This window comes from Gracilinanus agilis, chromosome 2 (assembly GCF_016433145.1).
Source record: "Gracilinanus agilis isolate LMUSP501 chromosome 2, AgileGrace, whole genome shotgun sequence".
Taxonomy (NCBI): Eukaryota; Metazoa; Chordata; class Mammalia; order Didelphimorphia; family Didelphidae; genus Gracilinanus; species Gracilinanus agilis.
In genome coordinates, this window is record NC_058131.1 from 542,752,263 (window position 1) to 542,891,576 (window position 139,314).

A 139,314-nucleotide genomic window follows, 5' to 3' on the forward strand; every position below is an offset into this window, starting at 1 on the left:
TGGAAAGCTATGACATTGAAGATGTAAGAAGCAGGTAAACTAATACCACTTAACATTTTTAAGACATTTAAAAATGACAAAAGAAAATATAAAGGGGGAAGTCATTTAATTTCTTTTTTGGTTCTATTTTCCAGACTTTCTGTGGAAGATTTGGAACATTTAAATGAAGATGGAGAACTTTGGTTTGCATATGAAGGCCTAAAGAAAGCAACAAGGTCAGGAAGACCAGTTAGACTGCCCTCATCTTCCTTCTATGACTACCTCCTGCTAATCTTCCCTCTCTTTTTCTCCTTTTCTCTTCATTTTCCTTTTCCTCTTCCTACTCTTTCTTTTCTTCTTCCTCTTCTTTGTCTTATTCTTCTTCCTCCTGTCTCCCCCTCTCCATCCTCCTTTTTCTTCTTTCTCATCTTTCTTTTCTTTCTCCTCTCTTTCTTTTTCTCCTTTTCTACTCCTCCCTTATCTTCCTTGTACTTCAGGAAATAAAAATCTTATATTTAAACAGAAGATTTAACATATTATCTTCAAAATCTATTACAGTACTTCAAGAACCTAATTTCATTAGTGTGAACATTCACTTCACTTATACAGACAGCCAACTTCTCTTTGAATTAGCAAATATTTTTCAGGGGCAACTAGGTAGCACAGTGAATAGAGTACCAGGAGCCTGGAGTTCCTGGGTTCACATCTGGTCTCAGACACTTTCTAGCTGTGTAACTGTGTGACCCTGGGCACGTCACTTAATCCACACTTGCCTAGTCCTTGCCTTTCTGTCTTAGAGTTGTTACCAAGACAGAAAGGAAAGGGGGGATAAAACCAAGCAAAAACAAAACAACAACAGTAGATAGTCTTCATAAATTGCTGTGGGGGGCAGCTAGGAAGCACAATGGATAGAGCACCAGGTCTAAAAACAGAAGGACCCGGATTCAAATTTGGCTTTAGCACCTTCTAGCTGTGTGATCCTGGGCAAGTCACTTAACCACATTGCTTTAGCCTTCTACCTTGGAAACAATACTTAGTAGGTAAGGGTTTTTTAAAAAAAAAAAGAATTGATACTAAGACAGGAAGTAAAGACTAAAGAAAAACGTTGGTGTGGCCAAACATAGTATTTAACAAAAAGAAAATAGTTTATGTTAGTAAAGGCTTATCACCCAAATGGTGATGCATTTATTTTTGGCCTCACCAACTCATGAAAAGTTGTCTCCTAAGGTATAAGGAGTATCTCATTTACCCTGAGGGGACTTTGCTCACACTGATGAAGATCACATGATTCTTAAAATTCTAAAAAAGTAACCTGTAGTCTTAAAATTAATGATCCTGAGCCCATTACTGAAGAATGCCAGTTAATGGCCCCAGTCAGTGTCCTTTGAGGCATGACCCAAGCTGTGGGCTTTGATTCTGACATAATCTCACTGAATTTACATTATTAGTAGTAATAATGGAAGGTAGTTTGGCATAGTGGATAGAGAGGTGGCGTCTAAGTCATGAAAGATCTGGGTTACAGCCCTGACTCGAAGACTGTAGGATACAGAAAATATGGCTCCCTGCATTGGTGGAAGCAGTTTCCTCATCCAGGAAATCCCTACAATGAAATTATAGTCCTAACATTATTAATTAAAGCCTAAGGAGCTAGTGTTTTATATTTACAAAATACATATATTTTTTCATTTAATTTTTACACTGTCCTTCTGGGGTAGATAATATAAGTTTTAGCATCTCCATTTAAAATATCATTAAGTTGTGACTCCATCTATGTGGACATTCCCAATGTGGGAAAACTTCTTTCACCAAATTTGACCAAACCTATCTACATGCACACAACTGGTGTCAGAGGCAATATGTGAACCCAGATCTCCCTGACTCTAAGCCCAGAACTCTATCCATTATACAACACTGTCTCTCCATCTCCATTTTTATAAATTCTAGGCAAACTGACTTTACCTAGTATCATACAGCTAGTTAGTTGTAAAGCTGAGATTCAAACCCAGGTCTCTTGACTCTGAGTCTAGTGTTCCTTACACTATGCTCAGTACACATTGATATGATGTAAAAAAAGGTTAATGGAGCAAAGACATGAACATTGAAGACTAAACAATGTATTACCCCTTTCCTGTCTATCCTCTTCATAACTACCAAAAGATATATTCTTTTTTTTTAAACCCTTACCTTCTGCCTTGGAACCAATACACTGTAGCTGTGTGACCCTGGGCAAATACACTGTATTGGTTCCAAGGCAGAAGAGTGGTAAGGGCTAGGCAATGGGGGTTAAGAGACTTGCCCAGGGTCACACAGCTAAGTAGTGTCTGAGGTCAGATTTGAACCTAGGACTTTCTGTCTCTATAACTGGCTCTCAATCCACTGAACCACTCAGCTGCCCCCAGGAATATTCTTCCTAAAGCACACACATGTCTGGCCATGTCACTCCCCTGTGCAAAAAGCTCCATTGACTTCTTAATTGCCTCTCTGATAAAATACAAGCTCCTCTGTCTGGCATTGAAAGCCATCACATTTTTGTTCTAGCCTTATACCTTTCTAGGCTCACTTCTACCCTTAATATATTCTGTGGTCCACATTCTCATTCTCTTTTCTGGAGCTGATTCCCTCCTCACTGCTGACTCTTCAGATTCCCAGTTTTCCTTTAGAATTCATCTTGTGATATCTCTTTCATGAAGCTTTTCTGATCTCCCTCTCTGTAGAGGCTTCCTTCCCCAGCAATGGCCCTTCATTTATAGGTGGCTTCCCTGGATGGAATACCATTTCATTGTTGACCACCGGAACTGTCCCATTTTTGTCTTGGGGGCCCTAGAACATAGCGCAATTCCTGACCTGCTGCGAGTGCTTAATATTTGCCCCTTTCTTTGACAGAGTGTTGGAGAGCCATTTCCAGTCTCAGAAGGAGAACTATGAAAAAGAGATTGAAGCGCTGAACTTTAAAGTCGAGCACCTCAGTCAAGAAATTAACCATTTACAAAAATTGTTTAGGGAAGAAAATGATATCAATGAGAGCATCCGTCATGAAGTTACCAGACTGACCTCTGAAAACATGGTATCGTATGAGCAGTCTAGTAATAACATTGGGCATCCAGGCCACCATTTCTTCCTATTCTATGGTGAAATAAAATAAGTCTGTTGGTGTTGGATTCTGCTCTCCACAGGAATAGGGCAAAGACATGTCAGTGACAGAGGGTAATTAATAAGCCTGTAGGAAAGAGGATGTCTTGCAGGTAGGGAGAAAAAATATGGTCCAAGCTGTGATCTGAAATAGCATCCAGAATTCCATGCTGGGATAAAGCCAGAGTGATCGTCTATGAGTGACAATAAACAGAGTCTCTAGGCAAGTCACAAAAAGGCTCTCAAAGCAGTAGCCTAAGTCAGAAATGGTGGAGACAGTGAAAAAGTAATTAGGTCAATGCTAAGTCATCAGAAAATTGCAGATTGTCTCATGCAAATTCTCTGCCTCATACAGTGCTATTTGATTGCATACAGTTATTATTATTCTGTTCAATCCTGAGATGAAGAAAGTGAATCTTGGATAGATTAAATGATTTGTACACAGTGTGAGCTAGTAAGTGGTAAAGCCTACAGTGCTATGCAATCATTATTTTCCTAATTTTTACAAATTAGGGAATGGAACTTGAGCAGTTAGATAACTTGTCCACAAGGAAGTCTGGAATACACCCCAAATATTCTAATTTTGTTGCCCATGTGTCTCTAATCCACTGTAATCTCCACTACATTATGTATGCCTACAAACAGGCAGCTGGGGATAAATAGTCTTGGGTGTTATTAGAAATAAAGAAATCTCTGGGCCATCATTCTGAGCTGAAGATCCATCTTTAATTATGGCAAATTAGAGCTGGAGGTCTCACCATTCCCATGCCTGTGGCAAAGACCCCGTTTAGATATTCAACAGTTTATTTTTTCGGATTTTGACAGCTAATTAGTATAAGTGATAGAACAAAACGTTCAGAGTATGTTAAAAAACATATTATAACATTTTGGTAACAATTTGATAACAGTTGATAAGAATTAATAAATTCTAGCACAGAGTTAAGATAAGTTCAATGGCATCATACTAAATCTGGGGAAAGTTAAGTCAGAGAAGTCTGTCTTTGATCATAAGACTCTGAGCAGCCTATGCTGGGTATGAATCTTCACAAGATCAAATAATACCTGGACATAGCAAGACTGTTTTCCTATCATCTCATAAGGCTAGCGATACACTCACCATTCCAGATGAGCACAGCTTATTTCCTGCTGCATGAGTTTCAGCTTCCCTAGATAATTACAGAGACCTTAAGTTTTTCTTTCTCCAATAGAAGCTCTTAATCTAGTTAGTTGCTATGATATTCTAATAGACAAAACTATATCCTTTCTAATACTATGGTTAATATGCTATTGTTATAATTATTTCTTATACAAAGTTTACTATCTAAGTCTAACTTTTTCTAAAAATCATGGTTGTAGTTACCTATCTAAAGGACTGCATGTGATCACTTGGTTTATGATCAACAATATTTTTTTGTTTGTTAGTTCCTTTTAATCAGTAAATAGAAAATGGCTCTAGATATGATCAACAATTTTAAAGCAATAAAGGCAATTTCCTTTTCAGTGTTAAGGAAGATGTAGCTGCAGGGCTGTCTGTTAATAAACATTTCTTAAGCCTCTGCTGTATGTCTGGCACTATGCTAAGGAGGGGTACAAGAAGAGACAAAAAGTCTTCTACTCTAGGTCTATCAGCTGATACTCAGATGACTCTTCCTGGGCAGGAAGGGTTTAAGACTGTTTCATCAGAGGAGAGAAGTACCCATTTGAAGTCTTGGTGTAGCAGAATGAAGGAGCACTCTTTAAAAAAATAAAAAAGGAAAAAACATCCCAGGAGTAGGAGTTTAAGTTAAAGGAGAAAAGGTTGTGTCAGTAGCAATGTGGGTGGATATGATTTCCAAGCTAAGGGAAGTGACCCCAAGTGGGTACTGTTTCAAGGCAACATCTCCTGGGCAAGTAGATGTTTTAGAGGGATTCCTTTCCATGAACAGGTTGGACTGTATGGCTTTTAGGATCCTCTCCAAATCCCTGGTAATGTGATTCTGTGAATGTTGTAGACACAGACCTGAAATGCTTGATTTGCACAGGTGATATGAGGAGATACACACAACAAGACCCAAATATCTGTTCTCACAAATCATTGGCATAGCCAGACTTGTCCAGAAAGGCTGCCTGATAGTGGGTATGATGGTCAGTCATATATTGACAATAGAGCAAAGGAGAGAAATATTTTCACTTATCCCATTTTGGCAGGAAGTTGTCATGTATTGAAATCCCCCAGATGTAGGTGCGGATAGTAGTAGAATGGCACTCTTAGGACAGCATGCCCTCTTTGCTAATGAAGGATTCTCAAATTGAGAAACATCTAGCATTTGGCTTGTGGACCTCCACCTTATATGAATAATAAATTCAGAAGATGACTATAATAGATCATAAACTCTTGAGGGTAAGAACAATGTCATTAAAACAAAAATCTTTGCTAAAAGTACAACGCCTTACACATAGACCAAACTAGACTGCTCTGCCCTCTGAACATGCTCTGTATTCTCTAGTCTTTGTGCCTTTGCTCAGGCTTTATCCCGTGTCTAGTATATTCTCCTTAAAGCTCTCTCTAGAAAGCTTCCTGATCTTCTATCTGGTTCTCAAAATAGTATTCATTGGTGAATTTCTAGGGAATTTCATAGACTAGTTCTCATGTTTTGGGGGTGATAGAAAGAAGAAGAAGGTAATTCTGCTTTATTCCCTCAACTTAAGATGCTTCTCGTTCCTAGTAGAGTAGTGTTACTTCAGTCCCTTCTTGAACACTGTATGGGATCTCATAAGCCGCTTTTCCCTTGGTATATAAATTTTCCTCCTTCAGTTCTGGTCTCCTTAGAGATGTGTGGGACACAGCATATCAAAGAAACCAATGAGAGTGGGATGGAGATGAAAAAAATTGAGAACTACTATCCTACAGTACCTTATTATTTCCTATGGCTTTTTAAAAAATTGCCTAGAGCAGGATGAAAATGTAAATGACTGGCCAAACAGAATAATTTATATTAAGCTGCATAAAGAACTTTAAATTTTCCTGAGTTTTCTTGCAGAATAACTCAGGTATTTATTTATGTGTTTACTGCCTATTTAATTGTGTTAATATTCTAATGTTCCTTCTTTAACCTTCTGTGAAGATGATTCCAGACTTTAAGCAGCAGATTTCAGAACTTGAGAAGCAGAAACATGATCTTGAAATCCATCTAACTGAACAGAGTGAAAAAATGAGAGGTAACTTTGATGTTATGTTCTTCTTAAAAAACAACATACTTTTCTACCACAGGGAAATGACTGGGGGAAGTGGGGAGGAGAGAAGATAACCTAACTTGAAACCAAAGAAAAACAAATGGAAACAAAGCTTGAAGTGTATGCATTAGTAAAGTTGGTTCTAAAAGAAGGAAAAATTCTTAAGAATTCCAAATTGTGACTCCTGCTATGCAATATGAAAATTGTAACTCTTGAATGTCATAGCTTTTAATCCTCTGAAACCCTTGCTATAACGAAATCATAGTTTTATTTATTGTCTGTGAAGCAGCTAAACTAGGAAAATTCCTTTTGCTCCCATATCCTAAACAACTCTTAGAAAAAATCATCTGGGCACTGCAAAGTTACATATAAAGAATTCTTTCTTTACAAAGGAAAAACATATTGGAAAATCTTGGGGATAATTGATTGGCAATAAATAGCTTGCATTACATAGTGCTTCATGGTTACAATATATTTTGTGTATGTTCTCTCATTTGATCCTTAAAATAACCATGTGACGTATGTAATACTAGTTTATTATTCCTATTTTATATATTAGGTATTATCCCTATTTGTATATTTTTAATTTTTATATATTTATATGTAAGGTATTATTCGATAGCACAGATGAAGTGCCTTGTTTAAGGTCATATATNCTCTCTCCCTGCCTCTCTCCCTCCCTCCTTTCCTCCCTCCCTCCATCCCTCCATCCCTCCATCCAGGTCCTTGTAAAGCATGAGAATTATTAACTTCTTTGGCTTTCATGTCACAGAGATGAGATTCCTATTGAGCTGGCATCTGCTAACATTCCCAGGCCCTTGGAGTGCCTCTTCATTCCACATGTGTGTTGTTAAGTTGTTGAGCAGTGAGGCCTGCCACTGACCTTGGGGTCCTCCACATCAGGACTTTGGCTTGGTGTCACTCACTGCTTTCCTCTCACAGATGTCACAAGACCATGAAGGCAGAGAGGCAATTGTAGTACAAGGGAAAGAGCTCTGAATTTTAAATAAATAGACCTGGGTTTACAGACTAGAGAACCCTAAAGCATACAGAAATCACAAGGGTCTCCCTAAAAGTTTAAAGCCCTAATATCTTGCTCATTTTTAGACCTGCATTATCTTGCCCCTTCTCTATGGCCTTTCAGAAATCAACTATGACCTAGAAGTCTCATCTAATTTTTTTCAGTACTCTGGGCTTATTAAGGGCTGTTTTGTGTATTTTAGGGGTAGGTAGGTGGTACAATGAATAGAATGCCAGACCTGGAGTCAGAAAGACTCATCTTCCTGAGTTCAAACCTGGCCTTAGACATTTATTAGCTGTGTGATTCTGGGTAGGTCATTTAACCCTGTTTGCCTCCACTTCCTCATCTATAAAATGAGTTGGAGAAGGAAATGACAAACTATTCCAGTATATTTGCCAAGAAAACTCCAAATGGAGCCTATTAGATACAACTAAAATGACAACAAATTTATGTATTTATATAAAAGGTAGGTGGCCCAATAGATTAGGCCTGGAGTGAAGAAGATCTGTAACCAAATCTAGGTTTAAACACTATGTAACCCTGGGCAATTTACTTAACCTCTTCTGGTCTCAGGTTTCTCAACTGTAAAATGGTAGTAAGAGCACTTACCTCTCAGGGTTGTTGTGCCTGGCACATAGTAGGTGCAACATAAATGTTTATTCTCTCCCCCACATTTTCCTATTTCTCCTCATAACCATCTCCACAATTTTATTGGGTTCCAAGTATCTGCTAAATTTTTTGTTTCCCAGTCTGAGAGTTTTTCTTCACAGAGAAAAGAGAAGCAAATTAAGAACTGCTCATTCTTTCTCTTCTTTGCCATTAACATAATTCTATTCTAAGTAACAGCCCTATTCCTTCTTTGATCTTCTCCTTGCCCCCTAAAAAGCTTTTAAATAAGAGGTGTTTTTTGTTGTCTTTGTCATTAAAGTCAAGGCTCAGCTTGTTTTGGGCTTTAGAATTCTTAACATGCTTAGAGGTCCTGTTATTCTTTTGTTATCTTCCCTCAGTTAATTGCCCTTCTCCCTTCTTAACAAGCCTCTAAAAATCTTAGTTCATTGATGAGTTCTCTGTGTGACTCCATTAATCTTCTTGGACATCCATGTTTCTTCCTTAGTGAATTAATTTGTGTTTGTGTCTTCAGAATTTCATTCTTAACTGCACATCATAAGGAGAAGACTTCCCCTTTAGAATTTTAGACCATAAGATCCCATTTATGTTTCCTGTGAACTCTTTAAAATCCTCTTTTCTAGTATCAAAATTGGTGTCAAAATATGCCTAATATCTCTCTTCTTAATTTTCTAAACTTGGTCACTTCTTTAGCAGTTTTCCATCATTTCTTCTTAAGAAGTCAGCTCCATTTTATTCGTCAAAATCAGGCCTAGAACAACAGTTCCTTCTCGTTTCTTCTTTGTAAAATTTATTGTATTTCGCTAATATTAAATTAAACAAAGATTCTTTAAGTACTTAGTGCTGATAAAGGTAGTATGCTTAGTAAAACACAAAAATGAGCCAAAATATAGTCCTATGCTTTACAGAACTTACAGTTTGGCAAAGAGATAAAACAGGTTCACAAATAATCATAATTTAAGACCTAATGTGATAAATGGATAGAAGTCCAACCCAGAATTATAAACATTTAGGGAAGGAAGACACCTCTAGCTACATAAATCAGGGGAAACTTCACAAGGAAGATAGAGATGGGAGAAATTCCTACTTAGCCAAAATAACATTTACCAGACACAGGATTTGTTTACATCATTATGGATGTTTTTGTCTTTAGGGTTTGAAGCTATGAAAAATAGCTTCAATTTGTGTGCATCCATGATTTTAAAATGAGTTATATCAAGATTTCTTTCCTTATGATAGACACATAAATTTTACTTGAATGACAGTCATTTGTAGAACTCATAATTGTTTACTGGTTATTTTATAAATACTAAATATATAAGAAATGGAAAAGTTTGGTGAATATTATTATGTAAACAATTTTGTCAGGTATAACACATGGGCATCTAATTAAAAATTTTAAAAAGTATTACTCCCAAGCACAGCCAGGTAACTCAGTGGATTGAGAATCACACCTAGAGCAGAGGGGTCCATTGTTCAAATCTAGCTTCAGACACTTCCTAGCTGTGTGACTCTGGGAAAATCCCTTAATCCTCACTGCCTAGCCCTTACCACTCTTCTGTTTTGGAGCCTATACACAGTATTGATTCTAAAATGGAAGGTAAAGGTATAAAAATAAAATTAAATAAATAAAAATAAAAAACAGTATTAGTCACCAGTGCCCAAATGAAAGAACTAAAATTCTTCTCATTATAGGAAAAATAGAGGAGCTATCTAGTCAGTTACACCGCAATCTGGAAGAAGAAGGCACACAAAGGAGGTAAGTTCTGTGATCCTGTAGTTTTTCCTTCCTTAAATAAATGAAGAAAAGCAAAATTTTCAAGGAATAATAAGATTGAGGACTGTGGCATTATATAAAATTGTGGTTTTAGGCTACACCAGAAGACATTCCTACATTCCTACAAAGAAGCAAAGTGGCCCTCTGGTGGAATCCCATGTGTACAACACTTGGTATTGATTGCTCAATATAAAAGCCAATAATTTCCCCAGTGAAACAAAACGATGTGATTTATTTCCAGGAAAGAGGTTTTCTTCACACATGACTCCATTAGTAGGATTAGAGAAAAACCAGGACTTGAATTAAAATGGGAAAGAATGAAGTATCATTCTGGTCCTCTCTCTCTCTCTCTCCAAGGAGCTACATGGCACCCACCTCTTTTTAGCTGTCAGAGTACCATACTAAGATATTTTTCCTTTTATCCTCTTCACTTGCTTTTCTTTTGTTTTCTTTATCTTCCATTCTGAATTCTTTGCCTTATACACAGAAGGTGCTTAATAAATGTTTGTTGAAGTAGCTAACTGAACTAATCCTAGGGAGTAAAAGGAATGACAGTTTTAAAACTATATAATATGTTTTGTTGGACTTTTAAAGCCCTTCATAATTTGGTCCCTTCTGACCTTCTAGTTACTTTAAATCTTACTCCCCAATGATATTCCACCTCCCAACTCTATATGTTTTCACTGCCTGTCCCTTATGCCTAGAATAATACTCTCCCTCCTAGCTTCTCTGACTTCCTTCAAGGCTCAGCTGAAGTACTACCTCTACAATAAGCCTTCCTGGTCATCCTTAATCTTAGTGCCTTCTCTCTGAGACTGTCTTAAATTTATTCTTAACATCTTATTTCTATGTTGTTATTTGCTTGTTATTGTCTGCATTAGACTATGAGTCTCTCCAGAGCAGAAACTATTTTTTGTTTTTCTTTGTATCCCAGGTGGTTAGCACCATCCCTGGAACACAGTAGGCATTTGCCTAATTCTCTTTGCCTGACTGATTATAATGATGAGAATTAGGTATAATTATGGTAACATAAACAGTTGGGATCGGAGACAGTGGAGGACAGAGGGATTCTTGTAACAGAGAGTTATAAGAAAGGTGTAAGGAAATAAATACATTTTTGTCCAAACTCTCTCAGTTTCTTTTCCTAACCCCAGTTTCAAGCTATAGTTCTGCTTTTTGAGTGGAACATCAGAAGGACTTTTCCATCAAAGTAAATATGAGTTCTGGACCTAATAAGTGAGATCACCATGATGGTCTAACAGTACAAATCCCCTTTTCTTTAGAACCATGGAAGTCCAGAATGAAATACACACCAAAGAAAAAGAGAAATTGATCAGCACCATTAGGGAAATGCGAGAAACCAGTGATCACTTGAAGAAAAAATTTGAAACAGAAAGTGAAGTAAAGAGCAGTTTCAAGCAAGAAGCCTCTCGTCTCAATATGGAAAACAAGGTAAGAACTTTTAGCATTTGTTCATTGTGAGACTTAAAATTTATATACCATTAGTACCATGATTTTTAATACGGCAAGTTACTGAGTAGGGACCTCAGTCCAAAGATGAGAATGCCTTGGAATGCTGAGGTGGAGAATAAGAATTCTGCCTAATTTCTGTGATTCTTAACTGGTGGAGGGATATAGATAGAGATGTCAGTAAATTCTTGAACTAGGTAGAGCAATAATTACATCTTTATTTCCACTAATCTTTGATTTCCTCTGTAATCCTGTGTATTTTATTTCATGCAGTTAAAAACATGATTTTTATAAATCTAAAAACATATTCATAGGCTTCACCAGATTGCCAAAGGGTTCCATGACCCAAAAAAAATGTTAATAACCCCTGCTGGAAGTGAAGAGGTAGCTAAATGGGAGTGAAGGAAGGTAGTATGATATAGAGTAGAGGGCAATGGATTTGAAAGAGAAAATTTTTTTTCTATTCCTAATTCTGCCACCAGTTAACTTTGTGACCACAAACAAGACGTCTCCCCTCGATGGTCCTCAGTGTCTTCATCTATAAAATGAGGGGAGCAGATGAATTCATCTCCAAAGTCCATTGCAGATCTACCATTCTAACGATTCCTTGTGCTGTCTTAAAAACAAGATGTCCCAAAACACAACCATCATCCCTGATTCACCAAAGAAGCAAATACCTTTTATGTCAGCAAGTCCCTAAAACATTTCTTTCCCTTCTTACATAGATATTCATAGACTCTGGTTTCAGAGCCATTCTGGAATCTGTAGGTACCAGTTAGATAAGACCATAAGGGAGAGGAGTGCTGGTAAATGTTTCACAATCAACTCTATTTCTGTTGGGGGAAAAATGTGTACGTGACACCATTTTAAATTTAATCTGCATTATTAGAATTTTCTCCATCACTTTCTAAAGTACAGTCAACAAAATAAGAAATCAAGACCTGATCTGTAGTGTGCCAGTTACCAAGCTGTAAATGCTCACGTTGAGTCAGCTCTAGCTGACTCAGGCATAGCCCCTTCATAGATGATCCTGAAATAGGGGTAGAATCTCATTAGCAGCTAGTCAGTGTATCTCTGGGCTAGTTCTCCACCATACATAAATGAAGCTGCTTACTGGATTCCCTTTAGGGGATACCTAGCAATCTGTGAAGAGTATTTATCAATACGCATTTTAAGGTGACTTCTGTGGGTATAGCTGTATATCTGTGCATATCTTAATGTGTTTTTTTAAAAACCCTTGACTTGTGTCTTAGAATTAATACCATGTATTGGTTCCAATGCAGAAGAGTGCTAAGGGCTAGGCAATGAGTATTAAGTGATTTGCCCAGAGTCACTCAGCTAAGAAATCTGAGACCAGATTTGAACTCAGAATCTCCCATCTCTAAGCCTGGTTCTCTATCTACTGAGCCACCTAGCTGCTTTCTTATCTTAATAATTTTTTAAAGAGGGCATATATAATATAATGCTACCACAGTGAAATTTGTCACACCCTGCTGTCATCCTAATGTGGACACCCAAGGCAATATCTGTTTGGACATTTTCAAAGACAAGTGGTCAGCTCTGTATGATGTCAGGGCCATTCTACTCTCTATCCAGAGCCTGCTGGGAGAACCCAGTATTGATAGTCCATTGGACACACATGCTGCTGAGCTTTGGACAAACCCTACAGCCTTTAAAAAGTACCTGCTGGAAACCTACATGAAGCAGGTGACCAGCCAAGACCCCTGACCCTGACTGCCCAGCTTCTTTCGTCTTCATCGTGTGTGTGTGTGTGTGTGTGTGTGTGTGTGTGTGTGTGTGTGTGTGCATGTAGCCTTTTCCTTCCTGAAGGCCTGCCTTCTCTCTTCTGTCCAGTTCTCTATCACAGACTGTTTTCCTTTTCTTCTGATGTTTTTCTTTTCTTTCTTTGTTCAACTCTAGTTCAGCCCTCAACATTAATGTATAAATAAATTTAGTTTTGTTTTTAAAAAAACAAAACAACTTAATCACTTTCCATTGATATAGCTTTAGAATCTGGAACCAAAAGGGACTCTAGAGATCATTTAGTCTGATCCTCTCATTTTGTAAATGAAAAAAATGAAGCCTGAAGGGGAAAGTGGTAGTAATTTTCCCAAGCTCTCAGAAGTGTGTGTGTGTGTGTGTGTGTGTGTATGTATATGTGTATATATATAAAGATATGCATATATATAAAGATATGCATATATATATATATATATATGAGATTCAACTCTAGGACTCAGCTATATATCTAAACCTCTTACTGCTATATCACACACAGGTGTTTTTTTGTATTTATGTATGTATAAATCAATGGTTGTCTGTATGAATGAAAAAATATCAGAGTGTGCATGATAGTAAGTATGGATTTTCTTATTTATACCTTTTATTTGGGAATGTATTTTTGCCTCTATATTTCTGTGAGTTCATATAGTGTGTCCGTTTGTCAGTAATTCTCAGAGTGTTCTGAGAACCTCCGTAATCTCTGCATCTTTCTTTCTTTTTTTTTTTTTTTAACCCTTACTTTCTGTTTTGGAGTCAGTACTGTGTATTGGCTCCAAGGCAGAAGAGTGGTAAGGGCTAGGCAATGGGGGTTAAGTGACTTGCCCAGGGTCACACAGCTGGGAAGAAGTGTCTGAGGTCACATTTGAACTTAGGACCTCCCATCTCTAGGCCTGACTCTCAACCCACTGAGCTACCCAGCTGCCCCTTCTGCATCTTTCTGACTTTCAAGGTGCCTTCATTTCTCTGGCATGGACTCTGAGTAAGGATAGCCAAATCTGGAAAGGCTTTTTTAGCCCTAATCCTGCTAAAAAATGGGTAACAAACACTGTCCAAGAAGTAGTCGCTGGACCAGGGAAACATAAGCTCACAAATTGTTCCTAGACCAATGGAAACAAATTCTATATTTCACCAAAAGAAAATCTATAAGATGTTTTTGCTACTACTGAGTCTTGACTCTTTTTTTTTTATCAGTATGGTATAGGAAATGGAGAAGTTAGGTGGTATGGCAGTGGCAGAGAATATAGATATCTTATTGCACAACATGGGACATAAATCTAGAGTTGGAAGGGACCATGGAAGTCTTCTGCTGCCAACTTCTATATTTTATAGATAAGCATACTTGAGAGCCAGAGAATTTAAATAACTCGTTACATAGGTAGTGATAGAGACAGGTTCCCCCCTTGCCATCTCTGCATAAGGGACGTTCAAGCTCAATATATTCATGTTGCCAAAGCTGTGGAAGCACTAGAGAGATTTGAATTAAGCTAATGAGAAATGCTTTCCTTTGAATTTCCTAAGTACTTTTTCCTTTCCTAAAGGAATTCTTCCCTGGGATATATTGGGAGGGGTGTAGGGGTGTGTGTGTGTGGGGGGGGCATATTGGGATATATTGATAACAAGTCCCATTTGTTATCAGGGTTCCCATCACTGAAGTGAACTAAGGTGGGGTCAGGAGGAAGTTACATACAGCCTCAATTTATTATTCATAGACTTTGATTTAAATAGAGGATAGAGTGCCGAGTCATTACATCATATTTAGGAGGCGTTTCTTTCCCACAGAACATTGTTTATGAAAATGCAGTACTAAAAACCCAAACATTTCCAGGGCCTTGAGAAATCCCAGACACCCATCTGTTGCTTATGTTAAACAGATTCAGCCTTAATCCAGTGCTTCTTTGTCCTTGGGTCAAGCCAACCCTATCATATATAAGTGTATATGTGTGTGTATGTGTATGTGTATATATATATATATATATATGCATATATATATATCATGAAGGCTGCAAGGGGCAGTTGAATCAAAAGGAGATTGACAAAATCAGCAATTGCACTGAAGCATTTAGGGGAACCACATATTGAAGATAGGGTTGAATTGATCTGGTTAGCCTATCCACTATGGTGAGCTCAGGATAAGAGTGAGTATTGTGAATGCAGATGGAAAGAGAGGTATTGAGAAGTACAGCCACTTATACAGTGTTTGGTCCTTGGTCTTCTTCCCTCATTTAATCATGAGGGTGGGGAGAATCTTCTCAAATATTTTTATCAGAACCTTGTGAAGGCTTGTGTTGCTCTTGAATTTATGTACACCAAAACTTGTAGAATAAATAATGATGAATTTGTATTTTAAATTCATCAAAAAGCTGACTTTCTAAGTTCTACTGCCTGAGCTTAGCAGGCCTTGGTATGTAACATTTTAGGTCAAATAAAACCATATATTCTTAAAATATATATAATGCTTATAATTCAATAATTCATTTATTATTTATGTTATTTATGATTTATTGTATCTTATATTATGTTGTATTATATATTATTTATTATAATTCAATAATTCTTTTATTATTATAGGATCTTGAGGAAGAATTAGATATGAAGGATAGAATAATTAAAAAGCTGCAAGATCAGATCAAGACTCTCACCAAGACAATGGAGAAAGGTAAGAATGGCAAGGAGAGAGAGAGAGAGAGAGGAGAGAGGAGAGAGGAGAGAGAAGAGAGAAGAGAGAGAAGAGAGGAAGAAGGGAGGGAGACGGATGCATTTTCCTATTTTTAGTTGACCTTGCTCTCTCAGCTAGCTATCAATAAATTCCCTAATAGTGCCTGCTAAGGATGATACCCTTCCTTTGCATTTGCATTTTAATATATAACTCTTAAAATCTTCAAAACTAAAAAGGAATAAATTTTTAATGATAGACTTTCAGGTGCTCTGATAGACTAGAAGGGAAATATCTAAGGAAGGCAGTCTCACCCAACACTCTTCAGAACTTACTATATCTGTAGGTACCCAATTGACCAGTTTATAAAGACAACCACATAATAATTTTAACCTCTTCCTTTATCAAAACATTTTTTAAACCAGAGTAATGAACAAGGACTAAAATGAACTGTTCTGCATTTCATCCTTAATCTCTTATATACACATACATATTCACAGAGAATATCCTCCAAAAAAGGTAATTAGAAGGAGGTGGGGAAATCAAAGAAATAGATATTTTGTCCTGAATATTGGCTGCCCAACATAATTAGGTTTTCCTCCTTGTTTGTGCACAATGTGGAAAGAAGTATTGATCCAATGACCTTTTCTTGTCCTTCATTCTTCTTGACTCGTTCACTGCATGAGAAACTGCTAACAACTCAGAATGGATGTTTTCCCCCTTCTATGGCTTCTCTGACTTTTTCCTAATTCTCCCACCCCTTCTTCTCCCCAATATTTGCTGGCTTTTCTGTTCCTTTTTGTTCAGTTTTGGGTTGAAGTAGCCTTTTGGTGCCATTAACTCTAAATCTGTGATTCTCACCCCCTTAATTGTAATCTTCTCCCAAGCCTTTGCCCTTGACTCTCTGAAAGCTGGAGAGTGTCCATATCCGAACCAGCCACAATGGGGGAAAAGGAGATAGTTTCCACTCGTTTTGTTTTTGAATATACTGTCTGATACTAGATTTGTGTGCTTTCTGACTATGGAATTCTATTTCCAGCTAATGAAATATATACTTCTTCGGAACCCAAGGAGTACATAGGAATGATGGAGTATAAGAAGGAAGATGAAGTCAAGCTCGTGCAAAATCTCATTCTTGGTACCTTTCTTGGGGACTTGGTATTTTCTCATTAAACTTGGGAATTTAAATATTGGACAAAACCCACATGATCAGGGATTGATCACCAAAGAGATGCTTCACATTCTTTCCTCTCTACCTTCTTCCTTTATTGTTCTTCCCTTTGCCTTTTCTCCCTTCTCACAGCCCCATTTAGCCATGGGACTGAGTCCAACTAGGAACAAAGACTAAGAGACAAATCTTGTCTAGGAGTCTCTCGTGACTCACAGACTCCCTATAATGGATGTCATAGCTGCTTGTGTACAGCTCCCCACTTTTATGGGGAAGTGGAATGATGTAAGACTTCAGACCCCTGCTCAGGCCTTAAATTGAGGGAATTTGTGGTACAAAAAGAGCATGAGAAGTCAGTGGTCCCCATGTCTACAAACCAGGGAAAGAGTAAGCAGACTCTAAGCATGAAAAAAAACAACAAATACCCTTGCAGTCAGTCACATTAAAAGAAATTAACCATTACTTGAACAAATACTAAATAGATGAATTCATACTTTGAAAATTTTACTTTTCTTCCCTTCCCTGTCCCTCAGATCTGAAGCCACGTGGTGTGGTTGTGAATATGATTCCAGGCCTGCCAGCTCATATCCTCTTCATGTGTGTACGTTATGCAGACTCCCTAAATGATGCCAGCATGCTGAAGTCCTTCATGAATGTTACCATTAATGGCATCAAGCGGGTCACTAAGGTAGGAATAACATTTCCTCACAAAAATGTCGGGAACTCTTTCCTAGGTTCTGACTTAGGTTCAATTTTAAAATTCCATCTCTAAGACTTAATCCAGTGTCAGACTATGGGAAAGTCATCAGGTTCTCTGGGCTAATTTCTCATCTGCTTACATTCAACCTCATGGTATTGTGACGAAGAAAATACTTGTAAACCATAATGAAAATGAGCTTATTATTGTTGTTATTATCATTAACTTGAAATTGGAGGATGAAAGAGAGAAGAGAACATATAAAAGAGGAATTAAAGTACAAAAGGAAGTCTCCCACTGGCTTGCGGAATGGGAATAAATAAGATAACTGTTTTCAATAAGATTAGCTTTTTTTATAGGCTTCAAGGGATAGTGGCTGATTCTTCCTTCAGCCAATCATTAGGAATTTCTTATGTCCCATCAATTTGATTGAAGAACTCTTCAATTTAATCAAGGAATCACCTGATCAACCTTACATTAACTTAGTGTCTCTATAATTTTACGTGGGGAAATAGAAGCAGCAAAGATAGAATTTTTTTTCTTGGCATAGCCCCAGAGGGCAAGTCAAAGGAGGGGAAAAAATTAAATCCTGGGCTGTCAGCAGTATTTCATACATTAGAGCAATGGAAAGGGGCAGATTTCTACCTAACGTAAAGAGAAAAATAGAATGGGTTGTCTCAAGGAGCTGGTAACTTGACCTTCTCTAGAGATCTTTAGCAGGAAACTGGATAATTCCTTGTCAGGATATTGTACATGAGATTTATTATGTGGGTAGTGGTTTGGATAAGATGAACATGTTCCTAGATAATTTCTAGTGTAAGCAGTTGCTTTTAAGACCAACCTAGATTCTCCATTTCCACCTAACTGCATCTTTGTTGGTCATCCAAGCCCTTCCTAAGTATATACTGTTAGAGGAATATGCCTTATTGTGTCTAGTGAAAATGTCTTATTTTACTTAGAAAAGTAGATTTAAAGAAACTGATACATATACCTTTAGTTAGATCTTTTGATAGGTATACCTTTAGTTAGATGAATACTCTCAGTTTTCTCTTAGCTAAAGGGAAAATATAGAATGATTATAATAACATGTTAAAGATTGTTGTGTTCAAAGAAGAAAGTATAGACTTGTTTTTCTTGGCCTTAAGGGGAAGATCTAGACACAATGGATAGGGGTTGCAGAAAGGAAGATGAAGGCTTCCTAATAATTAGAGCTATCCAAAAGTTAAGTAATGTTATAAATAAGGAACAGTTAAGAATGTTGCAAATAAGAATGGCCAGGACTGTGGTAAGATTAAAAATGATAAAGACTGATATAGTAAGAGAAATTAATAGTTTAATTAAAGCCATGGCCATGTTGTAAAATATATATATGACCGCGCCTATCTTTTAATTTTACCACCAGAGCCCATCTTGTCCCTCTGGTATGCCAGCCACTCTGCAAAACCCAGAAAGAGCTTTCTCTAAGCCCTCCTCTGAATTTAAATTGTTCCATACGTGGGGACGCTGGACGTCCCCACTCCTTAAACTGGAAACTGGAAACCCACAGGGATCATGGGAAATGTAGTCTCAAAGTCCCCACGTGTCCATAGGGAGTCTGCTAGACACTTCCAAATAGCACTTCCCTGAATTCAAAGCAAACAACTGTTAATATATAAATGTTAAGGCGGGGAAATTGGATATAATATCTTTTTACTGCTTGTAGTCAATCAGGCAGTTGCCAAACAGCTTGTGGCTAATGAGGCTCTGTGTAGCTAGTTTGGGCCTAGTCAGATATGGCAGAAAGCAAACTGCTTGGAGATAGCTTGTACAAAAAAACCCTTATTTAATATTGAAAAGGTTTAAGGAAGGGTAAGGATAAATAAAGGTGCGAGAATTAATTCCCTAATCTAAAAGGGGATCTAAACTTTTACCCCTTCCCCCTAGTTTGTGAGAACTTGCTTCTTGCTCTGGTTACCCTGAGCCTTCTTATCACTCCTTAATTTATACTAATTCCTGGGGTCTATACTAAATAAGCTATGCTAATTACTAATCCTCTCAGTTATATAAGTAAATTTACTGTCTCCTTAGATTTCTTTCAACTTTAAATCAATTTGGTTATTCACTCTCTCTACCCACTGCCAACCCTTCTGGGCCTAGCTAGGCTTTTTGGCCTAAGCAGGCCACAAAATGGCTTGGCCCTCTCAGCAGCCACACAGAGGAAAAACCAGTCTCTCTCTTTCTCTTTTTTGATGATTTCCCCCACAAATTTATTCCAGAAACTCAACCTGTTCTCCTCCTTCACCTGCCACTGGGTTTTTTCATTGTTCCAGGGAACAGAAACACCAGTCTTCTCCTAGGGAAAAACCTCTAGGAGTTCATGGGCAGTTGGAAAACCCAACTGTCTCATGTGATCCAGAATTCCAGCAGGCAACCTTCCCAAGATTCTGGCCTTAAAGAAATCTTATCCACTATTCTTTACCCTGTCCTTAGTTGCTAAGATTCCCAATTACTCCAAATAGTCCTCATTAGCCCTATGGCTTAATTAATCCTAATAGTAGCATAGGCCCCCTTGAGGGGTAATATGTCGCCTCTCTTCTGAGGTCTTTCAGCAGATAGTGGGCAACCATATGATGGTTCTTTGGTAGAAAAAAAAATCTCCTGAAGTCTGTGGCTTGCTCTATTATCTCGTAAGAGTAGTTCATGGGACATTTTCTTTGTGATCTTCTGGTAGTATCTTACTGGTCACCATGCCATTTTGCTAGGCAAAAGGATGCAAGTCCTGTTTTAGGTCTATCATCGAGTCATGCAAAAAAAAAAAAAAAAAAAGGAAAGTTATTAGCTTCCTTTATGTATTCTGGAGTCAACTCCTTATTTTCTCTTAGTCATAAGAAATAATTTCTTATGCTTGAAATTGCTTATATATTTAATTAAAGGTCTACCTTGTTTTGTGAAACAGAAAATGTTTCAGAAACAGCATGGCATAGTAAATAAGGTAGACTTTAGTTCAAATGATACCTTTAATACATGGATTGTGTGATCTTAGGCAAGTTAATTTAACTTCTTTGTGCCCAGGAAAGACTTCTTTCAGAAGATGGGATTTGACTTGAGACCTGCAGGAAACCAAGAGCTAGAAGTAAAAAGAGGAAGTTCTAGGCATGGGGGACAACCAGATGTGTATTAATCATATATTAAATATATTCAGGGAGATAACTATGGGCAGGAATGCCTTATTATGAATTCTCCTTTTATAGTATGAATAATTAATTGCTTATTATTTGTTTTATAAATTTGGATTTTTCATATAATGGATCTGGTTGAAACAGATTTTCTTTTATTTTGTTTTAGCCCCAAAATGGTTCTATCATTAAATTTTTATGTCAAAAACCCACAGATTTTACAGAAACCCAGAGATTCCATATTGGTATTGGTTAGAAGTGAACAGAAATTCCTTCCTCTCTGGCATATTCAATCTCTCAATCTTCATTGTCCTGGCTCTTTCTTTTCTGCCTTCATACATGTCTAGCTCTCACATTTTGAAAAAGTATTTGCCTTCTTTTAGCTGTTTCTTTCTTTTTCACTGCCAGACTTTTTGAATGAGTAATCTATACTCCACTTCCTCAAAACTTCCATTCCCACCACTGGACTGAAATTGCATGTAACAAAATTCGTTGTATTCATTCTCTTTAACCTCTCTGCAGCATATGAGTGCTGATTGTGCTTCTTTCATGAAACTATCTACCCTTGACTTCCATGACATAATTTCCTGATTTTCTTCCTAAAACATTAACCCCTACCATCCTCAATGATTTTCTTTATTTTTACTTTTTTCTTCTCTGACTAATCCTTTTAACTATCATTTCTAAGACTAATGTAAAAAAATATAGCCTTAAGATAGTTGAAAGAAAAAACACTTGAATAATCAGAACTATTTGAAAATGGAAAGAACAGCTTTTAGAAATAGTGGATTCTCCTGTAGCCAGGATCACATAGCTAGGAAGTATCTGAGGCCAGATTAGAACTCAGAATCTCCCATCTCCAGGCTGGTGGTCTATCTACTGTGCCACCACCTAGCTGCCCTTTCTAAATACTTGTTGACTGATTCCACCTCTTTCATAAGGCTGTCTCTAAATAATTTCCCCATTCATTGAACACTTAATATTTGCATCCTCACATTGTTATTTAATTAAATAATATATTTCACCATTACTTAAATATTTCACATGTGTTTGTCTTGACTCCAAATGATCATATAAATGCCTTTAAGGTAAAGGTATTTAAGGTAAGGTATTTTTCTTTTCTGTCTTCTTCAATGTCCACAATATTTCTCTACACATAATAAATACAAGCTGGATGTTTAGTAGGTGTTAAGGAAATGTTTGTTTGAAGAATGAATACACACTATTTTTCATCAAATGATTCTTTAGGGCACTGATTTTCAACTCACCAATAACTAAGTGCCCATGTTAATGGGTCTTCGAAACCCTCTAGTTAGACATTGTTAACTTTGTGTGTCTTCATCTTTCTCTAGGAACATTATGAAGATTTTGAGATGCTGTCCTTTTGGCTTTCCAATACATGCCACTTCCTTAACTGCCTGAAACAGTACAGTGGAGAAGAGGTGGGGATTTGTTGCATTTTTTGCATTAATTAACTACCTAATTCTACAGGTCATTCTAAGTAATCCAACAGGAACTCATAGAATGAATGTGCTAAGTTATGTTTTGCTGTTGTAATGACTGTAATAATACCATCTTTCATTCAAATAATACTTTATCCTTTTCAAATCCATTTATTATATATTTTACCTCAATTGATCATCATAAATGTCCTATGAGGTATATAGTAAAGATTATTCTTATTCCAATTTGAAAGATGATGCAGTTGGGGGTTTAGAGAGGCTAAGGGATTTGTCTAGGTTCATATAGGTAGTTAGTGGCAGCCATTGGCATAGCACCCATGTTTACTTAGTCCTAATATATGGCGTGACCTAAGGCTCATAGAAGCAATATATTTTGGCTTATCTATTGATTACTGAGCTGAAGGTATATCCCTTTTAGGATACTAATTTTAATTTCAGTGGCCCTAATGGTATTCACTGGTCTCTGCTCCCTATTTCATTTATGATCTGTTCTTTACCATTTGTGAGAGATGCTTATTAAGCCAACAAAGATTGATAGTGTGAATTTAATTTTATTATCATTATTATTATGATATATTATGATATCTCATAAATATAGATCCAGCTTGAGAAATAGGCAAGCTACCATGGGGTTGTGTTATGTTTATCTATCTGTCATTATTGCTGGTGTTATAGACTCTTTTGTCATCATTAGTCCTCAGAAAAAAAAGTTATTTTAAGTTATTCACCTGCCAAATGTCTTGAAGTCACTATCTCAGAAAAAGAGGAAAGGGTAGTTCTTCTTTATCACCATGGCAGTCCAGGAAGATCACAATTGCCATCCTCCCAACTGAGAGAATTTAAGCTCACCAGGAAATATATAATAAGACAGTTATAAAGAGACATCATGTATTTGGTTCTTTAAAAAAAAAAGACATAGAAGCTGTTACCACACCTTGAATGGTAGATTGTATTCTTAATATATTATAGTTTATTCGAATATGCTAACTCAATTTGTTAATTTACTTTGCTATTTTTCTTATATATAAAAAGTTGCAAAAGACTTGGAGAGCAGATTAAGACTTTTTAAAAATATGGCCAATGCAGTCATTTGTTTTACTTGACCAGACTTTTTTATACACAGAAATTTGGGATTTTGTTGAATGTAGGTGATAGGGAGATCAATCCGATCTTATTGGAAATTAAGTAAAATTGAATTTAAAATAAATGAATGCCAGATCATGTACCTAAAGATATAAAGAAGGGTTCTAACAGAAGTTCATGATCAAGTCAGTGAATAAGTATATCCATTTTCTGCATGTTCCTGATAATGTCTCATATGATGTCAGAGCAAATGGTCTTCTAATGTTTATATGCCATAATTGACTTTCAGGAATTTATGAAGTATAACACTCCACGTCAAAATAAGAATTGTTTGACGAATTTTGACCTTTCAGAATATAGACAAATTCTCAGTGATTTGGCAATACGGATATATCATCAATTCATGACTGTAATGGAGAATAATATTCAACCAATGATAGGTAAGAAAGGAATGGATAATCAACTAAAATGAGACAACAAAGATGATATTTGGGTATAGCTGAGCAGTATGATTAAGTGACATAATTTAATAGTATAAGTAGTTTATATACATTCTTTATTTATTATGACATCATAGTCTATAAGTGAGGTCTCATTATGATTGCTAATGTATGTCTTTTAAGACAAGAACTTCCACTTTTTATGTGGCTTTTTCTATAGTCTTAAAATCCTTATGTACTTTCTCTAATTTTCAGTATTCTCTTTATTTTTTATTGTAATAGTTCCAAGCCAGGACTAGACTGTTCGATAGGCTCTTAAAAGTTATCTAATCTAATCCACACCCCACCAAGAATGCTCTCTATAAGATCATATAAAACTGGTCATCCAACTTTTACTCAAAGATATCCATAGAGAACCATGGCTCCACCAAAAGTAGCTCATTCCACATAGAGATAGTGATAATTGTTTAAGATTTGTTTCTTGTACATCGAGTCAAATTTCTATACATTACTCCCAGTTTTACTGTCTGAAAACAGATTTTTCTCCTTCATGTAGTAATTCCAAAACTTAAAGAGTATTTTATGTCTCTTTCTCAATGCCTACTTCTCCCCCAAAGAAAAAAAATCATCTTCTCTTTAGGTTAAACATCCCCAATTCCTTATTCAACTATTCCTTAGATGATATGCTCTCAAGGTTTTTCACCATTTTATTATTTAGGCTGATGTATGATTATATTGTTCACTTTGTAGTCCACTAAAGCCCCAAGATCATTGTCATACAAACTCTGCCACCCAGATGTGCTTCCCCTATCTTATACTTGTGAATCAAAGTATAAGTTATCCCTTTTAAATTTTATCTTTTTTTATCTATTTGTGCTCTCAACATATCTTTTTGGATCCTGATATCATCCAGTGCTTTAACCAGCCCCTTTAGCACTGTGTCCTCTATACCATCATCTAAAGCATTGATGAAAATATCAATCAACAGAGGGCTGAGGACATAGCCATGGGGTACTACCCAAGAAATGTTCCTCCATGTTGACAGGGACCTACTAATGACCATGGTTTGGGTCTGGATAATATGCCAATTATGAATTTTCCTGATTAGACTATCTTCTTTCCAATATCTATCCATCTTATCTGACTTAGATGCTTTGTTGGAGTCTCTGCAAATATATACTTGCATCCATCTAATTATGCACCTCTTCAACACTCATATCCATAAGTCATTGAGTTTCTTTTGTCTATGGTGCTAGTGCAATGCAATTCAATTAAATCCAACTACATAAGTAACTATGTACCAGGCTTTATGAAAGGTTCTAGGATTTACCGGCAAAAATGAAAATAGTTCCTGCCCTCAAGAAGTTTATATTGTACTGGGTACAAACTATATGTACACAGATGTTACTATTGCCATTATATTCAAGACACTGTTTAGCCTTTTAAAAATGAAGTTGTCCACAAAGAACAACAGTAAAAATAAATTCACCTTCTAATGTCTTCTTATGGTGCAAGAAATGACTTCTACATTTCTTTTCATGTCTTTCTTCAGTACCAGGAATGCTGGAATATGAAAGCCTTCAGGGAATTTCTGGTTTGAAACCAACAGGATTCCGTAAGCGTTCCTCCAGCATTGACGACACAGATGCCTACACCATGACCTCTATTCTGCAGCAACTCAGCTATTTTTATACTACCATGTGTCAGAATGGGCTGGACCAAGAGCTTCTAAAGCAGGCTGTAAAGCAGCTTTTCTTTCTGATAGGAGCTGTCACCTTGAATAGTCTCTTCCTTCGCAAGGACATGTGCTCTTGTAGGAAAGGAATGCAGATAAGGTAAAGCCAGTAAACCTCTTAGCAAGCTATAACTGGCTAGAGAGAGAAAAGGGGGTGGGGGGAAAGGGAGAGCTTTTTAAAGCAGGGTGCACACCTTGTGTAGCCTTTCTCCAATATATTTGATATGAGCTCCATCTGACTTATTCTGTGAAGGATGGTTATAGGCTGTTAGATGTTAACTTTCTCATGTTGACATCAGACACTCATGCCAGGGACATAATAGGTTCTATAGTCCTCAGAACCAAGAATTCTAACTTTTTTTCATTCTTGACTTTTGGAGTTTCCATTGTCAATATTCAGCACCTTCTCTGTGAATAGCACTAAAGGAGACACAAAGAAGCATGAGACATAATTTCTTGCCTTTGAGAAATTTACCATCTTGGTGAAGAAGCATAAGGTGAAAAGCTAGTAAGAGATACTAAGTTTGAGAAGCATTTAGGAGAGAAAGAAATTATTGTAAACTGGGATGTCTGGGAAAGGCTTCACTGAAGGGGTGGGATTTGAATTAGGTCAAACAGAATTTAGTCAAATGGAAAGAAGAGAAGAAAGCATATTCCAAGTGTGATAATGAGCTGAACAAAGGCCCAGGTCTGTGCTAGTGGACAGTGACCAGAGCAGGATAGTGAGAGTAAAAGTTTTGAGTTGGGGGAAATAGTAGGAAATAAAATTGAGAAACTGGGCTGAAGCCAGATTAAGGAAGACTTTGATTACCAGGCTAAGGAAGTAGAACTCTATGCCATAGATAATGGAAAGCCATTGGTTTTAAGCCCAAGAAAGATTTCCATATTGCTTTATTAGACAAGGGGCTACAGATGCATAGAAGCTGCCCTGACATTGAATTTATTTATAAGCTGTCCAGTTAGAATCATTAACATTAAATTCAACACTGAAATGTCTTTACAGATGACATCTGTTCCAACATTAGCAGAGTGCCCACTTTTCACAGGTGACAGACTAGTGCTGTTTATTTTCCCTAATACTACTAAGCAGATGTCCTCTAGTGCTCTGATGTGATTCAACCTTTGTTAAAGTAAACCCAAAGATCTGAATGGGTCATAGTTTTAATAAACTCTCAGTTTATTAAATGATGGACCTTTCAACTTCATTTTGAGGTGTAATGGCAGAGAAAGGTTCAAACAACTCCAGGTCCTACTATGCTTGCTTTTAAGCTATAAGACTTAAAGAACTTCTGTTCCTGGAGGTTTAATTCTAGTACCTGTCACAAGAGCCCATCCAAATAGAAGTATGAACCAAAGAAGAAACATTTATGTAGCCCTGTCCTCTAAGGAGCTAGATGCTTTTTAAAGATACTTTCAATAATTCTAACTCCCATAAGATACATAGGTTTGGGATTGTTATCTCTATTTGGGAGCTAGAGATAATAATGCATAAAGAAAGTGGATAATTTATCTTAAATTACAAAGAGAATTAGTGTAAATGCCTTTTGAGTAGGGATTATTTCACTCTTTTTTTGTGTGTGCATAATGCCTGCTATATAGCAGTGGTATATAATAAGTGCTTGGTGGTTGGTTTAAAATGATAGTTAATATAGATTATCTCTAAAACCCTTTTCAGTTCTAACCTGTGATTCTATAAGAGTCCTGGTTTTAGAAGTGGAAAGTACAAGGACAAGGATAGATAGGCAAGATGTTCAGGGTAGATAAATATGATGTGTGGCCAGGAGCCACCAGGAGATTTAGTGGATAAAGAAGTTTGATTCATCAATCAAAACAGTCTAATCTCAGGACAGAGTTGAAAGTTGAGTACATTAATACCCTTAGGCAGGGGAAATAGGCAGGAGTCATGGTCTCTATGTTATAACATTTTAATATTTGCAAAGTTTTTTGTTCATAACTCAGTGAAGTAAGAATGTGCAAGTGCTATCATTCTTATTTTATAGATGAAGAAGCTAAGACCCTGAATGATTAAAAAACTTACTTGTGAGCATACATTTATCTAACAGATGCCTGAGGGAGGGAACTCTAAACCTCATCCAACCTTTTATCCATTCTTAAAGCTAATAGATCAAGAGTTTTCTCTATTTACCGACTTTTAATTTTATATGTCATTTTTAAAAATCTTTTTTTTCTCTTCTCTGATTTACCAATAATTGACAATTGTTTCTCCCCCTTAAGAATATTTCCCAGTTTCTTAGGTTCTATCATCCCTTGCCTCTAGAATCTAACCCTTTTCACTCTTATCCTCCTGCGGTCATGAGGATCTCATAAGAACCATGACATGGCCCCAAGGATGCCTGACTTATTTCTAGGAAGTGCTAACATATATGACTGCTTTTTCAAAAGGGTTGTAAAAAATAGAACCAAGCCAAATTTATGCCCCCTTCTACTTTTGCTCCAGGTGCAACATCAGCTACTTAGAAGAATGGCTAAAAGATAAGAATTTGCAGAATAGCACAGCTAAGGAAACTCTGGAACCTCTTTCTCAGGCTGCCTGGTTGCTTCAGGTCAAAAAGATCACAGATACTGATGCCAAAGAAATATATGATCGCTGTACTTCTCTGTCTGCTGTACAGGTAATAGATTTGTTCTTTTTCTTAGGCTTTGCTGACTGTTTCTGTGGTGTCCCTGGGGATGATACTTTCTCTCTTCTTAATTAGCCAAGTGTTGGAACATAAATATATTTCTTATATTTCTTTGGATGAAAGTATTTTCAGGCCCCTAGGGCTGAATTTCCATTTGTTCCCTCCACAATTTTATTTTCTCCTTCTTGGAAGCTGAAGTGGGGATCAGACAATAATATCTTGTTGAACTGTATTGTAAGAAAAAAATCTAATGAGAGAGGGAACTCTAACTCCCATGCAACCTTTTATTCATTCTTAAAACTAAAAGATCAAGAGTTTTCTCTATTTGCCCATTTTTAATTTTTATATGTAATTTTCTTAAATCTTTTCCTGTTTTCTTTTCTGTAACTTACCAATAATTGGCAACAATCATTCCTCCCCTTTAAAAATATTTACCAATCGCTTAGGTTCTATCATCCCTTGCCTCTAGAATCTAATCTAATCCTTTCTACCCCTGCAATCGTAGGGTTACAGGGATCTCATATGAACTATGACATGCCCTGAACTATTATAAGCCTCCTGAACTATTATTGGACAGGATTGTACCCTTTTCATGGTTTATTATCATTTTATGTGATATTTTCAGATCATAAAGATCCTTAATTCATACACACCTATAGATGACTTTGAGAAAAGAGTGACTCCATCCTTTGTCCGCAAAGTACAGGTAAGGTTCACAAGTATGCTGCAGTTATAGTTTTTTTAAGTATTATTTCTTAAAATGAACTATAAGAAAACTAATTTAAACAATATTTTGAAAGTCTAGGATTAAGCAGCATCCCTTAGGGCAGGGAAGAGAATTCTAGACTTGGAGTCAAGAAGACCTAGGTTAAATTTGTGCTCACACTAACTAGCAACTGTATAACCCTGGGCAAATAATCTCTTAATCTCTCAGGTCTCAGTTTCTTAATCTGTAAAATGAGGATATCAAAAGCACTAACTTCAAAGGGGGTCATGAATGAGATTAGCATATGTAAAGTACAAAGCACTATATAAATGTGAGCTATTATCATAGTGCTCTCATTGATCCTGGGACAAGTTGACATCCTGCTATTTTACTTTTATATATAATGGGAGGAGGGATTAAGTTGTGTTAAATGACTTACCTAGGGGCAAACAGCTAGTTCCTGACTGAGACTGGATTTGAACTCAGTTCTTCCTGACTCCAAGCCTAGCATTCTATCTGCTGTACCATCTAGCTGCTCACATATATAATATTTGTGGACTGTTGTATAGATAAATAAAATAACTAAGTTTTTTGTTAAGTTAAAGTATTAGAATGTAAGTTTATTACCAGAATGCAAGTCATAAAACATAAATACTATTATATAAGAAAAAACTGCCAAAACTGCCCAGAACTTCTGAACACAGAAAACAAAATGCCAATGGAAAGAATTCACAAATTGCTTGGGGGTGGGGAGGTGAGATTCCCTAAGGCTGCAAACTCCTAGACACATAGAGATTAAATCTAGCAATTTAATTGGGAAACAACAAATTGTGCCAGGGACCCGAAGAAAGATCTTCAGATATTAAGGAAAGGAAATTCACATAACACAAGACTATTCTGTACCTGCCAGAAAACATAGATGGGAATGGAATCTTGTATTCTTAAGGGCAATAGAATTTAAGATAAAGTCTAAGGCGACTCACTCTGCAAATCTGAACCTAACCATAAGTGAAGGAATGTTTAACAGTAAATCAACATTCAAACCTCCTTAAAGATAAAACCATACCAGAAGAGATGACTTTTCTCAAATACCTCAGACAATAGAAATACAAGAAGTATAAACTTATGCAAGGTCAACAGTGAGGCAATAGAGAAACTATTAAGAGGCTTCTATTTAAATGTGCTTGATAAAGTAAGAGTGAAAGCAGAAGTTAAACATAAGTGATGATGGAGAAACAGTCCTGAAACATCTTGGACTAGCCCTTAAAATACTCTGCCTACAGGTGAATCAGTGTTTTTTTGTGGGATGAAATTATAGAATGGCATGGAAAAGGAGAGGCTTAATGAACTGAATAAGCATTTTTTTATTGGAAAGGACACAAATAACCCTAAAATAAGTTCAAAGAAAGATAAATCAGAAACCAAAGAACTATAAAAGTGACAAAGCTAAAATTTAGTTCTTTGTAAGGACTAACTAATAAATAAAGTGAGGAAGGAGCTGGATGGCTGAGTGGATTGAGAGCCAGGCCTAGAGACATGAAATCCAAAGTTCAAATCTGGCTTCAGATACTTCCTAGCTGTATGAACCTGAACAAGTCCCTTAACCTCCATTGCATAGCCTTTACTGATTTTCTGCCTTGGAACCAATACACAGTATTGATTCTAAGATGGAAGGTAAGAGTATTAAAAAACAGAAACAAAGTCAATAGCCCATCTGATTAAAAAGACTGAAAATCAAATAAAAAAAAAGAACAAAGTGAAATCACAACAAAACCAGAAGAAATAAATAAAAAAAAACCAGAACCTATTGTGCACAGGTACATGCTAACAAAACTAAGAATACAAAGGAAATAGAGGAATATCTTCAAAAATATAGAAATACTCAAACTAATAAAAGATCAAAAAGAAATTTTAAATAAGAAAAGAAAAGAAAACAAGATGCAAAGTAAATACCAAATAAAAAGGCATTCTGCTCCTGAAGAATTCACAGAATTGTCATACTTCAAAAAAAATAATAATTATACTATATAATTTTTTCAAAAATTAAGCAAGTACCTTACCAGAATCTTTTTGAGATAAATATAGTCCTAAAATCTAAACCAGAAAAAATAAAAACAAAGAAGAAAAACAATAGACCAAAATCACTATTGAGAATATCAATTCAAAAATTATTAACAAAATCCTATCATCCAAACTATAGTGATTTCTTCAAGAAATCATTCATTAGGGGGCAGCTGGGTAGCTCAGTGGATTGAGAGCCAGATCTAGAGACGGGAGGTCCTAGGTTCAAATCCGGCCTCAGACACTTCCTAGCTGTGTGACCCTGGGCAAGTCACTTAAACCCCATTGCCTAGCCCTTACCACTCTTTCTTTTCCAGTTAATGAGACTAAAGCAAGGATGCCCACTAATCCCATTATTATTTCACATGTTTCTGTAAATGTCAATGACAGCAATAAGACCACAGAAAGAATTTAAAGACATAAAGATAATTAAAGAAGAAAAAAGCCTATATTTATTTGCTGATGATCCTAGAGTACCAGCAGAGATACTAATCAAGACAGTAGCAAAATGCAGGCTACAAAATAAACCCTCAAAAAACAACTGTATTACCATATAAAAATAGTAAAATGGAAAAGGGAATAGAAAAGGAAATCCTCTTCTAAATAACTATAAAATGCACAAACTGTCTAGGATTAAATCTACCAAAGCACATAAAAGATTTGTATAGAATCAACTATAAAGGAACAACTTAAATTGTGTTCATGGCTGGGCCATGCCAATATAATAAAAATGGTAATACTACCAAAATTAATTTTTACTTTAAATGCTATGCCAAATTAACAAAGGGTTGGTTTCTAGAACTCAAGCTATATTATAAAGTAGGAGTCCTCAAAATCATTTGTTATTAGTTTAAAAATAGAAAAGTAGACTCAGCCACTTCCCAGCTGTGTGACCCTGGGCAAGTCACTTGACCCCCATTGCCCACCCTTACCAATCTTCCACCTATGAGACAATACACCGAAGTACAAGAGTTTAAAAAAAATACAAAAAAAAAATACAAAAAAAAATAGAAAAGTAGATCACTGGAGCAAACTAGACAAGGGAGATTTGGAAACAATAAAACTAAATAACTGTTCAACAAAGCATAAATTATCTAGGAAAGAAGGTCCCTATTTGATTAAAAGCTGCTGAGAAAATTTGAAAACAGTCTAGCTGAAATTATGGTTAGACCAATCCCTTATGCCAAATTCTATAATACATTCTAAATGCATATGTGATCTTAATATTAAAGATCATACTAAAAATTTTGAAGAAAAGCAGATCATATACCTCTCACAGCAATGAGTAAGCAGTGTTTTGTTTTTTTTAAAACTCATACCTTCTGTCATAGAATCTATACTAAGTATTGGTTCCAAAGAAGAAAAGGGGTAAAGGCTAGGCAATTGTGGTTAAGTGACTTGCCTAGCGTCACACAGCTAGAAAATATCTAAGGTCAGATTTAAATCCAGGACCTCCTATCTCTAGGGCTGGCTCTCTAACCACTGAGCAAACTTGCTGCTCCTCAAAGTATGTATTCTTAACCAAATAAGGGATAAGAGGCAGTTGCAAAAGATAAAATACATAACTTTGATTATATGAAACTGTAAAGCTTCTACACAGACAATACTGATATATATAGGATAAAAAAATGAAGTGGGTTTAATGGGGAAATATTGTTGTATTAAATTTCATTGATAAAGGTTTGGTATTCAAGATATAGAAACAATTAACATATACATAGACATAAACAACAGCTATATCCAATAGATGTGTTCAATGTTCAAATAGTTCTTAAAAGAACTGCAAAATATTCACAACCACATGAAAGAATTTTCTCAATCACTATTAACAGGAGAAATACAAATCAAACCAAGTCTGAAGTTCCATCTCACACTTTACAAACTGGCAAAGATAATTAAAGATGGCAATAGTCAAAAATGTATTTAGAGGGAGGAAATTGTGGGAAGATAGACTTACTGATATGTTGCTGGTGGAATGTGAAATTTTGGAACCATTTTGGAAAATAATTTGGAACTATGCAAATAAAGTTGACTAGAATGTCCATATCCTTTGACAGAGAATCTATTAACAGAACTTATTACAGAGCAGTACTTTTTGCGATAGCAAAGAATTGGAAACAAAGTAGATGATGCTCATCAATTAGAGAATAGCTAAATAAATTTTGGTATGTAAATATAATGGAATATTATTACTGTACCACAAGAAGTGATGAATATAGCAAATACAGAGAAGCACAGAAAAATCTACATCAGCTGGTGCAGAATGAAATAAGTAGAGTCAAGAAAACAATACACATAAAACAGAAAAAACAGCCACACCCAGAAAAATCAAAAGTGAATGCTGCAAATTTATAAAGAACAAGTATGACTTGAAAGAGATATTAAAGGATGTTCCAACCAACCCATCTCTTCTCAGAGGTGGGAGATTTTGCATATGTTTTTGTATTTTTTCCAGTATCTATCAGTTGTGCTAATTTGTTCTTTTTCTTTTATTACGTGAGAAAGAGGAGAGGAGGGATATTTGAGGAAACTGGTGATATAAAAATATATTTGAATGAATGTAAAATCATAGAGTCTGCAACACATCTCCAGTGGCAGGCAGGTGAACAACAAGGTTATGCACATGCTCCTGTATAATTTTGATCTGTTCTGATAGATCTTCATATTTTGAAACTTTTTCATTTCAGTGTAGCCTGGAGACTGAATATTTGGTTTGGTGACATCTACTAAAAATGTTATTATATTCTCTGCAGATAGTTGTGGACAATAGTTTAGTCTTTGATAATGGCCCAGTTCCTAGAGTTCTATAGGCTATTTTGAGATTTATCTTTGTAACATGAGGATTTGTTGTCTGTCATTTGATAAAAGAGAGTGAGCTTCTGATATAGAATTCTAGCTACCAGGCTATGTCACTATGTCATCACTGTTTTTATAGCTGTTATTATTATGTGAAAATAAAAAAGAGGAGTAAAGGACATCATTGATTCTAGACTATTAGCACTAGGAGCCTTGAAGATCATTTAGTCAAATCCACTCATTTAACAGAGGATAATTCGAAGGCTTGAAGAGGTGAAGTGACTTGTCCAAAATCAGAGGTAGTAAGAAATACCTCAAACCCAAAGTGATTGTCAGGTGAAGACAGGAAGAGCCTTCAAAGTACTGGAGTACATTGAAGCTATTTCAGCTCTGAAGGTGGGGAGAGGACAGAAGGGAAAGAAAACCCTTGGAGCTTTCTTCCTGTGTTCATTCAAAGCATTTAGGTATATTAGTGACAACAACAAAAAAGGTTGCCCTTCAAGTCTTCATCATATTTTAGTGACTACTGAGCTTTGATATTGAATCTTTCTTTTAAGTGAATATGGTGTTTCTTAAGTGAATTGGGAAGGATTTTGCTTACTTCCCCTAATTACTAGGGGGAAGTATATAGCTAGAGAGATTAATGCAATAAAATTTAAAATATTTGAGAGCATTTCATATTTGGACTTAAGAGTAATGTTTTAATCATTTCTTTTTATTATAACCAGGAGCAATATTGTTTTGTGGGAAGACTTCAGAGTCAAAAGACCCAATTAGGTTTGAGCCATACTTTACAATTTAGCAGATATAAAACAATATATTCCCAAATGGAGTCACAAAGAGTTGGATGTGACTAAAATGAGTGAACCACAAAACCCTGAAAAAGTCACTGATTGTCAGTTTTCTACTCTGTAAAATGGAAGTAATTATTACACTACCAATCTTACAGAGAAATTATTGTGAAGAAAATGTTTTGCAAACTCTGAAAGTGAATTATTAAAATCTCTAGCAGTAACTAATGAATCTGAAATTTTCTTGGAAGAAAATATGAACTGTCATTAATAGTGAGAAGTCAGAAACTAGAATGATTAATCAGGCCCCTGAGGAGTGAACATGTAAGCTGAAGCAGAGTACCCAGTGGATCAAAGTTAATGAAAGCTGAGGAGGAAGTGCTAGAAATAAATATATGTGTTCTCTTTGGAAATTATAGCTATCCAGTGAAGAAAAATGAAAATGTTTATTGATATTACTCTCTTTTCTTTGATTGTCATTTCAGGCTCTACTAAATAGCCGAGAGGATACAGGCCAGCTGATGTTGGATACCAAATATCTCTTTCAAGTCACATTTCCCTTTATTCCTTCACCGCATGCTCTGGAAATGATAGAGATCCCCAGCAGTTTCAAACTGGGCTTTCTCACAAGATTATAAGAAACAAACAGAAATTTTTTTTCCCCAAAAGTTATTTAAGTGTAAACATTTGGGGGTCACTTTATCAATTGATATTTGATATACCTTGAAATGTGATATGAAAAACAGAATGAGGTCTTCCCAGACTGATACCATTTCATCATGTTTTTTGTTAGCAAAGCCTTCCCTCACCAAATTGTTGACTGTCCACAACATTTCTCTAAGACCTGCCAGCTCTGGCTGAAACATTTGGAATCCTTCCCTTCCTTTACCAAAATTTTTAGAGCATTTGCTTCTTATTTAATGTTTCTCATGGATCAAAATTAGGGCAGATACAGCTCTATAGTAGAGGAAGAGAGATCTATGTATCTATCTACCCAGATTTAAACTGAAAATTAAAGATCTAAAAGTTGTTTCCACAGCAGAGAGAAACACTAGAACTTTAGGTTGGTGATCTTTGAGTAACAGACTGTCATTATGGCTCCTTCCTTTTCCCAGTTCTTGCCAATCTATTTGCTGTAGTGGTAAAATATAATGAATCTGCAATTAATAGAAATACTTCCAGGTAAAATAACATTTTGGAGTCTTTCTTGGCAAGTACAAAGTAATCACATGTAGTGATTACTTTGTACTATTTCCATTTGTATCATTAAATTGAGACAATTTCAATTTACCGCTGTCTTATGTAGGGTATTATTTTGTAAAATTAGATCAGGCCTCTTTTTTATTTTAAAAAGATTCTCTTTAAATAAATCCAAGGTTTTGAACAAAATAGGCAACATAAATTGTTATCTAAATGTTCATTTAAAGCATTTAATTTAATATATTTTTTAATGAAAATAACTATTTTTATGAAGAGATCACTGAAAAGGAATCTGTTCTACTCATCTGTCCATTGGTGAGTAAGAAATTTTCCCATGAGATGGGAACTGGGACTTTCTCTCCATCACGTCCAACCTTCTTTCCCCATAGTAAGCAAAAGCTGCATAAGGAATTAATCACTGTCTAAAAGCTTGCGACTCCAATTCTCTACTTTGCTACTCGGAGAACTCAGGTTTGGATCCTATCCTGTTCCTTGTTCTTATAGATTCATAGATGATAATGGTGATTTTATATCCTATATGCACATTTTACATTTCCCTGTATTATCTTTGGGAATCTAGACTAACGTGACTATGCCGCAGTATAGCTCAGCAATGGTAAACCTTTTAGTGACCAAGTGCCCAAACTGCAACTCTCATACTGCATGTGAGCCACCTCCTTACCCCAGATAGGGGAGGAAGGAAATGCTCCCACTGGGCTGCTGGGCAGAGGGGCAGGTGATGTGAGAAATGTCCTCAGGCACAGTGGAGAGAGGGAAGGGAGCAGCTCCCTCTGGCATGCGTGCCATAGGTTCACTGACACAAATATAGCTCCATTAAAAAGGAATAATTTGTGTTATTTTATAAACAGTGGCTTTATTTCAGCTAATTTAAACATTTTATATGAAAGAATGAAGAACTAGAACTGTTAGATTTTAGTCAGTAAAATCTTTTGCCAACTAAACTTTGCCAGTTCATCTCTAACTTAAAGGAAGGTATATTTGCTAAGTGTTTAAAATGCAAATATTTCTCTCTGTAAAGATACAGGCTTCTGTAATACATGCATCATATATAAATAAAAATAAAATAAATAATAATAATAAATTGGTTCAGGTTGTGACTAAATGGAGCTTGATTCTATTAGTCAACATATATAGACTTGATTCAACCAGCCAACATATATAGACAAAGTCATGTTTAGCATGTCTCTGAAGCGTCAGTGGCTGAAAAATGGTAAAAATTGAAACTTGTGAATTACTGAAGCAATCCAGCCCCACAAACTTTTTTGTACACTGATAGAAAGACAGAGCATCTATTAAGCACTTACTATATGCCAGCCACTGTACAAAATGGTGTGGGGGTAGGGGGAATCTAAGCAAACAGTTCTTGCCCTCAAAGTTCAACATTCCCATGACAACAGATTAAAGGGAACTGGAAAGGGAAGGAAGTATTTTTGTATAGCATAGTTATGGAGAAAAATGTCTGGGAATTGATGTGGAGTTTTGCTTCTGGACAAAATGAAGCAAATCCTCTATCTGAACTCAATTTGTTAAATAGAAAAGAAGATGATATCCAGAAGAGCAGATGGCTGGGAAATTACTTTAAAAAAGATTTTTAAAAGGAGTGTGCTGGGATGTTTATTCCCAGCCAGACACTGATTTTTTAATTATTGTTATTATTTTTGAAGTTAGTAAGAGATAAAGAGGTAGTTGAACAAATCTCTGTCATTAGCATGAGTACAAGGGATAAGTGCCAGTCACTAAACAAGTTAAGGTAGGTTGGGCATGTGCTTCAGGCAGTTGTTTGAATCGTAGAGAGAGGGTGTGATGGCTAAAACTGCCCTATGTCATCCTAAGAATGTCCAACCCTATAAGTGTATTGAATATATCTATAGAGTCCTTGTGTATATTTTATTTTTAATCATTACCTTCTTAGTTTCAATTCTAAAACAGAAGAGTGGCGAGGGCTAGGCAATTGGGATTAAGTGGCTTAACCAGGTTCATTTAGCTAGGAAGTGTTTGAGGCCAGATTTAAACCTAGGTCCTTCTGATTCCACTGTGCTACCTAGTTGCCTCATGTATATTTTAGAAATAATTTTGGTTTCCTCTTCTGACATTTCTTAGGGGTTGGGATTGGGGAAGGGATAAGAAGATAACATTAATTGTCATTATAAGGATGATATTAGAAAATAAGTATTGTTTTATTAGTTTAAAGATAAGAAGCAGAGATGCTGGCTTGAGGAAGAATTGAAGTTTCAAATAGAGCTGAGAGAGAGTATTAATTTCAACTGTTGGCAGTTTTAACCATTATTTCTATGACAGTTTCACTCTCTGAGTGTGGCATTCCAGGAGGGGGCTTCTGGCAGTCAACAGAGCCACACGCAGCTTCTTTCTCTCTCAGGGCTAGAGAAGGTAACATCTTTGCCTCTCTCTATCTCAATCTGAAGGAAAGACTTGAAAAAGTAGATTTTCTTTTTCAACTTGGGAAACACTATTCATTTATCTGTTACTGTCTATAGATTGGTTAAACTGTGAAAAGACCAAACAAAATCTGGTCTTTGGTTTGGAATCCGTGTCTGTTAAGGCTCAGTCCTAACCTGATTCTTGTGGAGACTCAACCAGCTAGCCTTGGTTATCTTTATAACTTAAAGGTGAAGTTAAGAGTTAGAGTGGTTAGGTTTATTTAGAATACTATAAATTTGGTTAGATCAGGGAGGATTAGTGTAGACTGTGAACCACAGGAGAAGTGGTTCCTTGCGGGACCTGGGAGTTTATTTGGGTGGAGTTAGAATCCCTTAGAATTAGAAATCCTTTTTCCCTTATATATATATATACATATATATATTTAAATAAATTGTTTATTTTTCATAAACAAGAGTCTCTTTAGCATTCCTTGTACCTTGCATTGCTCGTCTTATATTATTTTTACACCATCCAATCCATACACTGATTTTATTCTGAAGGAACTCAAACAAGTTTAAAAGCCATAAAAGTCTATATGTGTTGTATGAGAGATATGATGTCATAATAGATAAAGGCTAACCTTGGAGTCAGGAAGTCCAGGATTCTAATCCTGCCTCTGGCTAAGTGACTCTAGGCAAATCACTTAACTTCTGAATGACCCAAACAATCAAAAAATATAAATTACAGGTAAACTTTCAATCTTTATCACTAGAGGGTATTCCAAAGACACAAATAACATCACAGGTATGGCCCTCCACCCTCCAAAAACCACTCTATATTTATATCAATTTAATTAGGGTTATGCTTTATGGTGGATTAAGTATTCAATTTGGAGTCAGGATTAGAATCTCTTTTCAATATTTTTTCATTGACTTTGGGCAAGTCACTTCATTGGCCTCTGGTTCTCCTATAAAACAATACTAAGGTAATTTCATTTGAAAAGGAAATTCCCAATTAAGGAAACTCCCTCTACCAATGCAGGACATTGTCATCTCTGAAATGTATGGGCTTAGAGAATTTCTTATGCCACAAATGTTAAATGATTTGCCAGGGTCAACCAACACTGTGTCAGAAATGGAACTTGAACTTGGGTCTTTCTGGCTCCAAGGCCAGATCTGTATACAGCCTCAAGCTACTTGTGGTCACTAGTTTGTTGTAAGGAAAATGTTTTGTAAACTATTTAGTATTATATAAATAGTATCCCCTTTTACTATTTAGCATTTTCATCCATGTTACATATAGAACTCCCTTGAAAGGGGACAGGGATTTTCAGGATTAAGTGAGAAATGAACATCTGCTGGCCCTGAGTTTTTGCCAACCTAGATCTGGGAGAAGAAGCAGGGAACCTGAAAATTATCCCCTTACCTAAAGAAATATCATTGTCAGAGTATAGTTACTTTTTTTTTCAAAGAGCACTTTCTTTTGATACCGTTCTTTAATGAGGAAGGGGAGAAATTAGAACCTCACACAACTGATCAATGATAAAAGCAAAACAAAACACTGGGGTTGACAAGATGGAGCACATATCAATCCATGTAAATTAAAACCCAAAGGAAAGTCTAAAATAGTCTTTTCTAATACTTCATATTTATATAATGATTTAAAGTTTACAAAGCAGGTTTTTTAAAAATTAAAACCCTTACCTTTTGTCTTGGAGTCAATATTGCTCCAAGGCAGAAAGAGTGGTAAGAGCTAGGTAATGGGGGTTAAGTGACTTGCCCAGGGTCACACAGGTGGGAAGTGTCTGAGGTCAGATTTTAACCTTGGACCTCCCGTCTCTGGGCCTGGCTCTCAATCCACTGAACTACCCAGCTGCCCCCTACAAAGCAGTTTTAAACAACAACTTTATGAGGGAGTGTAAATATCTTCATTTTACAGATGAAGACATTGATCTTCAAAGAAGTTGTGTCTTAGCCTAGACATCATACTTCAAGAAATTATCAAGGAAAACTGCTCTGATATCCTAAAACAAGAGGGTAAAAAAAGAAATTTAAAGAATCTAATGTTCACTTCCAGAAAAATATCTCAAAATGAAACTTACAGGAATATTATAGCCAAATAATATACATACTCAGTTGTGTATAGAAATCTATCTTATCCCATAGGGAAACAGAGGGGAGGGAGATAAGAGAGTGTTTGTGATAGAAAGGAAGGCAAATTGGGGAGGCAGTGGTCAGAAGCAAAACACTTGTGAGGGTGAACAGATTAAAAGGGGAGAGGAAGGAAAAGGGAAGGAGGAAAGGAGAGGTGGGGGAAGGAGGGAGAGAGGAGGATAAACAGGAGAAGCAAAAACATGAGGGAAAAAAATAGCTAGTAATCATAACTGAATGTGAATGGGATGAACTCACCCATAAAACAAAAGCAGATAACAGAGCGGATTAAAAATGAGAATCCTACAATATGTTATTTACAAGAAACACACCTGAAGCAGAAAGACACACAGAAAAAAAGGGAACTGGAGCCAAATTTATTATGCTTCAGCTAATGAAAAAAAATCTGGAGTAGCAATCATGTTACACATAACAACAGCAATATTATATGATGATCTACTATGAATGACTTAGCTATTCTCAGCAATACAAAGATCAAAGACAAAGGACATTGATGAAAAATGCTATCCACCTCCAGAGGTAGAACTGATGGAGTGTGAATGCAGATTAAAGCATGCTATTTTTTAATTTATTTTTTGTGGTTTGTTTGTATCTTTAGTATGTGTTTTCTTTCAAAACATGATTACTATGGAAATAGGTTTTGCATGACTACACATGTATAACCCATATCAAATTGCTTGCCTTTTCAATGAAGGGGGTAAGGAGGAAGAAAGTGAGGGAGAGAATTTGAAAAAAAATTTAAATGAATGTTAAAATTGTTTTTACCTATAATTGGAAAAAATATATTTTTTAAAAGTTGTGTCTTGCCCATGGTCTTAACCAGTAGAGCTAAGTTCAGAGCTGGGACTCAGATCTACTTTTTTTAAAATTTCAAGACCAGTGCTTTTTCTAGTGTACCTACACACACAAGAGGACACATACCTCTTCCACTATTTGGGATAAAATTTTAAACCAATTAACTGAATGACTTTACTCATTCATTTATTCATACACATACACACACGATAGTATATGTAAGGCAAGATGCTGTGTGAGGTACTCCCTTTCCCCCCAAAAAATAAGATGCAGTTTGTGTCCTCCCAGAATTTACAAATTAAAGAAATGAAACGACACAACTATGATACAAGGCAGTATATGACAGCCGTTCTCAAAATGTATTCTTCAGACTCCTAGAGGTAAGCAAGACCCTTTCAGGGGGGTCCCAAGGTCAAAATGATTTTCATAATGATATTAAATCAATATATGTCTATTAAAGTATTCCTTCTCTTACCATATGTATCAGTTTGAGACTGAATTTTCTTTTCAAACTTTAAACAAAATAACATCACAACAGCCTGAATATAGGAGCTGACATGAGAATCTGTCTTTTAAGCCAGACATTAAAGAAATTTGTACAAATGTATAAAACAATGCCACTCTTCATGCTGATTCTTTTGTTTCAGAAAATATATTTTCTCATGAAATTTTGTTTTTATATTAATGTAATTAATCTTTTAATGAATGATTTTTTGACATTTTATCAGTTTTACTTTTTAACAAAGTAAATATTCATAGATATGATCAATATAAGTAAAAAATCTTTGAGGTCTTCAACAATTTTTAAGAATATAAGGCATCCTGAAACCAAAACCACTGAAAACCACTCATATATAATCACATAAATGATAGTGAGAATAAGGACTACAGGAATCCATCAGAACAAGAGATTACTTAAAATGAGGGTAAGCAGGAAGGCCTCATGGTGGAAGTGGGGGGGGGCGTTTCTAGACCTTAAGGTATATGTAGGATGTTAATAACTTCAAAATGGTGCCTGACACAAGTAAGCAAGAATATTCCAGATTAAGAGAATAACATAAGCAACGGTATGGAAATAGTATTATAAAGAATGGATATTAGGTGACAGTGAGCCAACCAATTTGCATGGGACAATAGGAGATAAGTCTACACATAACTTAGTTATACTGTGACTAATACATATAATTATATCATTTAATAATGCATATACTCAATATTCTATTTAAATAAAGCCAAGAATTCAATTAACATTTATTTATGTGCAGAATACAAAGGGAGATACAAAGTTTGTATAAGATGGAGGCCCTGGCTTTCCACTTTCTTTAAAGTGACCACAGTATGGTGTGTGATCCAGATTGTGAGTGCTCAGGTATAAAGTTCTGTTTAGCTGAGATTTTTTTTTGCTTTTAGTGTTTTTAACTGAGACAAACACAAAAGATTTCAAGTAAATGTCCAGATTAAAGAAGTTGGTAGTAAAAAAGAAGAGAGAAATGGGCAGAATTAAGTCACACATTGGATTGTTCTCCAGCCCAGCTCCCCAAGTTTGGAGAAACCTTTATATGTTTAGTGTTCCTAAGAAAAAATGCTAAGGATACTGAGAGGAAGAAGGCTAGGGTTTAGTGAAGGCTTATTAGAAAAGTCTGTCCATGCAGAGTGAAAGGAGCAGAGCCAGAAGAACATTGTACACAGAGACTGATACACTGTGGTAAAATAGAATGTAATGGACTTCTGTACTAGCAGCAATGCAGTGACCCAGGACAATTCTGAGAGATTTATGGAAAAGAACATTATCCACATTCAGAGGAAGAACTGCAGGAGTGGAAACAGAGAAGAAAAACAACTGCTTGAACACATGGGTTGATGTGGACATGATTGGAGATGTAGACTCCAAACGACCACACCAATGGAACTATCAATAATATGGAAATAGGTCTTGATCGATGACACGTGTTAGAACCAGTGGAAATGCACATTGGCTATGGCAGGGAAGGGGTTGGGGGTGAAGGGGAAAGTAAGAACATTAATCATGGAACCATGGAAAATTTTTCTAAAAAATAAAATTTAAAAAAGAAAAGAAAGAAAAGTCTGCCTAGGGAATCTGAGTTGGACAAAAAATATCAACAAAAGGAAGCTATTCTGAGCTCTTGGAGCCAAGATGGCGGCTTAGAAGCAGCAAAAGCTGAAACCATTCTGAGAATCCTTTCAAACAAAAGGAGGCTTTTCTACAAAAGTCATAAAATTACAAAATGTTTAGTTAAAGAAACTTTCAACCTCATTTAGTGCAATCTCTTCCTTTTATAGAAGAGAAAACCAACTCTAGTGACAGATCTGTAACTTTTAACACAGGTCCAGAGGCTGGAGACAATTAGTTCAATTAGGTCAAACTAGGGAGTAGTAACCAATGCATTCACTCCAAACAATGGAACAAGTTTTTTTGTGTAAACACAGGCAGTATCAACTTGTCACAAACACAAATACCTGGAACTCCTATGAGGCTAAAAGTACCCAAACATTGATTACAGAGTGACAGATGGGAAGGAAGGAAGCTAGAGGCTGAGCAGTAATGCCTTCATAAGTAGATTAGAAATGTCAAAGTCCCTTTACTACCTTCTCCACTGGGAGACTTGATTTTGTCTTTCCACTGATCTTGGTGCGGAAAAAAGGTAGGTATCTTTTCATATCAAATTAGGGTATTTAGCAGTCTCATTCAGAGGGAAAGAAAGGAACTTAGCTTATTGTTATTCTTATTCACGTATTGATCTAAACATACCCAGTAAAATAAGGGGGTAATGTAGGTAGTTTTTAAGGTTATATGTTAAGATTATATGTTCTCTAGAATATTTTTACAGGTGATTCCCCTCTCACTTTTCCTTTTTTCAGATTTTGTTAGATCTACTCTGTGGCCTATAATAACTAAAGCCAAAATTTCTGTTTTTAGAGAATTTATTGGTAACTGAGGTATAAATAGAGTCATGTTATACATCTTAAATATATTTTATACTGTAACTCCTCAAAATATTATTAATCCTGCTCCATATTTTATTGGAAAAATTTTTTTCTAGTCTGTGATAATAATTGGCATTTTCCTTGTGTTCTATAGTATACAAAATACTTTCCTAAAAACAACCCCATGAAGTAGGCATTATAAGCATTATTATACCTATTTTACAGATGAGGAAAGTGAAGATTAGAAAAGTGAACTAACCTGTCACGTGACTTTTAAATGGCCACTTGGGTCTTTTGACTTCAGATCTAGTATACTTTTCACTAGACCAGTGATGGGCAAACTTTAAAGAGGGGGCCAAAGGAAAGGAAATGCTCATCTGTTAGTCTGTTTCTAAAGCAACTCTTTTGAAGTTTCATTATTGTATCCTACTCATTGTATTCATCAGATTAGGAATAATGTCTGCAGATAGAACATTTCAGGGCCCCTTCCCCTAGCATCTGGCCCGTGGGGCCATAGTTTGCTCATCACTGCACTAGACCATAATACCTAAATGAAAAATATTGAAATCCAGTATTTTCTGGCTATCAAAAATTCCCTCATCATAAAATGATGAATTTTCAGTTACAAGTAAAATAGGACTTTAAAAATTAAATTTGATTTGTGGATTTGTTTTCATATATTTGGCCACAGTAACAGAATCGCATAATAGGATTTAACTAAGAGATCATTTCAATTAACCCTCTCAATAAAAAAATTTGATTTTTAATTTAAAAAATATATAATGAATGAACATATATTCCCTGTATACTTTATCTAACCTCACATCCATTGAAAAATCAAAACAAGATTTTTGTAGCAAGTATTGATAATCAAACATTGACTGTTTCTCATCCGGCAGCCCAACTCCATAACCTCTCTGTCAGGAGATATCTAGTCCCTTCATTTTAAGGAGAAACAAACTGAACCAAGGCAAAAATTCTACAACATTAATTTCTAGAAATGTTGAGTTTTCTAAGCTCCCCAAATTTGTCTTTCTTCTTTTACTTTTTTCCTCCTTTATCCCCTATAAGCCATCTATCACCAAATCCTGTTGAATCTTTCTGTACAATAATTCTAGGACGCCTTCTTCCCTTCAATTCCTATAGCATTCAGACAGTCTTTCACCTCCTCACTCTTGAAAACTTTATCATCCTAGATGATTTTCTGCTTCCAATTGCACTCCTCTCCAATAAGAATTAGAATTATTTTTCTTCCCTCTTCAAGAAACCATATAATAGCTCCCCATCACATATCAAACTCAAGCCAGTTTCCTTTATTCCTTCTCCTGGGATAAAGAGCATTACTGGAGAAAATTACAGAATTACTCTAACTTGATCTCTACAAATTCATTCTATCTCTTCTCAATTGCGACCTTTCATTAATCTTTTACTACATGTGTGCAGTGGTCATTCCTCCCTTTTATCTACCAACTTCTCCATACTCCTCAACTATCTCATTAATTATGTCTTCTCATCACCTCCTTGCTCCAGTCAACTGACTGTTTTGTCATTCTCGCCCATTCCTATGTCTCAAGTAAATTGATCGTAGCCTTCTTTTGTAATCAATAAAGTCGAATATTTGGGTGCCTACTCTGTCCTGGCCTTTATCTTTGTCTATAATGTACCTGACAACACAAATGTTTTGCTAACTTGAAACCACCCCCTCCCAAGCCCTCCTAACTACATTTAACTAATGACCTCTGTATTGTCTCCCCTGAGCATAGTGTTCTCAGCTACATAATACTTATTTGTATTGGTCTTATTAAAGTGTTCATTAGTCTTCATATGTGTCTTTGTCTTCCAGACTAGAATATATAGTCCTCAAGGACAGTGATAATATTTTTCCTCTCATTTATGTGTCATTTGTACCCTTCAGAACAGCAGGTGCTCAGTAAATATTAGGGTTTGGGGAGCAGTAGCTGGCTCAGTAGACTTGTGTGACTTGCCCAGGGTCTCACAGTTAAGAAGTGTCTGAAGCCAGATTTGAACCTAGGACCTCCCACCTCTGAGCCTGGCTCTCAATCTACTGAGCCACCTAACTGCCTCCTTTGCATATTATTTAAAAGCAACTTTCCCATTTGCCAGAGACACATTACCAAAATGTATATAATCAGAAAACTGGTTAGTCAACTAACACCTCCTGTGAGCCAGATAGCCGGAATATAGGATCATACATCTAGAGATGAGATGTTAGAGGTCATTCCAGGGGAAACTGAGACCCAGAGAGATTAAGTGATTTGTCCAAGGTCATCATAGCTAACATTGATTCAGTAGAGCACTTATGTGCCAAGCACTGAGCTAAGGGTTTCACAATTATCTCATTTGATCCTCCCAACAACCCTAGGAGGTAGGTATTATCATCCCCATTTTATAGATGAGGAAATTGAGGCAAAAAGAGGGTAAGTGACTTGCCCAGGTCACATAGTTAGTGTCTGAAGCCAAATCTGAATTAAGATATTCTTGACTCCAGGCCAAGTGTTCTGTCCACTGGCATGATTGGAACTGGAACTCTAGTCTTAAAACTCCAAATTCCCTTTCCACACAATTAAAACTAGATCTAAGTAATTTGAAAGACATTAATTGTTCATGGGTAGGATGAACTAACATAATAACAATGACAATTCTACCCAAATTAATTTACTTATTCAGTGCCATACCTATCAAACTACCAAGAAACTTTTTTACTGAATTAGAAAAAATTATAACAAAGTTCATTTTGAACAAAAGATCAAGAATATCAAGGGAACTAATGGGGAAAAAATGTGACAGATGGGGGCCTAGCAGTATAAGATCTTCAACTGTACTATAAAGTAGTGATCATCAAAACAATACGGTACTGGCTAAGAGGGAGAAAGGAGGATCAGTGGAAGGGACTTGGGGTAAATGTCCTCAGCAAGGTAGTATACAATAAACCCAAATATTCCAGCTTTGGGGGCAAGAATCCACTGTTTGACAAAAACTGCTGGAAAAATTGGAAAACAGTATGGGAGAGATTAGGTCTAAATCAACATTTCACATCCTATACCAAAATAAATTCACAATGGGTAAATGACTTAAATATAAAGAAGGTAATTATAAGTAAATTAGGTGAACATAGAATAATATGCTGTCAGATCTATGGGAAAGAAAAGAATTTAAGACCAAGCAAGAAATAGAGAATATCACAAAATGTGAAATGAATAAGTTTGATTACATTAAATTAAAAAGGTTTTGTACAAACAAAACCAATCCAAAATTAGAAAGGAAGCAACAAATTGGAAAAAATCTTTATAACAAAAACCTCTGACAAAGGTCTGATTTCTCAAATATTTAAGGAACTAAATCAATGTACAAAAATAATCAAACCATTCCCCAATTGATAAATAGGCAAGGGACATGAATAGGCAGTTTTCAGATAAAGAAATCAAAACTATCAATAAACACATGGAAAAGTGTTCTAAATTTCTTATAATTAGAGAAATGCAAATCAAAACAACTCTGAGGTACCACCTCACACCTAGCAGATTGGCTAATATAACAGCAAAGGAAAGTAATAAATGTTGGAGAGGATGTGACAAAATGGGGACACGAATGCATTGCTAGTGGAGTTGTGAATTGATCCAACCATTCTGGAAGGCAATTTGGAATTATACCTAATGGGCTTTAAAGGATTGTCTGCCCTTTGATCCAACCATACCTCTGCTAGTTTGTATCCCAAAGGTATAATAGGGAAAATACAGGCACAAAAATATTTATAGCCACACTCTTTGTGGTGGCAAAAAAAATTGGAAAATAAGGGAGTGTCCATCGATTGGGGAATGGCTGAACAAATTGTGGTATCTGTTAGTGATGGAATACTATTGTACTAAAAGGAATAATGAATTGGAGGAATTCCATGTGAACTGGAATGACGTCCAGGAATTGATGCAAAATGAAAGGAGAAGAACCAGGAGAACATTATACACAGAGACTGATACACTGTGGCACAATGAACATAATAGACTTCTCCACTAGCAGCAATGCAATGATCCAGGATAATTCTGAGGGAGTTATGAGAAAGAACACTAACCACATCCAGAGAAAGAACTGTGGGATTAGAATCACAGAAGAAAAACAACTGCTTGATCACATGGGTAGATGGGGATATGATTGGGGATGTAGACTCTAAATGATCACCCTAATGCAAATATTAATAATATGGAAATAGGTCTTGATCAATGACACATGTAAAACCCAGTTGAAGCAAAGGAAAGTAATAAGTGTTGGAGGGGATATGGCAAAATTGGGACATTAATGTATTGCTGGTGGAGTTGTGAAGTGATCCAATCATTCTGGATGGCAATTTGGAAATATGCCCAAAGGGCTTTAAAAGACTCTCTGCCCTTTGATCCAGCCATAACACTGCTGGGTTTATAACCCAAAGAGATAATAAGGAAAAAGACTTGTACAAAAATATTTACATCTGTGTTCTTTGTCGTGACAAAAAAATTGGAAAATGAGGGGATGCCCTTTGATTGGGGAATGGCTGAACAAATTGTGGTATCTGTTGGTGATGGAATACTATTGTGCTCAAAGGAATAATGAACTGGAGGAATTCCATGTGAACTGGAATGACGTCCAGGAATTGATGCAGAGTGAAAGGAACAGAACCAGGAGAACATTGTACATAAAGACAGATACACTGGCACAATCAAATGTAATGGACTTCTCTACTAGCAGCAATGCAATGATCCCGGACAATTCTGAGGGACTTATGAGAAAGAAAACTATCCACATCTAGAGAAAGAACTGTGGAAGTAGAAACACAGAAGAAAAACATGGGTTGATGGGAATATGACTGGGAATGTACACACTAAGCGATCACTCTATTGCAAATATTAATAATATGGAAATAGGTCTTGATCAATGACACATGTAAAATCCAGAGGAATTGGGAAAGAATATGAATCATGTAACCATGGGAAAATATTCTAAATTAGTTAATTAATTGATTGATTTTTTTAAAGACTCCAAATTTCTCAATCTTTCCACTCAATAACTTTGCCTCCTAAATCAAGATTTTATATACCAAATCCTATTTTCCCTGTAAGGTCCTTTATAAATTTGTGGCCACATTTCCATGGAAAGTATTTTAGCCCCCACATTGGGTTGCTGTTTTAATCACACTTCTGAAAGCTCACATTCACTTCAGGGACTGTTTTCTCTTAGTCAGAAATAGGCAGTCTCTGCAGATTTGTCTCCCATGTAGATTTAGTAAAAAAAAAAATGAAAGTCTGAGACACATCTCCAAATCACACTCATTAAAATCCACCATAGCTATCCATTTAGACTTTTTTTTTTTAATTTTTTTTTATAAACCCTTACCTTCCATCTTGGAGTCAATACTGTGTATTGGCTCCAAGGCAGAAGAGTGGTAAGGGTAGGCAATGAGGGTCAAGTGACTTGCCCAGGGTCACACAGCTGGGAAATGTCTGAGGCCAGATTTGAACCTAGGACCTCCCGTCTCTAGGCCTGGCTCTCAATCCACTGAGCTACCCAGCTGCCCCTTCCCATTTAGACTTTTTAAGGACTCTGACTCTGCCATTATCAAGATATTCTTGTAGAACTTACTAGCTTCTCAATCTAGAATTTCAGTCAGGCCTGTTGCTGTAGAAATCTTTATTTTATATAGGCTGGTTGTTTTTCACTTTAAGGATGCCTTCCTCACAATTTGGTAATATAAATTCCAGTCTATATGCGTCAGTTCCTGGAGCTGGGGCTAGGGGGACTTGGTATTTTATCTTAATTTAACCAGAAATTGTATAATTTTTTTTATCTTACTGTAAGTCAAGTTGTTTTAACTACATTTGATGGTACTTTGTTGTATTTTAACCCCTAAAATGAATATTTGGACTGATCCAAACTCAATCTGGACCAGAACATTTTTCTCTCATCTGAGTTCCAGGTCCGTCTCCAATAGTCTACTTGGCATTTCTTTTATTTTAATAATAATTTTGTATTTCTTGCCTTTTCAGTGGGTGGGGTGGTAGAAGTGGAACAAAAAAGAATTTGAAACTGAAAATAAAAATAAATGTTTAAATATATGTGATATATATGCATATATAAATATGTAAATGCGAATTTATCCACATATATGTATGTGGGTGTGGGTGTATATTATTGATGCTTTTTCTTTTTATATTACGGTCAGCTCTGGTTAACCCCTACTCCCATCCCAGAATTGAACATTCCCTTGAAACAAAAAGAAACATTTCCAAAAAACGGACACAATGACTGTCTCTGACAGTATAAGCAAAATTCTTGCCAGCCTCTGCCAAGAAAACTGTTTTACTTTCCATTCTCCAGAAAATACCTTGTAATACCTACTTAGAATTTAATTTTCTTTTCAGTATTCTCTTTCTTCCTTCCTTCCTTCCTTCCTTCCTTCCTTCCTTCCTTCCTTCCTTCCTTCCTTCCTTCCTTTCTTTCCTTCTTTCTTTCTTTGTTATTTATTGTATACATTACTATAATCAGGTGGGTATCTTCTGATTCCACTTTCTTCACGATATATTGATGTATACAAGCCTTTCCATGTTTCTCTAAATTCTTCAGATTCATCATTTCTCATTACCCAATTTTTTTGAGCATTTCCACTTGTATATTGCTAGCTCTTCATACATCCAAAATTGAGCTTCTTATCTTCCCCTCCTGACTTCCTTCTGTGTTTCACAGATAGCACGTGAAGGCTGTATCTTTCTCCTTAGGTTTTCTCTATTACCCAGCATCAAGAACTATGTGCTTCCTGCCCCTTCACTCCAATAGGTATTTTTTACTCTCCTCCACCTGACCACACCCTTGAGACCAGTTCCCCCCCCCCTTTTCAGAAAGCATATGAGGCCCCTGGGTTCAAACACCCTTTGAGAGACCTTTCTTGATGTCAAAGTCCTTTAACTGTGGTTCTAGTTTGTCTCAGTTCTGATCTTTTATTGCTCGACTTCATTCATTCATTCCATAAACAAACAAGGTGCAGGAACTGTGGAATACAAAAACAGAAATGAAAGTCTTTGCTGTTAAGTTTTCATCCTGTTAAATTCCTTTTGCCTAAAAATCTGTTGCTAGACTACATGGGTTACTAATCCTCGAGGATGTCTGACTCTTTCTTCTCAAGCTGACTTCTTTTGTCTCACCCTCATGCCTGCTAGACATAAACTAAGTGCCGGATCCGTCCAGCCTTGATTACCTCTCTAGGATTTGTCTTTTGATGCCTACCTGACACCTCTTGCCCAGCTAGGTTCAGAGTCTTGATCCTGCCTTGTTCCCAACTAAACTGGAGAGCAGGAGGTTGCCTTTAATGTTTTCATTTAGAAAGGGGGTTTAATGTAATGAATAGAGTTTCAGACTTGAAGTCCAAAAGATCTGAGCTCAAACCCTGCCTCAAATACTTATTAGCTGCATGAAACTGGGCAAATCACTTCATCTCTCAGCAGATTTGTCCATCTGCAAATTGGGAATAATAATACTATTTACCTCCAAGAATCCGAGGATCAAATGAGATAACAGAAGCTAAGCACTTTGCAAAAATTCGATGTAAATGTTAGCTATTATTATTTATCCATTTTTTCACCTTGCCATCACATCCTAGTGATCCAACCTTCATTCTCACTGAAACCATCCTAAACTAGGCCTGTATCACCTCATATTTATATAAAAGGAAGTTTCAATTTGGCCTTCTTATCTCTATTTTCTCCACTCCAACCCATCCTATGTACTTACACCAGATTAATCTTCCTAAAATGTAACTCGTCATATTGTTATTCTGCTCCAGAACCTACAACAGTTTCCCATGAACAGTGACAACCTGGAAGCACAATTCTTTGAATAGGAAGGGACCATAGAGATCATCTTGTCCCACTTTCTCATTTTATGGGTGAGGAAACCAAGTCTCAGAGAGATTGTGACTTGCCCAAGATCACCCAATGAGTAAATAGTAAAGCCAGCATAGTGTCTGGCACATTGTTGTTGTCGTTGTTCAGTCATGTCTGACTCATCCCAGGATCTCAATACAATTCCATGGGGTTTTCTTGACAAAGATATTGGAATGGTTTGCCATTTCCTTCTCTGGTAGATTCAGGCAGAGGTTAAATGACTTGCCCAGGATCAAATAGCTAGTAAGTCTCTAAGACTAATTTTAATTTGGGTCTTCCTGGGCAGCCAGGTGGCACAATACTAGAGTCAGGAGGACTCATCTTCCTGAGTTCAAATCTGATACTTACCAGCTGTGTGACCCTGGGCAAGTCACTTAACCCCATCGGCCTCAGTTTCCCCATTTGGAAAATAAGCTGAAGAAGGAAATAGCAAACTTCTCCAGGATCTCCAAATCCCAAATGGGGTCATGAAGAGTCAGACACAATTGAAAAATGACAAACTCTCTGAATCCAGACCCAGAATTTTATCCACATAGCCTTCTAGCTGTCTGGCACATAGTAGATGTTTAATTAGTTTTTCCATCCATTCATTATAGCACGCTGCCTCTTGAGTATCAACTTTTCTAGCAACAGTTAGGTTTACCACAATCTATACAGGCTCAATCAAAAGGAAGCAAAAAATGAATTTCTGGAAACTTTGAAACTGAAACCAAGCATGAAATAAGTTCTTTTAGTCTTAGACGGATGGATAGTTGTTGGTACATGGAGTCCCGGAACTCTGAACTTACTGCAAATTTCCAAAAGCACACCAAAGAAAATGCAGATAACTATGTAGATAAGAAATTGTGATTAGAAGGGAGTCAGTCTCCAAATGTAATCAGTAAGAATGATCCTGTCTCACTCCTGGGTATATACCCTAAGGAGATCATGGAGGGTGAGAAGTCCTATTATACCAAAACATTTATCGTACTGCTTGTATGTGACAACAAAAGAAAGGCAAATAGGAAGACCGAGGTTCAAATCCTGCCTGTGACTCTATTAGCTGTGTGACTCTGGGAGAGTCACTTAAATTATCAGTGCCAATTTTCTAAGACTTTAGGTTTCAGAATTTATTCAGTTACTTCTCTGCATTGATAGAATGAATTCCTTTACTGAGAGTTCCCTACATCAATGAAATTACAGATCCAGATTTTTTTAAAATTCCTTTGGCCACTTTATAACATTGTTGAAACAACAGAATGATAGAGTTGGACAGACTGTAAAGACCATCTGATCCAACTGGTCTCTTCCAGGGTCATAGCCACTTGGGGCACTGTTCTGGGCCAAACTAGTAATTCAGGCTCAGGCCAGGAATGCAATTAAAAAACAAAACTAAAAGGCCATAAAAGTCAATAAAAGATTTAATAGGATTCCATAAGAGATAAGAGATTTAAATAGAGATTTAATAAGGATACTTAATATCCTTATAAGAGATTTAAAGGGATATAATTACTAATTCAAATGGATGCTGCTCCTTCCACATTTGTATTCACCAAAACAACAGTGCTAGATCAAAAAAACCTACTGCCAAGTAGTAAGTCTTCCATCAAACCTCCAAATCCCCAGCTCTGAATAGGCTGGACTTTTTATAACTAAGGCAAGAAGGAAGCATGACCAATGGGTAAGGTCCCAAACTCTAGAACCAACCAAATTCCCTGGATAGCCTCCTTCCCACCTTAAAGGCAAACCACCCCTATGGAAAGCAGCAGCTGATCCTACCACAGTCCCTCTATATCCTAAACAGTTCCTTATCTTAGGAACCATATCAATCAATCATCAAACATTTTGTGTTTACTATATGCCAGGTGCTCTCCATCCTCTGATGGTATGACTATATCTTTTCCAATAAGAACTTCCACCCTTGGGTCAGCCTCAGTTTTAGAATATTCTTCCATCCTGCTATGCCAACACTCCAACTTTAAATTTCTTCAATGGCAAGATATCCCTTTATCCTAAAGCCATGATGGCAAACCTATGGTTTATGTGACAAAGATGGCACATAGAGCCCACCCTATGGGCACACACTACCCTCCCTTCTCCACCCCCTAACCGAAGTTTGTTACTAAAAAGGCAGAAGGACTCAGGTGGAGCTGCTCCCCTCCCCATCTCTACTGTGCCTGATGACATTTTTTCACTTCATCCACCCCTCTGCCCAGCACCCCAGTGAAGCACACAGAGGGTAAAGTGAGTGGCTCAAAGGCAGCAGAGATGGAAGGGAGCAGAGCACTCGGACCACTCCTCTCCCCCTCTTCACCTGTGCTGAGGACATTTTTTTCACTTCACCTGCCCCTTTGCCTAGCTGCCCAATGGAAGCACTTTCTCTCTCCCCCGTGTGGGATAAAACAGTGGGGAGAGGGAAGCAAGACATGGCATGAGGTCTCTAAAAGGTTCACCATCACCATCCTAAAGTATATCTTTATAGCTTCCCACCACACAATTTTTGCTTGGCAAGTGGGAATTAGCTGATAGACATTGAGATTTTGGTTATTGGTTCAAACTAACAGATTCTGCGGTTTGCTCATCCAGAATATTCAGAACTCTTAGTGTTATTTCCCCACCTCTAGGAAAGTGGAGATCATGGATTAGAGGGCTAGCTATGGAAAAAGTTTGGACTCACCTCTGGCAACATTTCCAGAGGATTCCCTCCCTTCATCCACAACTATCAATAGATAGTTATTGAATGCCCACTGTAAGGCATTATATTGGTTATATTATCTAGCTATCTAGCTATCTATATATATGTGTGTGTGTGTGAGTGTGTGTGTGTATAATCTATTAAAATTAGTCATGTCATCAAAATCATAGAGAGTGCCTGGCATATAGTATATAAAAATGCTTGATAATTGATTGATATGGTTCCCAAGATAAGGATCTTTTTGGGATACAGAGTGGCTGTGGAAGGATCATTATATTAGATATACATTAGCTTTCCCATATTGGGGAACCTGGTTTCTAAAAACTAATGCCTAATGCAGCCTCTGGAACATGTGAGGCAGAAAAGAGTGATAAAATTCTTTCCAGGGTCCTCATGCAACTGGATTACTCTTAGCTTCATGTCAACTGATTCATAGAAATAATAGCTTTTTGAGAAAGAACTAGTCTCTCACTCCAACCTAACATGCATCTTCTAGCACCAAAGCTACCTGCATCCTGGGCAGCCTGGGGTGCAATGCCAATTGGGAATGTGATCGGATATAGCTAAACTCCCTGGCCAGAGTTAAATTTAGGAATGCCCTCCACAAGACTGCACTGCACTAAGACTTTTTGTTACATTTGTTACTTGTCAAAAATTTCCATTGTGAACTCTAACATGTAAAAATATGAATGCTGTAACTAGTTTAAAAGTATAAAATTGATTATTTTGTGGAGGTAGAAAAAAATACAAAATCCACAGAGAACAAAAGGTTGAGAATATTAAGGATAATAATGAAAGAATGAAAAGGAAGGAAGTTTATTAGTACTAGATCTTAAGCTATACTAAAAAGCAGTAAATATTATATTGATTTGGTGTTTTTGTGGGTTTTTTAAAAAGATGGATCGATAGAACAGATTACCTAATATAATATGCAGAGAAGCAAGGAAGTATCATGTTAGATAAACGACAAGACTCCAGCTACTATGGTAAGGACTCAGTATTTGACAAAAAGTGCTAGAAAACCAGGAAGCAGATGAGCAGAAATTAGGTATAGATTATATCTCACACAACATAACAACATCAATACCAAATAAACACATAACTTACATAAAGGTAATATAATCAGCAAATTTAAAGAGCAAGGAAGAAAGTACTTTTCAGATAGGGAAAAGGGAAGCATTAATAACAAAACAAGAGATAAAGAGAATGACAAAACATAAAATGAATCATTTTATCTAAAATTAAAAATATTTTGTACAAGTACATCGAATTCAGTTTAATTTAGAATGAAAACAGATAAATGGGAAACTGTCTGATAAACGTTTCATATATAAGATATATAAGAAAATGATTCAAATCTAAAAGACTGAGTCATTTTCACTCAAGGGATTCAAAGAGGTTATTTTAAAAACAAAAAACAAGCCCTCAACAACAATATGGGAAAAAATGGTCCAAATCACTAATAACTAGAGAAATGCAAACTAAAGCAACCCTGAAGTTTCACCTCACACCCATCATATCCACGGAGAGGGGAAATAAAGAACAATAACAAATATTGGAAAGACTATTGGAAAACAGGCACACTAACACAGTGCTGGTGAAGCTATAAATTGATTCAGTCATTTTGAATAACAATTTGGAACTATGCCTCAAAAGTTACTGAACTGTCCCTATCCTTTGACCCAGTTCTATTGCTACCAGGTTTATACCTCAAACAGATTAAAGAAAGAAAAGAACTCACAAGTACATAAAAAAATTTTATTGCAGTTCTTCTCATAGTAGCAAAAACTGAAAACAGGGTGTGTCCATCTATTGGGGAATGGTTAAACCAGTGATTCTCAAAAGATGGACTGAGGCCCCTTCAGGGAGTCTAAGAAATCAAAACTATTTTTTTTAAACACTTAACTTCTGTGCATTGGTTCCTTGGTGGAAGAGTGGTAAGGGTGGGCAATGGGGGTCAAGTGACTTGCCCAGGGTCACACAGCTGGGAAGTGTCTGAGGCCAGATTTGAACCTAGGACCTCCCGTCTCTAGGCCTGACTCTCAATCCACTGAGCTACCCAGCTGCCCCCAAAACTATTTTTATAATAATACTAAGGCAACTAATTTCTCATATTATGCAATAAATATCAATAGATATAATCACTGTCAATAGATATAATTCACATAAACCAAAGATCTTTGTAGAATCTTCAAAAAATTTTAGGAGAGGTCCTGACACCAAAAAGTTTGAATGATTGAACTAAACAAATTATGGCATATAAATGTAAAGGATTATAAGGCCATGAGTAATAATGAAATGGGAAAGTTTCCAAGAAAATTGGGAAAACTTAAATGAACTGTTATAGAGTGTAGCAAGCAGAAGTAGGGAAGCAATTTATGCAATGGCAAAAAAAGAACATTGGAAAACACAAAAGAAAAACAACTTTTAAAGACTTTAGAACCACAAGTCCAGAGGGAGTGAAGAAGAAACCACCACCCATCTCCCTCTGTTGAGTTGATGGACTTAAAATGCATAAAGAGATACATACTGGGAGAGTTGGCCAATTTTGGAGATTTGTTTTCTTAGACCTACACATGTTTGTTACTAGAGTTTTCTTTTCTCTTTTTCTCTTATTCATTTGAATGGCAGGGTGAGAAGTTGGAGGGGAAAATAATAAATACCTCTAAATGTAAATACCTTTTCCTAAAAATTTTCAAAAATAAAATTTAGGCAATCTGATGTGGTGTTTTTCACCTCGCACATGCATTTATCTATATTCATATACTGTTTGGGATTTTGAAGCAACAAACTATATAGCAAGCAATTAATTTCTGAAATTTTGTCAAGTATAAAGCCATCTGCATGATCATGGTGATAGATGAAGCTGATGCCACCCTGTCTTTTCTCCCTCTATATCAAGGAAGTCTTAATTTCTCTGTGTGCCATGAATGCTTTTGGCAGTCTAGTGAAACCTATGAATACCTTCTTAGAATAAAGTTTTTACATGCATAAAATAATATACACAAAATTATAAATGAAAGCAATTATACTGAAATATAATTACCAAAATATTTTTTTAAAAGTTTCATAAATGAGTATTATATTGCTTCCCTTCTTGATGCATAGAAGAATTGGAAGAAGGGAATTTAGAACTAAAAAAAATTTTTTAATTAATGTTAAAAATAAATAAATAAATAAAAACAAATTCATGGACTCCATGTTAAGAATCCTTGCTCTAATCTCTTTTGTTGTGGCCCCTAGCTCCGATGGGTATAAATACCATCCCTCTGCAAATAACTCCCAAATTTCTAAATCCAACCCTAGTGTTTCTCCTGAACACAAGTCCTGCATTAATTCAACATCTTATTAGACATTTCAAAATAGATATCCTATCGGTATTCCAAAACTACATTCCACAATAGAACTCATTCTCTCACCCCTCAAAATCAACCCCTCTTCCAAATTTCCATATAGTGAGGGTATCACTATCCCTCCAATCACCAAAATGCATAACCATAATGTCATCCTCTTGATTCCTCACTCTCACTCATCTCACAGATCAATCTAGTTGCCAGAACTGATATCTCCTCAACACTTCTCATACAACTCCATACAACTCCTTCTCTCTTTACTCATGAAGTAACCTATCTACTACAAGCCCTCACCAGTTCTTAGCTGGACTATTGCAATAACCTCCTAATTGGTCTCCATTACAAAAGTTTCTCCACACTCCAATCCATCCTCTACAGAGCTACCAAAGTGATTTTCCTAAAGCAAGGATTTCACTGCTTAACTCTTTTATTTAATTAACTCCAATAGTTGCTATTATCTCTAGAATTAAATAGAAATTCCTGTTTATTATTTAAAATCCACTTTTTTTATATTACTTCCCTTTAGGCTCTAAAAGGATGCATACCTTTTGATCCAGTAATACCACTACTAGGACTGTATCCCAAAGAGATTTTAAAAATGGGAAAGGACCTATTTGTACAAAAATATTTATAGCTATTCTTTTTGTAGTGGCAAAGAATTAGAAACTAAAGGGATGTCCCTCAGTTGGGGAATGGCTGAACATATGGTGATATTTGATGGTGATAGAATACTATTATGCTATATGGAACGATGAACAGGATGATTTCAGAAAGAGCTGGAAAGACCTATGTGAACTGATGCAGAGTGAAATAAGCAGAACCCAGAAAACATTATACACAGTAACTGCAATATTGTGGAATGCTCAAATGTGATAGACTTTGCTACTAACAGTAATACAATGATCTAGGACAATTCTGAGAGACTTATGAGAAAGAATGCAATCCACATCTAAAGAAAGAACTATTGGAGCAGAAATGCAGATGAAAACATGTCATTTATCACTTGTTTATTTGGGCATATGTTTGGGGGTTTTGGTTTTAAAAGATTATTCACTTACAAAAATGAATAATATCAAAATGTGTTTTGCATGATAATACATGTATAATGCAGATTGAACTGCTTGTCAGCTCTGGGAGGGAGAAAGGAAGAACGGAGGGAAAAGATATGAATCATACAACTTCGGAAAACTTATATGGAAATTTGTTATTAAAATAAAAAATAAGATAAAACAAAAGATTGTTCCCATTTACACACACACTATACTTCAACCCAACTGGTCTTATTGTTTCTCATACATGGCTTGCCATCTCCCATCTCCATGTCTTTGCATTGTCTGTTCTCCATGCCTGAAATCTACTTTTCTATCCTTGGTCTCATAGAAGTCTCTTTATGACTCAGCTCAAGAGCTGCCTGCTAATGAAGTCTTTCCTAATACTCCCAGCTGCTAATGTCCCTTTCCCATCTCTCTTTTGAATATATCAATATATGTCCATCATGCCTCCCCAATGAAAAGTGAGTCCCTTAAGAAAAGGAATTCTTCCCCTCAGACACGCCAAACCTAGCACTTGCCTCATACATGGTAGGTACTTAATAAATGATTATTAACTGGTAATGCTGATAACATATTGATATGAGAGAAAGTATAGTGAATAGAGATGCGGACTTGAATTCTGAAAGGCACTGAGTTCAAATCTCACTTCTAATACATATTTGTTTTATGACCGTGGGCAAGTCACTTAACCTCTCTTTGCCCCCAAACAACTATAAGTGGCAGAACAGCTGCTGGCATATATTAACATAAATCCTTTATTCACTGGAAGTTTCTTACATCAATAAAACCATTAATTTCAGAGCCGGACAGAAATACATCTAGTACAAATACATCCACGTGTGCTTGCGTGTAGGTGTGTGTGTGTGTGTGTGTGTGTGTTGCTTTAATGTTTGCAGGTGTTTTATTTACATTATCTAATTAGATCCATTTGCCATTATGAAAACCAAAAACATATTTTAGAATTCCTACTTTTTTCTTTTTCAGTACCATCCAGCATAAAAGATGTGCGATCAGACCTTTTTGGTTAACGTATTTGGTTCCTGTGACAAATGTTTCAAGCAAAGGGCTTTAAGACCTGTTTTCATCCGATCTCAACAACTCAGCTACTGTTCAGTATGCGCAGCATTGGTAAGGTACCAATTTTTATTAAGTAGCCTGGACTTTTCATATAAAAGTGTGGATTTCAATTACACATGGCATTTTTAAACAACACAAGTATTCTCACTGATATATGGTTATTTCATTTAATTCCATTCAAAAAGCATTTATTAAGCACTTAAGTGTCAAATGGCTGGGATTTATAGATAAAAATACATCACTTAGAGGTAACCAAGAGGGACACAGGCTAGATAACTGCTTAAGGAAGACCAGAGTTCAAATTCTGCCTCGGACACTTACTTGCTGGGCAAGTCACTTTATCTACTTCAGTTTCCTCATCTGGGAAATTGGGGTGATAATAATAATACCTCCCTCCTGGGGTTAGTGTGAAGATAAAATGAAATCATATTCACAAAGAACTTTGCAAAGAGCTATATGAATGCTAGCTATTTATTGTTATTATTAACACTTTCTTCCTCTCTCAGTTGCCTCTCTATGGAATATGCAACAAAACTGAGTGGGGGAAATGTCCAATAAACAGAGCCCTGTTCTGGTGATTTTTGAAGAACCACTCCATAAAGATCCTAGGATAACCCCTCGTTCTTCAAGAGAACATTTGTCCTCATTTGAAGAGTAAAGATTGATGTATCCTAGAATGACAGTAAGCTGAGTGCTGAATGAAAGCAAAGCCTTTAAGGACCTTAATGACCCTTTTCTAGGAATCTTAAGAAAGTGCCTTCATCTCTCTCAATATTATGTGCCCAAGAACAGGAATTATTACACACACCTATAGGAATCCAGAAAAGGAGAAAAACTCTCCTTCCTATGCCCCACTGTGAAACTCTTTCAGAGCAATAAACAACCCAAAGATTTTTTTTGAAACTTTGGGGAGAGGGAAAAGTCAGGAGTAATGATTTTCTGAGTTATATGGTTTTATTTATGAAAGATGATTCAAAGAAACTTGTTAAAGTAGCTAGAGAACAGATGAAAGAAGTCAGAAAGACTCAGGATGAAGAAATTCCACTGACAAGAGAAAATAGCTGGTTAACCCTGGGCAAATCATATAAATGTCCATGACAACATTATAAAAAAGGGGTTCTTAACTTTTTTTATGTCATAGACCCCTTTGGTAAGTCTGACAAAACCTAAAAACCTCTTCTTAGAATAATGTTTGTTGCCAATATTCTAAATTTCATGCTAAATTTCAGTTAGAGGTTAGTGAAAATAAAGATGCAATTTTCCCCCATCAGTATTCATGAATCTATTGCCCAGGCCCCATTTAAAAACCTGTGATCTGACTTCAAGCTGCAGAGCAGGCATTGACCTGCACTGATGGAAGGAACTGCTGATATCAATGAATCACAGATCTGATGCAAAAAAATAAAGATTAAAAAAAATAGAGAAGACAGTTCATCATTTTTCTCCATCCAGTTCTGGCTCATATTTACTACCTCCATCTAGTGATGAGGGTTAAGACATGATTAATAAATGAATGAATAGTGATAGTGGTTCATATAACATATACTATAATAATCTTATAAAATAGGCAGCATATTAGTTTCTTCATTTCTTGGTTAAGAAAACTGAGACTGAGAAAGTTAAGTGATCCATTGTTGAAAGCTATCCAACATCTCCAGATAATCTTATAAGGATGGCTTAGTTGATAAGAAAGTAACAGACACAGAAGATCTTTCATCTCATGCTTCCAGCTCTGTCTCCCGCAGCAAGGAGTTTATTATATATATTTCAAGTCTCATTTCACACAAAAGGACCCCCAGAACTTTGCAGTTGCACAGAAATACAGATTATGTCAAATCAAAGCACAATAAAGTTATAGTTTTACAAAGAATTTTCTCATGAAGATAATGCTGGATGAGGAAAAAGTCCCAAGGCTGAGTCTTCTACCTTATGGGGAGGAAAGCACCTGCTGGATGAGTCTTGTCTAACTTTTGTCCAGTTTTGACCTTGATTGTCTGAGAACAGTTTAGAGCTTAATTTTCTGCATTTCTGTCTTAAAGAGAAACTGTTAACCTCTTAACTTCTGGTTTACTCGGAGGCATTTTATAATACATGAGGCTATCTTCAAAACTAATTTAATATGTTTTCAATAAGGAAAAGCCATCGAGAGGGGTTCAGATAAAAATATCTATTTGAGACTCTGTTTCTCTTATTGGCCTCCCATAATCCATTACACAGTTAACTGTCAGAGCTTCCATTCAAACCCAAGTATCTTTATGCCAACTCTCATGCTTTTCTCACTATGCCATGCTGACTTTCAAGGAATTATTTTAGCAAATCCCACAGAATCACTGTGCAATGTTGAAAAGTATCACAACTTTTAAGAATATTTTATACTGCATTCAAATGCAGTTTTAACAACAGGATAATGAGACTGGCATAGTAGAAATGACCTGAATCTGGAGGAAGAAGATCAGGGTCTGAATTCTAGTTCTATTGCTATCTGGCTGTATAACTTTCAGCAAATTCCTATACTTCTCTAAGATCAAGTTTGCAATTTGCAGAGATTAGACTTCGTTCCAACCTCAACATTCTCTAGAACAAATAGTTAATCTTCTCAAGTGCCAACGTAATGTAATAATAATACAGCATAATTGAAGAAAGAACTAGACTTGAAATCAGAGGACCACTGTTCTTATATTTATTAAGCCTATTTACTAACTGATGTTTTTATTTAATTTAATAAGATCTCATATATTATTTTAGATTTGTTGTATATTATAAAGCATGTCTCAGCTGGCATATTTATTATCTATAACTGGGAGCAAATATAGCATATGCTTGACATATAATTTAAGGGAGCAAATTTTTTAAAAAGCAATAAGCATCCATATTAAGGAGTTCTGGTTACAACCCAGAAATTCTGAAGTTTCTTTAAGTATTGTGAAAATGGAATTCTATTTGAAGCACATTTTGTTCAAAGTTCTGCTCTACTGGCTATGTCCTACTTCTATCTACTGTGAAAACAGGGACATTCAGCTCTTAAAACAACCCTACTTTTTGGCAGGCTAACTGCCCTTCTTTCTATTTGCTAATTGGGTTTATTAAATGCCTTCCCCTGTGTATACAAGGAACATAGGAACCTGGAATGCTCTGCTTTTAAACAGATGACACAGAGATCAGTCTTAGTCCTTCACAGTCCTTAAGGACAGATAGGAGATGTTCTTGCTGGCCATATACTTTCTGGGGCCCGTGTCTATATAGATTTTACAAATATATACTGATGCATTTCACCTTGTTTCCCCTTTTCCCTCAAATAATAGGAGGCTATATAGCTACAATCTCAAAAGGAGATTTCCTTTTATGAACTGATATTTAACCAAGCCACAGTGATGCCTCATCAATAGCTGTGGTTCCTGGAAGGCAACCCTGAAGTTCAGCTCCAACCAGTCACACCAAGTTTTCACTTCCTCTAAAGGCTATAAGTGAAATAGGGGCCCTTTGGCACGAGAAAGGTAAGAAGGCCTGAGTGGCCAGAAATAATAGATTGTTTGAAATGAAGCCCCATGATCATCCATCAACAACCTATTCAAAAAATAGGAAAGCTGAGATTTGCAGTCATATATTTTCTCATAACCTTTTCCACTCCAATAAAGATACCTTCAACTCTATCTCATATAAATAATGTCCTAAAAATCTTTAGAAAATGCCTAGAAAACCTGGTTAGACCTTAGCCCTTCTTCCCCAGAGCTTCCATAATAGGGCTTTGAAAAAAAGTCCCTCTAAAAATTAATTTAAATCAAAAATGATTTAATGCAAAGTAATTAAATGTAACATAAAAAGTATGTTTGTGGGGGCAGCTGGGTAGCTCAGTGGATTAAGAGCCAGGACTAGAGATAGGAGGTCGTAGGTTCAAATTTGACCTCAGACACTTCCTAGCTGTGTGGTCCTGGGCAAGTCACTTAACCCCCCCCACTGTCTAGCCCTTACCACTCTTCTGCCTTGGGACCAACCAAGGCAGAAGATAAGGGTTTTTAAAAAATTATGTCCTTGAAAATGATCTTTTAAGAATATATATATTTTATAACTATACTTAAAGCCTCATCAAATATTTCCTATATTAGAAACCTTTGACAACTGCTTAGTCCCTCAGTTTGCTTGTAAGAGCCTATGTCTTCTCTATAATATTCTGCCTCCTAAAATGTGCTTCATCCTAAAATACTGAAGAATCTTTAGCAGCCTTTTAAATGTTTTCTCACAGGATCACAGAGACTATTGTCTTGTCTTCTTTTTCCTCTAACAATTCTGGAAAAGTCACTCTGATTCCTAAGAGATAGCCTCCAAGTAGAATGGCATACTCTAAATTACCACCTATGTGAGTCTGCAAGACCAGATGGGCCTCCCCATTTAGAAAAAAAAAGGCCCCAACCAGGTCCTCTAAATTCTAAAATATTGCCATTATTGAGTGATTCTTTCAGGCTGAACATTGATCCTGTCCCAGTAGTCCTCTTTTGGAATGTGAAAATATTAGGCAGATTAATACTTTGAACTACAATTGGTTTAGTATACATGTGCTTATCAGATACTATAGACACTGGTTTTTCAGAGAGACACCTTTTCAGAGAGAAGGTATGCCAAGAGGAATCAAGATTATGGAAAAATTGTAAAGGACTTCTTGAAGAACCTGAGATTTGAGTTGAGTTGAGATTTGAGTAGAGTTGAGTTGAGATTGAGTAAAGATGAGAAAAGAAAGAATTCCATGGGGCACAGTCAATGAACATGCCCAGAGACAGATAATGGAGTGTCCTGTTCAAGGAAGAGCCAGAAGGACAGTGTCACTGCTTCAGAAGGATATGGAGGTTGGTAACTGAAAGGTAGACAGGGGCTAGGTTATGGAAGGCTCTGAAAGTCAAACAAAAGATTTTATATTTGATCCTGGAAGATCCCTGTTAGGGAGCCTATAGAGTCTATTATATGGAGAAAGATGAATGGTCAGGCTCATTCTTAGAAAGACCAATTTGATAACTGACTGGAGAATAAATTAGAATGGAGGGAGATGTATGGCAGAGAAACCAACCAACAGACTCTGTCTCTGAGAAGATCGGGGATAATGAGATACAATGTGCAACCACTCTGGCACAGGACCTCATCACCTTGTGATTGGACTAGTGTAAGAGTGGGTTGGCTGGTCTCCTTGCCACATTTCTTTCTCTGCTCTAATCTATTCTCCACTTAATTGTCAAATTAGTCTTTCTAAAACATGAATTGGATCATTCTTCTCTGCCCCCCCCCAACATTTAATAAACTCTAGAGACTCTAAAAGGGAGTTTTTTTAGTGAACGAAGGCTGATTTTTCATGCTTAATACTGTACCCCACAGGCTACATCTTTTCTGTGGAAGGGGACAAAATGGATTGGGGAGTGGGGGATACAATGCTCTAAAAGGATTTGTGACATAACAAACAGCTCCAGTTGTAGCAAAATTAGCTTCATGACTCAGACAAGGAAATATCAATCACATTTAGGAGATATCCTGCCAGAATCTACCTGAAGAACTCTAGTGACAGGAAACTCACCATCTTCAGAAGCTTCTTGTTCAATTTCTGAAAAGCATGATTATTGCATCTGGTTAAATCAATGTCTACAACCAAGAATCTTAGATCTTGAGCTCTTTCCACTATTCCATCTAAGTTAAAATGCCTAATTGGAGTTTGCAACATTGCCTATTTCTTCACTCCTCTCTATTCTATTCTATCTCATCTCTACCATTTCCCTCTAAAGACTACGTGAGACTTCCAGAGGATTGGAGGAAATCACACCCCAGAGTCTTCCATCAACATTTTCTTACAGTGTGAAATCCAATTACTACAAACATAGGTATCAGCTGGAAAAGCACAGTGTAGAAGTTGAATGATTTAACCCCTTCTTTGGTTACCTTGGAAAAGAGTTAAGGGTTTATATGTAAATTTCTTGAGGGCAATGACCATTCCCGCTTTTCCTTTGTACCCCTAACACAATGTCTTGGGTACACAGTGAGTGCTTAACAAATGCTATTACTTGAGCTGCTGAGTGATGATACTTAAAAAGACCTCAGGTCTTTTCTTTAGTGCGAATTGATTACTCTCAAGTCCTTCTCCCATCTATTCAATCAGGTGTGTATGTGTGTAGGTGGGGTGACTGGCAAGTGTGGAGTCCCTAATATCAATGGCCTCAAGTGAATTTTATTTCTTAACTCAAAGCCAGGACAACCCTGAATATTCCATAATATTCCCTGGAAGTAAATGAAGTCCAGCTAGTAGTATCATAACACTGATGAATCACTTCTCATCAAATATGTCCACAACAGCTCCTTGTCCAGCCAACCACCCCCTAAGCTGAGCAAGATCAAGGATCTGCTGCAGCCCAAATTGGTCCTTCTCAGAGCATCACACCTTGGGCGTGGCTGGGAGGCAGGGCCTCTGTCGGAGGTCTCCAGCACCTTGGGTACCGCGCCTAGTCTCCTCTACTTCGTTCAACAACCCTAGGCTGGAGAGGCCCTGTCCCCAGGCTCCTGAGCAGTGGGAAAGAAGAGCGACTCCCCATCTACCGGCAGCGTCACGGTGACGGGAAAGGGAGGAGGAAGGGAGGGAGGAAGTAGAGGCCAGTCGCTCAGGGAGACAGCAGCTGGAGCTGCAATAGCCGCTGGAGCAGCATCAGCATCAGCCGCCGCCAGCCCCTGTTTCTCTTCTTCTTCCTCTTTCTTCTCTTCCCATTCCAGTCCTTCCTCTCCCCTCACCTCTTCTCTTCTCTTTTCTTCTCCACTTTCTGTACCCTCGCTGGCCCCGCGACCCGGGAAGATGGCAGCCGAGGGGCTGCACGAGAGCGAGACCCTGGCATCTCTGAAGAGCGAGGCCGAGAGCCTGAAGAGCAGATTGGAGGAGGAGCGGGCCAAGCTGCATGATGTGGAGCGTGAGTGCGCGGAGCCTGGGCCCGGCAAGGTCGAGCGCGCGACAGGAGCCAGGGGCTGGGGATGGAGACGGGGTCGGGGTAGGGGTAAAGTCTGGGGATAAGGGTATGGGATGGAAGCACCGAAAGGAGATGATGGCTGCAGCTCCTGCTGCTACTGAATTACACAGACTCTCTTGCCTGCTCGGAGACAAGAGTGTTGTCTTTTTTTTTTTTTTTTTTTTTTTTCCTGTGGGTGGAGAACTCAGCTGGGTAAACAAGGAAGGCTCGTGCCCTTCGGTCGCGGGAGAACACAATCTGGGGGCGGAGAGAAGGCAACGAGCAAGCGAGCACTTGGAACGTTTTGCCCTTTGCGGGTTTTGGGGGGCGGAAACTGCCCCCCCTCCCCCCCGAGATTGTTCTGGCTCCAAGGAAGCCGGGCTCTTTTGCAGCCTCTTGCAGAAGCAGCCTCGCCTGTTGATGCTTGGAAAACAGCTTCCCACCCCACCCTCGCCCCCCGCAGGTGTTCCCTAGGGTACCATTCCTATTTCCGAGGTTTGCCCCAATAGGAGACCTGCAGAGAGAGAGAGACATCCTTCATACACCCTTGGGGTTAGCGGGAGGCAGGAATGAATGCCCGGCTGAGATTGCCTCTGTGATTTACATTCTTTTCTGTGACCTACAAAATGTTTATGAAAGTCATATTTGGCCTGTGACTGCTGAGGTTAAAATAACCCTCCCACAGAGATTTATGTGGAAAATTTTATATACCAGGGGCCTCATAAATAGCTGTGTGGCATACAAAAATGTCAGTAGCTAGTTAGGGATGAGGGAAGGGAGAAAGTTCCAGTTGGGGCCCAGTAACCACAAATAGGACCCTACCGCCCAAATGCCTGTGTGGTCATGGTCCTTTGTTCCTGATCTAGCCATATAACGACCGACTATGCAAAGCTGGTATGTTAGTGTGTTTTGGGCAGAGAGCTGGGAGCCCTAAACTCCTAAATTCTTTTGGAGCCTCCTCCCCCCTCCATATCAGTTCTGACAATGGGTCAAATGACAAGCACTTTGGTCTTCCTCAGTGGGTGATTCCACCTCCAAGAAATAGATAACTTAGTAAAACCAATGACTATTGCTCATTCCTAAACTTCAAAGATGAAAATTACAATGATTATTCTTTTCCTTGGGGGAGAAATAACAATCCTACAGATATCTTTGCCCAATGATCCTGCATATCATTGCAGTAGTTGTGGATTTGATACCTTTTTTCTCTTTACCTTTCAGTTTTTTCCTTTGCTTTTGATTTCAAAAAGAAAATAGACTATGGTGAAACTCACTTTTGCAATTGTTTTGTTCTTTTGGGGCAAGGTTGTAAAAAAATGTACCAATTTCTAAAAGTTAAAATTCGCTGATTCAGGATTAAATTAGGTGCTTTGGAATAAAAAAGTTGTAGTTTTGTTAGATCATAAAGCAGGGGAGCAGAGTACTTTAAGCCAAATACCAAGACTAGTCACCACTACCAGAATTCAAGATTGGCCATAATGACTGAGGCAATTTGATGACCTCTTTCTTTTTTGGCAAGTTTTTAATTTAGGCAAACTTTAGAAAGGGGTTCTTTTCTACAGACTTTTCAAGATGAAGAATAATATACTTCAAAAGTAGCTTCTATAGATCTGACCTTTCTGACTTGCACAAAGATGATTTCAGAAAAACATTTTCTGCAAATAATTGATCTCCTAAAGGCATTCAGCCCTTATTCAAGGACTTTAAGAGTCTGGCTCTAGTTTACCTTTTTGGCCTTACCCTTTACCACTACCTGTGTGACTTTGGACATGTTATTTAATGTCTGAGCCTCAATTTCCTCATCTTTATATATATATATATTAACCCTTACATTCCGTCTTAGAATCGATAGTGTGTATTGGTTCCAAGGCAGAAGAATGGTAAGGGCTAGGCAATGGGAGTTAAGTGACTTGCCCAGGGTCACACAGCTAGGAAGTGTCTGAGATCAGATTTGAACCCAGGACCTCCTATCTTTAGGCTCCCAATCCACAGAACCACCCAGCTTGCCCCTATTTCCTCATTTTTAAAACCAGGAGGTTAAGGAAATGGCATCTAATGACATTTAGAGTTGTAAGCCTAGGAATGTCTGGATCTACTCCATTGAGACAGGACCACTCACCTTTCCCTAACAAAATCCTACACTTTCTTATCTTCAAGATTTTAATAACAATCTGAGTTAGAAAGGACCTCAGAAGCCATCTTTGTATAGTTTATATCTGAAAGTAAAAGGGAACTCACTACCTGCCAAAGAAGTTTATCTCAGTTTTTGGATAGCTCTAATTGTTAAGAAGTTTCTCCTTACATCCATTAGACCAAATTTTCCTCTGCCCTTTTTACCCTTTTCTTGGAAACAGAACAAATCTTTTTCAGCTATTTAAAAATCATCCTGCTCCTACCAAGTCTTTTCTTAGAAAACTTATGTTCAAGCTAGGTAGCTCAATGGATAGAGAGCCAGGCCTGGAGAAAAGAAGTCGTGGATTCAAATCTGGGCTCAGACATTTCCTAGCTTTATGACCTTGGACAAGTCACTTAATCCCAATTGCCTAGCTCTTACCCCTCTTCTGCTTTGGAATGGATACTTAATTTTAATCCGAAAACAGAAGGTAAAAAAAAAAAAAGAAGGAAAACATATTCATTTAATTCTTCATACCTAGAATCTTCCCTGTCAAAATTTTTACCATCCTTCTAAGGCCATCTCAAATACCACCTCCTTCATGAACTAATCCCCCTTGCCAAATTAATCCCTCCCTCTGAATTCCCACGTAGCATTTCCTCTCTTACGACACATCACAAATACATTATATATATGTGTGTGTGTGTGTGTATGTGTGTGTGTATTTTTTTAGGTTGCAAACTTTTTGAGGGAAAGGATCATGTTTTATTCTTCTTCATATCTTCCACAGAACATAGCACAGTACTTCATACTCAGCAGGAACACAGTATATGTTTGTTGAATGAAGAGCAACTGTTCTGGGAAGATGGGTTGTAAGGACAGCAATGAGAGAAGTCAAGTGGAATTATCACAGTAACTAACACCCAAGCAGATGGCAATAATGATCCACCTCTATCATTTGGGCCAATTATAGTTAGACAAACAGACTGAGTGACTGATGAATTTCAGAGAAGCCTGCATTGGTAGGAGATTTTCCTCACTGGGAAGCTCCCTATGAAATTACAGTTTAGGCCCCAGCTCTAATCTATTGCACGAATGCAAAGGTCTTACGGCTATATTGTACTAAACTATAAATCACGCTGCTTGTTCTAAGAAAGAATATTTCTTTTAGTAAAACCGTATTAAAAGTACACTTTAAAGGTCAGCTAAGTGGCTCAATAGATAGAGAGCCAAGCGTGGAGTCAGAAGTATCTGGGTTCAAATTTGGTCTGGGACACTTCCCATCTGTGTGACGCCACACAAGTCATATAGCTGCTACTGAGTATCAATTCTAAGACATGAAATGAGTTTGTTGGGTTTTTTTTTACACTTTCTCTTCCTAAAATTGGGTCTGGCCCAGAAAATCAGACATTTGATGAAATGTATGAGCAAAAGTTTGACAAGTAATATTTTATATTTGTGTATATATACGTATATGAGAGGGAGAGAGAGAGCGAGAGAGAGAGCGAGAAAGAGAGAGCGAGAGAGAGAGCGAGAGAGAGAGAGGGAGAGAGAGAGAGAGCAAGAGAGAGAGAGGGAGAGAGCGAGAGAGAGAGAGAGAGAGAGAGAGAGAGAGAGAGAGAGAGAGAGAGAGAACCTGAATTTGACAACTCCTTGATGCAGAAAAAAAAAACCCTTTATATAATTTTAACCAAAACATTGGTCTGTTCTTAAGGGTACCATAATTACTTGTTAATTTATAGGCCTTCCACTAGTATTCCCCAGCAGTGTTACCCTATTGATTGTCCTTAAATGGTCAGCGTAACTGAGAGGCAGTGAGATGTAATGGAAGAATGCCAAGCTTTGGAATTACGAAAATCCTGAGTTCAAGCCTTCCCTCTGACATATCAACTCTGTGAGATGAGCAAGTCCCTTAATGTCTTAGTAGATCTATGAGTTTTGTATTGGAGTTCACGTCAATAGTGAAATCTCAGGACTAGATAGATATATATGTATATACACATCTAATATATGTATAAACTGAAAGGCAGTATGAAATAGTAGAAAGAGAGCTGTGTTAAGAGTCAGGAAGACCTGGGTTCAAATCTAGCCTCTGTCACCTCTAGGTAACAGGAAAATCACTTAACCCTCTCAGCATCCTAGGAAATATAAAGGGAAAGTAGAAGATCAGGGACTCAAGGAAGGGCATTTGATTAGAAGTCCACCCTAAGATAAAAGAAGGAGGGAAAAGGAGGTTAAGTGAACACTAAGCATATTTTTGTTTGGAACCACATATTCAAGATTCTGGTCATTGGTGCTCATGGTTTGTTTGTTTTGTTTTTAAGGTAGTTCCTAGAAGGGTAATCCATTAGGAGGCTACTCAAAAAAAAAAAAAAAAGCAGATGTTTATTTTATAAAACCATGTTCTCACATATATCATGTTATTGATGTTTATCTTATGAGAGGTTCCTTATCACACTTTTGACTCATATTGAACTTGCAGTCCATCTAAATGCCCAGATCTTTTTAGACCAACCACTCTGTACCCAAATCCACCCCAACCACCATCACCACCACCAATCTGGTATTCATGAAGCTGATTTCTATGTAAAATGTATCCCTAAATAGCTATACAATTTAATAGGATAAATATATTAGAGAGACACAAAATGAAATGCTATGTGAGAGCAGAGGGTAAAGTTGCTACTGCGTAGAGGAATAAAGAGTAAACTTTCTGGAGTTCACTTTTTTAACCCTTCCCTGCCATCTTGGAATTGATATTAAGTATCGGTTCCAAGGCATGAAGGCAGGAAGGGGTAGGCAACTGGGGTTAAGTGACTAAATACCCAGCATCACACAGCTAGGAAATAAATGTCTGAGGTCACATTTGAACCTAGGACCTCCCATGTCCAGCCCCGGTCTCTACCACTGAATTACCTAGCTGCCCTAGGAGTTAATTTTTGACTTACATTTTTTAAATGGGTAAAAATTAAATGGGCAAAGAGGGGAAAGGATATTGAATTGCTTGTCAACTCTGGGAAAGGGGAGGGAAAAAGGTAGGGAGACAACATGAATCATATCACTTTGGAAAACTTATGTGGAAATCTGTTATTAAAAAAATAAAGATAAAACATTAAAAGAAGGGAAAGGGCAGATATTCCATGCTCAGGGCATAAAGTATGGAAAGCATGTTCAGGAAGCAGATAAATATCCAGTTTTGTTGGCAGAAAAAGGAAAGGAACAAAAAGGTAGAAAAGTAGGTATCAAACTAATAAAGGTTGGAAGTACAGAACTTATTGAGGATTTTTTTAGCAGAGTATTTTTCAAACCTAAAGCATTATATAAATGTAAGCAATCATCATAACCAAATTTGTGAATAAAAAGATTGTTCTGGAAGCATTATATAACTGTATTACAACCAGGAAAAAAAATACCCTTTTAGGGGATTTATTCATGTGAAATCTTTTAAAAAATACTCTCTGAAAAGGTAGTAAAACCTAGATGTGAAGTAGGAGTTCTATTTCTCCATTTAAAATATCTAGTTTATCCAGGAAATATTCCCAGTGTAATCTCTTTACATGTAAAATTCATCAACTCCACATTTTAAATTGTCATTAGATGCATCTTTTCAGAAGGATTATGTACCTTGAGTGCACGTTTAATTTTAGGTCAGTTCATCAATGACCTTATAGAATTGAAAAGTAGGGCAGTGTTAAATATTTTTATAACATTTCACCTGATGGACTGACTCAATATTTATATTTGTATATATATATATATATGTACATACATATATATTTAAAACCATAAGTTTTTTTTAATCATGAGGATCATGATTATAAAATGATCAGTAAATAACAGATTAATTCCAACCCTGGTTAAAGATAAAATCCTGGAGGCAGCTGGGTAGCTCAGTGGATTGAGAACCAGGCCTAGAGTTGGGAGGTCCTGGGTTCAAATCTGACCTCAGATACTTCCTAGCTGTGTGATCCTGGGCAAGTCACTTAACCGCCATTGCCTAGCCCTTACCACTCTTCTGCCTTAGAACCAATGCATAATATTGATTCTAAGATGGAAGGTAAGGGTTTTTAAAACAATAAGAATAAAAAATAAAGATAACCAAATCCTAATGGAAAGGACAGACCTCTAAATTAGAACCTTAAAATGTCAGAGTTTGAAGGTACCACAAAGGTCATCTTACTTAATACCTTTTGCTTAAATATGAAAAAATGAAGTGATTTTTCTGAGATGCCACAATGGTTGGACCAGAATTTGAGAAATCTTTCAACTTTTGTACTTCAGTTGGTAATTTTGTCATGTTTTGCAATAAAAATATGGCACAATGGCCATCTTTAAAAATGTCTATGTCCTATGGTTGAGGGAACCTCCTAGGCCTAGAGGGGCTGATTGAATAACCTGCTTCTGAAAGCCAAAGCAGGATCTAGTTTTATTTGTGTGAAAAGTGTTTTGTAATTGTGTTCATATAATTCCTGCATTTGTCTTGGCAAGTAGATTCCCAAATATTTTATATTGTCTAGAGTGATTTTAAATGGAGTTCCCCTTTCTAACTCTTGCTGCTGAATTTTGTTGGAAATATATAGAAATGCTGGTGATTTGTGTGGGTTTATTTTGTACCCCGCAACTTTGCTAAGGTTATTATCTATTTCAACTAGCTTTTTAGTTGGTTTTCTAGGATTCTCTAGGTATACCATCCAATCATCTGTGAAGAGTGATAGTTTAGTTTTCCGATTGCCTATTTTAATCCCTTCTTTTTCTTTTTTCTTCTCTAATTGCTAAAGCTAGTATTTCTAGTACAATATTAAATAGTAATGGCGGTAATAGGCATCCTTGCTTCACTCCTGATCTTATTGGGAAGGCTTCTAACTTATCCCCATTGTAGATGATACTTGTTGATGGTTTTTAAGTAAACACTACTTATTTAAGGAAAGCACCTTTTATTCCTATGCTTTCTAGTGTTTTCATTAGGAATGAGTGTTGTATGAGAGCCAAATCAGGGATCTATTTATATAGCACCTCCCTTATTCTTTCCCCATGCACATATACATCCCACCACCTAAGAAAATCAAATTGATATTGTCTCTATTTTTGTAATCAATTCTATTTTATAACACTGCCAATATTTTGTTTATTGCCTAAGTCATGTTTCTTTGTCTCTGAGTTAAGCTTAGCTTTCTTCCCTGAGTTAATTAAGCTTAGAAGTTCACTTTTCCTGCTAATCACTATTCTATTCTTGTTTCAAGGAAATCTGTTATCCATGAAGGATGCAGGGAAATGCCAGGGAGTCTGGTCTATTTTCTCTGCAACACGGATGTCTTTCAAGAAAGTCTGGTCTGTTGTTGCTGGGACACCACCAATGAGAGACAAGATAGGAGAGGTTGTTGCCAGCCCTGCATTCCAAACTTCCAGCCAGCTATATAGTTTTCCCCATCTATGATTCTGCTTTCTAGTTCTTAGATGCTCTTCCTTTTTCCTATAAAAATGATCTGTCTTCCCTTATTCAAAGTCTTTGTACTCACTCAGGAGCTAAAGACCCTTTTTATTATTCATTGCTAGCCTTACCAACAAGGTGAACTTACTCAGAAATTTGTGCCTCAGTTCATTTCAATTATGATATAGCAAGTAGAATTACAAGAGAGTTCCCTAAAGATGAGTACTAGCTCCAAGTTAGATTGTTCCATTAGTTTTTCAGGCTCCATTGCCTTGCAGGGCTCCTGACTCTGTCCTGAATTCTACTATTCTAGTATGAGTTCTAACATAGCCTCACTCTCATCTCCCATGTAACTTTCCTTCCTAGTTGGCTGGAAAATGATCATCTAGTCTAGTGTTGGCACTTTCCTAGGACATTGTGGGAGCAAAAAGACCTTTAGCTGAAAGGTTGAGTGAATGAAACAAGGTATGCTTTAAGAGTTATATGCTCTGCCCACTTCAGGCTCATTTATGACATTCTGAAAGTGTACCTAGTCTGGTCTGTATCAGGAAGATGGTTCGGCTTTGAATGTCCTGACCACCCCACCTAACCCTACCACCTCTACAGAAGCTGTAGGAAAACCGACTGCCTATTTTAACAGCTGTGGCATTAGTTACACTCAGCATTTGAGGAGGCTTGGAAACAAATTCATGAAGATTGGGAATCTTCAAAGGAAGAGGGAAACAATAATGTATCACTCAGAACAGGTTTCTTCCCTGTATCTTCCATCCTGCACTCCCTCCAATTCCCAAAGAAGTATCCTTAGGTAGAACGTCCCATGTCTTATCCAGTCATACTGTTGTTACATTATCTCCCTGGTACTGTTAGTCATCTTCCCATTAGTCTTTGGAGGCAAATGTCTAAATTATATATGATTGTTAATATTCAAGAAGATCCATCACCTAATCTCAGCTAAGAAGGACCAAACCAGGTGTGTTTAAAGAAGCATTCCAAAAATGTTCCCATTAATATGTACTGACAGAATTGAAATTCAAAATCCGTGTTACAGGCAGTTGAGATGGAATAAATCCAACAAGACAGCATTTACTTATCCCCACCCCCCCATGTGCCTCTCACGTCTCCTTCAGCACTTAGCACACCTAGCACATAGGTATTTAACAAATGCTTGTTAACTGGTTGATTCAACAATCGATTTCACCATATTGTCACAATTAGGTCCAGACTGATTGTTTCCCTGATTATTTCTTCCACCTTTTGAATAAAAATATCATTAAGGCAAGCCAAAGAATTATCAGTGATTCAGCTTTTAGCAGTTGATGGCTAGATAATTTACTCTCCTTCATCACCTACTCCAAAGGTTGAAATATTCTTCTACTATATTATACCTCCACACCAGGCTTGTGATGTATATCCTAAGCCTCTCTTATATTTCCTTCTTCTGTTCATCTGGCCTATAGAAGTGGGATCAAACTGAAAGAGAAAAGTGGGGGAGGTACTAAATCATACATAAGGATTCCTGTCAGCCACCTAACCTAGAAAACTACATATTAACATTATCGGTGTTCTTTTATATTGTCACTTATTTTGTTAAATACTTCACAATTACATTTTTAATTTGGTTTGCTATATTTGACACATCTAACCTATAGTATATAATTCCAAGGCAATTAGTATAATTTCTGTTTCTTTCTGGATTGATTCTCACCCAAATATTCACCATGCTTCATTCAGATGGTAGGCAGGGGAATCATGACAGTGTTCTAGAAGCCAAAGGAAGAAAGAATCCAGTAGAGTTAAATGTTATTTTAAAAAATTAGGTCAAGGAGGAAGAGTACCAAGAAAAGACACATTGCTAAACATTTGGAGTCACTGGTGACTTTGTGGAGAATGGTTTCAATAGAGGAGTCAGGGCAGAAACTCCATTGCCAAGTTTAACAGTGAAGGAGAGAAAATAAAGAAGATGATTTCATGAAGAGAAATAAATTTAAGGTAGAGTTTTTTGTTTTAGGCTAGAGGATATTTGATAGGTGTTATAATCATAAGGAAAAGACCCAGCAAAAAGGAAGAGATTGGAAATGACCAAGATAAGGGAATGATTGATGCAAAAAGTTCCCAAAAGAAGGATAAAGGGAAAAGTGAAGATCAAGGACATAAGCCAAGGACACTTGGCTAGAAGAAAGGCTGCCCCATTCTGAGATGAAAGGAGAAAGGAAATGGCAAGATAGGGAGATTAAATAAACACTAAACATATCTTTGTTTGGAATCATTTCTTCAAGATTCTGGCCATTAAGTGTTCATAGTTTTTTATTTTTAAGGTGATTCCTAGAAAGGTGATCCATTAGGCCACTGCCAAAAAAAAAGCATTTATTTTATAAAAACATGTTCCCACATATATCATGTTTCTGATGTTTATCTTATTGTTTTTCCCCTTCTGGATCCTTTTGACCCTTTACTTCTAAGGAATTAAATGTGTTTGCACAAAACTTTGGGAGTTGGTAGAAATTAAATGGTTAATTTGAATTCAGAATGAATGTGTCAGTAGGAAGAGAAGAGGAAAATATTCTGGGAAAAATAAATAATGGCTTGCGTATATGCTTACTTTAACTACATGAGGATTTCTGTTTTGGTTGGTGAGTCAGGCTTTGTGTATTTTAGAATCTAAACAATGTTAGAATGTGGATGTGTACTTGAGGGTGGGAGGGAAGAGGAATAAACTAAGATTTGGGATTTGATCACTTATTGGACACTTATTTGGACACAATTTGGAGGGTCCACTTATTGAACAAATGGCATGTCTTGATGGGTGGTTGTTAAAGTGTGAAACACGCATATGCATGCACTCATGAGCACACATATACACACATATCTTACCTATGAGAATCCAGAAATTATTTTCATATCAGAAAACAGGTATGGTTACCATATCTGTTTGAAAAGCTTTAAAACACACACACACACACACACACACACACACACACACACACACACACACACACACAGCAAAACACAGGCATTGAGCAAACTAAGTTCCCTTAAATATATGAAAATTCCCTTTCAGAGTATGTTATAAAGTGCAAAAATGTTATCATGATTCTTGTAGACTGGCAGGAGTAGTCTATAACATCCTAGAGAAGATCTCAGAGAGCAGAAAAAACACTGTCTCTGGAGGGAGAGGACTGAGATTCAAACCTTGCCTTTAATACTACCTGTGTGACGTTGGGCAAGTTATTTTTTTGGGTGGGAAATTTTTATTTAATTAATCAACTTAGAATACTTTTACATGGTTACAAGATTCATGTTCTTTCCCTCCCCTCCTCCCAACCCCCTCCAGTAGCCCATGCGCAGTTCCACTGGGTTTTACATGTGTCATTGATCAAGACTATTTCCATATTATTGATATTTGCACTAGGGAGATTGTTTAGAGTCTACATCCCCAGTCATATCCCCATCAACTCATGTGATCAGGCAGTTGTTTTTCTTCTGTGTTTCTACTTCCACAGTTCTTCCTCTGAATGTGGATAGCATTCTTTCTCAGAAATGTCTTGGATCATTGCATTGCTGCTAGTAGAGAAGTCCATTGCATTACATTCGATTTTACCACAGTGTATCCATCTCTGTGTACAATGTTCTCCTGGTTCTGCTCCTTTCACTCTGCATCAATTCCTGGAGGTAATTCCAATTCACATGGAATTCCTCCAGTTCATTATTCCTTTGAGCACAATAGTATCCCATCACCAACAGATACCACAATTTGTTCAGCCATTCCCCAACTGAAGGGCATCCCCTCATTTTCCAATTTTTTGCCACCACAAAGAGTACAGCTATAAATATTTTTGTGCAAGTCTTTTTCCCTATGATCTCTTTGGAGTGTAAACCCAGCAGTGGTATGGCTGGATCAAAGGACAGACAGTCTTTTAGCACCTTGGGCAAGTTATTTCACTTTCTTGGGCCTCCATTCCTCCATTATTAAGTGATGGAATTGGATATGGCACTCTTCGAGGCCTCTTTCAACTCTAGATCTATGATGCTAATAGGTCACACTTGTGTAGCACTTAACAATTACAAAGCAAAGGACAGGTACGTGGCTTAATGATAAGAGAGACAAAAGATGGGAGGTCCTGGGTTCAAATTTGGTCTCAGACACTTTTCTTGATGTGTGACCCAGAGCAAGTTGCTTAACCCCCATTGCCTAGTCCTTACCTCTCTTCTGCCTGGAAACCAGTACTTAGTATTGATTATAAGACTGAAGGGAAAAGTTTTTTAAAAAAGCATATTCCAAACAACTTACATACATTATTTCATTTAATCTTCCTGTCAATTCTGTTAGAACATATTATGCAATTATTATTCTGCTCAACACCAATTTGCAGTTTGGGAAAAGTCATTGCCCAGAAAAAGAGTAAACAGGGTACTGAGAAAATAAGCGATCTGCCAAAGAGCACTTAGTAGGTAAAGTAGCAGAACTGAGGCTCAACCCCAGTCTGAATGTTTCTGAGTTCAGTGCACCATAGCCTAGGGAAAATGTCCATGCCAAAAAATAAATAAATAAAAATGCTGGCACTTAGAGAGAAAGAATTGAGAGGCTGGGGGGGAGGGGTTTAGTAGTAAGTTTTTTTCCTAGTAGTTTGATCATGAGTAAGAACAAGTATGTATTTGTAAAGAAACAGTCTTCCTAGATTAATCTGATTTCCTTTTATAACAGAATATAACAAGTCTTATAGGAAAAAGAGAAATAAGACTATAGAGAGGATGTCCCAAAGGTTAATAAAGCTTACCACAGCAATGAGACTTTGGGGACACTCTCTAGGTAGGTATTTATGTGTATCCACACACACTTTTGGGGGAGGGAGCCTGGGGAGATGGTAAAAATAATTAGAGATTATTAAAACATAATCCTCCTTGGGGGCAGCTGGGTGGCTCAGTGGATTGAGAGCCAGGCTTAGAGACAGGAGGTCCTGGGTTCCCTCAGACACTTCCTAGCTGTGTGAACCTGGGCAAGTCACTTAACCCCCATTGCTTAGCCCTTACCACTCTTCTGCCTGGGAACCAATACACACCATTGATTCTAAGACGAAAGGCAGTGGTTTAAAAACAAAAAACATAGTCATCCTCCTAGAGAGAGAATGCTTTTGCCGAACAGCAGTGCCTGGGACTTCAGTGACAGCAACAAGATTTCTGAGAATGAAACCGTTCCAGGGCTTTGACAACTCTTCCTGCACCTCCACTTCCTCCTCCTGACAACAAGAAATCCTTGGCTCTCAGGTTCTCTAGGAAGAGAAAAGCACTCTCCTTTTTCCCCTTTGAGTTCCCCCGGACTCATTCAAGGCTCAGTTCAAATGCCACCTTTGTAGCCTGGCCCACCCCCACCCCACCCCAGCTGCTAGTAGTACCTTCTCTTTTTAGCTTTAGCCACTCTTTATCCCTCTTTTGGGGATCTTGTTATTTACATGTTGTCTTCCCCATTTGAATGTAAGCTCCTGTAGGGTAGGGGTCCCCTGCCCCCTTCTTTGCTTCTCCAACTCCTAGAGCATTTCCTGATATATGGCAAGTGTTTTTAAAAAAATAAATAAAACTTTGTTGACTGACAGCAGTCAATCACTGACTAGTCAATCACAGCTCACTCAATTGGGTTTTTTCCTCCCTGTTTTAATTTGTGCCCTTTGAAGTCCAGTTCAAATAGAACAGAGAAAAGTATTCCTGAGTTGGGACTCAGGAAACCAAAAGTCTAATTCTTACTTCAGCACTAATTAACTGCATTCATTATATCAATCTATCAATAAACATTAATTAAGCACTTATTATGTGCCAGGCATTGTGCTAAGGGCTGATGAGCTAAAATATAGTAGAAGGGAAATCATTTAATCTCTCTTGGCTTTGCCCTCTCATTTTACAGGTGAGAAAACTAAGGCTGAGAGGAGTGAGGTCATGTGCCAGCCCAAGATCTCGTAGGTAGTAAGTGGCAAATTCAAGTCCTTGGGCTTCCTATCTCCCCTTCTTTCCAAATTATATAAGTTCCTGAGCAACAGAACAGGGATTGGTCATGTCCGGGAGTGATTTAGTCAACATACCAGCTTGGCCCAGGAAAACATTTGCCTTGGATGAGACATAGAAATTTCTTTCAGATAACTGGAGACATTTTTAAGGTTGTTACGCTACCCTGGAAACACTGTAGCTGGCTAACTGAAAAAAGCTAGCCTGTTCTTCCATCTCTGTGTTTCCCATGAGACTGAATTCTTCTAAAAGGAAATCTTGCCAGACTGAAGCAATGCAAAACCTTCTTACTTTTTCACCCAAACCTACCTTGGCTCCTTGAATTATCTACTTCTAACATTATAGACTCATCAAATGCCCCACCTGATGCCTTACTCACAAAGTCAACCTTGTTCCTATTGAGAGCTTGTGTTTGGAATGTTGACTTCTTCTATGTCAGTAAATGTTCCAGTTGAGATGTTCTTTTAAATTCATGTGACACAGAGACTGATACACAGTGGTACAATTGAACATAACGGACTTCTCTACTAGCAGCAATGCAAGAATCCAGAGCAAGGCTGAGGGACTTATGAGAAAGAAAACTAGCCACATTCAGAGGATGAACTGTGGGAGGAGAAACATAGAAGAAAAACAACTGCTTCAACACATGGGCTGATGGGGATATTATTGGGGATGTAGACACTAAATGATAGCTCTAGTCCAACTACCAAAAATATGGAATTAGGTCTTAATCAATAATACATGTAAAACCCAGTGGAATTGTGCATTGGCTACAGGGGTGGGTGGGTGGGAAGGTTTGGGGGAGAGGGAAAGAACATGAAACATGTAACTATGAGAAAATACTCAAAATAAAAATATAAAATATAAATAAATTCATGTGACATAGACAGCTTCATTTTTTATTACATTGTATAATTTGCTCTTAACTGGTGCAAATCAAGCCAACTGAGGCCAGGCAGGTCTTCCTGTCTCCCAGTGCTCTATTCTGTATCCTAGAGCTCCTCCAACTGAGGGAAGAGAGCTAGGTGTAATTCAGAAACATTCTATATAAATACAGGGATTTTATTCCTATCTTTCTGGCCAATCTTTCTGTTATATTCTTTTGGCTTTTAGTCTTTTTTCCACCTCCTACGATTCTGTTCTTGACCTTCTTGTCTACCTGGACTTCTTCCAGCTGCTGTCTTGCTCCATCCCTTCTTTTTATCCACTGGCATCCTTCTCTCCTTCAAGAATCAGCTCTGCTACTGTCCCCACCATGAAGCTTCCCCTGATGCCTCCCATCTCCATTTCTTAGGACTTACTACTTTGACTTCTTTTGAATAGAAAACCCTTTTCTAATTTGTATTATAATTATTTGTGTATGCCATATACAAATGGAAAAAGGAAGTTTAGCATAGTGGATAAAGAGTTGACCTCAATGTCAAGAAGACCTGGGTTCAAGCCCTGCTTCTGATAGATTCTGGCTTTGTGACTGTGGGCAAGTCACAAACTTACAGTGTCCCCAGGTAATTCTCTAAGACTGTGAGTCACGGAACAAATGCTATAATCTCCATTGGTGGATTTTTCCTACATCAGTGAAATCTAAGATTAGATCAAATTCAGTCTTACTTTCCTGTTGGGAAGAAAGGAAACATTTATCAATATAATTTTATTTTATTTCATTAATAGTCTACTATGTGCAAGGAACTGTGCTAAGCACTTTACAAATATCATCTCATTGTACTCTCACAACAAGGCTGAGAGGAAGGTGCTATCATTATTCTCACTTTGTAGTTGACGAATCTGAAGCAGATAGAGGTCAAGTGACTTACCCAGAGTCCCAGAGTTAGTCAGTTGTCTGAGGCTGAATCTAAGTGAAGGTCTTCTTGCCTCCCAGGGCTCTATCCACTATACCACTAGCTGTTGGATTGTGGGATGGTTGAGTACAGGTGCTGTTTTATTTATCTTTGAGTACCTTACAGCGCCTAGTTCTTTGCAGCAGCAATAATAGCAATAATAATAATTTTATATTTTATAATTTAAGTTCTTCGAATCTGTTTACTGAATTTAATAATTATTGGGTTCAGTCGTCTCTCTCCCATGCACCATATGTGTGACCATGGGATGTTCACAGAACCTCGCAGACAAGCCTTAATGTCTTCTTCTATAAAGTGACCAGTCATTCCTGTCCTATGAGGATCACAGGGCTGTTACGAGACTCAAAATGAGAATATATATGAAGAAAAATTGGAAGATATATGGCCTTATGTAGATCAATTGATCAGTTAGTAAGCATTAATTAAACACCTACTATGTGCCAGACCTGAATTAGGCACAAGAAATAGAAAGACAAAAACAAAACAATCCTTACCTTCAAGGAGTTTGCTTTCTGCCAAAAGAGATAATATGTACATATATAAGTATGTATAGAATAAACACAGGATAAATGCAAGGTAATTTAGGTAGAGAAGGGGAGGATCAGGGAAATTTCATGTAGAAGGTGGGTTCTAAACTGTAAAATGTTCTTTAAGCTGCCTGTCCTTTTTAAGATATAATGTTACATGGGGGAAATATTGATAAGGGCCAAACTATTGTTTTTCTTAATTATTTTTCATTTTAATAACACATTTCCACATAAGTTTTCCAAAGTTCCATGATTCAAATTGTCTCCCTCCATTCTTCCTATCCCAGGACTGACAAACAATTCAAACTGGGTTATACAGTTATTATCATGCAAAACATATTTCCATATTATTCATTTTTGTAAGTGAATAATCTTATAAAACCAAAACCCCCAAACATATACCCAAATAAACAAATGATATGTGTTCATCCGTATTTCTACTCCAACAGTTCTTCTAGATGTGAATAGCATTCTTTGTCATAAGTCCCTCAGAACTGTCCTGGATCATTGTGCTACTGTTAGTGGCAAAGTCTGTCACATTTGATCATTCCACAATATTGCAGTTACTATGTATAATGTTCTTCTGGTTCTGCTTATTTCACTCTGCATCAGTTTATGTAAGTCTTTCTAGCTCTTTCTGAAATCATCCTGTTCATCATTCCTTATAACACTATACCACAATTTGATCAGCCATTCCCCAATGGAGGGACATCCCTTTGGTTTCCAATTCTTTAGGGACCAACTATGGTGACACAAAAACATTACAGGCCTATAGCCATAAGCCTAATATGTGCATTATGATGTTCAGAATGTCATTTAACCCCAGTTGCCTAGCCCTTACCACTCTTCTGCCTTGGAACGTACTATTGATTCTAAGACAGAACATAAGGGTTCAAAAGACTAATGAAAAAGTCCAGGTGAGAAGTGATACAAGCCTGAACTAGGATTGTGATTGTGTAAACAGAGGGAAAGGGATATAAACAGAAGATATTATGAAGAGAAAAATGGCCAAGATTTATCAATGAATTGGATATGGGTGCAAGTTACTATTCTCTATGAATTCCATAATTTTCCACAATGAATGTGACACAACCTTTTTCTAACCCAATTCTTTTTAGTGCATCAAGTAGCTGAACGAGTGGAGGCTCTGGGTCAGTTTGTGATGAAGACAAGAAGAACGCTCAAGGGCCATGGGAACAAAGTCCTCTGCATGGACTGGTGTAAAGATAAAAGGAGAATTGTGAGCTCCTCTCAGGTAAAATACACTTGGTCTCAAAATGAAGTGCATTGATATTGGCTTTTGGTGCATGTACTTAAGTAAGAAGAAATTAAAAAGGGGTGACTAGGTGGCCCAGTAGACAGAAAACCAGACCTGGAGATAGGAGGTCCTGCATTCAAATGTGGACTCGGACACTTCCTAGCTGTGTGACTCTAGGCATTCCATCTTGGAACTGATCTTTAGTATCAATTCTAAGACTGAAGGTAAAAGTTTTCTTTTTTAAAAAGGAAGAAGTAGTAGTTAACATATACTTTCTCTAAATTCTTCTCAATTCTTGTAACTTTCATTCAACCATATCAGTGTCCCAGAAGACAAATCAGTACAGTCAATTCTTTCTCTAACTCCTATAAGCCTTGCACTCTCAGAAGCAAAACTTCAGTTGTGAATTATCTGGTTGTGATCTTTATTGAGCAAAATAATTTTTCCTTTCTGAATGGAGTATTATTGGCAAAAAAAAATCAATAGCAGTTTCATGGTGTAAATGGGTTTAAAAAGTATTAATTCCTTCAGTGTTTCTTCAGCCTCCCAAGAAGACAGCATGAGGTGGTAGGAAAAGCACAGAATATGGCATCAGAGGAGTTGGATTTGAATCCCAGCACAGCTTTGGCTGCCTTTATGACCACAGGCAGGTCATAACACCTCTTTGCCTTGGATTTCCTCATCTGCAAAATGGGGAACTTGGACTAAATTATCTGTAATGTCCTTTTCAATTCTAAATGTTAGGATTCCATCCACAAAAATCTCAGTGTGCTCTTTTATCCTCCACCAGAATAGTTCCTCAAGATGTTTGACTATGTTTATTTATTTATTTTTTAAACCCTTACCTTCTGTCTTAGAATCAATACTATGTATTGGTTCCAAGGCAGAAGAGTGGTAAGGGTAGGCAATGGGGGTCAAGTGACTTGCGCAGGGTCCCACAGCTGGGAAGTGTCTGAGGCCAGATTTGAATCTAGGACTTCCTGTCTCTAGGCCTGGCTCTCAATCCACTGAGCTACCCAGCTGCCTCCATGTTTGACTAATTTTAGATGAAAAAAAAAAACATATAAAATCTAAAGGTCAGGGGCAGTTAGATGGTTCAATAGATAGAGAGCCAGTTCTGGAGATGGGAGGTCCTGGGTTCAACTCTAACTCCAGACACTTCCCAGCTGTGTGACCCTGGGCAAGTCACTTAACCCCCATTGCCTAGCCCTTACCACTCTTCTGCCTTGGAACCAGTATTTAGGATAACTTCTAAGACAGAAGGTAAGGATTTGGGTTTTTTAAAGACCTATCTGATTAAAGTTTTCATAGAAGCATTATGTGTAGTTACATAAGACAGAAAGCAACCTACAAGTCCAACAGTAGGAGAATGATTAAAAACATTTTATATTAATGTAACAAAGCACTATCATGCCACTAAAACTGAAAGCTGCACAAAACCTAAATAAATCTGGAAAGAAAAACAACTGCTTGAACACATGGGTTGATGCGGACATGATTGGGGATGTAGACTCGAAACTACCACACCAATGCACCTATCAATAATATGGAAATGGGTCTTGATCAATGACACATGTTAAACAGTTTTAAATTTCTATTTAAAAAAAAATGTGCATCGGCTATGGTGGAGGGGCCTTTGGGGAGTGAAGGGGAAAGTAAGAACATGAATCATGTAACCATGAAAAATTTCTTAAAAAAAAATAAATCTGGAAAGACCTTTAGGAATTAATGTGTTATGGGGAAAAATGGATCTAGGATGGAATACACACTAATTACAGTTAAATAAGAGAAAAAGAGAATGGGCATGAGTAGACAAAGAGTATTATTGGAGACCAGAGGGAGTGACTGAAAAATTGTTTATACATTGAAATTAATGTAAACATAAATAGCTGCTAGGAGAGTTTAGTTGATTGTACTTATGTTAACAAGTTTTTACTAAAACTTTTTTTCTGAGTGACAAATTGAAGTCAGATTAGAGATAGAAGGTAGCAAACATGATAAATACGACCATGATTGAGTTCTCCAACTGTTACCTGAAAATGATTTCAGGTTTATAATCTTTTGTGGGCAAGCTTAAGGGTTTGGAGCATTGTGAGTGGAATTTGAAATGTTTGAAATTTATAATTGTTTGAAACATATGATTGACTTTATAATGGACTACATCAAACAAATTATTTTCTGCATTATGAAAATAATAAAAAATGGAAAATTAAGCATTTATTCCAGTAAGAATAGATACCTACTCATAAGGAAAAGGAGAATTTGGGGACTTGAATTTCCCAGATAGCTGAGGGTTTCACATTGGGTTCTTTTTAAAGTAATGTTCCATTTTTTTCAGATTAATGAGTTTTGTTTGGACACATCAATTATATCTCTATGCCCTTCTTCCCCACTGTCACTCCCCCAGGACCTAGTAATTTTTTTACTAAGTTAAGAAAAAAATCAACTAGATCAGTTGCAATTGACAGCACAGGGAACTTTCCACTGTGCCAGTTTTACCACTTTTTATCAGGAAAGAAGTATGCTTTAAACTCAGTCATCTGGAAACAACACTGGACTTTTTATTTAATCTGAGTTCTACCATCTTTGGGGTATTATTTTCATTTGCATTGTTACAGTCCTTGGGTATGTTGTTCCCTGGTTGTCCTTTCTTTGATCTCATCAAAAACCCAAGTTTCCCATATTTCTCAGAATTCTTCATATTCCCCATTCTTTAAAATGTGAGAATATTCTATTACATTCATATGCCACAATTTTTCATCCTTTCTCTGATGAGAAGTAGATTTATAGGCCCAAAGCCTCAGGCCATATTTGTTGGAAGTTTGGAGATACTACTGAGATCTGGCTTTTTTTTTCCATTTAGGATGGGAAGGTGATAGTGTGGGACTCCTTCACAACTAATAAGGTAAGGCATTTTTTCAAAGTCTTCATGATTATGAAATAGCATCCATTAAAAAGTGTATAGCCCTTGTACACAGTGGGTACCAAATAATTGTATGTTGACTCTACATATAGTCATGAATATAAAACTGCTGTCCCCTTTCTGCTAGAAAAAGGATCATGAGAATTCTCATGAGTGACTCTCCAACTAGTATGGAAAATTGAGGAGGCAGCATCGTAGAAAGGAAATTGGAGATGGAACTGTAGCTCAAGTTGGAAGACTTGGATTCCAGTCTTATTTAAAGATATTTTATTTAATAATTAATCAATAAAGAGATTTAATTTATTTAAACATAAACCTCACATGCAAATCACAACCCATCCATGACTGCCTGTTTTATGCAACATCTCATAAATGTCCCTGCCCTAAGTTCATCATAAAGAGCCCACTCATGATCATGGGGATCTTCCTTCTTCTTGGAATCATAAGAATACCAATGAAATATATGAACTGTCCATCAGTTATCCCAGTCTTTTTTATGTGACCTAACTATCATTTTTATTCATACATTTATTTTATGACATCCTTTGTGCCAATTCTCCTTCATAAATTCTTTGTTCGTAACATGTAAAATTTAGAATCCAATATACAATAGCTGGAAATACATCATTCAGATTGCACACTTTCGGTATTTTCCATTGACTGAATGCCTTTAAAAATGACTCTGCTTTCGTATTGGAGAATTTTTTTTTAATCTGTAATTCCCCTTGAATGAAGAGTTGAATTTTTGGATTGGAAAGAAAGAATAAGTGTCTGATTTATTTAATGTGAATGAATGTCTAGTTCCAGAAGTTCATGATCAGGGAATCACTGCCTGTATCCTGCAGTCTCCCATGTCTTGGGCACATTGAAGCCAACACTGGGAAATAGTTATCGAATGTTGTGATGATATGGTAGGTTGACCTATGACATAGGAATTAACCTCCTCCGGGAGCTATGATGTATTAAAGGAAGCAGGACGTGGCTTGGAGTTTGAGACTTGCTGAGACAGCAGAAGCCATAAACTTTACGAATATGTTTATAGGTTTTAGGATTGACACTGGCTATCCCAGACTTCAGTCCCTTGACTTCTTTTGACCTATTAGTCAAGAGGAACATTTGGGGAGAAAGAAATTTATTTTCTTGTAGCCAGATATTTTTCCATGAGAAATCTATCTCTGACATGATATTTGCTTCCAGTTAAACTTACAAATAACTTTGCCAAAAAAAAAAAAACACCCACCTTTCTGATTTCGCATATGTTTCAGGAACATGCGGTCACTATGCCCTGTACCTGGGTGATGGCATGTGCCTATGCCCCATCAGGATGTGCCATTGCTTGTGGGTAAGTAGAATGTTTCAACCTTTAGGTTAGATTCATTTCCTTCTCTTTTGACAAGAAATGCCACTGTTCATGTTGCTTAGAAAAGATTTGCCATTAAGATGGCTGTGCTGTTCTTCCCTTTGTTTCCCACTAATTTTTCTTAAACCCTTATTTTTTGTTATAAAATTGATACTAAGTGTCAGTTCCAAGGTAGACAAGCAGTAAGGGCTAGGTAATTGGGATTAAGTGACTTGTCCAGGGTCATAGAGTTAGGAAGTGTCTGAGGCCACATTTGAACCCAGGACTTCTCATATCCAGGCCTGGCTCCCTATCCACTGAGCCAGCTAGCTGTCCCTCCAATAATTTTTTAAGGATTAAAACTTGAACTTCCTTGTATATATTTTTTTAGCTTATATATATGAATTCGTTCGTGTAGGGAATTCACAGTGAGGAAAATCCCTCTGTCAGTTCAGGTCAACATTTTTTCTGAAATTTACTTTCTTAGGTCCCCAGAGTATCAAAAGATTAATTGATTTACTCAAGGTCACTCAGCCAATAGTTAGCATTTATACAGCATTTCAAGGTTTGCAAAGCACTTTACAATATTATTTACAAAATTTTCAAATATTATTCCATTTTATCTTCACAACAACTCTGGAAATAGTTGATGAGGATGAGGCTGAGGAAGGTTTAATGACTTACCTAGGGTCATATAGCTAGTAAGTGTCTGAGGCAGGATTCCAACTCAAGTTAGATCCAGCTCTGTATCTACTGAGCCACCTACCTGCTTAGGAAAATAATCTACGTTTTTATTAAAAACTATAAGTTTAAAACATGTGCCATCCCCTCCTTCCCTCCAAATAAGAAACTGAAAAAGTCTACACCCAGAAACTCCCTAACCTCCTTCTTCTTAGTTCCTTTTTCCTGCAGTCCCTCTCTCAGTCACTTATATCTAATATATCTAAAATAGCCAAACTCCTGGAGCAGCTGGGTAGCTCAGTAGATTGGGAGCCAGGCCTGGAAACAGGAGGTCCTGGGTTCAAATTTGACCTCAGACACTTCCTAACTGTGTGACCCTGGGCAAGTCCCTTAATCCCCATTTCCTAGCCTTTACCGTTCTTCTGCCTTGGAACTGATACACAGTATTGATTCTAAGACAGAAGATAAGAACTTTCAGAGGACTCCTGAAGTACTTCAGAGGCAGATGCTAATCAAAAAAAAAATTTTTTTTTAACTGGAGAAACTTAAGCAGTGGGTGGTTGAATAATCTGCTCAAATAAAGGGGGTGGAGAACAATCGAGCATATAAATATGCTGCTATGGGAGGCAGATCATGCCACACACTTATTCTGTCCAGGATAAGAGTGGCAGGGGAACAGCTAGGTGGCTCAGTGGATAAAGAGCCAGGCCTGGAGATGGAAGGTCCTGGATTCAAATGTGGCCTCAGACACTTTCTGGCTGTGTGACCCTGGGCAAGTCACTTAATCCCCATTACCTTAGTATCTATTCTAAAACAAAAGGTAAGGATTTTGTTTAAAAATACTGGTAGTCAGCGCTCTGTATGGGAACAAAAAAAGTATCTGTCTTATCCTTGGCAAAAGATAAAAAACATTCAGAAAGTATAAGCCACCCACAAAGAAGGTGAGCACAACGTGGTTAGTAATTCCCTTCTCAAAAGGACTGAGAGAGACAATAATTTTCTTTTTTTTAATTTATTTCTTCATTTTTACTCAATGTTCATTTGCATAAAAATAAGCTTAAGAGACTCATACTTTACTCTTTGTAGCAATATGTGGTTGTTGGACCAAACCTGTGATTTTGTCAGCTTAGGGAGTTCACTTTAGGAATGTGGGACTACCCTTTGCCTAAGATCACATAGCTGCTACTCTGACTTTAAGTCAGATGTGGGACTTGAACCTAGGACTTCTTGACTCTCCTGGCTGGTTCTCTATCCATTATACTAGTATAACCTCTCATTTTAGAGCTCGTCAGTGAAAGTTATTTTGGGGGGCTCAATTCAGATTTCCTTGCATTTGTTTTATCTCAAAGCTGACCCTCCTACAGAGACTATAATTTCCAAGCCAGCCTTGATGTCTTGGATTTTCTTTTAAGAGCTCAAGTGCAGGTTGTTATGTGAAGTGATTCCTGGGGCTTACCCAGGACTCCTGGCATGTTTCTTATACTCTGGGGTAAATGTCTGAGTCTGAGCCTAATCCTTGCTTCTGGCCCATTTGATCCCTGCCACTTTCCTTATCTTGACTCAGTTCTAACAAGAAGACAAGCTAACACTCCGTACTCCATAAATGGAAAGAGATAAGCATCAGATTCGGTTCTTTCGTGGGGTATCCGTGGAGTCCTGCACAATCAGCTTTTGCTGCTCAACATAGCACATTCCAGGATGACTCAGACCTCTCCCAGTAAAACAGCCACTTCTCCCAGGGATGAAGAGGTAGAAAGAAGGAAGTCAGGGCAGGAAATGGGAGCTGGAGAGAACAAGAATAGGAGCTGGGCATTATGGCAGAGAGAAAGGGGAAGGAAGCACTAAGCTCATTAGATGATCTGCCTTGGCTATCGGAACTAACATTCAGAAGGAGAGGAGTTTCCACTTTGTGATTAAAAAAAAAAAAGCACTCCAAGGCTACCCTGCACAGAGAAATGTAATCAGTAGTAGAGACTGGTCAATCAGAAAGGGGAAATGTGGTTCTGGTCAGTTCTAAAGTCAAGAGAAAAGGACTCCTGTTCCATGCAACTAAAATTGCTGCTCTATTTCTATGAGAAGACAACCTGTTAACCTGAGTAGTGAAGGAAGAAAGGAAACAAGCATTTATTATGCAATTATTATGTGCTAAACACATTTGACTTCCAAAACAACCCTTGAAGGAAGGCAAGGGTTATTATCCCCATTTTACATTTGAGGCAAACAGAGGTGAAGTGCCTTGCCCAGGGTCACACATCTAGTTTGTGCCTGAGACCCAATTTGAACTCAGTTTTTCCTGAGTCAATGTTCTATCTTCCAGCCATCAAAAACTATCAGGAGGATTTTTAGGAAAACAGAAAAGAGTCATGATGCTAGAAAAAAATGTCTAAGGACTTGGTGGCTTGGGAATTATCCAGCTTTGTCTATGTAGTCTAACCTTTGGGTATACATTAAGATGTTCAGAATGGAGGCAGCTAGGTTGCTCAGTGTATAGAGAGCCAGACTTGGAGACAGGAGATCCTGGGTTCAAATATGACCTCAGATACTCCCTAGCTGTGTGACCCTGGGCAAGTCACTTAACCCTAATTGCCTAGGTCTTACCTCTCTTCTGCATTGGAACGATTACTTATTATTGATGCTAAGATGGAAGGTAAACTAAACTAAAAGATGTTTAGAATCATTACAATATCTTTTTCGTAAAATCACAGTGTAGTAAAGGACTAAGTGTTCTCTCAGTGCAGGAGAGATAGTTATCTACAACATACTGAGAGCTATCAGGGAAAGGCGATTCAAAGCCTACGTCGATAGTTTACTTCATTGTTTACTTTAGTATCTAACAACCCTCACAAATGGAAAAGTTATCCTTTATAACTTATAATCTTTAACCTAAATATTTCTTCCTGCAAACTGAGAAGTCTTCTTCTTGCTTTAGTTTCAGAAAAGTTCAGAGTCTCAGAGTGGGTGGAAACTCAAGAGCTATCTTTTCTATCACATATCTGAGCTGAAATCCCCTCTACAACAACCTTGATTATTTTTTTTTCTGTTTCAGGGTAGAATGAAAACACCTGGTTGCTAGGATTTTATAAGAATCTCTAGATAAAGTTAAATAGTATAGTAGCCCAAGGTTAAAGTAAGTTAGAAATGATTAAACTCATGCAGTTACTTAGCTACGTCTTTCCCTTAAAATACCTCTGCTAACTGAGTAGCTTCAATACTTCAAAATTTAATTATGAATCTGGTTTTCTGATGCTTACATGGTCTAGGTATGTCACCAAACCCACTCACTGGCAGTGTAACCCACAGGCATGGCATCCAAAGCGACCCACACTCCTTTTATCTATCTGAGAGATGTGGAAAATGGAAAATTGCCCCGTGCTTATTGTTGATTATGAAAAGGCATTTGAGTCAGCCGAGCAAAACACTGCCTTTAAGGCTCTTTTACAACAAGGTATCTCCTATCCGTGCATCAAAATCTTCCAAGATATAGCAACAGAAATAACCCTATTAAATGACCTTCTGACTTTAAATACAAATTAAAGCATCAAATGGAGAGTATGCTCTGCAAAAATATTTACCACCGTGATCCAATAGACATCAGCATGAAGCCCAATTGAAAGAGGATTTTATTATGGAGGATGAAGGCCTCCAGATGCCCCTGTTTTCATCAAGATCCATAAAACTGCACTACCTTCTAAAAGAGACCTATAACCATTCAAAAGATCTTCATATAATCATCCACACAGGAAATACCAAATGGATAAAGATTAGGTATTGCCCAGGTGATGAGCTGCCTTTGGACAGACAAATTATACAACTTTTCCAATTATATATGTATGTATATAGAGTAAACAATATAGATGGACCATAAATTGGACTTAGAAACAGAAAGAGAAGTCAGTTGGGTTACCTTCAAGAAATTGCAAAGTTCCTTTAATGACTCCCAAGTTTCCCATGGAAAAAAAGAGATCATCTTTTTAAGACCAACATTCTAGTAGCATTGCCATTTGGCAACAAGAAATAAAATAAAATAATCCTCAAAATATTAAAAATGAATGTCCCAGGGGGCAGTGGAGAGGCACATAAAATATGTAAGTACGACAGGGAATGAGGAAATTCAAAGAATAGGAACAAAAGATGTCATCGAGGAAACACATGGTGGACAAAGATGAATTGGACATATGTGCAGGGCAAGGGAGTGAGCCACTAGTGCCTTCCCACATTAGGAGAAAGCAAGGACTGCCTCCAGCAGGTTGGGTGGACCATTGCCAATTTAAGTGGCAAATTTAAGGGTGGATATAGATAAAGGATCACATGGGTAAGAAGGCATGGACAGCTTGTGTTCTGCATCTTTGGAAGGAATTTCCAAGTTGTTTAGATCATCAATCTATTATAGTCTCCAAATGACACTTTCCAACTTCCACATTCTTCTCCCAAACTGTGGCATTCCTCATTGAACTTTCCAGTAAAGAGGCATTAATGCAACAATTCCAGAATGTTATGAAGCCAGATCTTGCTTGTTGCAGCATAGTATAGTAGAAATATCTTCACTAAGGAGGGTCTCAGCCACCTGGGCAAGCTCTAGAATCTCTCTGAGCTTTAATTCCCTCACCTGCCCCACCTTCCTACCCCATCAAGTTATTATGAATGAGAATTAAATAAAACAATATAGAAGAAAAAACTATATAAGAATGAACTTCTTTATTACTCTTAAAATCTATGGCATTGTTGGTGGAGGCATTCATTTTCCCACTTTAAATGCAGGTAAAATCCTTCACAGGCAGCTAGATGGCACAGTGGATAGGAGTCATGAAGACCTGAGTTCAAATCCAGCCTCAGACACCATGACCCTGGGCAAGTCCCTATTTCCTTCAGTTTCCTCATCTGTAAAAATGAGCTGGGGAAGGAAGTGGCAAGCCACTCCCATTTTCCCTGCCAAGAAAACCCTAAATTGAGGTCACAAAGAGTCAGACTCAACTGAACAACAACATAATTAAAACATTGTCGCATATATATATTATCATTAGTAACTGTTTACTCTGGGTAAATGTAAACTTAATGAACATATTTTCAGATTTTTAAATTAAAAAAAAGAAAAAACAACCTCTAGGCAGAGTACTATAATGTCACACATTTTTCCAGTATAACATTTGCAACAGCCAGAATGTTCTAGGTCAGAGGTTCTTAATCATTTTTGTGTCATAAGCCCCTTTATCAAAGTCTGATGATTATGGACCCTTCCCCAGAACAATGTTTTTAAATGCCTAAAACAAAATGCTTATGATTACAAGGAAAAAATTATATTGAAATAAAATTATCAAAGTGTTTTTAAAACAAGTTCACAGATTCCCTGCCTTCTGAAACAACCCACTGAACTGCTCTCCTTTCCTTTCCTTTCCCCACAACTAGCTTATACCCTAGCTTCTTCTGCTTTGTTTTTGACCTAATTGGAAGGAAGAGAGGGTGTGTGTGTGTGTGTGTGTGTGTGTGTGTGTGTGTGTGTGTGTAAGGAGTAGGGGCTTTGATAATTGTCCAAAACAAAGTCTAGTTCCCAAGTTGGAGGACTCCAGAATGGGCTGATTGGCACAGATTTTCTTCAAGGGACTACAGAGTCTTTTTATCGTTGTGATGACAGGATGGTGGTGATGATGATATATCCTGTGGTCATTTGATAATTCAGCAAACTCCAAAATGCTCTATAATCTTAAAAACAAAGTTTCAAATGAAATACTTAACTAGCATCAACTTATAAGCCTTTTATAATTTTTAAATTTTTATTTATTCATTTTTGTTCCATGGTTCCATGATTCATGTTGTTCCCCTTGTCACTCCCGGAGATGACAAGCAATTCTACTGGGTTATACATGTATTATCACTCAAAACCTATTTCCATTATAATTTTTAAAAATTATCCTATATATCTTTTTTTTCTTCATGTAGGGCTCAAATTCATTGCTTCATCTTCTAACAAGAGAGTCAACCACTAAGGTCAATTTTCATTTTCCATAAACATTAACCTGTAGTGTGTACATTACTGCTACCCTCATTTCTATGTCTGAATACATGATTCTCCAAGCATCTACAATATGAAGTTGACAACATGTGTTTCAGAAACAAATAAAAAAGGATTTTAAAGACTCATTTAAACTTCCCCATCTTCCCCAACGCTCCTCCCCTACATAGTATCAACGTTTGGAATTTCTTTGTTTTCCATATCAGCGGCTTGGACAATAAGTGTTCTGTGTATCCACTGACTTTTGACAAAAATGAAAACATGGCTGCCAAAAAGAAGTCTGTCGCAATGCATACCAACTACCTTTCAGCCTGCAGCTTCACCAACTCGGATATGCAGGTAAACAAATCCCCAAATTGCCATTGCTTGATTTTGTAAGCACACCCATGGAGTGGATGGACAGGAGGAGATTCAGAGGAGTATACATGGGTAGTCCTTATTGAAGGGATTCTTTTCATTTTTCGTTGAACTTGATGATTGTTCAGGTCCCTTCTAGCTCTCAATTCAGTGGTTCTAGGTATCCTGGGAAAGTTTTCTCCTAAAGCATAAATTTTTAGTACCTAAAATCTGCAAACTTGTTGTTATCTTTAAATTTTCATGACTCGATTTCATATAGTTGGTATTCTTTGTAATCCTGTGTATCTTGTTTTTTGCATTTAAGACATGATTCTGAAGAGCAGCCCCTAGGCTTCACCAGACTCACCTTAGGCTTCACTACAACACAAAAACCTCCCTTCTGAAGGAATTTCTGTTCTTCCTTGATTGTCTTAATTTCCTCAAGAATCAGTGAATTCACTGACCTGAATTCTCTTTCCGCTGATACATATTGACACATTGCTACCCTTCCATGCCTGAGATAGTTTTTAAGAGTTTTCTGTAACCCAGTTCTAAGGGACTCCTGGTGAAAACAAGCTATACACCTCCAGAGAGAGAGCATATTTTCTTCGGTTTTTCTTTCTTTTTTTTTTGAGGGGCAATAGCCAATGTGAGCACTAGCTTTGCAAGACTATACATATTTGTAATGAGTTTTGTTTCCCTTGCATTTTCAAAGAGAAGAGGAGGAAAGGAAAGAATTTGAAACTGAAAATAAAATGAAGTTGAAGTTAAACATTTTTTTTGATTAAAAATGTAGTTAAATATTGTTTTTTTATTTTAGTTAAATTTAGTTAAAAATTTTAAATTAAAATTTTAGTTCAAATTTTTTTGATTCTTCAAAAGAAAAAGAGTTGCTTTGATTTCCCCTCAAAAATGCATCACCTATTGGCCACCCTTCAAATAATACGCCTCTTCAACTTCAGGCAGCTCCTCAGAGGACATTCAGTCCTTTCACAGGCCTGTCTCTACTAATGGCTTTTCCAGATTGGTAGAATATGCCAGCGATATGGCCTCTCACCAGGACATCGTTAGAGAACCCAGGGTTTCCACGTTACAATGAGGCATCAGAATAGGATTTTTCCCATTAATATCTATTATGAGATCAGATTAGCATTTCACTGGTAAGGAAAAAGTTGGAAAAAAACCCAAACTTAAGCATGCAGCATATGTTTATATGACATCTGAGTCACATCAGCTCATTAAGGATTTACTAGATGTAGCTAGATAGCTCAGTAGATAGAGTCAAGCCTAGAGACAAAAGGTCCTAGGTTCAAATATGGCCTCAGACACTTCTTAGCTGTGTGACTCTGGGCAAGTCATTTAATCCCCATTACTTAGTCCTTTATATTTTCCTATCTTATGTGGTACTGATTCTAAGACAGAAGGTAAGGATTTAAAAAAAAAAAAAGATTTACTACATATCAGGTGGCTTGCCAAGCACTAGGGAAAAAAAACAGAAACAAAAAAAAAAGGCAAAAGCAGTCCCTGAACTATGAATTAAAGAGCTCAACTTAACATGCAAGCGATCATGTACAAACAAGATAGATACAGACATATGACAAATTGGAGGTAACTCAGAAAGAAGCACTACTCTGAAGAGAATTAGAAAGGCTTCTTGCAGAAGGTGAGATGTTAGCTGGGACTCAAAGGAAGCCAGGGAAGGCAGGAAGCAAATATAAGAAAGGAGAGCAGTTCAGGCATGGGGACAGCCAACGAAAAGACAGAAGGATAGAGTATTGTGTCTGAGGAAGTGAGAAGGAGGCCATTATCACTGGATCACAGAAAATTCTCACTTTAAGATAAACTAGTTAAAGTACTCAAAGCACTAAGAATGCCTAAAATATTAAATATTAAATTAAATTAGGTCCCTCTTTATATAACTATATTCAAAAGAAGGCAAAAATTTTAAAAAGTGAAAATCAAATACAACTGGCAAATTGTTTTTACTTGAGCTTAAACCACCTTACCATACTATCTTTATATCAGAGGTAATATTTTTATGTTTTTCCCATGATTCCGCATGAGAAGCAACATGTTGAAGTAGATAGAAAACCTAGATCTAACCTGGCAGGACAAGGTGGGTTCATGTTCCACGTCTGACATGTACTTTCTGTGTGGTCCCAAATGAGTCTTTTAACCATACTTATCGCTCGAGCCTATTCGATGATTATGAGCTGTAGAAAAGGTGGTGATCTACATTCATAGAGGTTGTTCTATCATCTCCAGGAGTTTGTTTCATTGATAAAATCACTGACCCAAACAAAACAAAAAACAAATTTACTTTTCCTTTTCTGATGGAAAACATAACAGCCACAGTAGGTTACAATATTTTTGGATGAGAGAAAAGAGTAATGCATAGAAAACTAAGGACTCAAATAATTTAATTTCTCCTCAGCAGCAGAGATTCATTGTGTCTTCTGCCTAGATATGTATTTAGCCTACAGCCAGCCAATACTGAGGACTAATCAGCATATTTTAATAGTATTGACTTTTTGTTGCCCAAAAGGTTTATGGGTTGGCTTGTGTGGGAACCTAGGAGAATAGTTTTAGCCCTTATTGGTTGAGCCTGTCAAAGTGTGAATCATTCTTGGATTTTAGCCAGTTTAACTGTAACCTATATTTAGAGGAATTGGCACTAAAGCTGGCAACCATAACAGGAAAAGGGTGAGGGGAGTAAAAAAGGTGGCATATAGCTGGTTAAGTATCATAAGTTAAGGGAAAGGCTGCTGTCCCATTGGGTACATATGTGACTTGATTTCCAAGTACGGGATTCATTTAAGTCAATTTCTGTAGAAATGTAGTAGCACAGAATTTTGGGATTGAGAGGGTCCTTGGAATTCGTCTAGTCCAGCTGGTTCTTAAACAAGAGATCTAAATGTTATATCCCAATGAGCATTCAAGCAGCCTTTGCTTAAGGACTTCCACTACCTCCCAAGATAGCTCATTCCACTTAGGTTCAGCTCTCATATTTCCATGTTGTGAGCCTAATCTGTGAATCAGAAGAACCAGCACCTGGATTGGGAGTGGTTCTGATAACAAGAATCATAAACCTGAGCAAAAGAAATCTCCTTTGAAAATTTATCTACAATTGAAAACTCCATGGGTTCACCTGTCCACCACTGTAGCTAGAGTGAGGAGGAAGAGATAAATTGCTCTTTTATAAACCCATACTTTCTCTCCTAATAACAACTCTTAAGACAGAAGAGGAAGGGCTAGACAAATAGAGTTAAGTGATTTGGCCAGCATCACACAGCTAGCAAGTGTCCGAGGCCAGATTTGAACCCCAGTCCCCTGGCTCCAGACCCAGCACTCTATTCACTGAGCCATCTAGGTGCCCCAAAGATACATTTCCAAAGGGTGACCTTCCTAAATGGCTTGTTGACTATTCTAAGAAGTTTTAATTTTATGGAAATCATCCATTTTCCACCTATTGGAGAACAGAAATGGGAAATTAATATTTAAATGAACCTAACCAGCACAGTAAAACTGGAAAGAGCTACTAAATTTAGAGTCAAAGGAACGAAGTTACTTAAACTTTTTACATCTTGGTTTCTATATAAAGGGTATTCCAAAAGTCATAGTACAATTGTAAGCTTCAATAGCTTAAAACTCTTATAAGAACACCCCATATATTGAGGTTAAATATGTCCATTAAAAGGATCAGGACCTGGGTGGGGAGTCGTTCTGATCACAGGAACCATAAAACCTGAGCAAAAGAATTCTCCTTTGAAAATGTACTGATAATTGAATACTTCCTGTGTTCACTGTACTTAGTAGAGTGATATGCTCACACTTTACATACATATACATATATGTGTACATATATGTTTTTGTTCTGTGAACATATTAAGCTTCTGTAAATGTGCTAAATATTGCTAGGTATTGAATAAGATGAAAAAATTAAATGTCACAACATTTAGTCAATGGGAAGATAGCAAATTCTCATGGACTCAGTTTCCTCATCTGTAAAATAAGGAAGTTTAACTATATGGCCCCCAAGGTTCCTGACAGAGATGAATCCATCAACCTAAATTAGACCTTAAAAAATAAAGCATAGAACCAAACAGTCATACCAAAACTGAAAATAGGATTCAATGTTGGCAATTTAATTACGTTTTTATTTCTTTCATCAATCCTAAGCCATTTTACCAGAAGTTTACAAATCTCCAGGGGTAAGTCTAGACTAGAGTGAGTCATCTGGAATTGAATCCAGACCTAATGTTTTTAGAGTGGCTCTCGGGCTCTGGAGCCAACTGAGGGTTTGAAAATATGGTCATGAGGGACTTAGAAAACTTCTAGTCCTATTTCCTCAAACTGCCAAACCTAATGAGCTATCACATGATGCCTGGCAGGTCTTGGTTGGCTCTCATGGGCTCCAGAGTAACTGCTAACAGGAGTTTCTCTTCTCTCTGACCTTTTCAGGTTGCATTTACCGGGTGCCTTGTGCTCTGACATGGGCAAAAAAGGAAAGGGAAGGGCAATAGTTTCTCTCCCCTTACAAAAGGGGAGAACGAGATCCCTTATTTAACATTCTAGCTCTGTGTGTGTGTGTGTAATAATATAATGTAACAAACTACGCGTGGAATATTAAACTGATTTTAAGGGAAAATGGAACTTCTGACAAGTTAAGAAGTAAATGATATTTACCTTGAAGGTATTATGATAATTTGATAAATCATTTCAGAATTTGCAAGGTGCTTTTTGTATTATCATCTCATATATGAAGCCTCGTAATAACTCCATGAGAAAGGTAATACAACTATTATTCCTATTTTATAGATAAAGAAAACTGAATCCCTAGGAAGAAGGTTAAGTGAATTATTTATGGTTGTACAGTTGGAATTTGAACCCGAGTCTTCCCAACTCCAAATTAAATAATATTTTGATCATTTCTTGAGCAAGTTTTGACTGATCCGCTTGAGGAGGTTGTAGAAGGGTTGGTGGGGAAGAACTCATCCATTGGTTAGGATGTCTAATTTTAGGATTTATTCCGGGACATCTGACGTGAAAGCTAAATGTCCTGTGTGAAAAGTTCCAGGTCTCCTATTTTTTCTAGTTAATTGCTCTTGGCAATGGAATGTTTGTTATTCCATCCACTTGTTTCTTAAGTCATAGCGTGATGTCTATGCCCAAAAGTCTTGAGTTGTCTGACACTGTTGTTGAGCTTATGGAGGGTTTTATTCAATTCGTTCTTTAACTGTCATCATCTGAGATCACATTGATCTTATACATGGACTCTGGCTGAAAACCTAGAAGAAGGAAAATCTCCCAGACATTCAGCCCCACTTCCTTCTCCATCCTCCAGGAGCAGCCTAGCCTTCTCCCCCAGCCTCCTGGGGTAAAAGCAGTCAAATTGCTGCCTCAGCTGCTATCAGGATGTTGGCACAGCAGTGACAGACAAAGGCAGTGTCCTTTTAAAAACTTTTTAATAACAAATTTCCACATAAGTTTTCTAAAGTTCCATATCCATCTTGTCTCCCTCCCTTCTCCCTTCTCCCTTCCCCCTTCCTGGAGCTGGCAAACATTTCAATCTGGGTTATACATGTATTATCATGCAAAAACATCTTCATATTATTCATTTTTGTAAGTGAATAATATTATAAAACCAAACCCCAAAAATGGGTTTGCCCAAATAAACAAGTGATAAATCATATGTTTTCACCTGCATTTCTACTCTCACAGTTCTTTCTCTGGAGGTGGATAGAATTCTTTGTCATAAGTCCCTCAGAATTGTCCTGGATCATTGTACTGCTATTAGTAGCAGTCTATTACATTTGATCATTCCACAATATTGCAGTTACTGTGTACAATGTTTTCTTGGTTCTGCTTATTTCACTCTGTATCAGTTCATTTGGTCTCTCCAGTTCTTTCTAAAACCACCCTTTTCATCAATCCTTACAGCATGATAGTATTCTATCACCATCATATCCCACAATTTGTTCAGCCATTCCTCATTTGATGGACATCCCTAAATCTCCAATTCTTTGCCACCATGAAAAGCACAGCTATAAATGTTTTTGTACAAACAGGTCCTTTCCCCCTCTCTTTTTTTAATCTCACAAAGGAGTATCCTTAATAGGCATAATGTGCTTGGGTGTAGGCAGCCCCTGTACAGATTGGGAGCCCAGAAAAGGAACCAATAAATTCTGGTTCAAGTTCAGGAACCAGAAGGATCTAGTCACCTCCAGGATGGTCTGATGCAACAAATTATCTGAAATGAATCAGGTTTTTGGAAACTACAGAGCAGGATTTTAGGATCCTTGATTTAATGGCTGAAAAGCACATTAGGGGTCATTTAGTACAATGCGCTCTTTTTACAAATAAAGAAACCGAGGCCCAAAGAGTTAATGTGACTGAATGTCCCGTAAGTAGGGTCAGAGATGGGATTTGAAACCAAGTGGCCCTAACTCCAAATTCATTGCTTTTTTCTCCCTCTGTAGCATACTGTTTTTTTAAGAGAATCAGCTTTTCTTGTTAGTACCTCAAACATTTTATTTGTTTTTCACTAATAATAATTTGATATTAGTCATAACAACAGTATTTTTGTCCTTTTCTTATTGAACAGATACTGACTGCAAGTGGGGATGGGACCTGTGCTCTCTGGGATGTAGAGAGTGGGCAGCTTCTACAGAGTTTTCATGGACATGGAGCTGATGTTCTCTGCCTGGATTTGGCACCTTCAGAAACAGGAAACACCTTTGTATCTGGGGTGAGGCCATTAAAATAAACATATATGTCTATCACTGTGAAATCTGAACAAATCTGAACATATAAGAACAGTGGTAGAAACATTTTTCCTAAGGGGAAAAATCCCTGGGTCTTCGCTATCTGGATAAAGGACTCTTCACCAGAGTTAGATGAAAGGAAAACTCAAAGATTCTGGGGAAAAGGTGAGGCAAGTAGGCTAAGAGTAAAGTTAGTAGACCCTGCTCATGTTGTTATAGTATTTTGTTAACAAACACCGTAATCCACTGAGTGAACAACGTCCAATAAAAAGGCTGTGATATGGGAGCAGCTAAGCAGCACGGTGGACAGAAAATCAGGTAGGGAGCTGGGAAGACCTGGGTTCAAATCTGGTCTCATACATTTCCTAACTCTGTGACCTGGGCAAGTCTCTTAACCCCAATTGCCTAGCCCTTACCAGTCTTCTGCCTTGGAACCAATTCTCTATATTGAAGGTAAGAGTTTAAAAAAAAAAAAAGCTATCATATGAATGCGGGTCCCAATCTCTAACCCCCAAACCCTTCTTTCTTAGATGTTGAGCTGATTACACAGATTTTCTGGAAAGCTTTCAAAGGCAAAAATCTTGATGGTCTATTTTTATTTCTTAAATAAAAAGCTAGTTGCAGCCGTGTATCTGTCAGTCACTAAAAGACCAACATCCCCTTTCTGAGAAGAAGAAAACAAAAAATACATGACTGAGCCATGTGATACCATCAGCCCCAGAGGACCGGCAAAAGCACCAAGAAGTTGGAGGGTTCATCGAGGGTCAGAGTATGATAAGACACCCAGTGGGTGTAGTTTGTAGGAGGGGAACTTGGGGAGACAATGTGGCATAGTAAGAGAAAGGGGAAATTTGGAGATGAAAGAAATTCTAGACTCAGACACTGTCCCTTTGAAGAGAACGTCTGTGGCCCTACGGTTCCTCAGCTACAAAATAAAGTCGTTGAAAAAAGAGAGAAGAAAAAGGGAATAATTTATTTACTACACTTGTGGAAGGAGATACTTTTTTTCTGTTATGCAAATAAGAACTATTATTGGGGATAAGTTATGTTTGTATTCATCTATAAAAGAAAAACACTTTGTAGAAATATTAAGGCAAATATGACAAGATAAAAAACTTGGCATCTAAAATTTAAACAATTTTCTAAAAATTTAAATAGGCCTAATTCTGATGCCTCTAGAGCTCTTTTAATTTGAAAAATTCATCTTCATATTGTGGAAACTTTTAAATTGGCATTAAAATAAAGACAAAGGGGCAGCTAGATGGCTCAGTGGATAGAAAGTCAGGCCTGGAAAGGAGAAGTCTTGGGTTCAAATGTGATCTCAGACACTTCCAAGCAACATGACCCTGGGCAAGTCATTTAACCTCAATTGCCTCACCCTTACTGCTCTTTTGCCTTGGAACCAATACCTGACTGATTTCCACACACACACACACCCCCATTCATGTCCTCTGAAGTGTCTTGGAGAGGTACAGTGGATAGAGCACTAGGCCTGGAGTCAGGACAATCTGAATTCAAATCTGACTTTAGATACTTACTATGTGACAAGCCACTGAGCCATGTTTGCCTCAGTTTCCTCATCTGTCAAATGAGCTGGAGAAGGAAACGGCAAACCACTCTAGTCTCTGCCAAGAAAACCTCAAATGGAGACACAAAGAGTCGAACATAACTGAACAACAAATAAGTATTCATATTTCAGAAATCTATGGGTGTTCCCAACAACAAAACAATTCCCGAGCCCTCTATAGCTTGATAGAACATTTTCAAAGAAAGCTATGATCAACCCAGTAATGATTCCCTAAACGTAACTTGGCCGGTCCTCATACAAGAGATAGACGGGTGTCCTTGGATCCATATTTGAACCTCTCCAAATTGATAAGGCATTCCAGAGCCTCAGCTCGGTTGGCAAGGCTCATATCAGTGCCATGATGAAACATTAAAGTAGTCCCTTTGGGGGCAGCTGGGTAGCTCAGTGGATTGAGAGCCAGGCCTAGAGATGGGAGGTCCTAGGTTCAAATGTGACCTCAGACACTTCGTAGCTGTGTGACCCTGGGCAAGTCACTAAACCCCCATTGCCTAGCCCTTACTGCTCTTCTGCCTTGGAAACAATACACTATATTGATTCCAAGATGGAAGGTAAGGGTTTTAAAAAATAAATAAAGTAGTCCCTTTATGAAAAATCTAACATTAATATAAGATTAAGTAATTTTATTTATAAATTATAATAATTATAAAGTAATTATTATATTTAATACAATTAAATATAATAATTAATTAATGTAAGATCTGTGTGAGCGCTAACATTGAGGGAGCACTTCATGAATTATACATTTCTTTGTCTACATTATCATTTAATGTCTTAGAACCAGAAATGGGGAGAAATGGGGGACTAGAGCAGTTCTTAGACCCCTGTTTGTCTTTGCTTTTTGACTGTGGGAAGGAGAGAGGAAGGAGGGAAAGATTCAGAGGGGAGAAGTAGGTAGGAAGGATTCTCTGCAATGGTTTTTGCCTACTCTGAAAAGGGGAAATAGAATTAAAGCCATTAATAGAATGATCCAGATGCCACTTCTCTTATACCTCCCAGCCACAAGCTCTACTCTCTTAAAAAAAAATCAGATATACTCTTTGCCCTCAAAAGTTTATTTAGGAGGTATTAAGTGATAACATTTGTGTAACCCAGTGGAATTGCTTGTTGGCTCCAGGAGTGGGCATAGAAAGGGGAGGGAAAGAAAATGCATCCTGTAAATATGGAAAAATATATTTTTTAAAGTTTATTTATGGGGCAGCAAGGTGGCTCAGAGGATTGAAAGCCAGGTCTAGAGAGAGGATGCCCTGGGTTCAAATATGACCTCACCGTGTGACCCTGGGCAAGTCACTTAACCCCCATTGCCTAGCCTTTGCCACTCTTCTGCCTTGGAACCCATACACAGTGTTAATGCTAAGAGAGAAGGTAAGGATTTGTTTTCTTTTAAAAGAAAAAAAACTTATTTAATTGAAACTATTTGCCTTAGATCAAATGGATACAGAAAAAAAAATAGTTCTCTTTATTTCATTAGTATCAGTGAGGAAATGCACTCTTATCAATTCAGGTTGACACCTTCTCTGCAACTTAGTTTTAGAGATTTGCCTAAATCCTGGAAATGCTAAACAGCTCAGCCAGGTTCCCACAGCAAGTACATCTTCAAGGCCAATCTTGGAGTGAGCTGTAACTTTCAGAACGAATCATCCTTGCATTGCTTTAGCCAAAAATTATGTCTCCAAGAGACAAAACAATTGATTTGATTGGATTTTTTTCTCCATTTAGTCCTATTAAGTGACTTAGAGAGGTGCAGGGGATCCAGTTCAACTCCAGCCAGGTTCTCCTAGCTCCAAGACTAGCTCTGTATCTACTATATCAAGATGTTGGCTCATCTTACCAAAGAAATATGAGATAAGCTTAAGCAGCCCTTTTTTAAGTGGATCTGAGTCACAGGCCATGGTTCTGTCACACCATAAAATTTCCAAAGCATCTTTCTCACAATAGTTTCGTAAAGTAGAAAGTGCCATAGTTATTTTGTTCCCTTAACAATAAGGGAATTGAGACTCAGAGAGAGAGGATTATCCCCAGGATTATGGGGAGGAGAATGGGTTAAGCTGGCATTTAAACTCACATCTGTAGACTCCAAGTCTGGTGGTCTTTTTTTTGTTTGTTTGTTTGTTTTAAACCCTTAACTTCTGCGTATTGTCTCATAGGCAGAAGAATGGTAAGGGTGGGCAATGGGGGTCAAGTGACTTGCCCAGGGTCACACAGCTGGGAAGTGTCTGAGGCTGGATTTGAACCTAGGACCTCCCATTTCTAGGCCTGGCTCTCAATCCATTGAGCTACCCAGCTGCCCCTTCTGGTGGTCTTTTGATTGCAGCATGCCTACATCTCTTTTCTGTTCTCCACCCTAACTCCTGTTATCCTTTAGGCATCATAACTCAGAAGCACTTTTTTATTTCTAGGGATGTGATAAAAAGGCCATGGTTTGGGACATGCGCTCTGGCCAATGCATTCAGTCATTTGAAACACACGAATCTGATATCAACAGTGTCAGGTTAGTGAACTATTATGTGTCTTACTTTTATATTACATTTCTCCACAAGATTTCCCCCCCCCTAAAAAAACCAGCCTCAGTTTTTTAATCATCAGTATTAATCTGCATTTAAGAGATAGAAGATTGTAAAAAAAATTACAACAAAGAGAACAGTAGATATTAGATGAAAAAGAAAACCAGTAAACTATCTGAATTTTTTTTGTTTCTTTGCAAGCCATTGATAGATGGGGAAGAGACAGATAGAGACACACATAATGCTGGTGATTTGGTTAATAGCTTTTACATAGCACCATAAGGTTTTGCAAAACATTTTATAAATATAAACATTATCTATACGACAACACTGAGAGGTAGATGAAATTATTGTCCTCATTTTAGGTGCCATTATTATTTTATTTATTTGTTTATTTGTTTGTTTGTTTTAATTTTATTTTGAATATTTTCCCCTAGTTACATATTTCATGTTCTTTCCTTCTCCCCAAGCCCCCTAACCCTCCCCCCCATAGCTGAAGCACAATTCCACTGGGTTTTACATGTATCATTGATCAAGACCTAATTCCATATTGTTGATAGTTGGACTAGAGTTATTGTTTAGTGTCTACATCCCCAATAGTATCCCCATCAGTCCATGTGTTTCAGCAGTTGTTTTTCTTCTGTGTTTCTCCTCCCACAGTTCTTCCTCTGAATGTGGCTAGTTTTCTTTCTCATAAGTCCCTTAGCCTTGCTCTGGATTCTTGCATTGCTACTAGTAGAGAAGTCTGTTACGTTCGTTTGTACCACAGTGTATCAGTCTCTGTGTACAATATTCTCCTAGATCTGCTCCTTTCACTCTGCATCAATTCCTGGAGGTCATTCCAGTTCATATGGAATTCCTCCAGTTCTTTATTCCTTTGAGCACAGTAGTATTCCATCACCAACAGATACCCCAATTTATTCAGCCATTCCCCAATTGAAGGACATTCTCTCATTTTCCATTTTTTTGCCACCACAAAGAGCACATAGGTGCCATTATTATGCCAGAGGGGGAACCTGAAGCAGATAGAGGTTGCAACTTGCCTAGGGTCACGCAATAAATATTTAAGCCTGGATTTGAACTCAGGTCTTCCTGACTTCACACCCAGTGCTCCATCCACTGCCATAATAATGCCATCAAGCATAAGTGGTGGAATAGATTAGTAAGAGGGTTTGGTGCTATATTAATTAGCAATCTTGAACCTTTGGACTCCATCTCCCAGAATTCTTTTTCATTACCCAGCATCCTTTTCCCTTTGACCCCAAGTTGCGTGCTTATATTTTGTATATAGTTGGCTGTAATTCTGCCTCTTGCTCTCTTTTTTCACCCTACCTGTGTGTGGCTGGGTGAGCTCTCTAGTTTTTATTTTCCTTTGCTTCAAGTTAGTATTAATAAACTTTATAAATATAAAACTTGGAGTATTTGAATATTAATTTTAATTCTCACAGTGCAATGAATCAGCTAGGTGACACAGTGAATAGCAAGCTAGACCTGAAGTCAGGAAGACTCATCTTCCCAAGTTCAAATCTTGCCTCACACACTTACTAGTTGTGTTACCCTGGGTAGGTCACTTAGCTCTGTCTCAGTTTCTCATCTGAAAAATGAGCTGGAGAAAGAAATGGCAAGCCAACTGAGTGTCTTTACCAAGAAAACCCAAAATGGTGTCACAAAGAGTCAGACATGACTGAAATGACTCAACAACAAAACAATAACATGATGGGTTAGAGCCAGTGAACAATGTGTAGGTAGGTGAGAGATCATTCCAGGGGAAGAGATCAAGGAGGCTGCTTTAATCACTCTATAATGGTAAGATGATTAGTTGGCCCAATTTTCTACTGTTCAACTGATTATTTGGAATCATATCACATGTCCAGAGAGGAGGTGGGTGGGGGAAATAGAGTGAAGGATTAGTGACACAACTACAGAATGTTCATGTATTAAATTCACATTTCTTGCCCCCCACCTTTGGGTAATAGGACCTTTTTTTAAACAAACATGCCAAAACTTATACATTAAAGAAACATAGTCCCTTCCAAAGGAGTCCCTAGGAATGTTCATATTCTTATTCCACAGTGCTCCCATGTTTGAAAAACTCTACTTTGGAGGGATCCAGAATTGCATTCTTGATATCCTCAAGGAAAGTCCTTAGCAGGTGAACTGGATTTTTTTAAAATAGCCACAAGTTATTCAAGCCTAATAAAATGGGTGAGCAAACTGGGTGATGCTGATTTTGGTCAAGACATTGGATCTGATTTGGCTGATAAGTTGTCTCTAAAGATAATTTCACAGAAGAGAACCCAGAAATATATGCTTTGAACAAAGGCAATATCATTGAAATGAGGAATGAATATAGCTTTCTAGCCCTCTGTGAAAGACAAAACTCATTTGGATACAAAAAATTCTGGTATTCCCCACTGCCCCCTTCCTTTGTAAAATAGCTTCATTACAAGTATAAAATTTGCATATAATTTTTCATCTTAGTTTCTCTAGAAACTTGCATTTAGAGAAGTGGCATGACTTCATGTTGTTATTCAGTCATTTCAGTCTTATCCAAAACTTGGCAACCCCATATGGGGTTTTCTTGACAGGCTAGTGAAGTATTTTGACATTTCAATCTCCAGCTCATTTTACAGATGAAAAAACTGAGGCAAACAGGATTTAAATGTCTGAGACCATATTTGAACTCAGGTCTTCCTGATCCCAGGTTTGACACTATATCCAAACACACCAAAAACTCAAACCCAATTGATAGCATGGTGCTACAACAGGACAATGAGCCCAGTTGTGTTTACTAAGATTCAGTGACATAATCCCAATGACATGCTCCTAGTTGATGTAAATTCTCTAGGTGTGTCCCAAATACTTCAGGATCTCCAGGGGTCCTGACCAAATCCAGAGTTTCATCTGTTGCCTTTCCTTCTGATGAATATGGTTTCAGACTGGTTCATTAGAACAAAAGAAATTACATCTGCTTCCAGGATACGTCAGAGGTTTAGATCCATTCTAGAGTGGTCATGGAGAATTGAAATATTTGAGGTATTCTTCCATTTTCAAAGTTTTTTCTAAGCAGGAATGAGGCCACCCAAAACAAATCATATTTCTGTGTTTATCCTGGAAATCAAAACTTCCACATGGAGAAAAGGTGCTAGAGACACAGTCCAGTATGAAATGAAAACCTCTGCCCAGTAATGACTCAGTAGTCACTTGAGTGATATGCATAAAAGGATGTGGAGACCTGAGACTTCTTTCAAGCTTTATCACTGATTTGGCCACATGACCTTGGACAAGTCATTTAATTACTCTATATCTCCATAAAACAAGCATTATAATGCCTAACCTGTATACTTCAAAGAATTAGATGAGGACATTGATTGGAGCTTTGTGCTTTGAAAAGTTTAAAGTGCTAAACAAAAGTCAAATTTTATCATTAAGTCTATAATAATGTTCTTTGTGGTGATGACACTAACCAGGCTTTGGCAGCACCTCACTAGGCTAACACTGATAATTCTTTTGTTCACTCATATCATACAGAATGTACATAGATGGATCCATGGGTACCCTGGATGGGATGTTGCCTCTAATGAGTTACAGGTTGCAACCCCTGCATACTTTCCTATATTGGTTTTTTTAACTATTTAACTATATTATTCCTACTTCATTTATTCAATTTCAATCTATCCATGATACATTTTTCTTGGTTTTTGGGTTTTTTTTAATGTTTCATTTTCCACTGACTAGTGAGTTAGTGTCTGTGGCATAGAATGAAAGAAATTACAATGAATGAAGATACCCCCTCCCCATTTCCACTGACCAATAAATAGAACTATAAGTGCATCCAGCTATAGGGGCAGCTAGGTGGTGCAGTTGATAGAGCATTGGGCCAAAAGTCAGGAAGACATGAGTTCAAATTCAGCTTCACACACTAGCTGTGTAACCTTGGGCAAGTCACTTAACCTCTGTTTGCCTCACATTCCTCCTCTCTAAAATGGGGATGATAATAATAGCACCAATATCATGGAGTTGTTTAAGGATCTAATGGGATAATAATTGAAAAGGGCTTAGCAGAAGTCTGACACATAGTAATTGCTATATAAATGTTAGCCATTATTATTATTAATATAATTATTTCCCAAAAATAGATGTATATTAACTCAATCTACAGAAGCTAAATAGAATGAGAGTATTTGTTTTACTCCCCCAAAAAAATACCTGGGTTGGAAGAACAGAAGACTAACATTGAGAAAAATGTGGACAGTTAAGTGAATACTGTCTGAAAGATAATATTCATCCATGGCACTAAAAAATCAAAATAATAAAGGCTATACACTTTTATTTAAAACATAAAAAATATTTCTTTTATAGAGATCTGATTACCTGGATACAGACCCAAGAACAGTCATTACAGAAGAAAAGAGATTTTGATATATCAGTAAAGTGCATCTAAGAGCAGTTTAGGGGCAAAAGATTGTGTGCTTTTAGGTATCCATCCTTAAATCTAGGACGATTTTCATAAAGTTGACTGAAGGTATATTAGATATTTCCCCACAAAAATACTATTTGGATTCATCTATTCCCTTTCTCTAGATGGGACATCCTTTTGGTATTTTTTTGGTAGGGTGCAAAATGAATTGCTATTTCAGATTTGAAATGTTAGTAGGGAATAATAAGTAAATAAATATTTTTATTACTTAATATTAATAATTTTAAAAATAGTACATAAATTAAAATAAGCTGAGGGGGAGGGAACAGGTTGATTTAAGTGCTTATTATTTTTTAATTGGCTGTCCATTTTACTATTTTACCACTATGGTTTGGTCTAAATCAGTGATTCCCAAAGTGGGCACCACTGCCCCCTGGTGGGTGCTGCAGCGATCCAGGGAGGTGGTGATGGCCACAGGTGCGTTTAGGGGCAGTGAATAACTGTAAGGGGGCAGTGATAGTATGTGACAGGGGACGCTAAGTAATATTTTTTTCTGGAAAGGGGGCGGTAGGCCAAAAAAGTTTGGGAACCACTGATCTAAATTAATGGCTCAAGCTTCAAAAGGTTTAACCTCTTCTGATGAATCTATAAGTGCCTGGGCCTTAGAGATGGACCCCAGGGGCTTCTCTTGCTCCTGGGGGAGGGGAAGTCCTTGGAAGTCCTTTGCTGCTGCTAGGACTTAAGTCAGAAGCCAGAACCACTTTGCTTTTTAGTTTCTTGTGCAATAGAGCTATAAGAACCTTAATCTTCTCGACTTCCCCTTCCCCTATGTTCTTTTCATCCATTTCACTGGCTGCTGTGGCTTCTGAGGATTGGAAACCTATGCCTCATTCAGTGCTAGGCCCTGAATAGGAGCTAAGCTAGGAGCTTCAGCACCAGCCCCAGAAACAAGAGGCACGAACCTAGCCAGCCAACTCCGTATCCTTTGGTTTCTCTGCCTCAGCATCAGGGAGAGCTTCTGGTTTCTCAGACTCTTATTTCTCAGCTTCTTCTTTGCTGGCCACTGTGGTCTTCTCTGCTTCCTTGTCTTCAGTCTTGTTAGCAGTAACCTGGGAATCTTTGTCAATCTTCTCTTTGCTGTTCTTCACCCCTGTGGTCTCTACTGTTGAGGCTCATCATTCTTGAGAGTTTCTATTCTCTTTACTACTTCCTTCAGCTTTCTTAACTTTGTCTTTAGCTTTCTCATCATTGAGATTGAATTTGAATATAGTACATTGAAATTGTACTATACTAATTCTCCTCCTCCTCCTCTTCTTTGGAATTCTGGATTTTTTTCTCTTTTCTACTGTGTGTGTGTGTGTGGGGGGGGGTTGGGGAGGTTCTGGTGTTACCAAGAGAGTCCTGGGAGAATCCAAGCCTTGAGTCTACTTATTTGGGACTGGGTGGCGCAGCATCTCTCCAAGATTGAGAAAGAAGCCTGGAACAAGGGAAAGCTTGTTAGAGCAATGATGCCTCTGCTACAGACCTTCCTAGTGATGTCCCATTTCTTTTCATAAATCCTCCGATCAATAAACAATTTCCCTTCTCAAATCATCCTATTGGCCTACCTGGCTTCCTTCAACTAAATAAAATAAAATCCCATCTTTTACTTTCCCAGCCCCTCTTAAATCTAAATGCCTCCCCTTTCTTTATCCTGCAAATAGCTTGTTTTATCTGTATAAGGAAAGAGTGGAGTGGGTCCCACATGTATAGTGAGACTCCAATATTTTTTTTACATTGACTTCCTCATTGGATTATAAATTCCTTGAGGACAGGAACTGTCTTTTGCTTCCTTTTGTATCCTGTTTGTGCTTAGCAAAGTGCCTGGCACATAGCAGGTGCTTTATAAATGTTTATTGACTGATTACTCTGCTTCTTTGAAAATCTCATGGGCATTAAATTAAAATCCACATATTGTCTCTCATTCTTATTAATTAGTTCATCTCATTTTCCAAACACACACACACACACACACACACACACACACACACACACACACACACACATATATTTCTTTGATGATTGCATTTCCCATCATTTCTAATGCACCGATCATCATTGGCAATATGCTGTTGCTAGGAGTGTGCTGGTAAATGTTTAATAACCATTTCTCTGAAGGAAAAAAAGGTGCCCACATCAAACTTTAAAGTTAAAGGTGCATTATAAACATTTTCTCCATCACTTTCTTAAGTCTAGAATCAACAGAACAATAACTTAAGCCTTCATTTGTAGCATTTGCTGATTTCCAAAGTTCCAGAGTGTTCACACTGGAAATTTGACAATTGGTTCTCATGAGCTCTTTCCAGCTGGCTTCAGCACACTCCTAACTACAGCCTACCTACATCTACTTCACACCTTTCCATTTCCCTTTGGGACCCCTGCGATTGCGACTATTCTAGGATCTGGAGTTCATGATTTTGTAACCAAATAACCATAAAACATGAGTAACATAAAAGATACAATAGCCATAGGGACTAAACCTGAGATTTCATTGATATCATGAACTTCTGAATAAGTTCTTTACCAATAGAGATTGCATCTTCTCTGAAACTTAGTCTGAGAGAGTTGCCTAGAGTACTTAGAAGATAACTGACTTTCCCAGAATCACACTACTAGTAAATGTCAGAGGTAGATCTTGAACTTAGATCTTCCAGGTTCAAAGGCCAGCACTCTAATCTCAAAGCTACTCTGTAAAAAATGGGATGGCCCAGCTTACAATGCTAAAAGAAATGTTATCAGCATAAATCTTCACACGCCAAAAAGATGCTACAAAAGTACTTGATAACAATTTTATATAGTGCTTTGCCACATTGTGTAAATAGTGATTTGTGTAGAATTATGTAGAATGATTTTGCAACCCCGACTTTGCCTCCTACAGATATTATCCCAGTGGAGATGCCTTTGCTTCTGGTTCAGATGATGCTACGGTATGTGCCCAAGTTAATGAATATTTGTTTTTGTAAGAGAAATTTATGTGGATACAGTTTTCAAAGAAAAAAATCACTGTTATGTATCTTGCAAAACTCCTCAGACAATGGGTTTCATTCTGGAAAGAAATAGGTTAATTCATATTGCTTTAATTATACTTCTTTATTAGAAAAGAAGAGTTTTGAGGAAGTGAATAGGTTATAAGTCATTAAAAAGCAGCTAGGTGGCTCAGTGGCTAGCCAGGCCTAGATATAGGAGGTTCTGGGTTCAAATATGGATTCAGATACATCCTGGTGGCGTGATTCTGGGCAAGTCACTTAACTCTAGTTGGCTAGCCCTTACCAATCTTCTGACTTAGAACCTATGCTAAATATTGATTCTAAGACAGAAGGTAAGGGTTAAAAAAAACTATTTTTTTCCAAGTCATTTAAACATTTTTTAAAATAAGAAAGAACATGGAACATTTATATTTTTAAAATACAAATTATTTATACCTTGAGAACCCCTTGATTTTTGTTCTTTTGTGGAACTCACTGCCTATTTCCCATTGATAATGAAAATGAATAGGAAAAGAAAAAAACAACTGAAATACTTAAGGGAATGTGGGAAGAGGAGGGTGGAAGGAAGAAGAAAATAAAAAGACATTCCATTCCAGTCTTTAAAATTATATAAGCTACTTACCTCGCTCCATACATATTACTTCATAGAGTTGTAATCAAAGTGAAAACTATTTTAAAACTGCATTTAAATTACAGTGTCGCCTGTATGATCTCCGTGCTGACAGAGAAGTGGCAATTTACTCCAAAGAGAGTATTATATTTGGAGCATCCAGTGTGGATTTCTCACTCAGTGGTAAGATCTGATTTCTTAGGACAATAGGCTGTGTTTTATTTCAGAAACCTTGCCAGATCACTAGCAGTAGAACCAAGTGAGAACAAACAAGGTAAATAGATTTTTATCACCCTACATTCCTATACAAATAAGGGAGCACTTCCCAAATGATCTAATACATTGACCCATATCCTTCCTCATTCTCATTTTCAGGGGCAAAAAAAAAAATCAAGAAAAAATATTTTCCCATGTACAGTTTCCTCTTATTCTCTATCTCATTCTTTTTTTTTCCATAGTTCAACACTAATTATACTCAATCTATCATCCAGAATTTACATGCCAGGCATTATGCTAAGTGCTAGAAATACAGAAAAAAATAGTTCTTGCCATCAAGGACTTTCTAGCACTACCTGCTGATGTTCTCTGAAAAGACTAGAATACCCCTTTTTCCTTGAGAAGAGAAAATAAAAGGTCCATATTATCTTTAGCCATTTGGGACTAAAGGAGTGATGTATCAAATTTTGCCTACCTAAAGACTTCTTAAACAGTTCCATAAATCCTCATTTCCACCACAAATACAGACAAAAAATTCTCAAGGTGGTAGTGAGGAGAGAACTAAGTATCTCACATTGGCTATCATGAAAAAAAAAAAAAAAGATTGGGGACAGAGCCTTTGATGGCAACTAGAAGAAGCAGCCTGAGTTTAAGGGAGGAATCTGAGCTCAGAATGAACTGCCTACCACTCTAAAAGGGGAAAATTGAATTTGGTAGGTCAGAAGTAACCTCAAACAATGTTCTAGAAGGAAGAGGATCAACCCAGTAAAGTCAGGTTGAGAACGAGCCATTTCCATAAGCCCCTAGGAATTCCCCATGATTTTCTGAGATTGCTGTTACACACACACACACACACACACACACACACACACACACACACACACACACACACACACACCCTTTGTTAGTGGAAACACTGCCCTTGCAACAAGTGCCATCTAAAGCCTTGTCAGTGGGACCAAACTCTGTGAGGTCGGGGACTCTCGTATCTCACCTTGGCATACATACATTGTGCATGGTTGGAGAAAGGTTAGGTCACAATCTTGCATAAACAGGTAATAGCTGCCCTATAAATTTGTTGTTCTATTGCTTTAGATGACCCAGAAAACCAAGGAACCCTAGTTTAGAGCCTTAGTCTCCTGGAGCTTTACAAAGATTCAAAGATTCTCCCATGTGAATGTCCTTATCTTTCTAGGTCGCTTGCTGTTTGCTGGTTACAATGATTATACAATCAATGTCTGGGATGTGTTGAAAGGATCTCGAGTGTCCATTCTGTTTGGGCACGAAAACAGAGTTAGTACTTTGCGTGTTTCCCCTGATGGAACGGCTTTCTGCTCAGGATCATGGGACCATACCCTGAGAGTAAGGTTCTTTTCTTCTTACTTTAGGGAATGAGAGACTGTTGGTTGAAGGGGAAAAGAATGCTTGGTCTTCTTAGAGCACTCAAAGAAGGTTAAAAGGCAGAAGCTAGCTAGGTCCAGTTGTGGGTCATAGTTTCAATCATTCCAGTTTTAATGGCCTTCATTATGCTTCAGTGAAATGAGAATCATGCTTGTGAAGACAGTTAAATGGGCAAACAAGATCAGATTTAATGAAGGAAGGAGGGAAAGGAGGAAGGGGGAAGAGGGAAGACTGTCTCAGGAGCCAAATTATGAGCAATCAGTAGAAGTTGCAAAGAAAACAATTTAGGTTTGATGTCAGAAAATGTTTTCTAGTCAGAGACAGAATAGGCTGCAGAGACAATGGGAATCCCCCTCACTAGAAACATTTAGGCAAGAGGTGGTTGACCCCTTGTTGGTTGTTTTAGAGAAGGCATTCTTGTTCTCTTTGTGAATTGAACCAGATAGCCTGTTGGCTCCCTTCTACCTTTGAGATCCTGTAATTCTATGTAGTGTGTGTAATAATTAAAACATAAACAACACATAACTTATTTTATTTAGTCAAGTAAGAAACCCTTCAAAAGAGTTTTGACAACGTAACAATTAACCACTTAAGTGAACCTTTTTTGAAAAACTCAAGTTCTTTAATGCCATAAACTAAAGACTGATATTTTTTCTTTTCAGGTCTGGGCTTAATCTGTAATATGTCTCCTAACAATGCAAGCTAATATATGGGATAAGTTATAGAATATAATTTGAAATATTTACCTGCAACTTCATATGCTAAGGAAACATCTTGGTAGTTAAAACCCATTAAATGTCTCTGTATGCCATCCAATATTGATATTTAAAATCTGTCTTCTAGAAAGAGATCATAAATCTATACTGCTTTGATGGTATCATCTTAAAGAATAATGTTTTCTGCTCTTGATTTTAGCTAGCTTTAATTGGAAATTATTGAGAGAACTATGAATTAAGCTTTTCTGTGAAAGCATTCCAAAAACAAATTTGTTATTTAGCATATCCTATATAATTTGCACTAATTTAATCCATTTTAGAGCAATTATTTTAGAATATCACTACTGATTGTATCTGGATATAGCTTGACTTTTGAACGTTTCCTCTGAAAATGATGGATTTCAGATAATAGATGGTTTGTGATGCAGTGCTATTGGAAGCTGATCCTAAAATGACCATATAGTATCAATTTTAAAGACAAAAGATTGGTGAAAAGGTTCTTCTTCTTATTAAGAATGGCCAAAGAATCCTTTCCATCTTTTCTAATTATCTTTTTTATAAGAAACAGCTTTCACTAGCATAAGCTGAATTAAATAAAGCAAGGACATGTATAGGGAGTTATGTGACCTTCACTTGAGGTCCCTGCCTTTACTTTCCCTTCCCCTTCTTCTATGAGGAATTGGAGAAAGTCTGAAGGCCCCCTTTTCAAAGTCACCCATGGATCTGTTTGCTAGGAGATAAAGGGATCAGCTCATGAGGATTTTTGTCTACCTGCAATAGAGCCAGTTCCACTCACTTTCTCTTCCCTACAAAGTTAAAAAGCTTAAAATACATGTTATTATAAACTTCATAAAGCTCTAAGCCCCCAGGCAATCCCCAGGCTAGAAATGAAATATTCCAACCAGTCGAATTTGGTATAGTCAATTATCCCCAGGCTCCCTCCTACCCTTTATCATGCTTTCTCTAACAAAACATCAATTCAGGACACAATTTTATCTTTATCAAGAAATCCATCATTAAAAATACAAATAACCAATCAACAAAATGCTAAATGGAAAAGAGAAACACTTAGTAATAAATCATGCTGTCCTTTGCAATAAAAGTGAAGGAAGAAACAAAGTGGAATAAGTCTACAATTGTTCCAGAAGTTTCCTCCACTCTTTGCTAGAGAATCTGATCAACAAACCAGGAAAAGGTAGAGGCTCCAGCAATAAGTCTTAGAGTCAGTCTCCCAGAAGGCCTCCTCCTTCTGTTGCCATTGATTAATGCCACTGCTCCAACCACCGCTCAACCTCTCTCCTGATTATCTCCAACTCTACATCTCTCTTTAGAGAAATCTAAAATTGCTTCATCAGAAAAAATGCTACCCTCTAGTTCTGACCATGAAATAGTTTCTCCTCTTCTCCAACTAGGAAGAAACACAAGTCCTGGAGTCTTTAGGAAGGATACCCATCCAAACCTCACCTCAATGACTGTTAGACATGACTTAGGTAATGCTGCAATATTACCTTCTTAGGTAGTTATCTTCTTTGTGCATTTGTTTTCAACTGAAGGAAATGCTCAGTGCTAAACATTAGTGTTTGGACATTATTTTCCCTCCAGTAATCAAAAAAATTTTTTTTCTGTAGAAACAGGAAAAGACATTCTTAACCTACTATTAGGCTCATGTTTATATAAACACTATTCTGTTAAAGTTTAGGCTGCCTATAAAAATTAGACTTATGTGAAGTATTTATTGAAGGTGATTCACATAGCCTAATTGAGGATTTCTAAATAGAGTAAGTTACTTCCTTGTGTGTTTAGATGTAAATCATTCAACAATTATTATTAATTGCTGAGCTCTGGGTATTCAAAGGCAAAGAAAATGAAACTGTTTCTGTCATCAAGGAACTTACATTCTATCAGGATAATCAATCCTTCAAATGATTCTTTGAAATATATATAATCCATAAAAGAAGATGAAAAATGCTTCTATTTGTCTTCTTTTAGATATTAGAGGCATACTGTTTGCTTGAGGAAAAACTCTTCCCAAATTGGGCTGGATAAGTAAATGCATGGATATAACCAGTCTCCCTAAACCTAAAAATACTGCCTCAGATCTGTGGGTTGACTGGGTAGGTGCATAGTAGGTTTAGAAGTCAAATATATTACCTGTGGCGGAGGTCTAGAACCATGTTCTATAGCTCTAGAAACTCAACTCCAGGGTCTTGCCCTGGTTAAGTACTATTTACTACTGTATCACTTCCTCTCAATAGTGTGCTGAGACTTGGCATCAAATGGCCACTCCAGAAGCAAGGCTCACATATACCTTTTTTAAAACGAAATTATTTCCTTTATCTTTTGTTTTAACATAGCCAAAAGTTCACCCAGTATCTCTCTCCTTCCCCTACCCCTTCCAAAGAGGGGGCATATCAGCATAACAAAAAAATTATTTTTAAAGAAAAAGAGAGGAAAAAAGAGAATTTAGCAAAATTGATCAATATATTGAGAAATTCTGAAAAGTATATGCAATATTCCATACCTGTAGACCTCCCACCTCTGCTTCTCTGAAAGAAGTGTTTTCCCATAGTTCTTCTTTGATGCCATACTTATTCTTTGTTATGGGTAAGAGATTTATTCCTAACCAAACAAAGGATAGCCGCAAAATAAATAAAACATAATTTTGATTATGTGAAATTTAAAAGCTTCTGTGCAAATAAAATTAATCCATCTAGGTTAAGAAAGGAAAGTCTCATGGGAAAAAAATTTTTTGTATCATATTTTCCAAATAAGAAATTGGTATTTAAGATATGTAAACAACTAACAGATGTGTGTTTGTGTATAGAATCAAAAGTCCTTCCCCAACAGATAAGTGGCCCAAGGATTTGAACAAACAGTTCTCATAACCACTGTAGGGAAAAAATGCTCCAGATAACTAATAATAAGAGAAATATACATCAGAATAACCCTGGAGTTTCACCTTATACCCAGAAAAATGTGAAATATGACAAATGAGAGGAATAGTTGGAGGGATAGTACAAAGGAAAGTGCACTAATACTATGTGAGTGAAGCAGTGAAGCAATATGACCATTTTTGGAAACTAAAGTGAATGAAATCTCTATACTGTTTGACCTAGACATATTCCCCAAATAAGTCATTAATAATAAGAAAAACCCCATATGTACCAGAATATTTATATTAGTACTTTTTGTGATATTAAAGAATTGGAAACAAATGCCCACTGATTGGAGATTTGGGGTGCATGAATGCAATGGAATGTTACTGTGATGTAAGAAATGATAAATATGATGGCTATAGAGCATCATGAACTGATTGAGAGTGAAGTAAGCAGATCCAAGAAAACTAGATACATGACTACAGCGATATAAATTAGGAAACAAAACAAAATCACCACCACAAAGCAATGAAAGTGTGAAGTGGAAAACCCAAAGTACTCTCACATGTTCCATTGCTGGGGAGTAAGTTCCCATGATCTTCTATACAAATGGGCTGCATGTCCTAGTGCCCCCTTTCCTTGAGCCAAGTCAACCATGGTTCTCCACTGCCTAATGGGCTGTCCAGGAACCACTACTAATCTTTATGTCATCATAGGAAGCAAAAACAACATGGCAGCAATATGGTTAAGCAGTTAACTTTAAGCAACCCATTACTACTAAAAGTATCTCAGATCTACTTCTAGTAACAGCTCCTATCAATTGCCAAGCACTCCAAATAAGTAATCCTCCACAATTCTGGTTTTCAAAAAATCACACCAAGGTGGGCAGGCTTCTTCTTTGGGAAGTCCAGTCATCCATTCTTAACGATTTTATTTGGAACCCTCAGAGTTCTCAGAAACTTTCCAGGTTGCCCATAGCGTGATCACCTGGGAACTAGCTTAGGAGTCAGTGGAGAAGAAGAACGTCAGCAGGGGCCCTTCTGTAAGAGGTAGGGCAGTAGCAGTTCCCTGTTTCTGAATCTCACTGGGCACTGAGCCCATTTTCTCTCCCTTCCTCTTCTTCCTTGTACCTGCCCTCTTAGATTAGATGGGTTACTTAGGTGTAGAAGTAGTTGTATTGTGTGTATGTATGTTTTAAGGAAAAGGACAAAAACAAAACACCAAAAACAAAGACAAGAATTTCCAGCAGCATCAGTACCTTTGTTTACTTTGTGTTCAGCATAAATGAATACACTTTGAACAGCCCTTTTAAAAAAAAAGAAAAAGAAAGTGAAGTAGAAGAATTACCAAAATAAACACAAACAAGTATTGTCCCAAAGAAGAGGTTTGAGATTTTCCCCCCAGCTTCTTTAGAGAAATAAGAGGTCCCCAAGGTGGGACATTGAATATATTTTCAGACTTTCTTAATGTATTGATCAGGTTTTTTTTTTCTTTAAAAAATTCTTTTTCATATGAAATATCTCTCTGGGAAGATATGCTGGGATGTGTGTGTGTATGTGTGTGTGTGTACATATTTGGAGAGATTTACTGAGAGAATTTTAGTTGATATAGCAACAAAAGATATTTATAAAATTTATTTTAAAAAGAAAAGAAAAATGCATTCGATTTCTTTATATGCCAGCAAACATTAATACTAAAACTACAACCACTAGTTGGTAACTCAGTGTTTGAATGGTCAGGACAATCAAAACCCTCAGTCAAGTTAGTTTTTCGATGTGACACATATTCACACAAATATGTTTATATGTATTTATTCACAACATACACATATGCTCACACTTATATGCATATATATAGGATGATAGACCTTAGAAATTATCTAGTCTAATCCTCTCATTTTATAAATGAGGAAACTGAGGCCCACAGACATTGTGACTCCGGTCACAAAGCTAGGAAGTAGCAGAGGGAGGATTCAAACCTAGGTCCTCTGACTCCAAATCCAGTGCTCTTAGCACTAATCTATGCTGCTAAACTAATGTGAACATCATAATAGGTTCCACCCATATGGTTACATTTCAACCACTTTCCTTGGCTAATTTGCCTTCACTCTCCTTTGCTCTTCAAGAGAGGCCCTTGACATACTTATGGCCATCATTCCCATGGACAATAGGGCAAGGGCTTTATTCCCAAGAATGCCTCAGAGAGTGCCCAATTGTTTCCAGAAGTCCAGATAATTCCTTTGGGATTTCTGCATGAGTCTCAGGCTTCCAACTATCTCTCTGAATCTAGGCTGTGGAAATTCAACCTTCCTCACTTCCAATAAGTAGAGGAGGACAGTTGCAAATAAATTAATGAAATGGGAATACTTTGTGACACTATTTGGAGGTGGCTGAATACATAGGAAAATTTTATTTTCATGATTTAACCTAGTTATATAAATCTAGATTGTCACTTCAATTCACTAATAGGAGAAATAAAATAAGCCTCCAGTCCACAGTCCACTTCTTTCCCATCAAACGAATCAACTCAACCATTCTGCCATGTCATGAAGAATGATCCTTGTGACAAATAAGATGCACTATGATGAAGTTTATGGTATATCATAGAGAACTTGTCTTGCAATGAGTTGCTTACACTGTAAGTATTTAATCTTAACATGAACAACATTTAGTATTTATTGAAAAAATTTTGTTTTGAAATCTACACTGTGTTAAAACTCATGGATGACTTAAATGTAATAAATTGTATTTTACATATTGAAAATAATTGTTGTATTTGTATTGTAGATTGAGTTTTTTCACTACTATTAAAGTTACTATTAGGTCAAAGTGGGGTTAATCTAGTGAACTTTTTGTAATTGAAGGAAATGGGCAAATGTCCACTTGTCAGGGTTGGGAAACCACCCAGAAAATAAGAAGGGGGTAGGAGGGAAGACAGAAGAGAAATGGGTGTGGCCATAAAGGTAAGGGTCAATCAGAAGATAGGAAAAGAATCAGCTACAAAATTCCTCTGGAAATTAGAAATAGGGGCAGCAAGGTGTTAAGCCTAGAATCAGGAAGACCTGAGTTAAAATCTGTCCTTAGACATTTACTATTATGAAGATAAGGAAGAACAAGGCACAAACTCAGATGGGGACAATGAGATAAAGCAGTGACATGAAAAACTTCAAAGAAAAATGGGAATTGGTCTCAGGCCTTAGAAGAGGTCAAAAGGGATTTCAGAAATCAAAGAAGTGAGGCAAAGGGAAAATGGGGAAAGAAATTAAAGCAATGCAAAAAAGAATCAACAGCTTGCAGAACAAGGCATAAAAAATCCTGAAGAAAATAATGCCTTAAAAAGCAGAATTGACTAAATGATAAAAGAAGTATAAGAATTGAATGAAGAAAAGAATTTCTTAAGAAGTAGAATTAGTCAAACAGAAAAGAAGAGTCAAAAGCTCCCTGAAGAAAATAATATCTTAAAAATTAGAATAGGTCAAGTAGAAATTAATTATTTCACAAGACATTAAGAGATAATAAAAAAATCAAAGGAATGAAAAATAGAAGAAAAAAATAAAATGTCTCTTAGGAAAAAATGCCTCTGAGTTGAAAAATAATACATCTAGGAGAGAAAATTTATTGGACTACTTGAAAGTTATGATCAAAAAAATACCCTAGACATAATTATCACACACACAACAAAAAAAACTGTCCAGATATTCTTTAATAAGAGGGTAAAGTAGAAATCCAAAGAATCCACAAATTACTTCCTAAAAGAGATCCTCAAATGAAAACTCTTGGGAATGTTGTAGCCAAATTCCAAAGTTCACAAACCAAAGAGAAAATATTGCAAACAGACAAAGAAACAAGTCAAATATCATGGAGCCTCAATCAGGATTACACAGGACTTAGCAGCTTCAACATTGAAGGATCAGAGGGCTTGGAATATGATATACCAGATGTCAAAGGAGCTTGGATTACAATCTCCTCAGCAAAACCAAGTATTTTCTTTGGGAGGTGGGGAGGAGTGCTCATTTAATAGAGGAATTCCAAGCATTTCTAATTCCAAGAACTGAACAGAAAATCTGATGTTCAAATATAAGACTCAAGAGAAGTATAAAAAAGGTAAACAGGAAAGAGAAAACTTGGAGGATTCAATGAGGTCAAACTATTTACAATCCTACATGGGAAGATGATGCTTATAACTCTTAAGAATTTTATCATTATTGGGGCAGTTGAATGGGAATAAATTAATAATGATCACATGACATCCAAAAGTAAAAAAACCAAGAGGCAAAAAAGAAGATTGAACTGAAAGAGGAGAAAAGAGAGAAGTAGAATGGAGCAAATTATCTCACTTGAAGAGATTTGAACAGGTTATTACAATGGAGAGGAGGATGAGGGTGGTGAGAGGATAACATCCATACTCAATTGAATATAGAAATCTATCTTATTCTATAGGAAAGAAGGAGAGGAATAAGAAAAAGGGGGACTAGTAGAAGAGAGAGTGAATTGGGGGAAGCAGTGGTTAAAAGCAAAATACTTGTGAGGAGGGTGAAAGTAAAAGGAGAGAGAAAGAGCAGGATCAAAAAGGGGAAAGAAAACATGGTGGAAATGAATGCATAATAATCATAACTGTGAATGGGAATGGGATGAACTCACTCAAAACAGAAATGAATAGCAGAGTGGATTAAAAAACAGAACCTTATAATATGTTCACAAGATACACATTTGAAGTAGGAAGACACAACAAAAAAGTAAGGGCATAGAGCAGAATCTCTATGTGTCAGGTGAAGTAAAAAAAAAACACGGGGTAGCAATCATGATCTTAGACAAAGATAAAACAAAAATAGATCTAATAGCAATTCTTAACATGTGTGCACCAAATGGCATAGCAGACAAATTTTTAAAGGAGAAATTAAGTGATCTATAGGAGAAAATAGACAGTAAAACTATACTAGTGGGGGACTTCAACTTTCCCATTTCGGAACTAGATAAATCTAACCAAAAAAATAAACAATAAAGGAGTTAGGGAGATGAATGGAATTCTAGAAAAGTTAAGATTTCATAGATCTCTGGAGAAAATGAATGGGACAGTGAGGAGTGTGGCAACAAGAACTAGAAGCAATTTTTAAGCCTGTAAAGGAAGGCCCATGGAGAGTTTTTGCCAGCCAAAGTACATTTAAGGGGTAGAAATAGAAATAGAAATAGACCAAGCTATATCTCTATATTTTCTTAATGCTGAAAATCACCTCTAGTTTATATCACATGTGTAATAAAAGTTGGATATTCTAAAGATTTGGCTGTATAGTAGGGAGGGGAGTTTGGAAGGAGAGCTTAAGCCTAAGACCTGTGATTTTATCAGAATAGGGACCCTCCCAGTGAGGAAATTCTTTCCACCAATGCAAACCAGCAACTTCTCTATAATTAGTAATCTAAGTGAGCTAGTTACTGACGATTTTAAAAGGTTATGCTTTGCCCATTGTCACATAACTCAGTATGTGTCTGAGGCAGAGTTTCAACCATGTCTTTCTAACTGGGACAGGTTGGTTTCTTGTTTTCCTCCAAGCTGCCTCCATATTATGTTCAGCTGTCATAATGCTATTTCATAGCTATTTCAGTTTTCTGACCTCTAGATGGCTATCCAAGTCAGCATTTTGCTCATCACATATTATTTAGACTTGGTCTCATCCATTGTAAAAACATAATTGAACCTATTAAAGGAAAAAGTCCCATGTGAGAAATAATAGAAGACTGTCCTTTAGTTATCTCATTTTTAGACAAAGGATAATCAAACTATCAATCAATACACATTTATTCAATTCCTACTATAGGGTAGGTATTGGAAATACAAATAAATCCAAAGAATGAAACAGTCCTTATTCCCAAGAAAATTTACATTCTTATAAGGAGATGACAGCATACATTAAGTATAAACAGAATAAATATTAATATTGTGGACACCACCATCATTTTGTTACCAAGGTTCACCACTTATTCAATCAGTTGCCAAATCTTGCAATTTCCTCAATGCAACATTTCTCATACATTCCTTTCTATCCCTTCACCCACAGCTACCATTCAAGTTCACGTGTTCATCACCTCCAACCTGGACAACTGTAATAGTCTAGTAATTCTATTTTCTGCCTTAAATCTCCCCTAATTAATCCATTTTACAAATCACTGCTAAGGTGATTTTCCTAAAGTACTTCCCCCTCCTCATTAAATTTCAATGCCTCCCTATTACCTCTAGAATGAAATAAAAAGTCCTCTTGTATTTAAAGATCTTTACAACTTGGTCCTTCCCTATAATACATTGTTGTTCAGTCATTTTTCAGCCATCTTCAATCCAACATGGGTCACAAAGAGTTGGACAAGGTTGAAACAAATGAACAACGGAAGCTCAGTGGGAGGCTAGGGTTGGATATGTAGATGCAGAGATATGACACATGAGATATATAAGAAATGCACATATACACATGACACATTTTAAAATTTAATCTGCATTACTGATATTTTCTCCATCTCTTTCTTCTGTCTAGATTTAACAATTGGCTCCAATACCCCTCCCACCTAGAGATGATAATTAAACTATCACGAGACATGACAAGGTCACCAAGACAGAGAGTACAGAGATAATTTAAGACTAATCTATCCATCACCACACTGTTCTCTCTGGTACAATCTGATTCTAATCGGGTTCCTCTAAGACTCAGCCAGAACTAAGCTGGCCCTAGTCACATTCTACCTTGCGTTATAATTATCTGCACAATTGCCATAGGGTCATAGATTTAAAACTAGAAGAGATTTCAGAGGTCATATAGGTCATGTAACACTCTCATGTTACAGATGAGGAAACTGAGGCTCAGAGAAGTCCAGAGATTGCTCTAGAAGATACAACTAGTAAGTGGTAGAGCTAAAATTAGATCTTGGGACCTCCAACTGCAAATCTAGCACTCTTGCCACTGCTGGGATATATTCCACCCATAGCTTATACATCTCACCCATATTCCACTCCTACAAGATGGTAAGGTCCTTGAGGGAAGAGACTTGGTTTTTTTTTCATCTTATATCCCTGGCACCTAGCATAAGGTCTTACACACAGGGGGTGCTTAATATATGTTTGTTCAATTTAAAATGGAATCAAATTGTTGAGGAAATGTAGTCCTTGTGGGTAATTCATTGCAAATGCCTCCAATCAAAAGACCCAAGGCCAGTTTCACATTTTAAAAAATGAATTAATTGTTCAAAATGTCTATTTTGTATTTTAAAAAAAAGAAATAGAGATTCCATAGAATGAAAAGGAGTCAAGAAGAAAACATGAACATAATAAGATATTAAATATGCTATAAACCAAAAGTATAACAAGAAGAAAGAAATGCTTCTATACAACAACAACAAAAACCCTTTAATGTCATAAATAAGCATATGGGAATAACTACATGGTACCATAGGCCCTTATAATGATCTCATCCTTAAAAATTAGAAATACCAATTTATTTAATTGAATAAATTCCTTTAATTTCTTCAGATTCTCCAGTGTCACAATGGATCTATGATTGCATCCAGATAGTTATTTCCTTTAATGATGCCAATCATAACCCATCCAAGCCTGTTCATCCTGTGCCACTCTAGTTCAGATCTTCCCATAAATTACTTTCAGGCTGGGGGCAGAGGGAGGGTATCTACCCAGCATATTGAGTGTCTTCCCAGCATTCTCTTCATATTCATTATATGGCCAGGCCGCCATTTTTTTCCAGTCATATTTCTCTGATGGCCTCAATTTATAACACTCACTTCTCTCATGTAATTAATTCTTCATATGTAACATGCTTTATCCTGTTCAAGTCATATTTATCTTCCACAAAGGTCCTCTTCCAATGCTTCTTAAAGTGTAAAGTGACCTTGGGTTTTGATGGATTTGAGTAGGATCCCTGAGAAAAACTGAGGACCCTTTGTAAAGTTGAGAGGCTCATCATCCCTAGCAATTCAGTCATGAATCATGGTCACCTGGGAAACAGATGGTCCAGATCTGAGATTTTATCAGAAGGAAATAAGGAAAGCATTTATTAAGTGCCTAGCATGTGCCAGCCACTATACTAAGTGCTTCATAAATATTTTCTCATTTTATCTATAAAGGAAAGGCTCAGTAAAGGAACTCCCTCCATTTCTGCAGATCTATGAAGGCAACCACAGTATTCTTCAGCTTCCAGTCTTAGAGATTTGCCTGGGATACTAAGTAATTAAATGACTCGCCCAGGTTAACGTAACTGGGTCTATGTATAACGCAATGCTGTATCTCATGAAACAAAATAGAAAATTACTTTTGGCACTGTGTAACTGCCTATTCTGCTTCTGGAGGGATAATAGTGAAGTATCAGAAAATGAGGCAGAGGGTGTTAATAAGCATAGTTTTTTGGATGGCTGGCAAATATTAATTTCACTGCTAGTAATAATGTCAAATTTCTAGCAAACCACTGAGTGAATCCAGTACATATAGGAATTGAATCAAGTCCCCATGGGCATTCTGACCATAAATGAAGCCAGGAGATTTTTTTGAGAGTTTATTTTATTTTATTTTATTTTATTTTATTTTTAGAATTTAATTTGTTTCTAATTGAAAAGCTTTATTTAATTAATTTAGAATGTTTTGCAATGGTTACATGATTCATGTTCTTTCCCTCCCTCCAAACCCACCCACCCTCCATTAGTCAACACGCAATTCCACTGGGTTTTACATGTATGATTGATCAAGACCTATTTCCATATTATTGATAATTGCACTAGGGTGATCATTTAGGGTCTACATCCCTAGTCATATCCCCATTGATGTGTTCAAGCAGTTGTTTTTCATCTATGAAGTCAGGAGATTTAAAGAAGCTTCAACAAAATAGATAAGGGAAAATAATTAGAATTACGACCAACATTTACATAGAATTTTAATGTTTGCAAAGTACCTGACAAATATTAACTCATGTTGTCCTCCCAACAATCCTGGGAAGTAGGTGCTATTATTATTATTATCCTCACTTTACAGATGAGAAAATTGAGACAAAGGTTAAATGACTTGCTGAGGATCAATCACACATCTACTAAGTTTTGAATTCAGCTCTTCTTGACTCTTGGCCCAAGCACTCTATCCACTTAGCTATCTTCAGTAAGCAGACTGTATCAAATCACTTTAGATAACTTGTAGAAAAAATAGGATCAGAGGCCATTATATCCACATGAGAGAAAAAGAAGGTGAGCTGATCATGCCTGGAAAGTATGGGTTAAGAGTTGGCAGCACAAGTACTAGTAAGCCACCAAAGATGAAATAAATTGGAGCAAAGTCTCCAGAAATGGTCAAAAATGATCCAGGCTGAGAAGCAGTGGGAAATATGACCTGTGCCAATAGAAGAAACCATTAACTGGGAGCTCAAAGCTCCATCGGGATATCTCTAGGTTCATTCCCAGCTGTAACCCCTTGCAATCTCTGTGAGTTTGAGCAAATAATTTAAACCTCTCTCAGCCTTAGTTTCCAAGTGGGAAAATATGAGTACTTCTAAAGTCTAGTCCAGCTCTAAATCTTTGATCTTATGATATCCATGATTAAAAGCTCCTTGAACTTTTTCTTACCTTTACTCGTGTGTAGATTACATTATCAGTTAGCTTAGCATAAGATGATATCCCGAAATAAAGGTCCTGAAAATTAAGTCCTGAAAATAAAAAGATCAGAAAGGCCCGCCTTCCTCCTTGTTCCATATATACACACACGTACTCCAGATATATGACTGGGACAAAAAGTGAGACTCAGACCCTCAGGGGTGAAGAAAGAAAAACAAGATAGGGTTGGAAGGCCTCCCTGTCTCTCTCCATTTGTAATAAGAAATTCTTTTCACTGGAGACTTCAGCCTTTCAACCTACAATTAAAGATAAAGTTTATTATGTAAATACTGGTGGAAAAATAATACAATGATTTCAATTCCCAGGCACTTATGAGTAGCTGGTAGCAGAGCCTTTGCTGAAAGCAAGCTTTGACAGGCAGAAAAAAAAGAGCAACCAGGCTCTTCACAGGATATTGTCTTTCATCAGCCTTGAAGCTGAGAGTCTCCCTCAAATATTCTCAAATATATAAACCCAATTAAAATTGAAATGGGCCCTACCTCCAAAGTTCTCCAGAGTTCAGGCTGCTAAAACCAGTCTCTTTATTAATTTGATCTCAACTGATCAATGACTAGTACCAGACTTATAACTCTGCCCTGCTATATAAATGTTGAGTTGTTTCCGTAGTGTCCAACTCTTTGTGACCCCATTTGGGGTTTTCTTGGCAAAGATCCTAGAGTGGTTTGCCATTTCTTTTACCAGCTCATTTTACAGATGAGGAAACTAAGGCAAAGAGGGTTAAGTGATTTGCTTAGGGTCATACAGCTAGTAAGTGTCTAAGGCTGAATTTGAACTCAGGTCTTCCTGACTTGAGGCTCAGCTCTCTATTCAATGTGCCTTCTAGCTGCCCATACTTTTCTGTATGAATAAAGTTGATTAAATGGTTTGAGGGACTGCCTTTATTGTTTTAAAGAGTTGCCCTAACAGGTTAAGTGACTTGCCTAGAGCCATACAGTCAGAATGTGTCAGAGATGAGGCTAGAACCTAGATGTTCCTGTCTCAGTCCCTAGCTTTTCACAATACACACAGTAGACACTTAATAAATGTTTATTAAATTGCACAGAATTGCCCCAGCAGGCTGGCTATTTCTGTCTTGGAAATGTTTGTTTTCAGAGCTAGGTAGCTCCATCTCTAAAGTTTTCTACGTAGCCCAATCTATGGACATGATGGCACTGATAGCTGATCTTCCCCCTAAATCAAGATGATCCTGATGGCTGATCTTCCCCTAAATCATGATAGCCCTGATGACTGACCTTCACCCAAAATCAAGATGACCCTGATTGCTGATCTTACCCTCCAAATCAAGATGGCCCTGATGGCTGATCTTCCCCCTAAAACATGATGGTTCTGATGGCTGATCTTCACCCCAAACCAAGATGACTTTGATGGCTGATCTTCACCCCAGATCATGAGGACAGTCAGTAAAAATAACTCAGCTGACCATCACAACAAGCTCATTAAACCACTTACTCACCCCTTTGCTGCTGTTATCAATGCCCACCTTCTGTATGTTTACAATACTGGCATATTGGCATTGAAAACTACATAAACACTGGCTTCGGGGAAACGGTGATAGATAGAACAATGTGATGGAATTGGGCCCACTGAACACAAACAAGTTAGAAAGCTCTGTCAAGGACAACTTTACTATCTAATAACTATCTCTACGTTCTATCAAGATACAGTAATATTTATGTAGAACAGGAAGAGTAGCCCCTCCCCCTGGTTATCTTTACTGAAACAATTTAAAAAGGCTTTTAAATAAGGGAGAAAAAACATGATATTCTGTCTCCTTAGACCATGGGAAAATCAGGAAGAGTTTTATATTCGCTATTCACTTTTGAAATCCAACCAGCTGGGTGGTATGGCTGTCACAACCCAAGCTGGTGACCCAACTGGAAAGGAATAATTATCTAATTCCACCACTCTTTTGTAGTGCTGCCACACCTGGAGCAAATCACAATTTTCCTGTGCCTCATTTTTTTCATCTGTTAAAAAAGGATAATGATACCTACAACTTTATTCTCGATGTTGACAATAAAATAAGATACTGTGATGGATATGAAGCTCACTATAGAAATCCAGGGTGCTATTACTGCTACCACTAAAAACTATTCTATTCTATCAATATCATAGCTGGCTTGTGAAGCAAAGCATTTGCCCTGAGGATGACTCCAGGAGAATGAGTTTGTTCCTGATAGTGATCTGGTCAGAACAAGCTGTAACCTGGCAGCCTCCAAGAGGAATTGGCCCCTTTAAAATTCAGAGAGCATGTATTTCTAGTGAAAGGTGCCAGATTAAGAGCTGGAGCCCTTTATGTTATAAATTACCCTCCCCCTCCAAAAAGAAGCAAACTTCTCTAAACTCCCCTCAAACGCTTGGATATTCTTCTATTGAAAATCTTACACAAATACTGAGATGAATCTGTCATCTTGTTCATGTGGCTGTTCCTTCTAGTGAGAGAGCAACTTATCTAGGCATGACCATGCTGTCCCACCAACACTCCACAAGAAGTTTATCCAGTGGGTAGGGCGGGAATCTTCCTTGCTTCCTCTTTACAGCTTAAGGATGCTAGTGTAGCACAAGGGTTATCCCTCCTTTTAGTACTTCAACTACCCCATTTTCTTTTAAGATCATACTTGTTTGGACAGTATCTTGTATGTCATCCTTCTTCATAGTTTTATATTTATTTGTTGTAGCCGAGTTTCATCAACTATGTGCCGAGTGATGCTACTTTTTTACTTCTTCCTGAGACTGCAGTGTCCATAACTTCCAGATATCCAACAATATAGGTAGAATATCAGTAGTCAAAAGATGGTCCTTTGTTTCAGGCTAGTAAAAGATCTTTGCAATTTCCCAAAGGGTTTGTTGTCTTCGTCCTCTTTAAATCTGGGTCCAATTCTGAGTCCATTTCCATATAGTATCTCTTCAAGGTCTATATGCTGATAGATAATCTGCATAGTTTGCCCTACTAAATGTCTGTCATGGTATAGACAATAAGCATTCTCCTTCCACTTGTTTTTTTTTTTTTCCAGTGTGCCCAAGAATAGAAACATCTCTTACTTAAAAAAAAAATTCCTTATATTTACAAAGTTTTTAAAAATCTGAATAGTTCTAATAGTTCTATTAGCAGAGTGTATTTTATTTTACATTTTATTTTGTTCCGATGGCAGCTCCAAGGCAGGCAGGGGCATTGGTTTTCAACAAATCATATAAGATTCAGGAAACTGGCAGGGTCTCCAGAACTCTGTTGTTTGATGAACTTGTTGGGAATTCTGGAGATGAAATTCATAGTTTTGATAAGAATTAGTCTCAACCTCTAAGTCTATTCCAACTCTAATATTCTGGTGAATCCCAGATCTAGGACAATACCTTAAATCATTTGATAGGACAAGAAACAAAGTCCCCTAATGTTGGTGAGCTCTGTAGAACACTTTAGCCCTGATTTCCTTCTTTGGAATTGAGACAGACAGAGAAACAGAGAGAGACAGAGACAGAGAAAAGAAAATTCAGCTAGTAGTTTTCTCTGTCATTTCTTTGTGCTTGAAAAAAATTTCAAGTTAAGCTTAAAATACAAAAAAAAATCCCATTTTTCATAAAGCATGCTAATAGTTCTCTAATTTATATTTGGATACTAGCCAGAAATGTCTCTGTCTCATGTAATTAAAAGGTTTTTTTTCTCTCAATAGAAACTTACTAAATGATAGGCTAACTCATCAATCAAAGAAAGAGAGAAGGAACATGAACCTCTGTACTAAGTGAAATATTGGGTTTCAATTAAATTTTCACCTACATTAAAGATCTGAGATTTAAGTGTACTCTGACTATTAGACCCTAGAGCACTGGATCTCAACTCAGGAAACTCAGGTTCAAATCCTGACTGCCTGTGTTTCCTTAGGCAAGTAAGTCATTACTCTCTTGATATGTATGTATGTAAAATATGTAAAATAAATAGTTATACATATGTAAATAAATAGTTTACATATGTAAAATAAATAGTTATACAAAGTGACATCTAAGGTGTTCCAGTTCTAAGCCTACTATCTTTTGAGTCTCAGTGGAACGCTCAATATAATGCTTTTTCAGTAAATCCAGGAAATAGCATTCTTATTTTTTAAAAAATACATATTTATCATCTCTTTCATTTCCTACCTGGCTTCACTCCCCTGAACTTCATCATTGTGCATGCCCAAGGAACTTCACGATCCTGCAAGACCATTTCAATTCTGGAACTCACACTTCATTAGTATCCTCTACCCCCTGGAGCCGCTCCCTCTTACTGAAGAGGATAGAGATTAAGAACTTCTCCCCAAACCTCCATTTAAGGAGGGTGTCACCAAGCTATATTCCACTATACTCACCAACACACACACACACACACACACACACACACACCATCACTGGATACCTCCCTTCCCTCCTTCTCAGATTTCTTTTAAATTTGCCTTCTCCCATTATGTTGTAAACTCATTAGGTCAAGGATATATATATAAATTTCTAACACACTATCAATAGCTATAGCCCATATAAACAAAAGTTCTTTGAAGACCTCAATAGTTTTTAAGAGTAAGAAGTCCTAAGACTAAAATTTTTAAGAACCTTTTTTCCTAGAACATCAGTAAGAAAAGTTTTGCCCTGCCTGAAAATAATTATGAGAGCCTGGAGCCAATCAGAGGGAAAACAAGCAACTTAGTGAAGCTTTCTGTATAACAGAGAACACACTTGGGATCAGAGATTTGGAGCTGAAAGGGACCTTAAAGACATAGTGGATAGAGTGCTGGACTTGGAGTCAGGAAGACCTGGATTCAAGTCCAACCTCAGATTTCTACTGGGCAAATCACTTTACTGCTACCTAACTCAGTTTCTTCATCTATCAAAAACTTCCCGGGATTGTTGTGATGATAAAATATTTATAAAATGCTTTGCAAACTTTAAAGTGCTCTGAAAATACCATTATTATTATATTAATTATATTGTTATGTTATTAATATATAAATTTTATATTAATATAATGTGAAAATATTATTTATTATTATAGTATTATATAATTTTATATTAGTCAAGATGAGTAAAACTAAGATCTAGAAGGGTGAAATTATTTGACCAAGGTCACACAAGTAATGTGACCATCTCCAAACCATGCTGACAATACCCCCTTCTCTGATTCACACCCCTAGCACACAGGACTCTATTGATCTTTTCTTACACTGTCTTGGGTTCATCATGCCCCATCTGGAGATTTCCAAATCTTGCTGCCAACTCCCTGCCCCTTCTTCCCCAAGCATTCCCCCTTCCAACTCTTGATCTCCCAAATGCAAGTCATAGAACCCAAACCCATTAAAGGCTGAGAACCATCTTGCTTGCTGGTAATTGTATCCCCAACCCATCGTACAGTTCCTGGAATATATTAAGTGGTAATAAATGCCTTTTGTACATTCCAAATAAGTAGCAGGACTGGGATTTGAACCAAGGTCCTCTGACTCCAAAGCCAGGATTCCTTTCCACTAAATCATATTATAATCTTTCTTGCTATGGACAAAATCTGGGATCTATTCTTGGAGACAACCAGATTTATACTTCTCTATGAGACAGGCCATCAGCTACCTAAACCCAGAGACCTTAGTGCATGGAGAGGAGACAGACATTCCCAGAAAGGGCAATGGAAGCTTCAGGACTGCCTTTGCATTAGGATTTGCTGGCCCTGGAAGGACATACTCCAATCATCTTGAGTAGGCTGATCATTAAATTTTTAAATTTCAGTCTGAGTATTCATAACCCAGAAATTGACAGCTGTTACAAATCAAGACTTGATTTTCTTTTCCTGTTTTTTAATCATCTAGACATAAGGAAGTGATGAATAAAATATCAATATTGCAGAATGAACTTAAAATTTGTCCTGTATGCATTTTTTCCAGAGTCAGTTGATAAATTTTTACCAGCACTCTACTGGTCTGAAGTGAGCGATGGGATGGGAATGGTGGTGTACACTTTGCTAGAAGAGGTAATACAAAACAAGGATAAATTTTAAAGCCTATGGGGATGAAAGGTCACATTTCTTACTCTCCTATGTCACATACTTTATATCTATCTCAATAAATCAAGTGAGGATAGAAAGAGGTAAAAGAAAGGGAAATTAAGAAAACCAGAGCATCATGGAATTTAATGCCAGAAGGGAATTTAGAAATTATCTAATCCAACTACCTTGTTTTACAAATGAGGAGACTGAGGCTCAATGAGACTACATGCCTTGCCCAAAGTAACATAGGTAATCTGTAACAAAAGAACTTCATCCAATATGACAGACTTTTCTATCAGGCAAGGCACTAGAGATTATAAAGAAAGACTGGGGACAGATAGATCATGTGATAATTCCAGTGATCTAATTTTTTCTATCAGCAAAAGTCCATTATCAGAGGGTACCAGCACCATTAGCAGAAGGCTTCTGAAAAAATCAAGCGCAGTCATATTCATGTTCATTAAATATCCAATTTTATAGTCTCTTGAAACAGATGACAGAATCCATCCAAAAAATCCTTCAGTCTGATGTCTCAACTTTGAAAGAAATGCCAAGGCTAGCAAAAATAAATTAGTCTATTTACCACATCCTCATGGTCATTTTGGTCCATTAAGGAAAACCCCCAAATAATAATAATAACAATAACAATAATGATGGCTTCCGTTTATATAGCATGTTAGGGTCTGTAAATTGTTTTACACATACTATATCATTGGAGCCTCATAATAACTCTCTGCATTAGAGGTTATTATTTCTTCCATCCTACAGATGAAGAAACTGAAACTCAAAGGTTAAGATCCAAGGTCATCCAACTAGTGTACGAGGCAGAGTTTGAACTCTGGGCTTTTCTGTCTCAAAAATCTAATCTTCTAGCTAGCAGTTGTCACATATTGACTCTAGAAACCCTCAAAGTTCAGCAGTGAAGACCAACAACATTAAAGTCACAAAATATTCATCAGTGAAGAATGTGATTTCAAAATCTTTTATCATTCCAGGAATTGTGTGTGGGGGATCGATCGCAAAGTATGTTGGAAGGGAAGAGGAAGGGAAGGAGGAGGGAACCTTATAAGTTTGCACTAGGCAGCCCCCAAGAAATAAAGCTTGAGCCCTGGAGGTGGGCCAGTTGCACCAGTTTGTACTAGGTCAAAGAAAAGGATGCGGGGGAGCCTGTGTTAACGTCCCTTCCACTTTTCCAAACTAGTCCCGGTCACATATCTCTTGAGCCATAGGGAATCTGTTAACAATCCTTTTGAAATCTTCTGAAGCTAGTTTCATACCTACAGCCCTTTCACACAGTTTCAACACTAACTCTAAGACAACTGAAAAGTCTTTTTTTTTTTTTTTTTGGTCAAACAACTTTAAAGTTTAGTTTTGAAATAAAGGTTTATTTTACGTGTGTGTGTGTGTGTGTGTGTGTGTGTGTAGTTACCCAGGAGTCTAGCATATCCATTTGGGAATTTATTTTAGAACCTGGCAATGGCTTCAATTTCTTTTTTTGTTGTTGTTTTAAATCCTTATCTTCAGATTACTACTGTATATTGTTCTAAGGCAGAAAAGTGGTAAGGGCTAGGCAATGGGGGTTAAATGACTTGCCCAGGGTCACACAGCTGGGAAGTATCTGAGGCCAGATTTGAACCTAGGACCCCTTGCCTCTAAGAATAGCTTCAATTTCTAAATATGTTACACTAGGAAGGAAGTACGTTAACTAGGAAGCGGTCCATTTAAAAAATTATTATATTATTTATCTTGTGCATAAATAAATGGACAGTTCAATATGAATAAATCCTATCACTTCCTAGGGTAACACATCAGTTCTTAACTAAATTGAGTCAATGTCAAGTTAATAACATTTATTAAAGGCCATTATGTGCCAGGCACTGTACTAAATACTGGAGATACACAGTATTGATTCTAAGACAGAAGATAAGGGTTTTAAAAAAGAAGCATATATGAAGGGGAGTTAGGTGTAAGAAGATTAGAAAGATAGGAAGTTAATGAAAAGAAAAAGGTGATGGTTTGTTTGACCCTTCAATTCCTACCCAACCTTTAAAACCTTTAAAGTTCTAAGATTTTTGAACTGGAAAAAAAACCTTAGTGTTTATAAAACCTCTCATAAAAAATGTGTTTACTTATTTACACATTCTCCACATACATGCATCGTTATTGAGCTATTTCAATGAGTCCAACTCTTCCAGACCCCTTTTGGGGTTTTCTTGGCAAAGACACTGGAGAGGTTGGCCATTTCCTTCTCCAATTCATTTTACAGTTGAGGAAATGGAGACAAGCAAGGTTAAATGATTTGTCCAGGGTCACCCAAGTTAGTGTCTGAGGCCAGATTTGAACTCAGGTCTTTCTGACTCCAGGCCAAGTGATCTATCTACTGTGTCACCTAGTTGCCCCTTCTATACATATGCTAATAATTCTGTGTGTTATAAAACTTGCACAAAAAGAGAAATTTAAAATTAGGAGGAAAACATGAAATATTTGCTTTGAGAATCAACTGGGATCAACAGGGAATCAGTAGAGTTTAATGAGAAAAAAAATTGGCAAGTTTAGGCTTGTGCTTTAGGAAAATCCCTTTAGGAGCTGCATAGAAAAATGGTTTGGTGAGAGAAGAGACTTGAGACAGAAAGAACAAAGAGGAGGTTATTGAAATAGTCCAGGTGAGAGATAAAGGCTACTGAACCGGAGTGGTGACTGTATAAGTAGAGATAAGGGGACCAACCCAAGAAATATTGTAGAAAGAGATAGAAAACAGTAAGATCTGGCAACTGATTGTATGCGCAAATCTGGGTGACTGGAAGGATGGTGATGCCCATAACAGAAAACAGTGACGTCTGGAAGCTGAGTAGGCTGGGAGCAAGTGGGAGAAAACAGTAATAAGTTCAGTGTTGAATGTGTCGGAGTTTGAGATGCTTACAAGTTGTGATGTGGGAATGGAATTCAGAAACAAGATTAGAACTGGAATTAGAGAACCGTGAGTCATCTGCAGAGATAATAATTAAACCCATGGAAATTAGTGCAGTTTCCAAGAGAGTATAATGAAAGCTGTTCACTTTCACAGAGCAAAGTAAGATATATCTTCCCTTTGGGGTTCCAGGGCCCCTGAGGAAAGTGCTGTGGCTATCTCTAATTCTGTGGTGTGTTCTCCCCACAGTTTGCTTCCAGGGATTATCACTCTGGTTCAATTACTTAACCAATTAGTGTTTACAAAGGGATCTTTACTTCAAAGAAGTAACAAGACCAGGAGTATAAACACATCTCCTTCCCCCCACCCCCACCTCCCTCCACCCACCTCACCTGGGTCACTAGGGAAAATCCACTCAGACTTGATAAAGTTTCTATATAGCATTGATTCCACTAGGTTCATGTCCAAATCCAGCACAGATGATGGACAAATCTCTGTCTCTGCTACTGATGGACTAATCCTCCTTCCTCAGGGTATCAAATGGCTAGAGTGGCTGACTTCAAAACCCTGGACCTTTGGGAACTGACAAGATCATAATTATCTCCAATCTCCTTCACCTAAAACAAAGAACAAAAGTCAGGGCAAAGAATCAGTCTTTGGGCAGCCACAGGCCACAGTTAGCCACAGAAGAGAAGGATCCAAAGCCTTTTCTCCCACATCACTGTCTCCCCTCTCTTTCTGGAATACTTCCAGGAAGAAATCAGCAGAGTGAGGCTCTGGTTATCTAGAATCTATTAAATATTCCCCAGTTCTGGCTATACAGTGAATCTAAAATACACATAGCCAGTAGCCAGAAACCAGTTAGAGAATATTTACATGTGTTCCAAAGTCCATGTGAGGATTGTATTAGGCAAGAATTCTGGGCATGTTTATAAGAGCTAGGCATAATGGCCAATCCTTCTTTACATGCAAAAGTATAGAAAGCAAAGAGAAGAGGGGGCAGCTAGGTGGCTCAGTGTATTGAGAGCCAAGCCCAGAGATGAGAGGTCATGGGTCCAAACCTGGCCTCAGACACTTCCTAGTTATGTGACCCTGGGCAAGTCACTTATCCCCCATTGCCTAGCCCTTATCACTCTTCTGCTTTAGAACCAATATCCAGTATTAATTCCAAGATGGAAGGTCAGGGTTTAAAGAGAGAGAGAGAGAGAGAGAGAGAGAGAGAGAGAGAGAGAGAGAGAGAGAGAGAGAGA

At 37.2% G+C, this 139,314-nt stretch overlaps 2 protein-coding genes across 2 annotated transcripts in view; both read left to right on the plus strand.

Annotated features, from left to right (window-relative positions):
- Positions 1-35,026, plus strand: part of MYO5C (myosin VC) — a 142,649-nt gene extending 107,623 nt beyond the window's left edge. The window contains exons 28-42 of the mRNA XM_044660046.1: positions 1-34; positions 135-215; positions 2,863-3,043; positions 6,213-6,306; positions 9,665-9,728; positions 11,030-11,198; positions 15,567-15,654; positions 16,691-16,789; positions 17,353-17,507; positions 22,024-22,113; positions 23,507-23,657; positions 25,210-25,492; positions 27,851-28,025; positions 28,660-28,740; positions 34,874-35,026. The exon at positions 1-34 is cut by the window's left edge and continues 30 nt beyond it. Coding sequence (XP_044515981.1) covers positions 1-34; positions 135-215; positions 2,863-3,043; positions 6,213-6,306; positions 9,665-9,728; positions 11,030-11,198; positions 15,567-15,654; positions 16,691-16,789; positions 17,353-17,507; positions 22,024-22,113; positions 23,507-23,657; positions 25,210-25,492; positions 27,851-28,025; positions 28,660-28,740; positions 34,874-35,026 — 1,898 coding nt within the window. The remainder of the gene's footprint in view (positions 35-134; positions 216-2,862; positions 3,044-6,212; positions 6,307-9,664; positions 9,729-11,029; positions 11,199-15,566; positions 15,655-16,690; positions 16,790-17,352; positions 17,508-22,023; positions 22,114-23,506; positions 23,658-25,209; positions 25,493-27,850; positions 28,026-28,659; positions 28,741-34,873) is intronic.
- A 24,877-nt stretch (positions 35,027-59,903) lies between these two features.
- On the plus strand, positions 59,904-116,741 carry GNB5 (G protein subunit beta 5). The gene is made up of 12 exons (XM_044665161.1): positions 59,904-60,029; positions 66,793-66,904; positions 83,974-84,110; positions 86,977-87,018; positions 88,302-88,378; positions 95,270-95,402; positions 102,004-102,147; positions 106,148-106,239; positions 113,590-113,638; positions 114,395-114,491; positions 115,720-115,886; positions 116,588-116,741. Exons 1-12 carry the CDS (start codon positions 59,904-59,906, stop codon positions 116,597-116,599), a joined length of 1,188 nt encoding a protein of 395 aa, XP_044521096.1. The 3' UTR covers positions 116,600-116,741.
- The last annotated feature ends 22,573 nt before the right edge of the window (positions 116,742-139,314 follow it).

Excerpts from the sequence above, each read along its gene's own strand:
- GNB5 (XM_044665161.1), top strand. The coding sequence starts at position 59,904 with ATGTGCGATCAGACCTTTTTGGTTAACGTATTTGGTTCCTGTGACAAA. Across the intron at positions 102,148-106,147 it reads GAAACACCTTTGTATCTGGG|GGATGTGATAAAAAGGCCAT; the intron begins GTGAGGCCATTA and ends TTTTATTTCTAG. Across the intron at positions 106,240-113,589 it reads TCTGATATCAACAGTGTCAG|ATATTATCCCAGTGGAGATG; the intron begins GTTAGTGAACTA and ends TGCCTCCTACAG.